The sequence below is a fragment of the Vulpes vulpes genome, chromosome 7, assembly GCF_048418805.1.
Source record: "Vulpes vulpes isolate BD-2025 chromosome 7, VulVul3, whole genome shotgun sequence".
Taxonomy (NCBI): domain Eukaryota; kingdom Metazoa; phylum Chordata; class Mammalia; order Carnivora; family Canidae; genus Vulpes; species Vulpes vulpes.
In genome coordinates this window covers 93,079,124-93,223,302 of record NC_132786.1, presented here as the reverse complement: position 1 = coordinate 93,223,302, position 144,179 = coordinate 93,079,124, and positions in this window count along the sequence as shown.

The following is a 144,179-nucleotide window of genomic DNA, read 5'->3' as shown; positions in this document are numbered from 1 at the left end:
CTGGAATTCCCATAGTTCCCTCAAGTAGATGTTGAACTAATTTTATATTGCGAAACAGACATGTATGCATGAGGCTGGGCACAGACATACCTAGACACATTCTTATGCTTCATTATATGTGTATGTATGAGACTTTAAACATTTATTCTAGCTATTTTGCCTTTTTCTACTTTCATTTTTGAAGGAATTTTTAAATTGCATTCTTATCCTACAACACCCAGATGGCAGATAAGATGAAACAAAAGTAACTGTAAGAAAAACTGAAAATAAGTTTCTTAATAAGAGAAAGATTTAATAGAAATGATGTCATCCCTCTATATACATGCCAACAAACAGAACAGAAATACAATAAAACTCAGGCAGTGCTGGAAAGCCATTTGCTAGCTATTTTCAGCTTCAGCGAATGGAGCCAAACCTATGAGGTTGGAGTGCATTAAGTAAAATCCTGAAAGCTTTATCAAGAGTTTTATTTTGACATGAATATTTTGCTTCCCTAATATTCAAATGAAAGATGAAGGATGGCAATCCAATTAGATAGCTTCCTATATGTCCCATATTCATAATTTACTTTTTAAAATATCTTGCCATTTGAAGGAAGAAAAGCAAGTAAAATCAACTTCAGACTCAGTAATGTCTATCAAACAATTTCTTATTGAGGCCAGCTCGCTTCCTGTCTCTAAAAGGAAAATAGACAAATAATGCAAATAGAAAAATTCTGTCTCTATGAATTTTGCATTCATTATCACTCTTGATAAGCAACTAAATTTTTGGCAACAGAAACAGAGTTCAAATTCTAATTTATGGTCCTTGATTTTTACATAGTTTGCAGATAGGAAACAGAGAAGCTAGATTCTGATGGCAAATCTATGAAAATTTCAGTGAGTTTGTATACATGCATTTATCCAAAGAGAAATTCCAGACTTTCAAAAATATCCAAGAGGGAAAAAAGTTGAGCATCACTGTCTCAGAGCACACTTACTAATTCTTTGTCCTTTTAATAATATAACTTAAAAGACTTTCAAAATAAGTTAAGATGAACAAAAAATTATAAACTGAAAGATAAAAGTGTCTTTAGTAATCATTAAGCCCTACTTAGTAAAGGATTGTTGAATTTGAATTCTCAATCCCATATAAACTAATTATGGAATGCCTGAGGAAGAGTCAGCAAACTTTTCCTTCAAGGACCACAGAGCTAATATTTTAGGCTTTGAGATACCAGGGACAAAGTCAAGGATATTTTATAGGTAAGTATATAATTATTTTAAAAGCAACCATTTTTTAAGAGTATACAAATAAAAGTAGGCAGTGTGTATTCAATTTGGCCTGCATCTTTGCCTAGAACATGTAGAACTTTGCTCTATAAGAACAATTATACCTTTATGATTAGATGGGTTTTAGCTTCATGATAGGAAAAGACAGAATTATTTCAATTTTAAAGGGAGGAAGAAAGGAAATTATTATATACTTTCTAACTATGTGAAGCACTGCATTAAATGCTTTATGAATATTGTCTTTTTGAAAGCACAGGACAACCTTGTTAGTAATATGTTGTTCCAGTAATGCGGTAGATAAAGAAACTCTGGGGTGTTTAGTAATTTTTCCAAGGTTATTTATTCGGAGTTTTTAAGTCCAAGAACTGTGCTGAGTTCTGGGGATGCAGCTATGGAGAAGAAATGAGGCCTGACCTTAATATTTAGGAAGAGAAGGTGGGCTGGTAATTAAGCAATAGAGGAACACTAAGTTACAGAGAGAAGGCCAGGGAAGCTTCTGGGAAGAAGTGACGTCAAAATGTGTTTGGAAGTGTCTGCATATAACAGACATGTGTGCAAGCACAGTATCATGAATAATTACCCATCTTTGTAGTGGACATCTGGCAGTTTTGACCATTTGTACCTGTGCATTAGAAACAGTCTTTATTTTTAATGGGCAATCTTTTTCTAATCTCAGTGCATGGGTTTCAAGTGAGTCCCTCTCATTCCTAAATCTTTGGTGTCCACGAATTAAGCTAGACTTTTATTGGTGCAATTCAGAAACTGAGTAACAATTTATGCTATGCATTTTAAGCAGATTGACTAAAAGCTTGCGCCTTTCAAGTTCATCTTTAACCTCTTTGAGGAAGGGCGAACTTGAAAATAAAACCAATACAGATTGAAGAGCTATTAGCAAAGCTCAAATTAATTAATTCATTACTTGATTAATTAATTGATTTTCTAAATCTAATGATGGCTGAAAATCATCCTGGAACTCTTTAGCTGTGATAGCCAACAAATTCCCCTCCCTGTTGAGATGAGTTTGATGTGGTTTCTGTAACTTATAACAGAAATATTTCTAATACAGCTATGATCATTTCTAAAATGTGTTACTCCATAAAAAGTATCTTAAGGGTTATGGGCAAATTGTAACATTAAAAGATTTGTGCTTTTAAGAGGATGTTCTGGATTATTTGAAAAAGTAATGATTAGGTGATAAAAGAGTCATGCCCACAGAAAACAGTTTGATGCTGGGTGGTATTCTAGACAAGAGATGATAGGTCACAGAAGGTGAGAATAAAAGGAGTAATATTTATACAAATATAAAGTACTAATATTTAAGACTTGGTGACTGATTGGATATGGGGAGGGGGAGAGAGAAACCAAAGTCAAGAGTAAGGCTCTGTGTCTAGTTTAAGACACTGAGGAATGACATGCCTTCAGATAGAGAACTTGCACCAGATATGAGTGTCACCAATACGTCCCTGGTAACTGGAACTAAAGGAATGGATGAACTTACTGAGGGAAAGAGTGAGAAGGGAAAAGGGCCTATGTGATCACTGTGAGGAATATCAATATTTAATGTGTGGCTGTAGGGAAGAGGAGAGTGAGCAAGAGCAACCAGAGCAGATGATAAGGGTACAGTCAAGCATGAACACTAAGGAAGCCAGAGACACTAAGGGATAAAGCGTCTGCTGAATCAAGCAACCAGGAGGTTTCTGGTGACTCCTGGTCCTTTTGTTCATGTAATTTACCAAAACTCCTGGCTGACTCCAGCCTCTCCTTCAAACATCAATTGAAATGCAACCTACCTGGAGAGGCCTTTCCTGTAGAGCCTTTCATTTCAATTTGCTCAAGTGTTACAGCCTCTCAAAGACCTTGTGCTGTGTAACACCTAGGAAATCTGTGCCTGCCCTGCCTCCCCCCCCTCCAAGAGCCTCTGAAGGGTGGGCAGCACTCCTTTCAGGAGTATTTCTCCAGCACCTGTTAGATTGCCTCACACTCAATAACTCTTTTTGTTAAGTTAATGAATAATATAAAAAAGGAAAACTACTGACTTTTTAAATCATAGCTTCTAAATATCACAAATTTAGTGTAGAGACTTTCAAAGAAAGGGAAGAAACAGACAAGGTATGCAAACTTGAGAGGTTTTATAGTTAACTTTTGTGTCTGCTCATGAATAGGATAGAATGATCTCAATTAATAACAAGAGACTATCTATATGTTGAGGATGCAGCAGTTTCTGGACTTCTAGGATTCAAATCCGATCTTTACCTAGTTAGTGATATAACTAGGGCAAATTACTTATATCCGCTGAACCTCAGTTTACATATCTGTAAAGTATGGGGACAAGATAGTACCTATTTTGTAAGGTGTAGAGAGAATTAATAATGTAAAATATAATGGCACCCACTATAGAGACAGGTACAGAGTAATATGTATTCAAGAGCTTTGTCTTATTAATATTACTGATTTGATCATAATAAATTATATGTTTTCAAGATTTTTCACTGTGAGGATTTTTTTCTACTTAGGTTTACACTTTGGATTATACCTCAACAAGGTGAAAGAGAGATATGCAAGAAAGAAATGTAGAACTGATTAGATAAACACGGAATTCAAAATTTACCTTAAGCAATTCAACGAATATTTATTTTATAAATGCACATGAGAATAAGCCTTTGTATAAGCATTGTTTCTTTTTCTATTTTTATAAAATAAACACAACTATATGTTTTAAATTCCTTTCTTATTGCTACTACTAGCGTTAATCTTAAATCCTCTATTACTCCTTCCCCCAATCATAAATAGGACAATCGAGGCATTCTGGCATTCCAAAAGGCATATGAATATCAAAATGTGGCCTAAAGCTTAGATCAGATAGATATTTCCAAAGACTTCTTTCGCTCCTTCATGCTAGGGTAGGAAACTTTTTTTGGCGTGATATTTACTTTAAATTTCTATAGGCTTTTTCCCATAAGGGTGTGACATTATTTTGACACCCCTACAGCCATCTGTTTGCTCTTACAGCTGTTCTTCTATGAAAAAATTTGCTGAGTTTTCCTCTCACCTTGTAAGTTCCTCTGTGCCCTGTGGTCCAGAGGTAAATACTTGCTCAATCACTGTAATCCAGTGAATACCCAAATGACAGTATACCAGGCTGAGGATGTTGCCAAATGATCTATGCATGTTGAAAGGTACACCAGCTTAAATCTTGATAGATTATTACCAAGCCCCTCAGGGAGTACCAAGTTTTCAGTGCACACCTGACAGCCATTAAGCAAGTCTGGCTGCCTAGAAATACTCACTCAGTTCCTAAGGTTGATGGAATGTCTGTACTTAGTAGAGTTGATGACATTTTGTGTCTAGCCCATTTTTCATCACTAGTAGAGTGACACATGATTTCATAATTGGTTCAGTATCATTCACTTTCCCTTACAATAGAACAGCTGGAAACTGATGTGAAATATAAATTTTGTGTTCTAAGAAACACTTTAACCTAGTGTATATGTCACCCCAAGCATCTCTAAAGTATTTAACTAGGAAAAGCATCCTAGTGATGATTGCTTTATAAAAATACATATATAGAATAAAGTAGGTTTTACTAAACCAGATCAAAGGATTGGTCAAATATTTAGGGCTGATATCCTAAGAAGAGTAAATAAACAATTCAGCACCAATGGAAAACATTCACACAGGCAAAGTTTAATTATAAAATTCAGATGAAAATTGAAATAAATTCTTCAATCTATATAGTACTATGCTACCTAAGGATGAACTAAGAAATATGGAAAATTAACCTAAAGTGTTGGACACATATTTCAGCAGATGCCAGATCAATCCTTTACTGTAAACATATTAAGTCCTTTTTAAACTGACTTTGAATCCAGTCATTTCAATTCAATTCAACAAACATATAACAAAGAATTTCTATGTGCCAAGTACTATAAAAGATGTTGAGTGCCAAAAAATATGACTAGGATAAAATTCCTGTCCCCAGATATCTAATATTTTAGCACTAGGCAGAAACAATATAAATGCATACACGTAACTGAAATGAAATGGCTGAAAATCAAGGACTATGAAAAAATTATTTTATGTTTTCAATATTTCTAGTACCAAACACCATGACAAGTTCAAAGTAGCTACTCAATGAATTTCTGTGTGATGAAAGGAGAATTAGTAACTCTTGTTGATAAGGAGTGTTGAGGAGGAATTAAAATCTTGACATTTAATTATTAGAGGCTTCTGATTCATGAAGAAAAATAAGAATGCCCTGATTCAATAGAAAACTATATTTTCAGCAATTGTGCACAGATATCTTCCTTTTGCCTATTATCAAAACTATATTAATTAAATTCTGCTACTGCATATTTACCCAAAGAAAACAAAAACACTAATTTGAAAAGATATATGCATCCTTACATTTATTACAGCATTATATATAAGAACCAAGAAATGGAAGCCACCCAAGGGTCCATCAATAGATGAATGGAAAGAGAAGATATTATATATATATATATATATATATATATATATTACATATATATATAATATACACACACACACATATATATACACATATTGAGATACATGGAATATACACACACACACACACACATACACACTCAATGGAATATTATTCAGCCATAAAAAATGAGTTCATTTCATTTACCACATGGACGTTATGTTAAGTGAAATAAGTCAGACAAAGAAAAACAAATACCATATGATTTCACTTATATGTGGAATCTAAAAAACAATTGAACAAACAAAAACAAATGCATAAACAAACAAAATGCAGAAACCCACAAATAGAGGACAAACTGATGGCTGCCAGAGAGAAGGTGGTGGGAAATGGTCAAAATGGGTAAAGGAGAGGATATACAGGCTTCCAGTTATGAAATGAATTAAGTCATGGACATGAAAGGTGCCGCATCAAGAATGTAGTTGACAATATTGAAATATCATTGTATGGTGACAGATGGTAGTTACACTTGTGGTGAGCACAGCATCACATATAGAGAAGTTGAATATCTATGTTGTATACCAAACTAATGTAACATTGTGTGTCAACTATACTCAAATAAAGGAGGAAGAAGAAATAAGAGCCACTTTATTTGTGGATGGGCAAATGGGTAAAATTCCAAAAGACAAAAATGAGTATATAGAAAGAGCTTCTGACACAGAGAACCATATGAACATGAGCACAGTATAATCAGGAACGCAAGAATTACATTCTCTGAATACTGAATATTCTATCCAAGATACAAGAAGATTTTTATCGGAAAAATGTGGAAGTATGGCAGTCATTTAGGTAAATATAAAGTTAGGAAGAACCTACAATTTTGAATTATGGAATATGGATTTATTGGAAAATAAGTGAGGAGTAATTCAAGATAGTTGAAAAAAATGATGATAGCATCAAGTGGATAAAAGAATCAGAGTAGCGATCAGGAAGTATTGAAATATCCTCATTTATGGAGAGACAAGCATTTAGATGTTAAAGTGGGGATGAGTTTGATTTTAAATTATTATTAAGTCTGCCTGCCTGATATTTTTCACATCTAGCCCTTAAAACATATTAAATATTCACAAATCATATATATATACACATATATACACAAATCACACACACACACACACACACACACACCATCCCAACTGAGCTAATTCAATATGTTACAACATATTAAACATATTTTAAATATACTTGGTTTACTCTAAAATCAAAGAGATCTACTTATGAAACTTAGTTATAATTATTTAGAACATTCCTCTTTGAGAAAGTTTAAATGGTGGATAAAGAGAGTATTCTGCTCTTATTAACAATTTCTTGGTTTATTATACTGTTCTCCTGATATCTCTGTATCTATTTTTCTAAGCCATTTAGAAATAGCTGTGAGAACTATTTTCTTTATATATAGTTTGAAAGCCTCTTATTGCATAAATAATAAAGTCAAAAGGAGTGGCATTATCTGAACCAAAGTATTTAGACACAACAATCCAGAAAAGTCCACTTCAGACTTGAATTGTTTTAAGCCATATTCCTATTCCCATGTGTCAAGCTTACCTCCAATGGCATCCCCTTTCCCAAGAGCCCCAAAAGTGACAATGCTAGCCGATCTGGACACTGATCAAACAGATGACAAAAAAGCATGGCACACGCTATCCACAACTAAAATTTTTATGTTTCCTGAACTTATCACCTTTGTGCTATTGATTGTTACTTTCTTTCCCCTGTCAAAATGCTGCAACAATATTTGAAAGCTTCCTTTACATTTCATGTCCAGAATTTCCCTTTAATCAAATTGAGTACTCCAAGTTGTAGCTTGCTGTATCTCTCCCTCCCTCTCTCTCTCTTTCTTCCATCTTCTCTCTCTCTCTGTCCACCCTTCTCTCTTTCCTTCTTTCTCTCCCATCCCTTCTCCTTCTCCTCCTCTTTTTCCTGTTTTTCTAACTAGCTTTCTCAGTTTTAAGCTTTTGGACTTTCTCGCTTTCTTCCTTCTTCTTGTGAGACTCAGTGACATTCATAGTTGTTCTAAATATGCCTCAGATTCAAGGGCATTTCATATCCATCTATAGCAGTAACTTGTGAGGTCTAGAAGGCACACTAACTACAGTGCCTTGAAGGTTATTAGTGCTTATTAATAGCCTGTTCTACTGTACTAATGGTCAGCTCTGAAAAACACCAACAGAAACAAATAGGGCTTAAAGGAAACCACCATACAAATAATAAAAGTGGGTTTAAATACCATTCTTATACTATGGACAAATAGTCCTTTCCCAGTGTAATGAAATTGCATCCTCATCTATTGACATTATTCCTTCCCAATAAGAGGACCTACAAATAAGAGGGCAATTATTTATCTGCTGGATTCATTGGTCCAAATGTTCCTTAGCCCACGCAGAGGCCAGACTCAGCTGTGTTCTTTCAGAGATTGGGTTGAAAATATAACACAGTACATGCATTAGAAAAAGGAAATCAGAACATTAAACTACTTGTTTTACCATCTCTGATCCCCCTGAGGCTCAGTGACATTTGGTGAATTTATCTTTCTTGTTAAAAGCAGATTCTCTAACTCCTTGTAGCAGGTGGAGGAAAGATGTAGCAGAATGTTTACAATAAGGCCTATAAATCTGTTACATGTGTGTATGTCTTAGGAAAGGGAAGGTCATTGCTTAAATTTCAGTTTACTTCCTCAATTTTCAGTTAAATGTTTTCTCCAGTGCTCTGCAAATTAAATATCTCAGAGGACTCTTTATAAAGATAGAAAGAAGCAGGGAGCAGAATCAGAGTACAAGAGAAACAACAACAATAAAAACATAAATGAGGTAATGGAGAATAAAGTCCTTTACCAAGAAGGCATACATGTATTGCTTTTTAAAGATTCAATTCCCTAAGTTTTCAGTTCACACTTGTTTGCATTTCACTTTTATTAGTATCCTTAGAAATTTTTATACTTTGTTGGATTTGCTTGTTCAAGATAAAGCCAATGGTGGCAATGTTTTGACTCCTAAAAGATATTGCTCTGCATTGGGTCAATGTGGTGACTGCTAAATTGGTCTTTGGGATTTATGGGCCATGTTTCAGCTGCCTGTATGAGTTCAAATGTTTCTGAATCCAGAGTTCCCTCTTCCTCCTATTTGCTAAAATAATCATACTCTTCGGGAGGCTTTCAGTCTCTACTGCTTTCTCACTCACTTACTTTCTACTCAGAAATATACAAACCTTGTTATAAGACAGGAAACAATCTCTTTCTACCAAATAGCCGTCACCCACTATTCTGCTCTTTCTATTCACATTCAACCTCTTAGAGACATCCCATGTCTGCCTCAAATTAGGCTTTTTCTCGTCTCTTCCCAATTAATGAGGCTTTTGCAATCAACTGTTTTTGAGCATGTAAAAGCTATCTGGCAAGAACTCTGTGCTAGACTCTGAGGAAAAAATTTTTAAATGGCTTAATTCTTGACTACAGGAAAATTCCAGACATACAAACAGAATGTTTCAGTATAATAATATAAAACCATAGAATGGTGATTTTCAACCTTGGCTATACATTAGCATTACTTTGGAAGCTTTTAAATATCCCAATGCCCAGACAGCAACTCAGCCTAATTAATACAGAATCTTTGAGTGTGGGCCCAGATGTCTTACATAATTTCAATTTTAGATAAGATTGAGAATGATTATTGTATAAGTATACTTAGGAAGCTAAAGAAACACAGAGGAGAGTATTATAACTCAACTAAGATTCTATGGACCCCCCAGAAGAGGTGGTATTTCCACAAAGCTTTGAAAAATGATTTGAATATTAAAGATTTGGGTAAAGTACCTTTGGGATGAAAGGTATAGCTTGACAGAGAGAAGGGTTCGGGAAGGGGGGATGGACAAAATGGGAGAGGCAGGTCCAGGCTTATGGTTTATAGGATGACTAAGCCACAGGAATAAAAGGCACAACATAGAGAACACGGTCAATAGTATTATAATAGTGTATGCTGTCAGGTGGTAGCTATACTTGGGGTGAGCATAGCATAACATATAGAATTGTCCAATCACTGTGCTATATACCTGAAACTAATGTAACATTGCGTGTCAACCATATCTAAATAAAATAAAGAAACAATTAATAAAATTATGTCAAGGAAGTGCAAAGTAAGTCACAAAAGGTATGGCTTGAGCATCTACATGCTAGTATATAACATTTATGTGCTTTTAGGGTAATTAGAAGTCATACTAGACAAGATATGAGGTGGAACATTGAGGAATATAGTCCTGAGAGGATGACACAAACTTTTATGGAAAGGACCAGAGGGACTGAGGACATCTGAATTACAATCCTACCTCCCCTGCACCTCTAGAGTGATGGTTCAAAAAAGCTTAAATATAGTGACTAAAAAACAAGGAGGAAGTGTCCCAGTTATCCCTGACATTTTCTTATAGACTTTTAACATCATGCCTCATGATTTCTGATCAGTCTTTGCCTTGGATATCTAGGTTTTAATATTCACTGGTCATGGGATGCCTGGGTGGCTCAGTCAGTTAAGCGTCTGCCTTCAGCTCAGTTCATGATCCTAGCACCTGGTATCGAGCCCCATGTCTGGCTCCCCACTGAGGGAGGAGTCTGCTACTCCCCCTCCTTCTGCCCCTCTCTGCCCCCCATCCCACTCATGTACACATGCTTTCTCTCTGAAATAAATAAAATCTTTAAAAAAATATATTCATGGGTCATCTCCAGCATCAGATTCCTTTCCAATATAGTATCTTCCTTAGTAAGCACTACTTCTCTGAAAGGCCATATTATAGATACAAATGGGGCATCTCAAAAAAAAAAAAAAGGGGGGCATCTCTTAATTTTAAGCTCCTTATATTTCAAAAACCTTCGTAAAGAAGGTCTTTAACTTATTTAAGACCTTCGTATATATGTTTCCAAAGTAGAACCTTGGTACTTCTTAATTGCTTTCAAAGGAAACAAAACTATATTTGGATAACACTATATAGATAAGCAAGCATTCATGCACATTGTCAGTTGATATCAATTCAAACGGGACAAAGATTCATTTATCGATTATGGAGGTAATCCTGAGTTTAACTTTGAATAACAAGGTGTAAAATTACATAATGTGTCAAATAAAGATATTTGGAATCATAAAGTCTGTGGCTCACACAGTCACAAAATAATCTATATTTGCATCCTACTTCTCTATATTTGAGATCTTAATCATCTGATCAAATTATAGGTAACATTGCATGAATGAAAAAATTTAACATCTCATCCTTTTCTGCTGAAAGCACATGTAATAAGGTACTGTAATGTTTTATGTTAGCACATAATAACATGAAATAAGAGTGTAGATAAACAAAAACTAAAAGATTGAAATCCAATTTTAAAAATGTGTTTCTCTAATTACTAACAGTATTTTGGGTGTGGGTTATCAGATTCCAAAGTCTGTCCAGTTCCTGCAATAAGGAACATGATACTACTATGGAAAATCTGGATCAGAGGGGCACCCGGGTGGCTCAGTCAGTTAGGCATTGGACTTTTGATTTTGGCCCAGGTTGTGATCTTGTGGTCATGAAATCCAGCCCAAGTTGGGCCCCATGCTCTGGGGAGAGTCTGTTTGGGATTTTATCCCTCTTCCTCTGCCCCTTGCTCACCTTGCTCATGCTGGCACATGCTCTTTCTCTATGATAGAAAATAAATAAATAAATCTTTTTTAAAAACCCTGAAAATCTGAGTGAGATAAATCTGTGAGGACAAAGGGCTCAAGTTGCTGAAAACATCCCCATGAGTGGATAAAATGATACCTTAAAAACATAAAGCTTGATTATAGATTTTACAGGGTCTATGTCTCTTTTCTCAGACAGAAACATTAGCATTCTAAGGCATTCTATTCCTTAAATAAATAATCATTAGCTTTTTCTGTATTGTAGTATGTGTCCACAACACTGGGGATATAGTTAGTAAGAAAGTGAAGAATAGAGACACCTGGGTGGCTCAGTTGGTTAAGCATCCGCCTTTGGCTCAGGTCATGAACCGAGGGTCCTGGGATTGAGCCCCACATTGGGCTCCCAGATCAGTAAGAAGTCTGCTTCTCCCTCTCCCTTGGCTCCCACCCCCTGCTTGTGGCATGTGCATGCTCTCGTGCCCCCGCTTTTGTGCTCTCTCTCAAATAAATAAATAAAATCTTAAAATTTAAAAAAAGAAAATGAAAAATAAGGACAGTAAGTATTCACACAATTAGTGCAATGTCACTTGCTATTACAGTGGAGAATATTCCCACTCATTCAACTCTTAGTAAGTTCCTACCTTAACTCATGACCTGAGTTAGGCACAGGGCCTACTGTAGCAGGTCAGGTCTAATTCCTGATTTGAAGATGTATGCTGTCTAACTAGGATTTCCAAGCCTATACATCCTGAAAAACCTCTCGGATATAGTGAGTCACAATCTTTAGATTCTATCCAAGGTATTATAAGAAAAGAAAGAAAGGAAAAAAAATTGTTCCAAATGATTCTGGTAATTTTCTGTTCGTTCATGAAATCTTTCTCCTCTCCAACAACAAAAGAAAACATAAAATGTTATCCTTTTATTAAACTTTGGCATTTGGAAAATATTTACTCTGATTCACTCTGGTTTTTCTCTCCTTCATCACATCTGGTAAATGCTGCAGAATGGTCAATTTCCTAAGGGATAATATCAAATTTACATAGATAGGTAAATAGGTAGATAGATAGATAGATAGATAGATGATAGATAGAAAATAAAATTTCACTTTCAAGTAATTTGAAATTTTTAAGGTTTCTTTTTTTTCCAAGTATGTTTGACATCTAAATTGCTTTTTGATGTAGTGGCTATTGATACCATTTACTAAATACATAATCATAGCAATCAACACAAAACTATTTGATACATTTGAGACGCTTAACCTACTTTGACTCTGACATATACATATGGTGTTATGCTTGTAAAGCATTGAATTATGTTGGCAAGAGTTACTTGTCCATTCTGGGATAATAATACTGGAAAAACTGCCTGAAACATGTAGCATCTCCTCTGGCATAAAAACTCAATCACTCTGCCCATCTATTCATAGAGATTTCTTTTTTTATTTTTAATTTTTTTTCTGTGTGAATTGAATTGCCAAGAAGGACTCTCAAGATAAACACTTGAATAAGAGGTCCAATACCAGATCTTAAAAGAGTTCTATTTTTACATACCAAGTTATTGGTCTTTGTTGCCATTATTGTATGTAATTCTAGTATATCTGTCATGACAGTGCTGCTTGATTTTAACTAGCTAAAAGCTGAGGAAACAAATGTAAAAGTAGCACTCAACCATTCATATATATTATTAATTTTAAGGTTCAGAAGAATTTCTGGAAGCTGGAAATGAAGAAATTTAATACCATTCTTTCAAGTTTGGTGGGGAAAAAAAAAGTCCATGATAGCATTAACCCAGGTGCCATTTGAAACAGTTTAAATTATGCTCTTAAGAGTTAAAATTAAAACAAAATGACCTTATTGAAGTTCAAGCCTATGCTTCGATTGCTGCATGCTATATTAATTTTTTTTCACCAGTTCAGCTATTCCAGTATAACAAATTGGCTTTATCTCCATTGGTCAGCTTCTTCCTCTAATGCAGACAACTTAATGGATTTCAGTTCTAAATAGAGTATGGTTTGTTTCTGGGTATTAATTTCAACTTTAGTTATTGTGCAAATTATGCCCTACCTTGAAATTGAACCACGTTGACCACTAAAACAGAAAAGCCTAATATATGATCCAAATTAGCAAATGTTGCCCAGACAGCAAAGTTAAGTTGGCTTGATTTCCCCATCCTTATATACTATTTTGCAAAGCACGTTCTCCATCTAGTGGTTAGAAAGCTCATAGTATGATCCAACACTGATTCTCTATGCATTCATCTTTTTAAAAATAAATAAATCAGGGGTATGTGTATGTACACACACACACACACACACATTTACATATATAACAGGTGTGTGTGTGTGTGTGTGTGTGTGTGTGTGTGTGTGTTTTCCTACCTTCTACACTACTTTGGTGGAGGGGAACAGACTTCTTTCCTATTAATTATATCTAAAGTTGGACCCTGAACTTGTTGATAAGAGAAGCTGTTCTTAAATTGCTTGGTAAAAGAAGAGTAAGAATCATATGAATAGGGGCAGCCCAGGTGGCTCAATGGTTTAGTGCCGCCTTCAGCCCAGGGCATGATCCTGGAGACCCGGGATTGAGTCCCACATTGGACTCCCTGCATGGAGCCTGCTTCTCCCTCTGCCTGCCCTCTCTCTGTGTGTGTGTGTGTGTCTCATGAATAAATAAATAATAAAATCTTTAAAAAAATCATATGTATTTAAGGGTTTCTGCAAAGTATAAAGCAAAGTATATCTCCTGGAATCTGGGTTCTTGGTTATGGTTCTATTAATTATTTATTTTATAGAGTATAACACTCTCTACCCAGATTCACATTAGGACCAAGAGTACCTCATGTTTCTTTTCTCTGTGTCATTACCAATAAAATGCTCCTTTTCTTTTCATTCTGTTAGTTCAGCTTTGTTTCTACCTATTGACACATTCTTAAAGTAGTTCTTATGCCAAAACAATTAAAAAAATAAAAAGCTGTATCTTGGGACACCTGGGTGGCTCAGTGGTTAAGCTTCTGTCTTTGGCTCAAGGCATGATCCTGGGGTCCCAGGATTGAGTCCTGCTTCAGGCTCCCTGGAAGAGCCTGCTTCTTCCTCTGCCTATGTCTCTGTCTCTCTCTATGTGTCTCTCATGAATAAATAAATAAATAAAAGCATATTAAACACTACCACAGATCATAAGACATTGTTGCTATTTTTACACAAATATTAATTCCTATTGTTTTTATCTGGAAATTTTGAAGAGTTTTCCTTGTTCATCTGGCAAGTGTTGCTTTGATAAAGTATGGATGCCTCTGTGAACCAAAGCAAATTCTGCAAGAGCCAAAAATCTCCCCCTCGCTAATGCCAGAAGGGGAAGCTTTAGAGCCAGAAATGTTAGAATTTATATTCTTCAATCTGCCCATTTCACAGGAGAGAAATATGGAGCAGCTCAGAGCAGTTAAAGGATAGATTAGAGGAAAAGAAGGCTTCAGAATAAGCATTAGATTCAAATACTCTCTTCCACTACTTACAAACTTTGTTATCCCAGACAGGTGACTTAACTCAACTGATTCGTAGTTTTCTGTTCTACAAAATATAAGAAGTATTATCGCATTTGGGAAGATGCTTATTATGCTTATTATGAAGATGAGGCAAGATATGCATATAAAGTGCTTATAACAGTGCCTGAGCCATACAAGAATATCAAAACAAACAAACCAATTGCTCCATGGTATAGTAAGTTAAAATGAAAGACCTCGGTCTTAATCCTGTCTTCATCCCAGATTTTCCATTGTATCACATTACGATACGTTTGATCTTCTAAAGATTCCATGATAAAATAGTAGAATCATGAAGCTGAGCAAAGAAAGTGCATATAGCAGTTGCTGACTTAATGACTTGATGTCTCTAAAAGTTAAACAATGAGGAGAAACATTAAATGCAGTTGTAATGATCAAGTATTTATTCGTCCCCCATTAGACTAAAATCTAAATTTTAAAAAGGTGTAATGTCAATTGTATCTCAATTTTTTAAACTATACTTATTATATATAAAACTATAAAACTGGAGCACCTGAGTGGTCCAGTCCGTTAAGTGGCCAACTCTTGATTTCGGCTCAGATTCATGATTTCAGGGTCACAGAATTGAGCCCCCACTCCTTGGGCTGGTGCTCTCCATAGATTCCGTTTTGGATCTCTCTCACTTTCCCTCTCCCTCTGCCCGTCCCTCACCCCATTCATGCACAACTGCACTTGTGCATGCTCTCTCTCTAAAAAAAAATCCGAACTATGAAACTAGTTACGTATATTTGTATTTATGTTGTGTATCTCACATTTCTCAGTATGTGAAAATGTGTCAAGACCATTTCTCTCTTAATACCACTCTAAGCACCCATATTAAATAAACAGTTTCTTTATAAGAAAAAGAAAAAATGGTAGTTAATTACCAAATGTATAACAGCATGAATAGCTATTAAAAAAATCTACAGATTTTTTTTTCATTAAGTTAAACAGATTTTTCTCTATATGATATCTAAAGTCAGATAATTACCAGTCTTACAGTTCTTTTTGGAGAATGACAATTGGAAGAACATTCTAATACATATCTTAATTTTGCTGGAATAATTATAGCCAACAATATTTGACAGTAGTAAAATTAATTAAAATATTTTATTAAAAAGTTATAGACATGTGACAGAGCTAGTTCAAAATACAAATGCTTCTTGATAGATTTCTTTGCATTATATTTACTCAAGAAGATGTCAGTCATTTCTTTGTATTCAAAGACAATAAATTCTTCTCTAACTGAAAGGGATATCCTCTGGAAATAAACAAATGTGAATATGTAATAGTAAGAAATACTTTATGGGCAGCCCGGGTGGCGGGCGCAGCGGTTCAGCGCCTGCCTTCAGCCCAGGGTGTGATCCTGGAGTCCTGGGATCGAGTCCCACATCAGCCTCCCTGTATGAAGCCTGCTTCTCCCTCTGCCTGTGTCTCTGCCTCTCTTGCTCTGTGTCTCTCATGAATAAATAAAAATTTTAAAAAATAAAATAAAAAAATACTTTACGGTTTATTCTGGAAAAAGATCTGTGAAGTTATTCCATTCATTTTTTCCAGTGAGTTTAAAGAATGCAGTTCTTGGAAATTGAGTTATCAGGACTCTCTTACACCCTATCTCATACTTTATCTTGTTTTGATCTCATTTTCTAAGTTCACGACAAAACTGGATGGGATTTCTAACATTCCAAAATACACTGATATTGTGTTTTTCCCTGGATAAATATTTAGAGTTCTTTGTAAGTTTTTTTAATTTTAAAACACTATATAATTATAATAAATTAGAGGCTGTGAGTATAAAATAAATTTCAATAAACGGACAATTTTAGGGACCTGTTGCTAACATGTTTATAAAGGCCAATATTGCCATCTAGTGGTTACAGGTGAGATATATGATTTATAAGATGAAAAAGCACATTTCTTATTTTTAAGACAATTCAAATAATCTAAACGTACTTGATTGTACAGTTTTTAAAGTAAGTTGCAAAAACAATTCAGTGAAAGAAAGATAACCTCATTAAAAATGGTATTGGGAAATTACACATCCAGAGGCAAGAAAAAAAATGAACATTGACCTAAACCTCATGTCTTATTTAAAATAAAAACAAACTCAAAAAAAGAGCAGACTTAAATGTTAAACATAAAACAAAAACTTTTGGGAAAAAAGTATAGGAGATAATATTTACAGTTTAGGGCTTGATAAAGAATTCTTAGACTTGATTTCAAAAGGACAATCTATAAAAGAAAAAAAATTGAAAAACTGGAACTCATCATAATTAAAAATCTTTGCTTTGTGAAAAAAGGGTATTTTATCTTGTTAGGAAAATGAAAAGACAAGCTCATGAACTGAATGAAAATAGTTTCAAACCACATATCTGAGAAATGAAATGACTATTGTTTAGAATATACAAAGAATTCTTAAAACCCAATAGTAAAAAGTAAACAATTCAGTAGAAGAATGAGCAAAAAATATTAACAGACATTTTATTGATGAGATATGAAGATGACAAAAAAAGCACATGGAAAGATATACAATAACATTAGCCCTTTGAGAAATGCAAATTAAAATCACAATGAGATATCATATCCATTTATCAGGATGGTTAAAATAAAATAAAAAGTAGTGACAACACAAATATTGAAGAGAATGTGGAGAGGCTGGATTAATTATGTTTTGCATGTGGCAATGTAAAATGGTGGAGCCACTATAGCAATTTCCTATAAATCTAAACAAGCAACTAACATAGATATTTTAGAACAATTTAAATAATCTAAACATATTTACCTGTGGAAGCATTTATTAATTTTTATTGCTTCAAATTCAAAGTTAAATATGTTCTTTATGAAAAATGTTATTTATGAGTAAGAGATTGAATGTGTATGCTTCATATGTCATAGTTTTTTTTTTCCTTTGCATATGTGAAAATTGAGTTGAAACAGAGAAGAAAAGTGTATTTGATAAATTAGGAAGCATGTAAAGAACTGTCAACATCCAGACTGCAAAAAGCCTAGAAGAAATTTTCTAGAATGTTTATGTAAATAATTTCTCAAATAAATCACAGTTACAGAATTTCACTGGCATAAAATTCTTTTCCTTTTATATGTTATTAATAGCTAGCAAATATAGAAATTGTATCTTTTAAGTCAAAATGACAACAATTCTTCCTAATATAAGAAATGCAATGGATTTTTCTTTACTTTGAATTATTTTTCTTCCCACAGTAGAAATATTGTACTCATGTTTTCTTATTTAAGTGATAGGCTACTGGAATGAGACTCACCTGGAAGTAGTACAGGAGAAGCAAGAATAATGAATGTTAATAAATAATTACATATTTTAAATTTAATTATATATAATAAATATTTTCATTGAATAAATAACTTTTTTAGAGAACTATGAGATTTTGCAATACATGGTATGGCTTCTTGATTTATTTGTGGAAAAAAGAAGTAGAGGTAAATATGTGAAGAACTCTTGACTGAAAGTTAAAATTGAGAGTCTAAAAAGCTAAAAAAAAAATGTATGACATTGGGCAAGTCACTTAACCACTCTGGGCCCCACTTTTCACATCTGTTCAAGGACAGAAATGTACTAATGCATTTTCCTACTTGACTGCTCCACAAAACCAAGCCAGGAAATAACCAACTTGGAAAGCTTCATGTTTTGAATGCTCAAGTGAAGGTGTTTGGTGTCACTGTTCTTTGTTCCCAATGAGCATTGTATGGTGATAGATGGTGACTATACTCACAGTGGTTTTAAAAAAAAAAGTAATTAGGCAGGGTGTCTGGGTAGCTCAGTCAATCAAGTGTTGGTCTCTTTTTTTTGGTTCAGGGTCATAATCTCAGAGTCTTGAGATCAAGCCCTATTTAAGCTCCGTGCTCGGTGGGGAATCTGATTGAGATTGTCTCTCTCCCTCTCCTTCTGGCCTTCCCCCTCCCCTAAAATAAGTAAATATTTTTTTAAAAAAAGATTAGGCTAAGTTCAGTTGTAGACTGCAAGTCTGATTCAAGGAACTCTCCCCAAAATACTAGGCAAAGGTGGAAAAGAACAGAAATGCATTAGAGCATTTGGAAGATAGATTCAGTTTCTCATACTCATCTAGTCATGGTCTGTGAAGGAGCAAAAAAAAGAAAGGAAAAAGTTAGAAATATTAAAAAAACAATTCCCTAAAATGAAGATAGATATACGTCTTCAATCAAACTGAATGCCTAATAAGATGGATTTTAGAAATATATCTGAAACTAGACATCACTGTGAAAGTATTGAGAAAATGTTAAAAGCTGCAGAAGAGTGAAGTGGTGATGGAAAAGTTACTTAGAGAAGAATGAAAATCAGATTTACACAAAATTTCTCACTTTCAGAAACTAGAAAATGGAGGAATTGTATTTAAAGATGTATGAGAAAATAATTTGGACTTAAACAGCAATTTAACTGTGGGGTGGAAAACAGCATCTGATATTAATGATAATTCTTAAATGGTCCTTGCACACTGCAAGGAGTATTTTCCTGGTGTTTTTTTACTTCCCTCCTCAAAAAATGACAGCTTCACACATCTTCTCAGCTCAAATTTTGTACCCATCCCCCTACTCACCACACCTTCTTATTGTCTATGCTGATGTCTTGCTTTATGGACTTAGGAAAATAGAAGCAGTCAAATGAATATTCTTATTCTCCTATACTCAATCTATCATTTTCGCTAAACTCTCCTCTTAAAATAAATAGAATATTACCATTCTTTCAATGGCTGCATTTTCCTTATGACTCACATCCTCTTCCTCTTGTTATCCCAACAATTCTGCCATTATTCTTTATCTCCTCTGCAATATTAATTTTTTACTTCCTTCTGGATGTACCACTTGACCATGTTTTAATGTCTCCCAGTGCCCTGTAGCTAGTACCTTAACTCTTGCTTCCCTCCATAGTCTCTGTTGTCCGTGGTCACTGAGGCCTTTTCTCACTTCCCATTCTCTCTGCTTCCCTCTGCAATGAAGCTTCTATTCCAGATCACTACAGAAATGACCTTTTTTTCAGTTCTCAAAAGAATTAAGGTTTCTTGTCTCCTCACTATGACTCCTGTGACACTTTGCTTCTCAAGTACTCCTGACTATTCCTTGTCTCTTTTTTGGGTTTCCTCTGTGCTCCACCTCTAAATGTTCGAATATCCAGAGCTTAGTTTTAACCTCTTTTTTTTCTCTATATGCTGTTCTCTCTCTTGGAAAAATTCTGTCTCAAATTTTATCTAGCTCAATTTTTGGTGGGGGGGGGGGGCAGGCAGAGATATAGTCAGAGGGAGAAGCAGGCTCCCTGTGGAGAACCTGGTGTGGTACTCGATCCCAGGACCCTAGGATCATGATCTAAGCCAAAGGCAGACACTCAACCACCGAGCGACCCAGGTGCCCCTAGCTGGTAAGTTCTTATAATTTAATTCCTAGCTGAAATGTCTCTTTCTTCAAAAACACCTCTCCTAACCACTCAATATCTCTCAGATTGTATTGTTTTGATTTTCTCAAAGCAGTTATCACTATCAAACTGTTCTCAATTTATTCTTTCTTTTCTCTCTAGAATGTAATCTTGGTAACCATGAATGAAAGAAAGGGCTCATTTATTCACTACCAAATCTCAAGTACCCACTTTTAAATACAAAAGTACACTTTTAAATACAAACAATGTGGCAGCCCAGGTGGCTCAGCGGTTTAGTACTGCCTTCAACCCAGGGTGTGATCCCGGAGACCTGGGATCGAGTCCCGCCTGGGGCTCCCTGCATGGAGCCTGCTTCTCCCTCTGCCTGTGTCTCTGCCTCTCTCTCTCTCTTTCTCTCTGTCTCTCATGAATAAATAGATTTTTTTTAATAAATAGATTTTTATTTAAAAAAAATAAAAATAATAAATACAAATAATGTTTAACATATAAAAATATTCTCAGCTTTATAAGTGTTCAGAAAATACAAACTAAGTTTATGATATTTTATTTATTACGTAGGATATTATAAAATATTAATACTGGCAATATTAACCAATAGAGGCTTTGGAGAAGGTATTTTGGCAGTATCAATCAACATTGAAAATTCACGTACTCCTAGGGCACCTGGCTGGCTCAGTCCATAGATCATGCAGTTCTTGATCTTGGGGTTGTGATCTCAAGGCCCACATTGTGCCTAGAGCTTACTTAAAAAAAATTCATGCACACGGTGCAACTTCCAGGAAAGTACTCATGAGGATTCCAACATATGTACAGAGAGTTTTGTATAAGGATGCTAGTTGCAGAGCAAAATAAGGATGGAATCTAAATATGCATCAGTAGAAGTAGATAGTGCTCTCTTCCCCACAGCCCACTCTCTTTCTCTGTTTGGAAAATTATCTCTCATTTTTTAAAAATTATCATAGAAGGTCACAAATGCCCATAGGTGAAACAAATTATATTCAAATATAATAATACATGTTATGGAAATACATAGAAAGTGAACATAAGAAAACAAAGTGCACTGCAAGTTCTTTATGTCTGAGGAGAGGGTTTTTGTGTGTGTGTGTGTGTGTGTGTGTGTGTGTAATTAGGAGATAGAAAAAGGAATTTTACAATCTACATTCTACTTGGTATGCCTCTGCAATGTTTGAATCATATATATAAGAGATTGTAATAGTGAATAATAGATGCCTATGTCTCTGCCTCTCTCTCTCTCTCTCTCTCTCTCTCTCTCTGTGTGTGTGTGTGTGTGTGTGTGTGACTATCATAAATAAATAAAAAATAAATAAAAAAAACTTCTGTAATAGTGTATAACAGATAATTTTTAAAAGGGAAAATATGTCAAAAAGAGAAAAAGATGGTTTCGGATGTCACACTGATAATAGATTTTAAATGATGCTAGTGGAGACCAAGCAATAGATGCCTTAATCTAGCTTTTAGAAATTAAAAATGAGAGACTAATATCCAGAGAAAGGCTATTTATATATAAAAAAGTGATACTGTCATTGAATAATTGAATTAATGAAAGAATGAAACCCAGGGTATAAAAATAGAAATCTAGACAGAAAATCGAAATTTGATGTCATGAGCATATATTGACAGTAATTGGAGTCATCAGATGTGATGAGATCAAAAAGGGAAAATAGACAGAATGAGAACACAGAGGGAAAAACACACACACACTTAATTGTTGGGCTGAGAAACTCAAGAGAGGAAGACAGAGTATGAACAGGAGTAAAGATAGAAAAGTATGGCTTCTAAGTATCTTAAGAAAATGTTTCTGGAGAATTAGAGAATGACCAAGAATTTCAAATAATGCTCAGTGATTAAGCAAGATCAGTATTAAAATGTGTCCAGTCATCATCTAAAGAGGGAGCCAGTGGTTACCTTTGGGAGTAAAAAGCAGTTTTTGTAGAGGCCATGGTAGAAATCTAGATTGAAGTAGGTTAGTAAGCCCAAGCCCATGTGAATAGAGAAAATGGAGCAGGTAAGTGTAAGTCTTTTTTTTTTTTTTTTTTTTTTTTTTTTAGAGATAGAATGAGAGGCAGAGGGAGAATCTTAAAACGATGCCACATCCAGCATGGAGCCCTATATGGAGCCCCTAAGGGAGCCCCTCAAAAGGCTTGATCCCACAACTGTAAGATCATGACCTGAGTGGAAATCAAGAGGTGGGCACTTAAGTAACTGATCCTTCCAGGCGCCCAGTGTAGGTCTTCCTTTTAAGAAGCTTAGTTATACAAGAAAAAATAAGGGGAAGGGAGAAGCGAAGCAGTCCAAACTGGCAGTTAAAGATGGTGGTCTGATGGAGGTTCCTCTGCTGCTTCTGTTGCTTTGATAGCAGTTATTTTTTAGTTTTTTTTTTAATCTTTTCCTTTTTTTAATTTTTAATTTTTATTTTTTATAAACTTATTTTTTATTGGTGTTCAATTTTATTTTTTAGATTTCTAAACTGTTTTCAGAGTAGCAGAATTGGCTATGTTTAAATCCTGTTAGGGAGAAGCCAGAAAGCAGAAGAAAGACATGGTTCATGAGAGAAAGGAGAAGACTGGGACCAGGGAGGTCACCCAGAGCAGGAAGTACACCTGATGGGGTCTCCAGCATGACTGACAGGAAAGGACAAAGAACTGAGGATCTTTTCAAGTGGGTAGGCAGACAGTGGAGGTGGTTTTTGGCTGAAACCTTACATTTGATACATACTGTCGCCCATATTCACAGTATCGTATCTAGCTTGAGACATACTCATTTTATGATCAGTAAAGATCTAGCCTGCAGTTGAAAACTGAAAGGTAGAGACAGAAAATAATTGTTAAGGAAGGGACTTTACTGTGTACCTGCAGGTTTGTTTTTATCTGGTCGACTTTTTATTAAGACAAAACTGTGCTTTGTTTCAACGCATAAAGTGCATCAAATAAACAAAATTTTAGTAGGTATGCCTTCTTAAAAACCATTTTTAAGCTTGTGTTTTCATTCTTCCACCAGGTGTCAGCATAGCTCTACAGGACCTGTGCCTCATGCAGCTATTTGAACTGTTACTAGAAGCCAGAAGTAACTGACTGAAAAAATAAATAAAACAGAAGTCTTCTATTTTTCTCGAGAGCCCTGCTTTTTTTGCAGCTCATTAAGGAGTAGATGTCCAGGGATCCTCATCAAAAAGAACATATATGTTGCCTAAGGAATCTTTTTATCTTTTAAAATTTGTGAGAGCTGCTCTACTGCAGTCCTACCCAAGGGGAGATGAATTGGTGAGGGAAACTGACTGGGAAGAAGCTAATCCCAGCCCTGTGCTGGTCATCCCTTGATGTGAAGAGGTCGTGGCACACAGCATTTGTCATTCAGTTATGGGCTACTAGCAAGTATCTCAAAATATTGCCTTGTTGTAAGAGCCATAAGAATCTATAACCCTTCTACCCTGGCTCTGTCTCATTACACCTAAGAAAGGGAGGCCCAACCTACTCTGGGCAACGTACTACCTTTCTGCAGTGAAACAACTGTTGCAAGGTAGACACAGTTAGGATTCTGAAGAGGAGCACGACCCTGCCATTCACCGGCCCCAGGATCCAGAGTCACCATTTCACCTCCCTGAATTTCAGCTCTGAAACATGTAAGGTATTCTGTCCTCCCTGTCTTGGAGCTATTTCCATGTGGCCTTACAATTAAGGGAACTAATTTAGTGTCTGTCATTTCTCAGCCCTTCCAAATGCTGCAGGGTCCAGAAGATCTCTCCGGATAATTAAATCTAAATCCAGATTCTCTCTTTAAGAAGCTTCCCTCCAGTGTCTGCGGTTTTAGGATGAGTCCTGCCTGAGAAGTTGGGGGGCAAGCCTTCTGTGGAGAAGACCTCCCCGGCCAGCAGTGTGAGGCCATTAAGAGACTCTGCACTGCAAACAGAGATCCTAGGCAGCCTTTTGGTCCTGTTAAAACCTTAAGTGAAGAGGAGACACAAAGAAAGGGTCTTTTACTCTTTTTTCCCTACACTTTTGTCCACACTGCTGTCAACAGCTCGGAAAGACTATGAGAGTCTAGCAGGTCACTGCCAGAGTCAGGCAGTGGTGAAAAGAAACAGGGGCTATAACAGGTGTTCTCCCTGGAAGCTGAAGGCCATGGACACACTCAACTTAGATGAAGGCTTTTTCTAGCTCTAGGGAGTTGATGTCCTTTAACATATTAGATATTATTTATAAAAATTAAATTTATTAATTATTATTGAATTATTAATGAATTAAGCATTATTTATAATACTATTTAATATATTAAATTCTTCATACTGTAGATATAGATTTGACTTGCACTCATCCTTTCCCATTCCATGCTAGATAATTCATATAACATAATTAAAAACCTTAAAGGAGGGGGACAGGGAATATCTCAGAGTTATAATAAGAGCATAATACAAAGTCCCAAACAATTCTCTAGACCAGTGTTCTCAAGCTTTTCTGTATAATTCAACATGAACAAAAAAGAGAACAAGGTGAAGCCTTATTTGCACTTGCCATATGCAGTGACACAGATGTCCTCAATTTGTTACCAGATTTTCCTGAGGGAAGTGCAGGACGTCCACAACATGGATCACTTGGCACTGTTGCTCTGGTTCCATCATTCCCTCTCAGCATGTTATGAGATGTAGGCATTTATGTGACCCGTTAAACTGAGTTCCTGGCCATCCAATCTGGCTTTCCCTAAACTTGCCATCATGAAATGGACTAACACTAATTCTCCTACTCCTGCTCCAACTGTAACACAGCCCTATGATGATCTAAACATTCTAACTGAACTTCAGTTTGGAGTGTATGATGGGGACCATGACCAGAAACTTGGGATGGGCGTGGGTGCATAGAGAGTATCTCTTTTCAGGGCTTTTTAAAAATATTATTATTGCTTAGTTTTGTTTTGTTTTATCATCACTAGCCTTTAAAATGGCCCTGCAATATGTACATAATGTGCAGCCTTCCACATATGTGATACACTATTCGAATTTGAGAACCCTGAGTCTGTGCCCTGTTCACTGAGATCACTGATCATGTTCTAGAATGCTATGGCAACTCAGATTGCTATAGATATTTCCCACCGCTTTCCTGAAATGTCTGCACCTTCTACATGCTGTAGACTGAATATTTGTGCCCCCCTCCAAAAGTCATATGTTGGAACCAAATCCTTATGTGATGATATTTGGAGATGGAGCTCTGGGGAGGTGATTAAGACCTGAGTGTAGAGCCCTCATGAAAGGTTTAGTGCTTTTATAGAAAAGACATCGCCCAGAGCTCCTTCACCCATTCCACCATGTGAGGACAGATAGAACAGCCATGGACCAGGAAGAGGAGTCTCACCAGACACTGAATCTGCCAATGCCTCCATCTGTAACTTACTTCCCAGACTCTCCAACTGTGAGAAATAAGTATTAGTTGTTTTAGCTACCCAGCCTATGGTATTCTGTGACAGCAGACCCAGCAGATTGAGACACTGCATCTCTGAGTAATAACAAAGAGTTTCCAAAATAGCAGCTATTGTGGATCATGTAGTAAACAGCACAGCTTTAAGATATGCCATAACTGTATCACTGTTAGACTGAGGCTTTTGCTAAGAATCTGCTTAGATTATATAACATTTGAGTCATATGTACCTTTTGTGGAACATGAAACGTACTGGATTCAAGCTATAACACCTAAAAGCTGTGCAACTTTGAACAAGTTCCTTAATATCTTTATGCTTTGGATTTCACATGTATTATTATCCCAATCTGTAAAATTGTGGTAATAATTCTATTAACCTAAAAAAAAAGTTGTCGTGAGTGTTAAATAAATTAATACCTATTAAGAGTCCAGAACAATGCCCAAAGAGAGTAAGTATTCTAGAAATAGTTGCTATTATTATTGAGATGGAATAAAAAAAACAAACCAATATTCTGTCGTGGATATTTTATTAAAATTTAAACAGAATGAAATTAGCAGTTGAAGGATCTCCCAACATTGTCAGAGAAGGAGTGGACTGGCTAACTTAGGATATATTTTTTTTAAAGTAAGACTACTTTAACCTTGGATAACTATGTCTAATGGTATTGTCAAGATTTTTACCCCCTAAAGTGAAAGCTTTTAGGACCAACAGTAAAGAGTTCAAATATTATATTCTATTTTTTAAAGATTTTATTTATTTATCCATGAGAGACACACAGAGAGAAAAGCAGAGACATAGGCAGAGGGAGAAGCAGGCTCCACGCAGGGAACCCAATGTGGGACCCAATTCCAGGATCACTCCCTGGGCCAAAGGCAGACACTTAACTGCTTAACCACCAAAGCATCCCAAATCAAATAATTCTAAATACCAATTCTTCTCGACATTACACCAGAATCTAATATTTTAAAACTGAATGCTGTGAAAAACTAATTACAGCCATGCTATTCTGAAAAGTTCTGCTCAAGCAACAAGCACCAGAAGATTATAATTGTTAGCACTACATACACAATGGTTCTATTTTGAAAATTTTCTTCCCTAGTGAGCTGTATTTTAAAATTTTTCTTCCCTAGTGAGCCGTATGCATTTATACAACACTTGTAGAAAAGTCCCCCATGAAATGAAAGCTGTGGCTTAGAAATGAAAATGACAATATGAATGCAAGGCAGGCAACTTTCAGCACCAAACAGTACAGGCATTTTTTGTTGTTGTTGTTCTAGATACATTTGCCTTAAGCACATCTGGAATTTGTGTGAATTCCTTATTTAGACTTTTGGTTATTCTTCATAAGGACACCTGTCATTGTGAAGAATAATTTGGCCTTATAACATGTAAGACATGTGGCTGTAGGCCTGTGTCTTAAGACAAGTTCCCTGAAAGCAAAGCCTGAGACAGGATTTTTGTGCAAAGAATTTTTGATGGAGGGAGTGCCCTTGGGATTAACCTGTAAGAAAGTGAGCAAAGCAGAATGGAGTAGGAGAAGCAAACTAGCAAAATCTAATTTCAGCCTTAAGCCACAGGGAATTATGAAGGGAAAATGCACCCAAAGTTTGTTCTCCTCATTCAGTTCACCATTGACTGTGGGTTACCCTAGGGGAGGTACATAATGCCACAGAAATTTCTTAGTGAGCTAAAGGACTTCACCAGGAGAAAAAGGAAATCATGAGACAGCAGACAATCCTCACAGCTGTTAGGGGACTTGAAGACATTGCCAGCCTGGAAAAAGGTGATCTGGGACAGGCATCAACAGCATCTACTCCAGCCATCACATTACACAGACATTACCAAGGGACAATGGACAAAATTAGCCAGTAATGCATGACAGCTCATAACTATCTCTCATCATTTTAATATCAAACATCATCTTTATGCCATGCAGACTTTTATCTGAATTATAATATTAACTGTAATCTTACCCTCTTATAATCAATTTGTTGCTTAAAGATGTACTCAGTCATGACAGCCAATTCTAAACAACTTGTAAAGGCAATGGTACCAACCACTTTTTAACCTCCCACAGCTTCACTCTTATTCTTTTAACCACTCAAATGGCATAGCATTATTATAGGAATATGATACAAGATACGATGATGTAGATAAATATTTCTGTATGGTGCTGAAATACCCTCACCGTGAGACATCTTTTCTTTCTTTTTTTTTTTTTTTTCTTGTTGAAAAATTACTTTGACAATTATGCTTTTAGAGGCTGTGCTTTCTCAAGAATATGTTTCATAATTTGATAATGAGTGCCTTAATATGTACATAGATGGTGACTTAGAGTAGAAGTCAATACAAATGGTTCAAGAAATCTTGGCACCACTGGCAGAAAAATGTAAAGATTCTCTATGGAAAATTCAAAGTCTTGTCTAAGGATATTAAATAATCTTAATATTTATATATTAAGTAATGTTTTCTCATTCCTACATGATGAATTTTTAGACTATAACCACTTCAGTGATAAGCAAACATTTGGTTTAATATACTATTGAAATTAAATAATAAGTATTAAGGACTTATACATTAAAGTGACAATTTCTAATTATCATTTTGTCTACTTGTTCTGTTTCCTTTCCTCTGCTGACAAATTATTATACAACATTTTATGCTCATTGAGGTTGAAGGCATTGATACATTTCTGACAATATGACAGGCTAACATGAAGAAAATAAGACAAATGACATAATGTAAGCTATGAGTTTGTGATGAGAGGTCTTTTTCCATCTTCATATATTTTATACAAATTACATACTGTCTGCTATCATGGCTCTCTGTAAAGTTCTCATACTCTTTATTTAGAGATTGGATTCATGTTTTCTTAAAGCAATGAACATTTACAAGTATAATTTGAATATAGGGTTGATTACTTCTTTTGTATTCATGCAGGTGGCTTTGCAAAAAGGAAAATAAATGTGACTTAGAAATAAATGTGGACTTAAAAAGGAAGACATATATCTCAAAAGTATATTCCCATAGCCACATCAAGGCTAGTCAGTCCTATAGAAAATCCAGTGAGGACACATGCATCTAGCTTCTGCTTGGCTACTCACCAGTCACCCACATTACCTCATGCAAGTCAAATAGCTTCCCTTTATATCAGTTTAATTATAGGAACAATGAAAATAAAAATACCTTTGTCTCAGATTTTTTTTTTGCCTTAATGAGACTTGCATGTGGTAATGCATTATGGTGTAAAAGTACTACATGAAAGATACTGCTGTTATTTCATGAATCAGGGAGATACGGGTATGTAAGATGTTAACCAGGAATACGCCACATGAGAATACAAGTGTTCTAATAGGATTCCACTCACTATTAAAAGCTTCAGGTAAATTGAGTCACAGTCTCTTCAAAGAAGTTACTTTATTAACATTCCTCAAAACTACATAATCCAATTTATGTAAAATTAGCTGGAGAATAAACTATGTAGCCTACTTGAGGGGATATGGATACAGTTTTATATTCAGGAGGTAGTGCTGTAATGATCTTTCAAGGCTCTGAAGAAAAACTGGGGATTATATTCTTCTAGTACCTTCATTGTTTCCTTGAGAAGCAAAATTAAAAGTAATTGTTCTAAGAAAAGAAGTGCCTATTAAGTATAGATCAGAGAGAAGCTTAGGAAAAAAATTTAAAATAAATGTGGTTAGCAAAGAAGATACAATTTAGTCTCTATTTAACATATAATTTTAATAGAAAACATTAATCTCATCCTGATTAATTTTGGTTCTTGATTATGTTCTTGAAAATCCCCCAAGGACAGGGATGGCTATGAGAATGTCTGTGAAAGCACAGCCAGAAAGGAGGTTAACATTCAGAAGAATAAATGTAGACACCAAATAGACATTCATTTGATTTGCACACAAAACATGAGTCCTGGGTCCATATTTGTGTGAGTGTAACCATAGAGAAAGATACCATTCCAAAGAATAAATGTGTATAACATATTAATATATGGACTGATGCACACAGTATTAAATGTTTTCATATATATTCATATACAATAATATGGACTCAAGGCCTGTTTTTTGTGTCAAGAGATATGTGTAGTATCCTTAATATATACAATTATAAAATTCTGAGAAAAAAACTTACAAGTTTTACCATGTCACTGGTAAACGAAAAACAAAAGAATAAAAATTATATATATACATATATATATACAAGCTGAGAAAGAAAATAGAAATAAATATAACACTTTAAAATTATTGTCAACACAGAATGAACAAACATTTCCAAATTTCTAAAAAGAAAAGAGATTTTTATTTGAGAATATGTTAGGACAGCTGCCCAAGATACAGAGTCCACAAAGAGTGACCTGGCAGGAAAACATTTGGTGTAGGGTTATATATATTTTTACAGACACAAATTATTAGACAAAGAACATTTTGGAAAGTTGTAGGCCTTAAGCTTCTAGCGCACGCAGGGCGGTATGACTTTAATCTTATGGGAATCAGGGAAGTTTCTCACTTTTTCTTATCTTTTGTATTCAGAATGCTCCTTTTTGGTTATTTTCTTTACCAAATATGTACAATGCATGCGAGGAGCAGACACAGAGCCCATGCTTTGAGGTTTTACCAAGTCATTTTGACCTTAGTGATTGTTAGAGTAAAACTTCCCTGAGAACCCAGATCAAGGCCCACAAACATTAAAAGTTGAAAGTTTCCTTTATCAATATTATGCCTACAATCTGATATTCAGTTCTCCCTAAACTAAATGACTTTTTAATAATGTTACAGGACTTAGCTAACCCTATATAAACATAGAGAACCAGATATAAACATGTGTGTATGGGTACAAGTTGCATCAATACATGTTAACCAATCGAAGGGAGCAGCATAGAAAATTATTTTCTTATGAAACCTTAGATTAATTCATTCCTCTTTTCGTAACTTGATCTATAAAGCAGAGTGAAAGAAGCCAATACCTATTGCTCAAAAATACTAATAAACTATTAAGATCTTATACTAAATATAAAATCATGTGATGGTATCAGTAGACATAGAAAAAAAAAATCTAACAAAGTCCAATATCCATTCCTGAGTCTTAGCAAAGTAGGAATACAAAAAACTTATATAACCTCATAAAGGGTAGCTATTAAAAGGAAACCTATAGTGGTCCCTGGATGTCTCAGTCAGTTAAGCATCTGTCTTTGGCTCAGGTCCTAATCCCAGGGTCTTGGGATGGAGCCCAATGCAGGGGGCTCCCCGTTCAGAGCGGAGCCTGCTTCTCCCTCCCCAACTCTCCCTGCTTGTGCTCTCTCTCCCTGTGAAATAAATAAATAAAATCTTTTTTTTTAAAGGAAAACCTATAGATAATTTTATATATGATGAAAAATTTGTTTCCTCCCTAAGATCAGAAAAAAGGCAACAAAGTCCACTGATACCACTTGTATTCAACATTCTATTACTAATTCTAGCAAGTGAAATAAGAAAAATAAATAAAAATCATCCAGATCAGAAAGAAAAATGTGAAACTATTTTATTAGCTAAATACGTTATCACCTAAGTAAAAAAAGGGGGGAGAGTAAAATATGCAAACAAGCTATCAGAATTTATAAATGTGTTTAGCATTGGTGCTGAATCCAAACTCAAGCAATAAAAATCAATTGTATTTCTATAAGCTGGCAATAAAAAATGGGAAATTAAGATGGATTAAACAAAAAAATCACTGTAACATCAAAAAGTAAATATTTAAAAATAAATCTGAAAAAGTACACATAAGGAATATCCAGTGAAACCTACAAAATAATACAGAAGAAACTAAAGAAGACCCATATGAAAGAAAAAATAAACCATGCTAATGGATTAAAGGATTCTATCGTGTTAAGACATCAATTCTAAGTTGATATATATAGCTTCAGCACAATCCCAATGGAAAGTCTTCTAGTTCCAGAATACCAGAATTTCATTGTAAAAATCAACAGTATGATTCTAAAATTCCTTTGGAAACAAAATGACTTAGTATAGCTAAATCATCTTTGCAAAGGAACAAATAAATCTTGAGAAATAATACCACTTGCTGTTATGAAAGACATTATTATAAAACTTTGACAATAAAGAGAATGTGGCATTAACATAAGACAGACAAATAAGTAAATGAAATAGAACAGAGCCCAGAAGTACACCCACAAATATTTGGGAAACTCATTTTTAACAAAGTTATAAAGGAAATTTTGAGGGGAAAAAAGATAAGTCCTCTCAACTGACAATTCTGGAAAAATTGAATATCCATATGTTAAAATAAAAAAGAAATTAACACATACTTTTCACTATACACAAAAAATAATTCAAAATGGATCTTAGACCTAAATATAAAACACAAATCTCTAACACTAGAAAAAACAGACACAGGAATATCTGTGACTTTAGGCAAAGATTTATAACTGTAACATTTAATGCATGATCTCTAAGATAAAATTTCATATTTTGTATTTATCAAAATAAAATATGTACAACTTGAAAGACATTGTTTAGAAAATGAAAAGACGAACTACAGCCAAGGAGAAAATATTTCCAAATCCTATTATCTCTTCAGAACTTCTACCCAGAATATATGAAGAATCCTCAATATCCAATTAAAATATATATATACAAAAGGGCAAAATATTTCAATAAACATTTCATCAAAGAAGCTACATGGATTAAAGATAAGCTACATGAAAAGATTCTCAATATTGTTGGTGATTAAGGAAATATATATCAAAATCATAATGACATGCCACTACAGACTTAGTTGATTGGCTAAAATTTTAAAGACCGCATACTAAGACTTGGTGAGAATATGGAGGAATTGGAATTTCCATACACTATTGAAGATAATATAAAAGGGTACAATCACTTTAAAAAACAGGATGGTAATGTCTTATAAAGTTTTTATTTCTGTGTTTGTTTGTACATACCCACTGTATGAACAAGACTTTGCGCTTCTCGGTTTTTTGGCCAAGAAAAAATGAAAGCATATAACCATAAAAAGACATGAATGAATGTTTATAGAAGCTTTATTTATAATAGTTAAAAACTAGAACAACCTAAATATTCATCAACAGGTGAATGGATAAACCAACAGGAGCATATCCATACAACGGAAAACTACCTAGTGATAAGAATGAAATCACAATATTAATGGATCTCAAAGGATTATGCTGAATAAAAGTCAAACAAAAAGGAATATAAACTTCATGATTCTATTTATATACAATTTTAGAAAATACAAGCTAATTTGTATGATAGAAGGCAGAACTGTGGTTGCTTGAGGCAGATGAACAAGGGGCAGTGCAGGGATGGCAGGTGTGAGTTATTTCAAAGGGCTAGAAGGAAGTTTTGGAGTGAGAAATATGTTCATTATCTTGGTTGCGGGGATAATTTCATAGGTGTACACACTTACTTAAAACAGTGTACTTTAAGTATGTGAAATTTATTGTATGTCAATCACATCTCTATAAAAATGCCATACAAAAATCAAAGTTCTGACTTTGACAGGCTCAGAGACCCTATCAGCAACCTCACCTGGATATAATATACCCAGTAACTACTTGTAGGTAGTGACAAGTGGGCCAATGATACAGACTCTGGCAGGAAAGCCACCCTGCAATCTTACTGGTCAGGTGAAATAGAAAAACGAAGCAGGGAAACCACAAATGCTGAGGGAAAAGTAAAATCTGAGATGGGAAAAAGGATATCTTCAAACTCTTTCTACCCACATGCCTGACTGATTGGTGAACCAGGATGGAACAAACTCAAAGACACTCAGCCAAAGACAAAATAGCTAAGCTAAACCTAGACTGAAGATGCCAAGCAAAAGCTCCTGGATTGTGTAGAGGCATAGAGAGACTATTACAATAGAATGCATACTCATTTGCAGGAGAGTAGAGAACATAGTTCTTATCCTTTGACTTTTAGCTCATCAGGTGGGAACTTTGAAGGAGAAAGAGGGCGTGTACGTGGAAACACTGTAGCCTTTAAGTCCTAAGGAGTTAGGAGGGAAAAGCCAGAAGACCATGAAACCTGAAGAGAATGGAGGGCTCACGAAAAGGATTGAGTCAAAGAGAGATCCTAAACTGTGCATCTATATCTCTTGCTGAACTCTGAATTACACATGCACAAAACATACTCTCTAAGAATCTTTGCTTGAGATCAAAGTTCTAAAGAGCTATTGCATGAAAAACAAAAGTTTTAGTTCAACCTCTTAAAGAAAATTACCTGTTTTTATTTTTAAAACTATTCATCATGGAAAAATAATGGAATCCAGAATTTCTACAACTTACCAGAATATAATACAAAGTGATCTAACACAAAGACCACCAAGGAAATAAAAATATCTTTCAAGAGTAAAGATATCAACCACTTCTAACCTTGAAAGGAAACAGTTGTTGAAACCAATGGGAACACATTTTTAGGTGGATTTTAAGCTATCTTCAGTGAAATAAAATAGCATTTTTTTGAATACATGAAAATCTCAGCAGATAAATGGAAAGCATATGTGCTGCCGAAGCAAGCACATAGATAAATGGAATGTCTCAGTAGAAGAACATCTTTAATTGCTGAAGGAAGAAAATCCATTGACCAAAAGTTCTATATTCAGGAAAAAATACCATTCAAGAATAAAGACAAAATGATGTTTTCAGACAAAAGAAAACTATGAGATTCTGTGGCTAGAGACATTCACTATGAGAATGTTAAAAGGAAATTCTTCAGGTTGTAGGGAAATGCTAATTGACAGAAGCTCAGGTCCTCAGAAAAAAATAAACAATGGAAAATGGTATAAACATCTTAATAGGGCAGCCCGGGTGGCTCAGCGGTTTAGCGCCTGCCTTTGCCCGGGGTGTGATCGTAGAGACCTAGGATCGAGTCCCACGTCGGGCTCCCAGGGTGGACCCTGCTTCTCCCTCTGCCTGTGTCTTTGGCTCTCTGTCTCTGTCTCTCTCAAGAATAAATAAATAAAAATCTTTTAAAAAATCTTAATATATTTAATAAACTTTGTCTTTTTTGTTTAAATTTCTTTACAAATCATATAAAAGTTTAAAACTAAAATCATTATATTGTGAGGTCTGTGTTTTCAGGTATATAACAACTACAGCATAAAGGACAGAGGCGGGAGATCATAGGTCCATCAAGGCTTCAAGTTTTCTATATTTTGCTTGACATAGCAACATTATCATTTCTAATAAGTGGACTATCTTTAGGTCAGTGATACTATTGCAAACTAGGATTTTTTTTAGGAAATCTAAAAAGTGAACAGAAAAATTAAAATAAAATTTTGTTATTTTAATAGTAAAAAGGGTCAGGAAAAGAGGAATGGAGAGAAAAAAAAACAGAAACAAAACTTAAAAAAAATAAAACATTGGTAAGTCCATTTGTTTTCCAAAATGTGTTAACTTCATCATGGGATTCTCATAATTTATTGGAACCACAGTTATTAAACTGGGCACAGAATGGCCATCATCTGTCCTGCTTTATAGACAGCAGCTGAAACTAAAAGAAGGTAAATGACTTCTCAGTTAAACTTTGTGCATTAGATAAATATTTGTTGTCAAAAGAAGATAAATGAATTTCACCTTTATAAATCCATTCTAGCTGTTGACAGGTGAAGTGTTTCAGTGAACAATGACTTGGGTGCAGAGAAGATTATATCAAAAATGTGTCCAAAAGAATGGCTCCAGCTACGTTGGCTAAATCTATACTAACTACTGGTGGGATTTTTCTGTTTGTTTTTTTTTTTTTAAGGTTGTTTGTTTGTTTTTTGAGGGATTTTTTCCCTGAAAAGTAAATATATATCCAGCATTTTAGTAAATGAGTTCCCTTCCCAAATAGCATTTTAACAAAAGTAGTCTCATTAACATCAGTGAGAACAAATCCAAAATTAAAATTTATTTTATATGTTTATTTTTCAAGTTGAGAGTGGCTTTTAAGGCTTCTATTCAAATCATGGATTCCTGCTTGGTGCTGAGTGTATTTTATAGTGGTACGACCTCACCTATTTTCCTCTAGTAGTATTTGTCATTGGAAGGCAATACTTAGTACTTAGGGAAGGAAACTGAGGCATAGGTATATTAAGCAACTTGGCAAAGGTCATAAAGGCTGAGAGTTGGTTTTTCAGTTTGAAAGATGCAGGTTGAAATGTAGTTTGAAGGATTTCAGTTTCACCTTTGTATAATTGCTGCAGATTGAGTCTAAGAACATTATAAAATACATTTCCCATAAACTAATTCAAAGAATTGACCTATGCAGATGCACAATGGAAATGACTGATATGAAAGCTTTAATTTTAATGCAGTTTTAACTGAAAAAAATCATTTAATTACAGAAATATTTATTCTTATTCCTTTTTCCTGAAAAAATCTTTGTGCATTGACAATTCTTGGACTGACAAGCTTCACCCAATTCTGCAGGCTGTGAAGAAGGCAAGTCCAAGTGTACAAATCCAACCAGAGGTCCCCTTTTCTCTTCTAGATCCTGCTCCAGGTACACAGGATTAATGAGTTCCCTTCCCAGATAGCCTTCAGCCTAGCCCAGGTTCTGTACAAACTTCTTTCTCTGATATGGTCTTGAGAAGGTACACTTTGATGCCAGTGTGTATATTTCTAGAACCAAAGGGTAGTCAAGAGATTTGCAACTGATAAAGGGGGGAATTGGATGGAGTTTAGACATGAAGGCTGGGTGGCCCAAACGCATATACAAAAAAAACCTCTGTTTGGGAGCCCTGAGGTCAGTGTTTAGGATGAGAAAGGAAATAGGCTTCCGTTTGGAAACATGGATTTACACCTGCTTGGGCCCTGCAAATGTGTGCTCACAAATACAACCTATTGTTTATGTGGTTTCCAGGGAGAGATTGTGGTCCACAAGGATAGAGTGCAAATTCTAACAGTTCGGTGACAGACATAGTATCTTATGACAACACTAACTGGCAGGATTAAATATGTTAACACCGATCTCATAACGAAAACTCAAAAACTGTTTTCAGAAGAACATAAAAGCTATAGTTCTAATAGGAGCTGTTATAATTTCATAGCGTTGCCAGATTTTATTCTCTCTCTCTCTCTCTCTCTTTCTCTCTGTCTCTCTCTCTCTTTAATAACCAAGTGTGCACTTTTATACATAAAGATAGGCTTTTTTTTCCTTCCTTGTCAGGGTCTAAGAGGGGCAATTAAAGATTCTAAGCGTCTCTTGATATTTACCGGACAAAAGAATGTTCCCAGGGTATCCTCTTCTTAAACTCCTAAAGAAGATTCCTACTTGATGTAATTCATTTCTTTCCCTTGCTATATTTTGATAAGGTTTATGTTATTGCCAGATAGTTTCTTTGGGCTTTGGGTGCAGAATCAAGCAGAAAATAGAAGGAGAAACAAAGTCATGTCTGGGCTAAGGTTTCAAGGAGGATTTTCAAGACGCTTGGAAGACAGAAAGATTATGTAGGCTGTGAAATGCAATAAAAAGCAAAGGACAGAGGAAAAAGCTTTTCATTTTATCTTGTTTTGTTTTATTTTGTAGATATATTTCTGTTGCTCATGGACTGCCTTCCTGATATATGAGAAAATATGTATAAATCTTGAAAACTGACATTTGATGTAATAACTATTTCATAGCTCTCTTACATAAGAATCCTAGGAAAGTCAATTTTGTAGCCTTGGCTTTGATCAGGTTACATTTCTTTGTTCAAATACTAAGTTCAGACCATAGTCATCAGTTTGAAAATAGCCTCACAAGCTATTCAGGCTATAGTCCAAAGAAAATGTAAGAAGTAAAAAAGATGAGCTTAAACATTAATGTATGAGAGGAAAGAAAATATAGAAATAACTAAGCTTATTTTTGACCAAAAAAATATAATATAAAAAGAAATATAAAGTTTCAGGAAGGAAGAGGTCAATTCCATTTGGAAAGATAACAAAAAGTTTCATTGTACATTTTAGAATAGGTTATCATTAAAGGAAAAATGGAGGATGGCAATTTCGTCTAATCAAGTTACAGAGGCCATTTGAGAAAGAAAGGGTAGTCTTTTTTGGCTAGGCTATCGGATACATATTGGGATAACAGTAGGTGAAAAACATAGGTTGAAATCAAACTCAGATAGCTTTATATACAAGGTTCGAGAGACTGCACTCATTCAATAGATAATGGAAACTTTGGACATGGGAAGAAAATGAATAAAGTGATACTTAAGATGTATCGGGTGGTGATGCATAGGATGGATCAAGTCATATTCATCATGATGTCTGTCTATTCACCATACTTATCCCATATATTATATATACATTGCAATGTTTGACCTTTGCCAACATACGATCATGACTTTTCAATAATGCTCTAAAAGTATCAGGTTAATTTCATTGATTACTTTGAAGAAAGCAGTATATTATGTTGCTTAAGGAACAGTTTTAAACCTTGATCAATTTCCTTAATTTCAACTTTCTTATCTCCAAACAACCATGTTACTGCATATTACATAGTTTTTTCAAGAATTAAATGTTACACATGAAAAACTTAGGATAATGCCTGCTAGAAAATAAGGAAATAAGAAATATTAACTTTTATTATGGCATTATAAATAGGGAAACAAAAATTAAATTTACTAGGGTATAATCTGCTGTAAATTTTCTATGTCAAAAGTAATAGACTAAAGTACAGAAAAAAATTTACTTGCAACAGAGATCATAAGATCTGTTCTAATGGGACCGTAGGAATTGTTCTCCTGCAGTGGCAAATGAATGCTTTGACAATTTGAAGATATTATCAGTCAAGGGAATTTCTCTTATTTTCTGAAGGGTTGCTGTAAATAAATAACACTTGTCTGGAAAAGTAGGCTTTCCCACACGATGCAAAAGAAACTCTAGGAAAATCTTTCCCTTTGAAGAGCCCTGTCTCAGAAGCCCTGCTGTAGGTATTTATAATGGTAAGTCCTGTTAATTTATTCACTAGAGAGGAGAAAGATTTTGAGATCAATGTCATCTCATCAAAACGAATGATTCTGAGAGAAATAACTTCTCTGAATCAAGAAGAAAATCTGGTTGTTAAGACTGTAGCCAAACATATGTATATGAAATAGAAAAAAATGGAATAAGTTACTTAAGTTCATATTTAGATAAAAAAGAAATGTTAAACACTCGAGTTTTTTTTTTTTAATAGACCACATAGGGATCACAGGGATCTATGAACAGTATAAGTGATTCTGTTGTATTGTACCAATGTATTGTTGGTATAAGAGATTTGACTCTACTAATAGAGCAGAAAACTCTTAGTAAATGGAAAAGTAAAAACACGTTTTGTAGCAATGGGATGATGTGATAACTCCTGTCTCCAGCCTGTCACACATACACATGTGACTAGAATGCCTGTCAAGGCTTCAACATGACTTCTGTTATTCAAACTACTAATCCTCAGTCATTTAAGTTATGACCTCCAACTATCATTTTAATAAATCTTTTTAGTATAATACCCTATTTTCACTACCCTACTTATCAGAGTTCTCTTTAGGCAATTAACCTTGTATTAGATGAAAAGTGCTCATCAGAGACACACATCTCAATCATCCATTATATTTGTAGTGATGAATCATTTTAATTTTAGGTTAAAAATTCTGTTTCAGTAAGGGTTATTAGCAGCTTCAACAGAATTGATCAGGCTAATTAAAATTGAAAGGGAAATTATTGGAAGACTGGGAGGAGGCTTCTACAATAGCTTGGAAATACCTGGGAATTTCTGGCCTGGAACTGAGCAGTAGGAGCGAAGCTATAATTCTACCCCAGTCCTGGTATGGTGAGGTCCTCTACTCCAGCACCACTGATAGTGAGACACTTGATACCGTCACTGCAGCTAAAACAGATCCTTTAAACCCTCATCCATATTAAATTAAGATCCTGGGTAGAATGTGTTATGGATTAGATCATGCCCCCTTTTCATCCTTTTGACAAATTTATATGTTGAAGCCCTAATGCTCCTTCTGTACCCTAAGGTTCTTAGGGTGTTAATTAAGGTTAGATGAGATCATTTAATCTCAAAGATTAAATGGATCTTAAGATCCATTTAATGGTCCTAAATCTGATAGGCCTGATATCATTATGAAAAAGGGAAAATATTTGAGAGATTCTTTTCTGTCTTTGTGCATGATAGAGAAGAGGCCATGTTAGGACACAGTGAGGTTATTTTAATAGCTTGCAATAAAATGAATGTGTGAAAAACCAGGGAGAAGGTCTGCCCAGAAACCAATCCCAACGGCATCTTGTTCTTGGACTTCTAGACTCCAGAATTGTGAGCAAATAAATTTCTGTTGCTTCAGCCAACAAGCCTGTGATATTTTGTTATGGTAGTCCAAGCCAACTAATATAGAAGGTTAAGACTGGATTTCTACCAAATATCTACTGCTTGGTATCATTGAAGTGGATGGGAAAAGTGAGCATCTGGACTTCTGGGCTTTTATAATGGAGGCTAAACCTGTCCCTCGCAGGGACTCAGACAGAGGAATTACTCTCACGTAGGGGAGAGGCAGCCCAAAAGGCAACATAATGTACAATGTAAGATCAGTAAGCAACTTGCATTGCTTAAAAGAATGCAATTTATAACACCATGTTTTACATGCTTTAAAACATGGCAGTCTTACTAGATGAAATATTTTTCAAATATTGTTACAAAACAATAATTGTTGACAAATTATCCTAGTACCTAAGGCCTTAACTGCTCTTTTCTAAAGATTTAAATATATATATATATATATATATATATATATATTTGAGAGAGAATGAGCATGAGTGGGGGAGAGGAAGAGGGAGAAAGAGATCATCCAGCAGACTCTCCACTGAGTGTGAAGCCCTACATGGGGCTCTATCACACAACCCATGAGATCACAACCTGAGCCGAACCAAGAGTCAGATGCTTAATCAACTAAGCCACCCAGGTGCCCCTTCACTGCTCGTTTTTAAAGGATATTAAGGGATGCCTGCGTGGCTCAGCGATTGAGCATCTGCCTATGGCTCAGGGCGTGATCCTGGAGTCCTGGGATCGAGTCCCACATCGGGCTCCTTGCATGGAACCTGTTTCTCCCTCTGACTGTCTCTGCAAGTCTCTCTCTGTGTCTCTCATGAATGAATAAATAAAATCTTAAAAAAGGATATTAACGTCTGGGCATATAAAGTAACCATGTGTTAACTCTATCATCTAAAATAGAATATCTAATAATCTTCCTTTTGGAAAGAGAAAATAGACATAACAAAGGACATGATAATAATCCTTTCAATACAACCCCTTAACTCCTAAGATATTATTTAATAGTTATAGTTTTGTCTTTTTTTTTTTTCCTCCCTGGCACTGATGGCCAATTCCATATAATCTCAGCTTTAAGTTCATTGTAGTCAGGCCTATTAGAAGGACCAAAAATAAAAATTTGGGACCTCTAGGTGAGGTAATAATAAGAACTCTCTGCTGTCTCCAGCAATCCCCATTGGCATAGACATTAATGCTGAGGTACATGCTCTAACATCAATTAGGTGTATTTTTATTTATTAAATTGTACAGTCTTATTACAAAGTGTTAGTGAGGTTGTTCCAAAGTGCAAACGATCATATGTCCCTGAAGTCTGTTGAGTCAAACAGTTCTAGATGCAACAGGCAATATTTTGAAAGGGTCCATACATTTTTTTAAATTAATTTTTATTGGTGTTCAATTTACCAACATACAGAAAAACACCCAGTGCTCATCCCGTCAAGTGTCCATCTCAGTGCCCGTCACCCATTCCCCTCCAACACCCGCCCTCCTCCCCTTCCACCACCCCTAGTTCGTTTCCCCGAGTTAGGAGTCTTTATGTTTGGTCCATACATTTTGAACCAGCAATGCCACTTCAATTTGTTTTCAGGAAACTGTAAGGGAGAAATATATAATTGAACAATGTCTTAGTTTGTTTGGGCTGCTACAACAAAACATCATGGATTGGGTAGCTATAAACAACAGAGTTTTCTTTCTCACAGGTGTAGAGATTGGAACTCTAAGATCAGCACTGTTGGCTGAGGCTTCTTTTCCAAGTCACAGACTTTTCCCCTGTATCATTGCACAGAGGAAAAAGGGAAGGGAGACATTCAAGCCCCCTTTACAAGGGCACTAATCCCATCCATAAAGGGTCTACCAACTTGACTTAAGCATCTCTGAAAGACCCCAGCTCCTAATACTATCACTTTAGGCATTAAGACTTCAACCTATGAATTTTGGGAGAAACATTCACATCACAGCAAACAAGAATTTCACTGTCATAAAGTTTATATTTTAGGGGAAAACTCAAAACAAGCCATCCAAAAATGTGGAATTATGTCAAAAATTATGTTATGCTTGACAAGAGATGTGTATTCAGATATTTAAAATTATATTTTATACAGGGCACCTGGGTGGCACAGTTGGTTGAGTATCAAACTCTTGGTTTCAGCTCAGGTTGTGATCTCAGGGTTGTGGGATCCAGCCCACAGCTGGGCTCTGCACTCAGTGGGGAGTCTGCTTGATATTCTCTCTCCCTCTCTCTCTGCCTCTCCTGTTCATGATCTTTCTCAGATAAATAAATATGTCTTTTAAAAATATATTTTCTACAGATATTTAAGGATATTCAGAAATTCTCAGATGATAGCACTAAATTAAAAAAATAAAGTTATGTATGGGTATTTAATGAGAACAGATATTTATTGAGAACGTAGGATGTACAAGTACTCATCCAAATGCTAAGGCTATAACAATAAACCATGCAAACACTCCTGCCTTTGTGGAGCTTACATTCTATTCAGTGGAGAACAGGAATCATACATGGGCATGTATGCACACGCACACACACATATACACATACACAAATGCATGTGTGCACACATAGACAGACCTAGTATGTCAAGTAGTAATGAGTGCTATGCATAAAAATAAGCCTGAGGCAATACTAAAGAGTCAGCTGAAGGGAGGGCATGGTGTCAATTTTCAATGAATGGTCAGAGAAAGTCTTCCTGAAAAGACATACTTGAAGGAGAAGAGGACAAGATTAAAGCATGAGGCCATCAAAGGTAAGAGTTTTCCAGCAGATAGAAAAGTAATCCAGTTAAGAGAGAAAAGCAAATGCTGAGATGAGGATTCATGGATTCTGAAATATTGTAGAGGTCATCTGTGTGTTCATAGATGAAAATCTCTTTATATTTTACATAATAAGTCCAAATAAAAAAAACATTTTTAAAGGCTTTAGGGTTGGAATGGTTGAGGTAATTGAGCTTTGTCCATTTTATTCTGATACCTTGGATGAAAATGAGTGTGTGCAAAAGCAAAAATTAAAAAGCTTGTGCTTTCTTCCTTGTACTAATCATGATACTTTGAGATAATAGAGGACAGAAATGTCTGTCTAATAAAATTAAAAGATTTTTATTATTGATGTTGAGAAATAAAAGGAACTCACAGATACATTTTTAAATACCTTTTATAATATAAGATTAATTTTTTCTCTGGTTTTATTAGCTTTGAATTGATCTAGGAAAAACATGCTCTTTTGTCCACACAATTTTGTGGGAAATATGGGAATTATATTTTCCCATTTATATGGGAAAATAAAAAGCATTACAGGTTCACTAAAAATATTTTTTAATGTTTTATTAGAACTAAGATTTATTTAGGCACAAGACATAAACAGATATTTCCCCAAAGAAGACATATACATGGCCAACAAACACATGAAAAATGTTGAACATCACTCAGAATCAGGGAAATACAAATAAAAACACAATGAGATACCACCTGATACCTGTCAGAGTGGTTAAAATTAACAACTCAGGAAACAACAGAGGTTGGCAAGGGTATGGAGAAGGCGAATTCTCTTACACTGCTGCTGGGAATGCAAACTGGTACAGCCACTCTGGAAAACAGCATGGAGGTTCCTCAAAAAGTTAAAAATAGAGCTACCCAGCAATTGCTCTACTAGGTATTTATCCAAAGGATATAAACATAATGATTCAAAGGGGCAAATGCATCCCATTGTTTACAGCAGCAATGTCCACAACAGCCAAACTATGGAAAGAGCCCAGATGTCCATTGCCAGATGAATGAATAAATATGTGGTGTGTGTGTGTGTGTGTGTGTGTGTGAATACATACATACAAATATATACACAACGGAATACTACTCAACCATCAAAAAGAGTGAAGTCCTGACATTTGCAATGTTGTGGATGGAACTAGAGGATCTTATGCTAAGTGAAATAGATCAGTCAGAGAAAGACAAATACCATATGATTTTACTCATATGTAGAATTTAAGAAACAAAATGAGATCATAGAGGGAAGAGGGAAAAATAAAATAGGACAAAATCAGAGAGGGAGACAAACCATAAAAGACTCTTAACTATAGGAAACAAACAGAGTTGCTGGAGGGGAGGTGGGCAGGGGACTGGGTAACTGTGCTGGGCATCAAGGAGGGCACATGATATAATGAGCACTGGTTGTTTAAGTGATGAATCACTAAACTCTACCTCTGAAACTAATAATACACTATATGTTAATGATTTTAAATGAAAAACGGTAAAATAAAACATGAAAGAAAACTAAGATTTCTCTTACTAGTCATAGATAATCACCTAAATTACACCAAAACATGCGTGTGTACTACACGTGTGGATATTTTACTCAAAGGTTCTATGAGGCCAATTTTGTAGAGATTTGTAGTAGCAGAAGTATCTCATGTTGTTCTGAGAAGGGCTGCACTGTGTCACTCAGCACAATGGTGTTGGCTGATAACACGGCCTGTCTGAAGCCAGGACCAAGCTAGCACCTGGCCCTGCACCTGGCCATGAATATCTGAAAGTCATTATCCAGAGGAATGGTTCTGAACACACTTTCTATTTTTAAATTATTAGAGAGAATCATTTAAAAAGATGATCCTATTTTAGTTCCATTGTCGATAGCTGTCTATTTTGTGCTTTGAGGTCATAATCATTGAAAGATTGCTCCCTATCCCACAGGTCACAAAAATTCCCTTGTTCTCCTAAGAATTATCCTGAAGGCAGTTACAAAAAGAGTTATTGAATTAATTGCTTTTTATTTTACTAGAGTTAGGGTTGAGAATATTTTGATGATTTTTTAAAAGCCTCAGACAAATTGGTATAATTTAATTCACATATTTGTATGGTTAAAATTACAGAGGTATATATTAATTTTCTACTAGAAAAAGTATGTACCACTTGAGAGGCCAAATAGCAGAATGGTTACTGCCTTTCATGTCCAGGTGTGCAGGTTGTGTACTGCTTTACTTCTGAGAATTATACCACTGTGTGGTCCTGAGACTTTTGACTCTAGAGAAGAGCCAGTGGTTCTAAATTCCTGTTAAGATGCTCTCTATATTTTTGAAATTGGAGAGGGAAGTAAATACCATGGTGTTCTATTTGTTTTTTGTTGTTGTTATTGTTTTGTTTTAAGATTTTATTTATTTTTTCATGAGAGACACACACAAAGAGAGAGAGAGAGAGACCTGCAGAGAGAGGCAGAGGGAGAAGCAGACTCCATGAAAGGAGTCCAATGTGGGACTCGATCCCAGGATTCCAGGATCACGGCCTGGGCCGAAGGCAGGCGCTAAACCCCTGAGCCACCCAGGGATCCCAATGAATAATATTAACTCCCTCATAGGAATGTTGGGAGAATTGATTGACTTAATAAAAGTACTTAAAAACTTTCTTGGGATATGGTATAGAAACAAGAAAACCAAGCAATTTATATCCTGCAGGTAATCTCTTGAAAAATATGAGATTCTTGATGTGATCATTACAGCTCTCAACTGAATAATTTCCTTAGGCCTCACTCCAACATTACTCCTGATTTGCTATAGAATTTGGCTTACATAATTTACCTCTTGGATATACAATCTTGTATATGAAGAATATAATAAAGCCAAAGATGTATAGCGTATGGAATAATGTGTCCAATTGGTGGCATAATACAAATCAGTATTTTATATCTGATGTGATAAAGAGCATAAAATACATGGTTTGGATGGTATTTGAACTAACAATCAAATACCTATTAGAATATGAGAGTAAAACTCTTTTCAGCCAGTGTTAAAACAGGTCTCACTGGCCCCATGGTAGGAGCAATATGGATAATCTTAGAGTACACTCTAATATTGTGACAGATCTATTTTTGCCCAAAGTTACCAAAAAACTTGTAGACCAGGGAGTAAATATTAAGTGGTATTTTAAATAATTTATAAGGGTCAATACTGGAGAAAAAAAAAAGGAAAGATGTGTAGGTAACCGAGGGTCAGAATGAAGTATACTTTGAAGAGTCCATTTCATAAACCGTTACCAGATGTGTTCTAAGTATGATCTCAAGTACTATTCTTGGGGCCAAAGCAAATAGGAAGCCACCAAAAATTGTGAAAGTCTTATATTACATAAATTAACCTGTCTTCCAGTTATGTTGTATATTCTATTCCTTATTTTAATTACTTTAAAAAACTTTTACTGTCATGCTAGATTTCTAAAGTAAAATTATATTTGTGGCAGTATGATCGTAACACACAATATTGCACTTGTTTCATTTCAGACACTAGTTAGTCACTGTCAAAAGTCCTTTAGCTACAAATTCACAGATTGGGCAATGAACACATGCTTTCCGTGAGAGAAACGGATTTAATTTGGAAGTAGATATTAAGGTAGCATTCATTTTTTTTTATTTACCAAAGGTTTACTGAGTACCTTCTATGTTCTACACCTGCCGTCGCCAAAAATTAAAACATACTACACTTTCTTTTTTCCCAAGTACACTATACTCCAGAGTGGGGAGAAATGTGGAAAATTTTACAGAATGAGGTCAATGTTTTTATATGTGGACAAAACAACATAGAATAAGGAAAACATTGGCTTAGAGGAATCAGAGAGGGCTGGAGAGTGGAGACTTCTGAGCCAGACTTTATTTTAAGAACTACCTAAAATACATTTACTGTGTGTATACGTGAGCCCTACTCAGAGAAAGAACTCAGAGGCAGAACAGCAGCTTCTAGGAACTATTTGAGGATCAACAGAATTACTTTCTCTACCCAGAAGGCTAACTCCTTCTGTGCCCTCCCCAGAGCACATTTCTCCAAAAGATCTGTAGATGCAGTCATTAATTTCTTCTATTTGTATAGAGTTTGCTTCAAGGTTGTTATTAGGTGTAAGCCTGCTACAGACAAGAATTCCCTGCTAGAGCGTTCTAAACTTCCATTTATGCTAAGGATACCCCGGGCAGTATCCAAGGAGAATATCAAGCATGTGTTTTTCAGCACTATGTACCAAACAAAACAAACCTTGTTTTAATTTGATATACAGTTACTCTTTAGTACACTGGGTGGAAAGGGATGGGATGGAAAGTCACAGGCATCGATTTTTGCTTTTGATACTAGGTGGATATTTTGAACTTCTGTTGCTAAGAATTGGTCACCTCTGATCAATGACTGAAGCCACCAGCAGACAGGAGAAGAATTAGGAGACAGGGAATCTATTTATGGTCCTATGTGGCATTTGGTGCCCGAGTAAAAGGAAATCCCTTGAAAAAAACTTCGAAGTGGAAAAATGATCTATTTCTTGACAAGATAGCTTCTAGGATGCTACTGAATTGTGCAGAAGGAATAAATAGCTTCTGACATCATCACAGCTTCCGTGTTCCATACAATCATCTTATACCGTATAATACTAATAATTCCCTCGCTGTCTGTGGTGTGGTTTGATGTTCTGAACCAGCTCACGATGCCACCTTTTCACGTATCCAGGCATTTACATATTGACCTAAATCCTATCACATGCTATTTAGAAAGTTAAAAGGGAAAAGCTTTCTTTCTTTTTTTTTTTTTGTCCCTGATTTCAGTTCCCCAGATGGTATTAATATTGAGTTCAAGCAGCTGAGCACCTGTGTGGATAGTGGGGTCTTGTACAATTTATTTTGAATTTTTTTCATAAGAGTTGTGCTAATTATAGAAGCAGAAGCAGTATTTGTACATATACAAAAATAAAATATGGAAGTTCAAATGATGAATTAACTTTGAAAAATTATCCACATTTTAGTTTGTTTAGTTTTTCTCTCTGCCCAAATTTGATTTTTTGCTTTGTCTTAGTTTTTTTGTTTGTTTGTTTGTTTTTTTGTGTTTTTTTTTTTGTTGTTTTGTTTTCTTGGGGGGGGGGGTGGGTGGGAAGGGCATGGGAAATAAACAATTTTTACATTCCTCTCCAGGAGGAAGATTTCCCTGTAATATCTTATTGTTGCACATGTGATGTGACTGTAGAGCACATAGTAAGAATGAGGCTTAGAATAAAAAATAATAGCAATTATTTTCCTTTTTTACTTGTTTTACTTCTAAGGTACTGCACATTCCTTGTCAGTATGGAGAATTTTACATCTATTTAGCAAATAGTCAACACTCAGAAAGAATGTTTTGAATGAATTAAAAAAGAATAAATGAGGTAGTTAGTTGAATAACACATAAGCCATGAGGATTATCAAGGACCTACTCTTTCCTATGCACCAGATGTTGAAATTGGTATTCAGTGAATGTCTCCAGAAAAGGGAGACAGAGGAGAAACTCTGCTATCATAGTTTAGAAGAAAGCAATAGAAAAAAACTGGGAATCCTTCCTTCTGTGATAAAGTAAAGGTAGCTCAGTTGTCTACCAGGAAATTAAAAATATTAAGAAACAGAAAAAGAAAGAAAGAGGAAAGGAGGGAAGGAATAGCTATATATGATCTCCATGAATGAAAAGTCATGTAATAGGAAAGTTTTTTAAAAACATGTAAGAATAGAATTAAGTCAAACTGATATGAATATGACAAACCAAGAAAAGCTCATATTAAGTCTATTCTTAAAATTAAAACTAATGATTAAATAGTACCTTTATAACAACAACCTTGACCTCTGAGAAGTGTGGAGGAAATGAATGGGAGGTACAGACAAAAAAAAAAGTCCTAATGCGTCATATGGGAAAGCAAAATCACTAAGTCATACTTTTATCGTGTAATGTTGGAAGTACCTTGTCATTGAGTGTTGAGGAGGCTTTTCCTTGGAACCTTCTGATTTTGACTATGAGTCAAAGAACAGGGAAGTTAGATGGGAAGAACCCAATGTTCCAAATTGAACTGCCAACCATTTGGGACAGACCACTCAAAACTGTCCCCACTACCACTAGCCATCACTTAGAATTTTCCCAAAGGAGGGTGGTGAGGAGATGAAAGTAGAGGCAAAGGGCTCCAACTTACAGAGAGTGCACTGGTTACTATGTTGGCAGATTTCTTCCACAGGAGCCCAAGTTAAAGGGGTTATGGGATTCCAAAGAGACCACCCAAATAACTGGGGGGAGTGTTTATAAAATGTGAGCTCCTTGTACAGCAGATTTGCTCTTATCATCTCTCACCTCCTTTAGCATGAGAAGTTGGCACTGGAGTCAGATGACAAGGATCAACCAAAGGAACAGAATTCACCAGAATATTAACAGTGCCTCTTTGCTCAGTAGCTAGATGTTGGAAGATATACAAAATATGTATTAGGATGATTGCAGCAATAAGCACATGGATTTTCTGTACTCAGTCACTTAAATATTAATATTTAATTAATGAAAACACAACTTTTATTGGTATAAACAAAGAAGATTTTTTTCTTAAACATCAAAAGAAAAGAGCTTATTTTTATCATTCCTTCCTTTTTAGTTTTTAATCTTTTATTTTTATAAATCAAATTAATTGTTTTTCCATTTAAGTAGACTTTTTTAAAGAGCAATTTTAGGTTCACAAAAAATGAAACAGAAAGCACAAAGTGCCCATATATCCCCTGCCCTCCCCCTGGCCTAGTAAACACACATATAGCCTCCTCCATTATCAAATTCCTTCCCTAGAGGGGTTACATTTGTTACCATCCATGAACTTTTTTTTTAAAAGATTTTATTTATTTATTCATGAGAGACACAGAGAGAGGCAGAGACACAAGCAGAGAGAGAAGCAGGCTCCCTGCAGGGAGCCCGATGTGGGACTCGATCCCCGGACTCCAGGATCCCTGAGCCAAAGGCAGTTGCTCAACCCTTAAGCCACCCATGCGTCTCTCCATAGACTTAAACTGGCACTTCATTATCACCCAAAGTCCACAATTTACATTGGTGTGCTCTTGGTATTCTACATTGTGAGTTTCAACAAATGTATAATGACATATTTCCAGCATTATAATATTATACAGAATAATTTTGCTGACCTAAAAGTTATCTGGGCTCTATTTATCTCTGCTTTGCCACTAACACCTGGCAACTACTGTTTTTTTTTAATGCCATTTCCTTAGTTTTGCCTTTTTTCAGAATGCCATATAATTGGAATCGTGGAGTATATAGCATTTTTAGATTGGATTCTTTCACTTAGTAATATGTACTTAAGTTTCCTCCATGTCTTATTATGACGTAATAGCTATTGCCTTTTAATCTAAATGATATTCTATTTTCTGGATGTATCACAATTTATCTATTAATTTAATGAAAAACATATTGCTTGTCCTAATTTAGACAATTGTGGACAACATTGCTGTTAACATCCATTTGCAGGTTTTTCTATAGACACAAATTTGTGTCTCTTTAGGCTAAATATGAACAAGCACTACTTCTGGTACATATGGTAAGAGCATGTTTACTTTTATAAGAAACTGCCAAAATGTCTTCTAAAGTGGATGTACCATTTGCCTTCCCACTGGCAATAAATGAAAATTCCTAATGTCCCATATCCTCACCAGCATTTGGTGTTTTCGGTGAAATGGATTTTGACCATGCTAATAGGTATGTAGTAGTGCATGTTTTAATTTGAATTTCTCTAAGAACATACTATGTGGAGCACATTTTCATTTGCTGATCTATGTACCTTCTTTAGTTATGTGTCTGTTTGGGTCTTTTGCCCATTATTAAATTGGGCTGTTCATTTTCTTATTGTTGAGTTTTAAGAGCCCTCTGTATATTTTGGATAAGAGTCTTTTATCAGTTTTTTTTTTTTTTCAAATATGTCTATGGCAACAACTCCTCATTCTCTTGGCAATATCTTTTGCAGAGCAGAAGTTTTTACTTTTAATGAAGTCAGGCATATCAACTCTTTATTTTTCATGGATCATATTTTTAGTGTTATAGCTAAAAGAAATTGGAATACCCAATATTATCTAGGTTTCTTTATGTTGTATTTGAAGAGTTTAATAATTTTGTATTTTACCTTTAGATCTATAACCCATTTTGAGTTAATTTTTATGAAGGGTTTAAGGTCTATGTCTAAAATTCATTTTTGTTTGTTTTGTGGGATTTTTTTTGGCATATGAATGTCCACTTGTTCCAGCCCATTTGCTAAGAAGACTATCTCATCTCCTTTGTATTTCTGTTTCTGTCAAAGGTCACTTGCCTATATTAATGTGGGTTTACTTCTGAGCTCTCTTTTCCATTGATCTGTTTGCCCATTCTTTGGTCATTACCATAGTCTTGATTACTGTATTCTGATAGTAAGTCTTGAAGTCAAGTAGCATCAGTCCTCTGACTTCGTTCTTCTCCTTCAATATTGAACTGGGTAGTCTGGGCATTTTCCCTTTCCATATACATTTTAGAATCATTTGCTAATTTAGAGTTTGTTAATTTAGAATACACTTGCTAATACCCATAAAGCAATTTGTGAGGATTTTTATAGGGATTGCATTAATATGCTTTATAATAAGGATCAAGTCCCGCATCGGGCTCCCTGCCTGGAGCTTACTTCTCCCTCTGCCTGTGTCTCTGCTCTGCCTCTCTCTCTCTGTGTCTCTCATAAATAAAGAAATTAAAAATCTTTTTAAAAAAGCTTTAAAAAATAAATTAGAAATTGCTAACCTAAGAACTATTCAAATAAGAGGAAATGTGTGTTTGTTTTTAATAAAATAATTTATATAATATTTAGTTTGGTAATATGAAAACATTGTGCACTCACTAGTATTATAGGGTAACTTAAAATCAAGGCCTGTGAAAAAACCAATTTAATCTTTTGCAGATCCTTCCAATTAGTAAATTAATCAAAGTTTAAGAGGCAGCTAGTGAATACCTATATACATATATAGGTATTACATATATAAAGTACACTTCAGTTGCTCAATTCCTTCCTACAAAACAATTGGAGAACATTATTAAAACCAAATAATGGTCCTGGCTGGATATTTCCTCATTTCACAATAAGTGCATAGGAATAAATAAGTTCTGTTTAATTAGTATTAAGAAAGACTTATTGGTCTCTGCTGCATATATGCTACATAATTTTTCTTTTCCTAAATGGATTAATAACACAAATAACTCCATTTACTAAACACTTACTTAACATTTGTCACATTCACCAGAGTGATGAATTGTTTCTACTCTGAGTGCTTTCACACCTATAGAAACATTGTACAATACATATAACAAACAAAAATGTATAATACAATACATATAACATATATTTCAGTTTTTAATAAGGTATTATTTGAACTAGATCAAGACCTTAAAGGTAAGTTAAAGAAAGGCCAAAATAGAATTAGTTGAACTAGGAATGTTTGTATACTGATAGGCACTTTATATGTGGCAGCTCAGTTAATCTCAATCACTGCAAATTTAGCTTCATCTTATTTACTTTATATGGCAGGGCAATCACTCAAGTGGGTTAAATGATTTTCCCCAAATCATACATTGCATCAGGATTTAATAATATTTTTTCTAAGCTTTTTGTACTTTGCCTACAAGTTTCAAGAAGAAAATAAAGTCCTTAAGATAACCTAGATGGCTTTTTATTTTTCCTTTCACCATCCCTAGCTTATCTTTAGTATGGTTGATTTCCCAGAATACATGAAAACATTTCACAGGAATAAATAATGGCAGATAAATTTTAAAGCATAATAAAAATAAACCCTCTAGTCTGAAGCAAACTGGGAATGATAGTCGAACAGTGAATAGAAAAAGAGAAAAAAGAAGCAATGAACACCATGAAATAATATTTGCATTGGTATAGTAAATAAAAGTCTGTGGAAGGATGAGTGAAAACATGGCAGTAGAAATAAGTAATAAAAAATGGAAATAGAAGAAAAATGATGATTTAATCATGACTTCATTCTAAGGCAGGCTAACTATGAATATTTACCTTGACCACAGGCCTATTATTCTTTCATGAATAGAAATATCAGCAAAAACAGTACAAAAACAAACCCCTGTATTCGCACAATGTAATAGCATTAGTTGACACAATAAATCTGGCTCACTCTTCATAGATGACATGAAGATTCCTTAGTGAATGGATGCTCCTTTAAGCACAAATCTAAAAGATTAGTGTATTATGAGTAGAATTTTCTTTTATCCTCCATTCAGTTCAGCAATGACCACACATGCTAATGAGTAGCTGATAATAGCCATCTGTGCAATAAATGCTCAATTGTGACTTTTAATTGTGTCATAGAAGCCAAAAAGAATGCAATGTAAATTTTTCTCAGCCAATTACTTTTATTACTCATTTCATGCATTTAATTATTCATTGATTTATAAAAAGATACAAGTTTCAAAATGGAATGGACCTTAGAGACAATTTACTTAACCTTGTCTTAAATGTATAGAGCATTTTAAATTGCAAGTTGATGTCCAGTGTAGACACAGAAAAATTGGGGCAACATTGTTTGGAAGAACGCTCTAATTAAAATACTGAGCTCTTTGACGCAACACCATCTGCAAGCTCTGCCTTAGCTTCTGCTAGTCTGCAAAGGAGGCTGACCTGCTTGACACTGAAAGTGTTTCCATCTGTAGGGAGAATAGAGTTTTTATGAGCAGACCTGGCAACTGTACCCCAGAGACAAATTTAAAAAGGACTACTTGCCTTTTGTCCAGATATTTAATTCAAATTCTGAGTATTAAAAGGGAAAAATAATTGGGAAGTATTCACAATGAGTTTATATATATATATATATATATATATATATATATATATATATTTGTTTTGTGAGCAAATACGTATATATTTCCATGCGTGTGTGAGATTAACTGTGTGTGTGTGTGTGTGTGTGTCAATATATTCTTTTGTTAATTATAAAGAAATAGGAAATCAAACTTCTAGCCACAGGAAGTCTAAAATTTCACCTTTACTTATGCAAGGTGAAAATATTTTGTTGACTCTGTACTTGAATTATACAATGCAAATTCTTACCACATTTGATTGATCATATAGTAAGTTAGGACACTTCAGTAAATAACGTAAGCCATATAGGCAATGGGCTAGAACTATAGGACCTGTGCAGTGTGCAGATAAGGAGAAATGTTCTTTTTTTTGACAGATTGTGATAATAACCATAATAGAGTGATGATGATGTACATGAAACCTAGTTTCTTATTTTTATTTCTGGAACAAAATATAGAATACATAAATACAAAATAAAATGCATTGAGAATCTAGACAATGTTTTGGCCATCTGGATACATTTATACAAATCCATCCCCACTAGATCAAAATGGCATTACTAAGGGATCATAGTTTTTTGTTTCTTGCTTTTATTTACTTTGTGTTTACAGGTGTTTTGAGCAATATTATGCTGAGGATTTTATTCATTTATTTGAGAGAGAGAGCAAGAGCTTGCACAGTCAGGGGGAGGGGCAAAGGGGGAGGGAGAGAATCTCAAGCAGACTCTGTGCCAAGTGCAGAGTCCAGTGCAGGGTTCAATCCCATAAATATATGAATAAGAAGGCATCTGGTATTAAATAATGAGGGGGTTTTCCATGATGGCAAGATTTAAAATTTTTATTTAATTTCATTCATCTGTTATTTCTATACCCACAATCACCACTTAAAAGATAAAATAAAATACTCCTCCCACCAGACTGCTTAAAGGATAAAATAACCTCAAATGCACTTACCAAAAAAAAAAAAAAAAAAAAAAAATAGGCAAAATCTAATGAAGAAACATTAAAATGCTACTAGAGGACAGAAAAAGGACCTAACATCAATGAGATTTATGTATATAAAACATGAATTGTCGCAGAGTTACCCTCCTAATTTATAGAATCACAGTGAAGATATCAAAATTGTATTTAAAGAGAACCTAAGCTAAGTAACTTTAAATTCCATGAGTAAGGGGCACCAGGATGGCTCAGTGGTTGAGTGCCTGCCTTTGGCTCAGGTCATGGTTCCAGGGTTCTGGGATTGAGTCTCTCATCAGGCTCCACACAGGAAGCCTGCTTCTCCCTCTACCTAGGTCTCTGCCTGTCTCTCATGAATAAATAAATAAAATTTTTAAGAAAAATCTTTAGTAAGAAAACATTCCATGAGTAAAATATTAAAATGCAAGAGAACATAATTTTTTAAAGAAAGGTATTTGCATACTTCTTTTTGTTATAAATGCATATAGCACAGCTGCAGAGTGGAGCTGGTGCATGCACAGTCCAGAAGCAGAGCCAAATAAATACAGGGATTTAGTATTTGATAAATTTTACATATCAAATCAGTGCGCAAAAGAATGATTACTTAGTAATTGAGACTGGAACAGTTAGGGAGCCATGTTGGAGATAATGTCATTTAGATGCGTACCTCACACCATACTACTTAGGAGTCCTTTAATTCAATAATGGACCCTTCTCTGTGTCAAAAGCTGATGTTCTGCCTGAAGCTTCAGAGATATCACAGTAGAGATGGAGGAAGTTCAGGGGCAAATGTACCTTTAATTCCTCCCAACCACCTCCTCCAACACTCACAGCTGTTTATCATTATTTTATCATCCAGGATTTATTTTCTTCGGACTCCTCGCATCTTGTGTTATAGCCCTGACCTTTGCTTCCAAAAAATTCCCTATGGATCAAGGTCCTTGTGCATATTTCATACCCAGTGATATTGTGTCCCTAATTATCCAGCCAACTTCTAGATCCCATCAGCTCAATAATGCCCCAATTATATGACAATCATTTAAATGAGAACACACTAAAATTAGAGGGAGTATGTGACTGAGAGGCAAATTAATCTTTTTAAAGACAATACTTAAGGGAAAACATAAAATATAGTAGGCAGTAAATTTCAGCTATCTGCTCTTATTCTTTGCCCCTGCAGGTGAATGCCTGTTACAACTCACCAAACTTTGTTTTAGCATTGTATGCCCTGTGTTACAGAAAGAATTACAGATAGATTCAGAGTCAATAGAAGTATAGTTTACCTTTAGTCAGAGAAATAAAGGGAATGAAATAGTTTATTTAGTTCAACATATCTAATTGGATCAAGGCATGGTAAATGGTAGGACTTCAGTTTATCTCTATATCGATTCCACTTCTACTGCATTTCTGGAAAGAGGATACTATTAGAATGCTAGTGACCAGGAAGAGAGGTCAAGAATAATCAACCCATTCCACCTGTTGACAAATATTCCCGCTGATTTAAAGATGAGACATAGAAAAATCATAATTGTTTCCATTATATATACCACAATACATAAAGGGGAAAATATAGATCTGAATAAAGAAAATGCCAATTTTAGAAAATAACTTTTTTTAAAAGACTTTATTTATTTATTTGAGAGAAAGAGTACAGGTGCACAAGCAGGGAGAGGGGCAGAGAGAAAAGCAGAGCAGGGAGCCTGACTTAGGGCTCAAATCCAGGACCTAGGATTATGACCTGCTGAAAGGCAGATGCTTAACTGACGAGTCATCCCTGGAAAATAACTTTTTAAAAATTCTTAATATAGGATTCATAAAAACCTCACCAAACACACACACACACACACACACACACACACACACACATACACACACACACACCAAAACAAAACAAAGCAAAAAACAAAACAAAAACCCAGTGGCCATAATGAACAAAGAACAAATTTATATAAGGACAAATTGGGTATTAAAGTTTTAATGTACAAATATTTCAAAGTGGTTAAATCATATTATTGATAAGCTTGAAGGACAATATATTGATGAAATAAGTGAATTGCAAAAGAGGACTCAACATTTCATACCTATTATGATTCTAACTATGCAAAATATATACTTTCTTTGGGAGATAAATCACCAAAATATTAAAATTGGTTACATATGGATAATTAAACTAGGGATTAGTAACATGTTTTTCTAAGTATCTTCCTAGATTTCTCAAGTGACAATATGTGTTACTTTTTTACTGGGCGTTGGTATGGTATTTAGTTACTATTTTTTTTAACAACAGGCTTTATTCAGTTTAAGATTTTTCCAATGATTTTTTTGTTGTTGTTGTTTCTGTTGTTTCCTTCTCTTCCAGTATCCAATTTGGGATAGAATGTTACATTTGATGACCATGTCTCAATCTCTGCACTGCTGTGACTGTTCCTCACATTCTCCTGTTTCTAATGCCCTTAGCATGTTTTGTTTTTTGTGTTTTAATATTTTTCTTAAGTTTATTTATTTGAGAGAAACAGTGAGGGATAACACGAACAGAGAGGAGAGGGAGAAGCAGCCTCCTAGCTGAACAGGGAGCGCCTTGCAGGGCACCATCCCAAGGTCTTGGGATCATGGCCAGAGCCAAAGGGAAAAACTTAATGGACTGAGTTACTCAGGTGCCCTAGCCTTAACTATTTGAAGAGTTCTGGTCAAGAATTTGTTAGAATATCTGTCAGTTTGTCGGATGTTTTCTCCTAAATAGACTAGTCTTATGTATTTTTGGAAAGAACATCACAGAGCTCAAGTACTCTCACTGCATCAAATCAGTGATTACAGATCAGCATGACTTACGACTGATGATGTTAGTCTTCCCTTTTTATCTTTTATTTGTTAGAAAGAATGACTAAATTCCACCTACACTCAAGGGGAGTTGAGTTAAGCTCCACCTTCTTAGGGAGGAGTATTAAAAAAAAAAAAGTATGGACATTTATTTAAACCAGTGCAGTGATAAATAAGTATTTTGGAGGAGATAATTTGAAACTATGCAAATATCCTGTTTCTCCTTAGAACTGGGTGTTTCTTTTACAGTTGGAAAAGAAAAGCCTTTACACATAAATCTGCAAAAAGTAAATCATTGGATATTATACAATATCCAGAAACTGCCCACACCTTCCTTCTTTGTGTCTTTCTTAAAGTCCCCTTGGAAGAGCTAGTTATGCTGTTTTTATTATTTAAGTATTTAAACTCTTTGTATTTTATAGGATGCCAGCAGTATGCCCACCCAAAGGAAAAAAAACAAATGAGACACTATATTCTGTTTTCTTCCTTGATCTCCTTTTGCAGGCAAAACATCCTGTTAACATTTTATAGTCAGACTTCCACATATATAATGCCAAAGAAGTAACTTAGATTTCTATTTCCTTAAATCACCTGGAGGTTTATTAATAACATACATGCAGGCTTGTGTGTGGCATGCACACATGCACATGCACACACCCATACACACATACCTTTTATACTATACCCACAACCTTGTCCTACACAACACCCTCCCCAGTCCCTTTTCCTATATTCCACAAATGTATTGTTCAGTCAGTTCTGGTTGCTATAATAAAAATACCATAAACTGGGTGGCTTAAATAGCAGACATTTATTTTTCACAGTTCTAGAGGCTGGGAAATTCAAAATCCAGCCACCACCATATTCTGTGTCTAGTAAGGTACCTGCTTCCTGGTTTCTAGCCAGCTGTCTTCTCTCTGGATCCTCTCACTGGAGAAGAGGAGAGAGAGCTCTCTAGGTTTCTTTATAAAAGCTCTACACTCTGGCCCCAATCACTTCCCAAGGTCCCACCTGTAAATACCATCAGAGCAGGGATTAGGTTTAAACAAATAAATTTGGGGGCTGGGGCCATCCCAAACATGCAGTCTATAGAGCTCATTGAGTCAATATCTCCTCAGAGGGATTTAGCAGGTTGCTGATTTTTTGAAAAGCCCACAATATATTTCTGACTCTGTGCAAAAGTTTGGGAATAGTTGACCTAAATAATGTTGCAATTTACCTTATACATGAATGTACGAGAGTTAAGTGACAATCCCAGGAGGTTTCTTAAGATGATATGGTATGACCAAATAGAATGTGAAAATTTCAGCTTGAATCAGTATAAGTTTCAGGAAAATAAATCCTTCCAAGAATGTATAAGAATTTCTGTCACGGACATGAGAAGGACTGCAGTTGTATTATTCTTAACTTTGGAGTGTATGGCTTATAAGGAACACAAATATTCATAAACCTAGGAGAAGATGTAGGTTTATGTTATATTATTCTCAGATTTCCAGTAGACCAAAGAAAAGTCCTCAAGGAAGTCATATCTCTGTTTAAATATCAGCACAGGGATATTTAAATGGGATTTCCAGGGACTGGCAGATTTTCATAATTTTTTTGCTGGCAGTTACAAATATAGCCTCCTTGCCACCATGCTGCTGCCATTTTGCCACCTAAAAGCCTCTCAGCATGGTGGAGATGATGTTTTAGGAGTCCACAGGGGATGGAACAGAACCCTACTTCACAAATTACTTTTGCTTTTGGCAAGATATCGTTTCCCCAACCAGAAATGAAAAATGTGGTTCCAAGACAACAGCATAATAGTTACTCAAAAGAGTATTTGCATAATTTTGTTTTTGAATTTGCATAAAAAATGACATGCAGACCAGCATACAATTCTCCAAAGACCTTTAATCATTTCCTTGTTCAGTAACTCTTTTGCCAAGAACATCCTATGTGTCCATAGCAAACTTAATTGTTTACTGGAACAGTGTTATTTATGAGTTCCACACCATGAGGAAATTATGCACTTTGATATTCATCGTTTGGTGATGGCATGTGAAAGACAATGTCCAATATAGAAATCCAGTAATAATGTTGGGCTGAATTGTTTAAAATATCAGAATCCACAAAAAGAAAGCCAAGTTGTTATTCTGCTTTTGATATGTTATTAAAAATGTGCTTAATAATCACTAACTCTGGGTGCCTGGTTAGTTCAGTGGTTGAGCATCTGCCTTTGCGTCATCTTGGGGTCCTGGGATCTAGTCCCACATCAGGCTTTCCACAGGGAGCCTGCTTCTCCCTCCACCTATGTCTCTGCCTCCCTCTGTGTCTCTCATGAATAAATAAATTCAAAAATCTAAAAAAAAAAGTCACTAATTCTATGTGATTCTACTCTAATAGAATGATTATTAAATCTAACCCAGTGTTCATGAAACAATTCAATTTGTGATTTTTAAATACTAACAGAAGTACAAGTAGGGTAAAAACAGCCATATTGGAAATGTTTCCTTGCCAAGCTAACTGCTAAAATTTTACTGAGAATGACAAAAAAAGGAAATATTCATAAATTCATCAAACAGTGTTATTTAAGGATAAATGGAAGAGTGACAAATAGTATGTGAAGGGTAACTTGAAAATATTTTAAAGATAAAACTTAATGAAATCAATTTTGGGGGGGGGGAAGAAATTGGGGAAAACTAGTGGTTCTTCTGACATTGTGTCAGTAATGGAAGAAAGTACCTAAAAGGATCTGTCTAGTCAGAGAACAGTAGAAAAATTTTCTATGATGAGGTATTCTGTGTCCCCCATATCACTAGGCAAACAAGAAATTGGGGCAATTCGTGGTTCTCTTGACATTGTGTTAGTAATTGTAAAGGAATTGAAAGTGGACCTGTTTAGTCAGAGAATGGTAGAAAAATTCTCTATGATAAAAAGAGAGCTAAGCAGGGAGGACACCTATGCAGTGCTGTGCAGGTTAAGTCAATTCTCCAGAGTAACAAAAGAAAAAAGAAACTGCTATGTAGCATTTGCTGATTTATTAGTAAATACTGCCACTGTGGCTGGTTTTGAGCCACCATGGTGTAGCATTAAATATGGAGTTGAGAATCAGCTCTCCTGAGCTGGTATGAGCTGGTTCCAGAACACCTTTACAAAAGCGACATTTTCAACCTCACCTTATCCCAAAGACTGAGAGGTTTCTTGAACGCTCAGATTTGATCTGAAAAAAAAAAAAAAAATCATGCCTTGGAAAGAATCTTAATGTTGCTGATATCTAACTACTTTGTTCAATATTCTAATATAAATGTCAACATAACCTCTCATTATTCACAAAGTTTTACTGGAAGGGTTTGGTGCAGTAAATGATTTTATATACTTCTGGAAAACCTAGCATTTAGGAGGAAATGTTTTTACATGGTATCCAATCCTAATGTAGGAAGTAAGATGAAAATAGAACAAACAACTGATCATGTCATTCATTTGCATCAAATTGTCTTCTGGCCTCTGTTGCCTCTAGAAGACATATGACTTGTAACACCTACTCACTGGCATCACATCTACTTTTAGGGTAGCTTCTATCATGCACCATTGCAGGGGTCTGTGTGTTCATATTTCTTGCCAGTTTGTGTGTGTGGGGGGGGGCATGCTATTTACTACTTTGTACCTAGTGCCTAGTCCAGTGCCTGGCACACAATAGACATTCAATAAAAAAATTAATATTTATTGTTATTTATTTTATTTTGTTAATGATCTGATTGAAAAAGATAAAAAGATTCCCGGAACACTTGTGTTCTTTGCACTTCTTAAATTAATTGAACTCTAAAGCACAACCGAAAATTAAAGCAAGATAGAGACACCTGGGTGGCTCAGTGGTTGAGCATCTGCCTTTGGCTCAGGGCATGATCTCAGAATCTGGGATCGAGTCCCACACTAAGCTCCCTGCGAAGAGCCTACTTCTCCCTCTGCCTATGTCTCTGCCTCTCTCTGTGTGTCTCTCATGAATAAATAAATAAAACCTTTAAAAAAATAAAGCAAGATAAATTGCAATGATTTAACGCCATTTGTTGAAGAGGGTGAGAAATATTAGTTAGATAACATGTTTATAATTGAAGAGGTTTATTGTAATGGGCTTACCAGAGTGTCTTAGAATTTTATACTAAAATATACTTTAAAAGAGTATTTACACTCCTCTACCACTTTGATGTTGTTGTCACTATTGGCGTTGGTTATTAATGTTTAGAGATGTTCTTCTTATAAAGTTTCAGTTGTCATCATTATCATCATCATTTTCTGTACTCTGTTATGACAACAGTTTGGACAGTAAACCATTATATTTTGTCTTGGGCCCAATTATTATTTTTTTAGGTAATTCTGATTCATTCAGCATAACTTTAAATAATTTTTACCTAAAATAGTGTTGCTGCTGATGTGGTAGCACAAAGAAGATTGTATGAGACACTATATTAATAAATTTTAAAAAGCCATTCTGAATGCATTAAGACTTTAATAGTCAAAGCATGCAAGGCCAACCATTGGCTCATAGTTGTGACAGAAATGAGGCAGTAGGACAAGAACAATTAGACTTTGGAACTTAGAAATCTTCCCTTCAAAATTCCTGAAGAAAACTATTTTTGAAAAGCAAAGTACATTGCACTGAAGGGAATCCAAATATAAATGTAGCTTGATTTACTCTATAATATAAAGGTCAGGAATTGGAATCATTACTACTTATTTTCCTATGACAAATTTTATGTTTTGCTTTAAAGAAAATAGAATTTACTTATGTTTATACAATTAAAGAAGATCTATTTACTGTCTATGATGTGCAAGGCATCATACTATAAACTAAAATTTAAAAACTACTAATTATTTAGATTTAATCACTGCTCCTAAGAAACTCTTAGTCAAGTGAGAACCAAACACAATAACAAGATGTGTGTTAGATGGTATAAGAGTTTGGGTATTCAATTCCAGGTTAACACAAATCAGGACATGATTATCTTAACTGGCTATCAAGAGCTGACAGGGCCAAGGAAAAAGATATAGTATTTGTACTTGAACTTGGGCAACATGTAAACATTTGCCAGGTACTCAAAAGTGAGAAGAGACATTCCAAGAGTAAATGCCTAGAGAGAAATAACAATGCAGAAAAGCTAATGAACATCTACAATACTGGATAAATAGCTGTTTTATAGAAGATCCACTTTCAGAACTTTATTTAGTTACTAAGGTAATGTCATAAGTATCTTCCACATTTCTTCCATCTGCCTTTTTAAATCTTTTTTTTTTTTCCAATCCTTTTGTTAACTTTTATTTATTTATGATAGTCACAGAGAGAGAGAGAGGCAGAGACATAGGCAGAGGGAGAAGCAAGCTCCATGCACTGGGAGCCCGATGTGGGATTCGATCCCGGATCTCCAGGATCGCGCCCTGGGCCAAAGGCAGGCGCTAAACCACTGCGCCACCCAGGGATCCCATCTGCCTTTTTATAGTCTTGCAACAATAAGACCATAATAAAGCCAGAACTAAAATACTTGTTTTTTCAAAGTATTTTTACAGGTTTTGTTACTATTATACTCCTGTTGTCACATCAAAATGTACAAAAATAGAAGAAAGTATTCCATATCTAATCCCTCAGTGAGTACACATGGTATCTTTTCAAATAATAAATGATTTCAAGGCAAATATTTGAACTTGTTTTGCCCTTCAAGCCTTGGATGTGGTTTGTGTCTGAAGGGGAAAATAAAAAAGAAAAAGGAAAATTCTTTCCAGACATCAATGCAATCTCTGACTCCTGCATCTTAGTTGAAATCTTTGTCATAGAATCCTAAGGACTCAGTACTGCCTAATGCCTGGCACATAGTAGGTCATCAATATTATTTACGAGTAGATGCATGGATGAACAAAAGCATTAATGAAAATCCAGACATTTGCACATGTGGATTTTAACTGAAGCTCTTTACTGGAGAATCAAGAGCTGTGGTCTATTCCTAGTCTTCATTTCCACTAAAGAAAGTAATTTGAAAAAATAAAATTTCCTATCACAAAACTATACACTTAAGATATCCTTACATTGGAATATTTATTAAACCATAAAAAATTATTTCAAATGATAGCATTTATGTTTTTCTGGACTTATTGAGATAGAATTGACATAAAACGCAGGTAAGTTTAAGGGTGCACACCATGTGACTCGATACAAGTGTATATTGTGAAATGATTACCACAGCAATGTTAATTCATCACCTCAAAGAACTACCGATTTTTTTGTGATGACAATATTTAAAATCTACTCTCTCAGCACCTTTCAAGTATTTAAGACAGTATTGTTAACTATGGTCACCATGCTGTAGATTAGATCTTTAGAACTTAACTCTTTTACAGAATATCATATAGTTTGAATTAAATATATGTAGTCTTTTCAGATTGTCTGCTTTCACTTAGCAATACACATATAAGATTCCTCCATGTATTTTTATGGTCTGATAGCTCATTCTTTTTGGTAGGAGGTAATATTTCACTATCTGGATGTGCCACAGTTTACTTATTTATCGTCTACTAAAAGACATCTTGGTTACTTCTAGGTTTTGGCAATTATGAACAAAACTGCTATTGACATCCATCTGCAGGTTTTTGTGTGGACAGAGTCCTCAATGCATGGCATTTCTACAATAATTTTATTTAATAATGTCATTAGCTGGCATTATTTTAAACCTTATTATTAACCATTTAAGGTGCCTTTAACTTGATTAAGAATTAGTCTATTTGAGGGACGCCTGGGTAGCTCCGTGGTTGAGCATCTGTCTTTGGCTCAGGGCGTGATCCTGGAGTCTTGGGATGGAGTCCCACATTGGGCTTTCTGCATGGCGCCTGCTTCTTCCTCTGCCTGTGTCTCTGCCTCTCTCTCTGTATCTCTCATGAATAAATAAATAAAATTTATAATAAAAAAGAATTAGTCTATTTGAATCCATGTTAGGGATTGAATTTTTTACCCAGAAAACTACAATTTACCAAATTAAATTTTGACTTAATTGCATATATGAAAGTATAAAAGTGAATTTTAAAGTGTGATAAGATATTTTTCTTACTTATCTAATCTAAATCTAAACCGTCTTCTTTTAACGCGAATCCAATTAGGAATCAATCCCTCATTTTAGGCTTTAGTGTGTTTGTAATAAGACTTTTTAAGAATCCATTCTAGGTCAAAAGGACTGACTACTCAGGCTTTCACTTACTTCTCTCCTTAAAATCCACCGAAACTACAAGAAAAAATCCTAGAAAAACAAGAATAATACTTTCAGAAAGCAAGGATTACTGAAGAATTTCTTAAAGATATAAAGCAGATGGGATTTAATTGAAAAAGAAACCCCACAGAGGTGAGCAACTGACAACTCAATAGGGATTTCTGAAAAAAGAAAGTTTTCCAAACAGAACACCAGAAAACTCCCCAGGATCAGAAAAGCCTAACTTGGGAGCCAAAGCAGTCCCTAGGGCAATTGGCAAGATAATTAATTAAAGTGCTGGGGAACTGCTGGGCCAAGATACAGCTCTCAGGCACAAGCTAATGTACTCTAAATTTAATGGGAGTTCTGCCTCCAGGAACTCCCAGGGTGGGCTTGGTGCCTGGAAAAGAAGTAGGGCAATGTCCTAGTCAACCTCCACTGATAAAGTAACACTGAGTCCCTACTAAAGGATCAATGAAACAAAATGAATAATCTGTACACAAAACCTAAAAATCTCAATAGAAATGTGATTAATATGTTCAGAATTTTGTTTTTTTTTAATTAACTTTTATTGGTGTTCAATTTACCAACATACAGAAAAACACCCAGTGCTCATCCCGTCAAGTGTCCACCTCAGTGCCCGTCACCCATTCCCCTCCAACACCCGCCCTCCTCCCCTTCCACCACCCCTAGTTCATTTCCCCGAGTTAGGAGTCTTTATGTTCTGTCTCCCTTCCTGATATTTCCCAACATTTCTTTTCCCTTCCTTTATATTCCCTTTCACTATTATTCATATTCCCCAAATGAATGAGAACATACACTGTTTGTCCTTCTCCGATTGACTTATTTCACTCAGCATAATACCCTCCAGTTCCATCCATGTTGAAGCAAATGGTGGGTATTTGTCGTTTCTAATTGCTGAGTAATATTCCATTGTATACATAGACCACATCTTCTTTATCCATTCATCTTTCGATGGACACCGAGGCTCCTTCCACAGTTTGGCTATTGTGGCCATTGCTGATAGAAACATCGGGGTGCAGGTGTCCCGACGTTTCATTGCATCTGAATCTTTGGGGTAAATCCCCAACAGTGCAATTGCTGGGTCGTAGGGCAGGTCTATTTTTAACTCTTTGAGGAACCTCCACACAGTTTTCCAGAGTGGCTGCACCAGTTCACATTCCCACCAACAGTGTAAGAGGGTTCCCTTTTCTCCGCATCCTCTCCAACATTTGTTGTTTCCTGCCTTGTTAATTTTCCCCATTCTCACTGGTGTGCGGTGGTATCTCATTGTGGTTTTGATTTGTATTTCCCTGATGGCAGTGATGCAGAGTATTTTCTCATGTGCTTGTTGGCCATGTCCATGTCTTCCTCTGTGAGATTTCTCTTCATGTCTTTTGCCCATTTCATGATTGGATTGTTTGTTTCTTTGGTGTTGAGTTTAATAAGTTCTTTATAGATTTTGGAAACTAGCCCTTTATCTGATATATCATTTGCAAATATCTTCTCCCATTCTGTAGGTTGTCTTTTAGTTTTGCTGACTGTATCCTTTGCTGTGCAAAAGCTTCTTATCTTGATGAAGTCCCAATAGTTCATTTTTGCTTTTGTTTCTTTTGCCTTTGTGGATGTATCTTGCAAGAAGTTACTGTGGCCGAGTTCAAAAAGGGTGTTGCCTGTGTTCTCCTCTAGGATTTTGATGGAATCTTGTCTCACATTTAGATCTCTCATCCATTTTGAGTTTATCTTTGTGTATGGTGAAAGAGAGTGGTCCAGTTTCATTCTTCTGCATGTGGCTGTCCAATTTGCCCAGCACCATTTATTGAAGAGACTGTCTTTCTTCCAATGGATAGTCTTTCCTCCTTTATCAAATATTAGATGACCGTACATTTCAGGGTCCACTTCTGGGTTCTCTATTCTGTTCCATTGATCTATGTGTCTGTTTTTGTGCCAGTACCACACTGTCTTGATGACCACAGCTTTGTAGTACAACCTGAAATCTGGCATTGTGATGCCCCCAGCTATGGTTTTCTTTTTTAAAATTCCCCTGGCTATTCGGGGTCTTTTCTGATTCCACACAAATCTTAAAATAATTTGTTCTAACTCTCTGAAGAAAGTCCATGGTATTTTGATAGGGATTGCATTAAACGTGTAAATTGCCCTGGGTAACATTGACATTTTCACAATATTAATTCTGCCAATCCATGAGCATGGAATATTTTTCCATCTCTTTGTGTCTTCCTCAATTTCTTTCAGAAGTGTTCTATAGTTTTTAGGGTATAGATCCTTCACCTCCTTGGTAAGGTTTATTCCTAGGTATCTTATGCTTTTGGGTGCAATTGTAAATGGGATTGACTCCTTAATTTCTCGTTCTTCAGTCTCATTGTTAGTGTATAGAAATGCCATTGATTTCTGGGTATTGATTTTGTATCCTGCCACGCTACCAAATTGCTGTATGAGTTCTAGCAATCTTGGGGTGGAGGCTTTTGGGTTTTCTATGTAGAGTATCATGTCATCGGCGAAGAGGGAGAGTTTGACTTCTTCTTTGCCAATTTGAATGCCTTTAATGTCTTTTTGTTGTCTGATTGCTGAGGCGAGGACTTCCAGAACTATGTTGAACAGCAGTGGTGAGAGTGGACATCCCTGTCTTGTTCCTGATCTTAGGGGAAAGGCTCCCAGTGCTTCCCCATTGAGAATGATATTTGCTGTGGGCTTTTCGTAAATGGCTTTTAAGATGTTATGTTCAGAATTTTGGATGAGAAAAACCCATCATAAGCCTACAACAAATCCCAGAAGTCACAAAGGATAAATTGGCATATGTGCCCAGGTAAGTAGGTTTACCTTTATCGTGACCAACTATATCATAAAAAAAGTAAAAAACAAATGTCAGCATAGAGAACATACCTAAACTACATGTAACAGACAAATATGTGATCTTCCAAATATGCAAAGAGACAGAGATAGATGGAGAGAGAGAGAGAGAAACTATAGACCAATCTCTCTTATTACACACAAAAATATTTAATAACAATTAGTAAATTGAATCCAACAATGTAGGAAGAGAATTATACACCATGACCAAGTGACATTTATTCTAGACTTGCAAAGCTGGATCATCAGGCAAAAATCAACCAATATAATCCATTATGTATGGTCTAAATGTTTCTGTCCCCCCCAAATTTATATGTTGGAATCCTAATGTCCATGGTAGTGGTATTAGGATAGAGTTTTGGGAGGTGATTAGGTCACAAAGGCTGTGCTCTCATGAATAAGATCACTGCCTTTATAAAAGAGGCATAGAAGAGCCCCTTTTCCCCTTCTTGCTATATGAAGATACAAGAGAAGCCTGTAATCTGAGAGGGGTTCCCCACCTGACCATACTGGCCTTGATCTGAGTCTTCTAGCTTCCAGAACAGTGAAAAACAAATTTCTACTTATAAGTTCCCCAGTCTGTGGTATTTTGTTGTAACAGCCCAAACAAAGTAAGACATAGCAACAGATTTAAGAAGAAAATTCATATAATCATATCACAAGTGATGAAGAAAAGACATTTGACAAAATCTAGTAGCCATTCATGATAAAAGCTCTCAGCAAGTAGAATTAAAGAAGTACTCCAACGTGATAAAGGTCACCTACAAAAAACTTAAAAGCTACATAATATTTGATGATGAAAACTGAATGTGTCTGTCCTGAGGTAGTAAGCAAGCAAGCACTTCCACTCTTAGTGCACTTATTCAAAATGAGAAGTTTCAGGCAGTACAAAACAACAAAAAGAGAAATGATGTAGATCAAAAACAATGAAATAAAACTGCCCATATTTGCAGATGGCATGATTGTATATTTGGAAAATTCCCAAGAATCTTTATAAAATTGTTCAAAAACAAATTAGTTCAGCAAGGTCACAGGATATAATTTTAGTACACCACAATAAAGCTCAATGCACAAAAACCAATTACATTTCTATATACTAACAAGAAACATGTGAGAATGGAAATTAACAGTACGATACTATTTACAATTGAGCTAACAACACGAAATACTTAATTAGAAAGCTAACAAAACAACTCAGCATCTGTGTAATCTGAAAATTACAAAATGATGATAAAATAAATAAAAGACCTAAATTAATAGACATATCATGTTAATAGTTTGGTAGAGTCAATATAGTGAAGATATCAATTCTCAAACTCACCTATAGGCTTAATGCAATTCCTCTAAAAATTCCATCAAAGTTTTTATAAACATAGATAAGCTTGTTCTAAAATTTATATTAAAAGGCACAGGACCTAGAATACCTAAACAATTTTATAAAGAATAATAAAGTGGGAGAAACCATTCTATGTAATGTCAAGTTTTACTATATTGGCACAGTAATCAAGACAGTATAATAGTGGCAGAGAGACACATAGTTCAACTGAAGAGAATTAAGAATTCAAATATAGAGGAGCATAAATATGTCTAACATGTTTTAGGACTTTTTTTTTTTACAAGAGTGCAAAAACAATTCACTGAAGGAAAGACAAAATTTTTAACAAATAGTGCCAGAGCAATTGACATCTATGGGCATAAAAATAAACTCCTACCTAAACCTCACACCTCATATTCAGCATTATGTTAAAATGGATCAGTAAAACTATAAAACTATTAGAAGGGTAAAGAAAATAGAAAATCTGGAGCCTAGAAATAAAGACTTCCTAAACTCAATACCCCAAAACATGATCCATGGAAGGAAAATCTGATAAAACTTCATCAAAACTTTCATTCTACATATGACCCTGTGAAGAGTTTGAAAAAAAGATATCAGCTGGGAGAAATATTTGCAAACAACACCTACAACAAGGAATTATATCTAGGATAAATAAAGAATTTTCAAAACTGAATAGTAAAAAATCTGATTAGAAAACGTGAACAGATACTCCACTAAAGAGAGCTAAATCATGACATGAAAATATGTTCAATATCACTAGCCACTAGGAAAATTCAAATACAAACCACAATGAAATATCACTTATATTCCTATCAGAATGGCTAATATAATAATTTAATAGTTTCTTATAAATCTAAACATCCAACTACCATATAATCTTAACAATTATACATCTGGGCTTTTAAGCCTTAGAAATGAAAACACAGTCACACAAATATCTGGGCACAAATGATCACAGTAGCTTTACTTGCAATTGGCCCCAAACTGGAAGCACTCCAGATGTCCTTCAATGGATAGATGATTAAACATACTGTGGTACCATGGTCCATATGTAGCACAATGTTGTACCATGGAAAACTACTTAGTGATCAAAAGGAACAATCTATTAATATATACAACCTGGATGAATCTCCAGATTATTATGCTTAGAAAAAAAATCAATCCCAAAAGATCACACTCTATGATTCCATTTATGTAATAATCTTGAAATGACAAAATTATAGAGCAGAAGAACAGATGGGTAGTTTCTGGGGCTTGGCCAGGGGAGAAAAGTGGGGTAGCTGTGATCCTAAAAGGGTAGCATGAGATATCTTTGTGATAGAACTCTTCTGTATCTTGACCATGGTGGATGCCACACAAATCTACAGATGTAATAATTTGTATGGAAGTAAATGCCTACAAACCAACACACACACACACACACACACACAAATTAGTGCATGTAAAATTGGTGAAATTTAAATAAAGTAAATAAATTGTGTTGAAATAAATTTCCTAGTTAAGGTATTACACTATAGTAATGTGAGATGTTATGTTATCATTGGTAGAAACTGAGGTCTGCTCAAGGGTGTAGATCTTTCTGTATTATATTTGACAACTGCCTATACTTCAACATAAGACATTTAAAAATAAACAAACTTAAGAATCTATCTCAGAGATTCTGGTATATTTTGTCTATAGCAGGGCCAAAGGGTTATACTTAAAATCCATTCAGCTCTCCCTCCCTTGCTCACTCCCAATCTCTATCTCCCCGCTAGGCTGAAGTTAGAGCTTCAGTTTCAGCCTACAGAACTCAAGGCCAGATATTGTTATGACATACATTGCTATGTTTATCTCAGTATTATTGTCAATAACATAACTATTTTTAATATTCTAATAAATCAGGTAAAAAGACCACTAAATATGATTTAATAAACAATGATCTTAAAAGTATTTTAATGTCAGAATTTTAGAAATATTTGCAATAACTGATTGTACTTTGTTTGCACTACTTTTATGTACTAGATGCAACATTAGTTTAGCCTCATTAGGAGGCATTTTAATTTAGAGTGTGAATATAGTTTTATGTGGTTTTCAATTATTTTTCTAAAATAAATTAGCTTATTACTATATACACTGGCAAATACTGTTGGCAATAAAAATGGCAAATAAAAATGACAAAATACAAGTCTTATTCGGAATACAGTTATGATGAAAATCTATACAGAGAGAGAGGGAAAGAGACAGACAGAGAGAGAGAGAGAGAGAGAGAGAGAGAGAGAAAGCTTTAGCTCACTTGTTTCAACCAAATCTTGATTAAATAAAATTCCATGACAACTAGCAAGATTGAACAGTCCTACAGAGCCTATTGTAATCAAATCAGGCTTGAGTCATAAGTGAAAATGAATTCAGATTGCACCTCCTCCTAAATGTTTTTCTAAGTAACAGACACTCTGAAATAAAGACCCTGTCAGAGGGAGCTGGCAAAAAATTACAGATTATAATTCTAGAGCCCACACAGCTCCTTTGTCATACTTACTTTTAACCAGAGTGTTTGGCTAGAGGCCTAATTTGGAATGTTAGAAAGGATTCCCAGGGTCATTTTTTGACGATGTGGCATTAAAATTGTTCTCTGAACTGTGATAATCATTACTGTTCATAACCATCAGTATTTTTCTTAGATCACCCTCTTGCAAATAGTCTTGTGGTACATTTCCTATAAGTCTAGTATAGCTAAAACCCTCAGTCCTGAAGGATGTCTTGGGTCACTGTTTTCTAATGTACTGGGGTACTCTTTCCCCTGGTGACGAGGTAGGCTAAATAGCATTGCTATAATTATGATTGCTGCAATCCAGAATTGAAATCAAAGAACAAAAATGAAAGCCAACCATGCCAACCACATAGTGAATGCTCTTTTTGTCCCATGAGCATATGATTTAATATTCTGCATTCAAAGCTTAGTCTTATGCTTTTGTCATTTAATGGCAACAAATGGCTTAATCATTGGAGTTATAAGAAGAATATTTAAATGGCTGAATGTTACAAGGATAAAAAACAAATTACAGATATGTTGCCAATCCTGGATTTTGCTAGGAACATAGTCATTTCTTTTCAAAAACCAACATTTTCTCATAATAGTCTGGGGAGCTTGTCTTTCCCATTAAGATCTTTTCCCATTCAAGGGATCAAACTCTTGTCAAAAGCATCTGATTCTGCCTTAGTTTACAGAATGCTTGATTATTTCCTTTAGGCTAGAACAACCCTAGGTAATGGACTCACTCCACCTTTAGACAGACGATAGTTAAATACCTTCACTCAACATTATCTGAAGAGTCTAGCTGAATTCAACTCTTTCTAGACTTGGCCTCAGGTTGAAAAATCAGGATCCTGCTTTTCTCTTGCCTTAATAATCCCTGTAAACTCCACATCCTTTCCCCTATAACTTTTCAGAGAAGAGCATGAATCTAACAGCCTAAGAGAAGGAGAAGCTAAAAGAGTTCCTTTGTCCTTGAGTCTAGCTTGAGAGCTACATGCTTTTAAAGAGCCCTCTGGAGCCAAGAAGAAGTGAATGGATTTTTAACATTTCCTGGCACTCTTCTGTAGTCACTTTTCTCCTTATGAGATAGTGTGTCAAATAGTAATCTTAGGAGGAAGAACTGGGGGTTGAGGCTTTGCTGTTTTACTAGAACTTTGCCGTCCAAATAGAAAAACTTACCAGGAGAGCAGCCAAAGGAAAGCAAGCCAGAAATTAAAGGGGGATCAACAAAGCTAGTCCCTGGTTCTGTGGCATTTCTCCAGATTATCCTATGGCTGAGTTTGCTTCATTTTTGCACTCTCTCCTCATTTTCTCTGATGTCATGTAGCTATACCCTGAAACTTTGGTGTCCCTAAATATCACCCAAGATATTTACCATGTTAGTTCCTAGGCTCTGACCCCAAGAAGTTCTGATTTAGACTGTTGTAGTGCATAGGAATCTTAATCTAGGACTAAGCAAAGATTTCTTAGGCTTCATGCCAAAAAAAAAAAAAAGATCTATAAAAGGAATGAATGTGATGAACAGGCAAATGTGATGAACATGGATTTTAAATCATACTTTTAAAAAGAGTTCTAAGGTTTATGGGTAAGCTGATGAAAAAGAACATAAAACATACTACTGAATCCATCTTCACCAGCGTAGCTGACTAAGCAGAAGACTGGACAACACTGCTCAGAATTAAGGAATATAAATTTAAGACTATGTATTCTTGACCTTCCTGGAGACCTAAGGAAAACTAAGATGCATTCAGATAGAGAAGAAGACAACTCTTCACCTTCTCCACGTGTGGCCACAGATTCAAATTAATTCCCAAACCTCAGGGCTTCTGCCCCACATCTCACCCTGTTTCCTACCCCTGACACATGTACTGGAACTATAACTAACAAGTGAGCTTCTGCCTTGGTTTTTGTGCCAAAATTCTTTTTGAAGAAATCTACGTTAGCACCAATATTTTTCTAGCACTAGTTCCTTCTCGAATTTTTGTTGGTGTCTCCTCCTTCTTTGTGAAGCCATCTGGGTGTGATCCTGAGTGTTTCATTCCCTCCAGAGTGCAGGAATAGCTCTGCCTGTCTACTCTCCATTTTGTTCAATCTTCCTAGATTTATGTGCTGTCATCACTCTTCCCTTTGAATCCCATATTTAGATTCCCCACACTTCCCCTCAGGATTACTGTCTGATGCTTTAGCACCTTCGTCCCAAGGCCTTGCCCCAGATGCTGGTCTGATTCTTTCAACACAGTCAACCTGAATCTCACCATGTCTTGAAACAATATACTTTGTGAAAGAAAGCCACTAAATTGGCCAGCATAATTGAAATGAATTATCTTAATCTTCCCTAATCCACTTAATCTGGCCAAATCATGGTAAACCCTCAATACCAGACACTTAAAAGAGGAAAGATATCTTTTTATTGGGTAGGAAGGATAAAATAAGTTGAAAGTGATTGACAAGCATGTCACTTGTGTTTTTCTAGTACTGAATCCAAAGGAACATCTCATCAAAATAAAGACATTTGATCCTAAAGATTAATGTACAGTAGAAGCCTATCTGGATTCCTCTTTCTTGCCGTGGAAATAATAAACAGGTTGGTTTAAGACTATGTTAATACCATAGTAGACATCTCCGAGAGTATCTTAAAGTCCTACACAATTGTATCTTCTCTTAACAGGTACAGTGAGATCTGCTTCTCTGGTTCATCTATGCCAAGCCAATACATCTGAACTTAGTTTTCACTTCATCTTTAGAGCCATTCAGAAAAAAAGAAGAAAAATTGTCTTTACTAGATCAACTGCTTTTTCTTCCTTGCAAAGGCACCTTTTTTTTTTTTTTTTTTTTAACAGTATGATTGTTTGGTGTGAAGTTGGGGCTGAGATTAATCTTATTTCTTATGGATATGCCAGTACCATTTCTTGAAAAGATTTTTCTTTCCTCAAAAGAATGATTCAGTTCCTTTGATGGAAGTCAATTGACTGGATAAGTGAAACTGTTTCTGAACTCTTCTGTTCCATTGATCTGTCTGTCATACCTTATGCCAGGACCATGCTATACTGATTATTCTAGCTTAATAATAATTCCTGAAGACACTTGTGTAAATTTCAAACTGGCTTTTTTTTTTTTTTCATTTTCAGGAGTCTAGACCCTTTGCATTTTTATATACATTTCAGAATCAGCTTAATAAATACTGAAAGAGAGAAGAGGGAGAGAGGGAGGGAGGGAGAGGAGGACAAAGGGAGTGAGAGGGAGAAACAAGAAACAGTCTCCTGATGGAATAATAACTGGGAATACATGGAATTTGTGACTCAATTAGGTGATAACTTACATCTTTAAAGCACTGTGCCTTCCAACACATACACTTGTTTTGTGTTATTTAATTTTCATTTTTTAGGTGCTATTTAGTTTCTCTGAGCATCGATTTCAGTGATGAGGTCTTACATGACTTCTACCAAATTTATTTCTAAATATTTTTATATTTGTCTCCTCAATAATTAGAATTATTTTAAAATTTTACTTGTGGTTATTTACCATAGTATATAAAAACTAATTTAAAAAAATAAGCTGCTCTCTGAGAACTTGCTCAATTCACTCTTAGTTCTAATAGTTATTTGTAAGATTACTTAGGATCTTCTACATACAAAATCATGCCACACACCTACAGAGAAACTTCCAATCTTTATGTTTTTTTTTTTATTTTGATTTCCTAGATTTATTTTTATGGCCAGACTTACCAGTATGATACTTACTAGGAGAGTAAGAGTGATCATATTTGCCTTATTTTAAACTTAGTAGGAAAATAATAAACATTTCACAGTTTGGTATAATGTTGGTTATAAATTATCCCAGATGATCCTTACCAGATCAAAAACCTTATATTACTAATTTTCTGAAATATTTTATTATGAATAGGTTCTGAAGTTTGCAGAATATTTTACTATATCTACTGAAATGATCTTTAGTCATCTCTTCTTTGACCCTTAAAATTGTGCATAACAATTATTTTTGAATGTTAAGCTAACCTTGCATTCTTGTGATAAACCACTTAAACACATTCCGTTAAAGGTTTTACGTGAAAAACATTGATTAGTAATTTATTTTAAAATTTTGTTTCAGGTTTTGCTATTAGGGTTATGCGAGCCTCATAAAGTGAGATGGGAAGTATTCATCTTTCCTTAATTGTTAACAGACTACTGGAAATTCTGACTTCCTTAAATGTTTGATAGAATTCTACACTATATCATCTGAGTCTGGATTTTTCTTTCTGAAAATATTTTGGTAATGAACACAAGTTCTTTAATATAGTTTCCTTACCTATAAAATAGGAATAATAATAGTATTTCTTTGTAGGATTTTAATCAAAATTAGTTGGTTTGATATTTGTAAAGTTCTATACCAGAATCAGGCTCACAGCAAGTGATCAAGAAATATCTGTTAAATATATAAAGCATCTGTTAACATCTTAATGCTTCTTATTCCAGATCTTGTGCATATAAATAATAATTATTAAGAAAATTAAGGTTATAATATATGGGATTAATATGCTTTTAAGAAATTATGTTTCTCATGTCATTAGAATTTTGTAATTATACTATGTAGAATCCATCATAAGAATGTCCCCATAAAGATTTAAACAATCTCTGTTAGTTGAAGAGTTACATCCAGTGATCATTTTTTTTTTAAGATTTATTTATTTGAGAGAAATAGAGCACAAGTTGGGGGAGGGAGAGAGGGGGAGAGACAATTTCAAGCAGACTCCATACTGAGCATGGAGCCTGATGTGGGGCTTGATCTCACAACCCTGAGATCATGACTTGAGCAAAATTCAAGAGTTGGATGCTGCACTGACTGATCCACCCAGATGCCTACCCCAAAGCTTATTTTTTTAAATAAAGTATTGATATGAAATTCTTAGGATGGAGGCTTTGAAGATATTTTTATCCCTTATATAAGCTACCAATTATTTCCCAAAAGTTTACTTCTTTTACCAAAATATTTTAATAGTACAGTCTTTCCAACACTGGATTCTACTATAATTTCCATTGTTGCTTATTTCACTGGTAAACTAGCATATGTTTTGCTTTAGTTTGAAAAATGAATAATTTTGTTTTTAAATTTTATTTATTTATTCATGAGAGACACAAAGAGAGATAGGCAGAAACACAGGCAGAGGGAGAAGCAGGCTCCATGCAGGGAGCCTGATGCGGGACTTGATCCTGGGACCCCGGGATCATGCCGTGAGCCAAAGGCAGATGCTCAATCGCTGAGCCACCCAAGTGTCCCTAAAATGAGTAATATTGAACATTTTTCTTCCTTATCATTTTAGTTGTGAATTATACCCTCATTTAATGGACTCATTTTTATATTTATTATTAGTGGATTCTGTGTCCTTATTTATTCATGATATGAATATGGTGTGTTAGAATTTTGCATATTGATTTTCAGTCTCAATTTATCATTCACTGTGGTTTTAACAGTGTTTTGACACAGCGGAGTGTGCCCCTCTCAGGTTTATGTATTAAAGTTTATGATTTCCTTAAATTTCTTTTCTCTTTAGACAATTCTTGAAAGTGTTTTATAATTCAATATTCAATTTTCTACTATTTTTATTGCTTACTAATTTTTTCATCTTAAGAATAAAAACAAATATTTTATTACCTTCACATAATAGATGAGGGTACTGATGCCTGGAGGATCACTTGACTTAGTAGGTAGTGATATTGAGACCTTAATTCCAACCCTCCTATTCCAAAGCCCATGCCAAACTTATGACAAGCATACTGCAAAATTGCATGCTCTAAAAATCTATTTTAAATTTATTAATAGACTATACATTTGTGAAACAGATTACTATAGGGTCCAGGAGGTAGGGAATGGAGGTCAGATGCCTTTAGGACAAGTTAGAAACTGTTGCATGTGAAGCTCAGAGTCTTAAAAGTTATTAGAATTATGGTATAGTAGGAAAGTCCTATTTTTTCCCTAAGGGGTCAGAAATCATGGAGTTTTTTTATTTTTTATTTTATTTTTAAATTTAAATTCAATTAGCTAACATATAGTACATCATTAATTTCAGATGTAGTTTTCCATAATTCATCAGTTGCAGAAGGCAGGTTTTTTAAACAGTGTTCACAGGAGTAATGTCTGCACAGTTAGACTCAAAGGATACCACTGGAGTCTACCAACCAACCTAATATGTAATAATCTTGCCCCAGTCCCAACCAGCTCCCTACTTTAAAAGACTCACCTTAACCTCTAAGGCACAAAGCCACAAATCCTATGAATATTCTTCGATTCACCCCTCCTAGACACTGTTGAGAGTATCATGGTGGAGTTCTCTTTTTCTGCAGCAAATTCTAATCATCCTGGTTTTGCTATATGAACAGGTTGTCCACTGGTGTTTGCAGAATTCAATACTTTTGGGAAACCTCTGTAAAGATCAAAGGAATAAGCCTTGATATGTGTGAGAAAAGACTCTGTTGAGAAACTTCAAGTTTATTCCTCTGGTTTTGTTCATACATGGGTGTTATCTGTCTAAGAGTAAGGAGCAGTTACCAGTAGCCTGAAAACACACAGAATGTTTTAGAATGGAGAGGGAAGAGAAAATGCATCATATTCATGGTCACCCTGCAATTTGTGCAGTGCTTGGAGTCAGTAACTGATTTTTCTCGTCGGGTAAATTATTTGTGCCCTTGAATAACTACGTAAAATGTTTAACCTCATTATGATCCAGAGACACATAAACTAAGTGATATGTCATTTTTCACTCATTTGATTTGTAAAGACAGTACATGAAAATAAGGAAAAAAGGGGGTTATCTTTAGTATTATTAAATGTTAACACTATTATGGAAGATCAAAGTAGAAGGATGATTGATGGGCTGACTCTTAATGATGGATTCACATACTTTGAATAGTAAAATATGTCCAAATACATACTGACAGTGGTGTACTGTCATGGTGAGGGACATAAAGAAAGCAATCTGTCCCAAAAGGAAGGACTGTTTTCTCACTGACATATTTTAGAATGGCTAGCATATGGTAATAATACAAAGCAGATCAACTTTTAGTTGGTTTCAAATGGCGTTTTTACAAGCTCTATGTAAAATAAATTCCTTTGCTGTTTGCACTGGGGCAAACTGTTCTCCACTCTGACTCCAAACTCAACATCTTAATATGCTGTTGCTTACTTGCACTTTACAGGTCTCAGTTCTCATAAGAAACACTGAGGTCACCTCAGTGACTGGATGTGATTTTCCTTAATAAACTAAAGAAAAGAATCATTCCTAGTGTCAAAAGTCATTACGCCTTTCAAATAATAGGAAGCAACATGTGTGTCAATCATTTATGGTTTCAGATAAGGAATAAATGCCATGCATGAGGAAATCATTAATAAACAGTTCTTTGAAAAAGACTTGTAAACGTCTACTGAGTACCTAAATATATCTGTTGTGTGACTTCAAAAATCACATAAAAAATAGATTTTTAAAGTCTATTTCTCTTTCACTTTTAAGTAAGAAAAATATATGACAGTTGTGGAAGAAATATCTAATGTTTGGCTTTCCTAGAATTGTCTTTAACAAATATTATTAATTATTAAATTTCTAAGTAGGAAATGAAAAGAGATCCACAGGAATTCACAAGAAAAATATATTCACAGGAGAAGATTCCTGCATTTTGGGATTGAATTTTTTTAAATAACCTGAGAGTTTGAGTATAGTCTTGATGAGGTAAAAGTGTTTTCATCAGTTCTGGACAAAATTTTGTAGTAGATTTTCAGTTGCTGAGCATAGTTATTACCTATGTTTAAGACAAGATTATTGGGGCACCTGACTGGCTCAGTTGGTTAAGAATCTGCCTTTGGCTCAGGTCATGATCTCAGGATCCTGAGATCGAGCCCCATGTCAAGCTTCCTGCAGTGAGGAGTCTGCTTCTGCCTCTCCTCCCTCTCCTGCCCATGCTCTCTCTCTCTCTCTCTCTGATGAATTTTTAAAACATTAAAAAAACAGGATTCTCAATAAATTAAAAGACATCTTCATGTGATAAAGCATAACTCAATATTCAATAATTAAATTATTTGAAATATACCTCATGATTTCTATTAATTTTATTATTAATCCTGGTTAATATTTTAAATTATTTAAAAATTTAGAACTTATTATATTGTATAGTAAAAAATTGCTATAACAAATGAAATGATTTGAGAATTTCAGATGACACAAAAATTGATTAATAATAAAAGTGTTGTAAAATTGTGACTACATGGATACTCAGAAAATAATAGTAGGGAGATAGGTAGAAAAGCAGGTAGGCACTCAGGTAGGCAGATTGATAAATACACACATTAGGGCTCAACAAGCAAAACATAAATCACTAGTTTTGCTTTTTAAAGAAAGATTTTTATAAGTAGTACGTGAATTACTTGATATGGGTTTTTTTTAATAAATTTATTTTTTTATTGGTGTTCAATTTACCAGCATACAGAATAACACCCAGTGCTCATCCCGTCAAGTGTCCCCCTCAGTGCCCGTCACCCACTCACCCCCACCCCCCACCCTCCTCCCCTTCCACCACCCCTAGTTCATTCCCCAGAGTTAGGAGTCTTTATGTTCTGTCTCCCTTTCTGATATTTCCCACACATTTCTTCCCCCTTCCCTTATATTCCCTTTCACTATTATTTATATTCCCCAAATGAATGAGAACGTATAATGTTTGTCCTTCTCCGATTGACTTGAGCAAAGAATTGGAGGGGAAAAAGACACAATTCAACACCCCCCAAAAAAAATCTGATTAAAAAAATGGGCAGAGAACCTGAATATATATTTTTCCAAAGATACAGAATTGACCAAAATACATATGTAAAAATGTTCCACATCACTAATCATCAGGGAAATACAAATAAAAACCACAACGAGATATCACCTTATACCCATCAGAATGGCTAAAACAAAAAGACAAGAAATAACAAGTGTTCGTAAGGATGTGGAGAAAAAAAAAAAAAAGAAAGAAAGAAAACCGTTATGCAGTGTTGGTGGGAATTTAAGTTGGTACAGCCACTGTGAAAAACAGTTGGGAGGCTCCTCAAAAAATTAAAACTAGAAATACCATAGGATCCAATAATTCCAAAGGAAATGATAACATTAATTCAAAAAGATAACATGCAACCCTGAAAGACACGAGGTGAAAGTAGGTTAAGATAGCAGAGTAGTAGAGGGACCCTGAGCTCACTTCCTCCTTCAAACACAGCTAGATCAACATTCAACCATTAGGAATAAGATCTGAGAATGAAGGAAATAATCTGCACAGTTGGAGGGAGAGAACTCAGCAGACATGCGATTTGGAGCTGTGAAGTTGGGGAGAGGAAAGTCCTGCAGCCATGAAGGAGGGACCCCTTTTTGTGGAGCAAAGTCAGGGACAGGGAGAGAGAGGGAGAGAACACAGCAGGTAGGGATGGTACAATAAGCCTTGGTGAGGAGATCGCGTGGGTCACACTGGGAGAGCTCATCTCCCTTCTCAGAGTATATTTTGGAAAAGCATATTTTGAAAGAGCATATTTTTCCTTTCTAAGGACAAAAGACCAGCCAGGAGTGATTGAGCGGTTCTCAACAGCGAGGTCAGATGTGTGCAGAGGACAGAAAACCTCCTAACAACTTTTCACTGTGAGCCACAACAGACAAACTTCTTTGTGCTCACCCAGCGGCTGCTTTTCTGGGACAGAAATGAGCAGAGAGCAGAGACCAGGGCAGACTAACCTGAGAGCTAACAATAAACTCTAGCCTCAGGGATGGGATGGAGCTATGAGAGGCCTCTAGGGGATGAGAGTGGGTCCGTACCTTGCCAGGTCCTTTAAAACTTGGAGTCCCAGCCACCCAGCCAGAGGTAAAATACAGATCTGTGGCTCCCAGTGAACCAATGGCATGGGCACAGACAAGTTAAGGACAGGGAACACATCTAACCAAGCCTCTTGATTACAGAATGCTCCAAAACAGCTTCCAGTGAAAGCAGTACTAATCTTGCTTCTTCTTCTTTTTTTTAATCTCTTTTCTTAATTTTTAAAAAATTATTTATTTTTTATTTTTCTATTTATTTTCATCTTTGATTATATATATATATTTCTCTTTATCTTTTTTTTCTTTCTTTATCTTTTTTTGTATCAAGTTTATAATTTGTCCATTTGTTGGTTGTTTCCTTCCTTTATTTTTTGGATCAAGCTTCTTATTTTTTTCTCTTTTCTTCTTTCCTTACTCTTCTTCTTTCTTTCCTATTCTTTGGAATCAGTTTTATAGTTTTTTTTTTGTTTGTCTGCTTATATGCATTTGTGTTCCTTTTTCTTTCTCTTATCTTGGATCAGGCTTTTTTCGTCTTTTTCTTTTCTTTTCTTTTTTTCAATTACAGATTTGCCTTGACAAATAAATCAAGGTACATCTAGTTAAAGATCCCAACACTTCCTACTACAAACAAGGAAGATCTCTATAGAGGAAAGACCATTGGGAAAGAGCAGTCAAATGCAACAGCAGAGTATACACAGAATACACCATATACTGAAGTTTTTGTTGTTTTATTTCTGTTGTTTTGTTTTTCTTTTTTTCCTTTCATTTCTGATAAAATGACAAGATGGAGATATTCATCCCAAAACAAAGATTTAGTCAATATGGATATAAGATATCTAAACTAGATTTAAACCAATGATTATAAAGATACTAAGTACTGGGCTTGAAAAAAAAAAAAGCATAGAAGACAATAGAGAATCCTTACTGTAGAAATAAAATAAAGTAACAAAAATCTGGTCAGGCCAAAATTAAAATAAAAAATGCTATAGAGGCTATAAAAATGAGAATGAATGAGGCAGAAGAGTGAGTCAGTGGTAGAGAAGATAAAATAATGGATAATAAGGAAGCTGAAAAGAAGAAAGAAAACAATTAGATCATGAAGACGTAAAGAACTCAGTGATTGCATAAAGTGAAATAATATCCGGAAAATAGGAGTCTCAGAAGATGAGAAGTGGAAGAAAGTGGCAGGAGGTTTATTTGAACAAATTATAGCTGAGAACTTCTCTAATCTGGTGAAGGAAACAAGCATTTAAGTCCAGAAGGCACAGAGAACCCCCCTCAAAATCAATAAAAATAGGTCAACACTTCAACATATAATAATGAAGCTTACAAATTTCAGGGAAAAAGAGAAAATCCTGAAAGCAATTTAGGGGGAAAGAGGTCCTTAACCTACAAGGGAGACACATAAAACTGGCAGCAGATTTGTCCACAGAGAGCTGGTAAGCTGGAAAGGACTGGCATGATATATTCAAGTGCAAAAAGATACATGCATCCCTGTATTTATTGAAGTATTATTTACAATAGCCAAGATATGGAAGCTAAGTGTTCATCCATAGACAAATGGATAAGGAAGATGTGATATGTGCATACACACACACATACTCCATAATGGAATATTATGCAGCCATTAGAAAGGATGAAATTGTGCTATTTGAAACAACATGGATAGACCTACAGGGTATTATGATAAGTGAAATAAATCAGACAAAGATGAATACCATATGATTTCACTCATATATGGACTCTAAAAACAAATGAATAAAGAAAAAAAAACAGAGTCAGACCTGTAAATAAAGAGAACAAACTGTTGGATGTCAGAGGCGAGAGTGAGAGGGATAGGCAAAATGGGTAAAGGGGAGGGACAGATACAGGCTTTCAGTTAGGAATAAGTTACAAGAATAAAAAGTACAGCATAAAGAATACAGTCAATGGTATTGTAAAAGTATTGTATGGTTACAGATGGTAGCCAGTGTTGAGCATAGTATAACATATAGACTTGTCCAATCACTATGTTGTACACTTGAAATTGATGTAACATTGTACGTTAAAAAGCCTTTTGAAAAATTTGGGGTAGTCATTTATTACTAATATGACATATAACATTTACTAAGTATTATTTTTTATATTTTACTCAATATACTAAGACTCATGGGTTATTTGACCCAAATATCTTAATGCACCTAAGAAGGGATATAATTCTCTTAATTTTCTAGGAAGGATAATGGATAAGTGACATGGGAATTTATTTCATAAAGCAAAGAAGGTTGAGCTGGAAAAGAAAAAAGTCTATGGTAATCACATCCCAGCTTGGCTTCACAATATTTAGAGCCCCTGAATAGGGTTTTGACATGTAGAACCACAAATAGCAGCTCACACTGTATTTTTTATTCTCTGAGCTTCTTTTCTAATGTCTGATTCTCTTTATTAGGATTTTGGTAGATAGCAAAAGACAGAAAAGTAATGACTCTTTCCTCCTTAATGATAATAGAAGCACATTTCTAGAGCTTTTCTTTTTTTTAACTTCAAAGAAGAAATTCAAGTGAATCTTTATGAATCTTAATCTCTGCTAAAGAGATTCTAAATTTGATTTAAGTCAGAGTAGTGGAATTCAATCATGATAAAGTTAACATGTCAGCTAGAAACATTCTCCTCAAACTGACTGGCAGAGAAAAACTTCCTCTACCATACTAATTACAAATAGAAATTCTCCTCTTCATCTTCTCCTTTAGGTACTGGTATAAATTCATTGGTATAAAGATTTTGCTAATGTGTAAAGAAAGTTTGGAATACTTACACAAAGTAATGTCAGTAAAGATCTCTCTTTCTCTTTTTCTCTAGCTTGTAAATAAAAATAGTTATAAAAGTGCATTGTTCATTGATTTAGAAAATAGACTTTAATTCCCAATGCCTTGCATTCTTATCCTACTTTTGACACTTACCAGTTGGGTGATCCTGGGAAAATTTACTGACCCCTTGGTACTTACTCTTTCTCATTTTGAAAAATAGAGATAATAATAGCACCAAAATGACAGGATTGTTATAACGATAGAATGAGATAATATATATGAAGTTACAACATCTATTAAATATTGGCTATGACAATAACAATCATGACATATAATAATTTTATTATTACTCTCAACAAAATTCAACAGATTGCCATATCAAAGTAACGGCATAATTATGTAAGCTATAGTTAAAAGTAAATTCCATGTAAGATGACAGAAGGGAAAATTAATCATAATATTTTTCAGTTAGAAATGACAGAAATCTAATTCAACTAGACTAAGAAAAATCCTGGATGTACTATTCTAAATAGCTAAGAAGACTCTGAGTTACTGAGTTCAAAGATGCCGAGATCCAATAATCCAGGTACTAGTCATATCTTTCTCTTTCTCTTTCTCCCTCTTCCTTGCTCTCTCCTCCTGACCTGTGCCCTTAACCTTTACCTCTTAACATGGTTTCTGACATTTTTCCCTTGCTTCCTTGACAGTTTCATCTATATGCTTACTGCAGGAACTTAAAGTTCCATCCAAGAGAAAGAGATGCCTTTTTTGTGCTGCTTGTTCATATGCCCACTTTTGGATTAAGAGCTCTGTCCAGGAAGAGAAGAGGACAGTGGACTGTAATCAGACCAGACAAAGGCTATTCCCAAAAGGAAGGTATGTAGACAAATGCATGTTTACTATAAAAGAGTTGTGGGTGATGTCATTGACTAAAGAAAAAAATGGAAAGCAAAGGTGGAATTTACCAATGGTCAGAGACCAGAAATTGTTGGATGGAGACTTTTCCAAGAGTTATAATTGGATATCATCAGATTATTGTATTTACATCCTGCTGTAAAAATTTACAACGGGTGGGTCAGTTGGTTAAGCATCTGCCTTTGGCTTAGGTCATGATTCCAAAGTCCTGGGACCGAGCTCCACATTAGGCTTCCTGCTCAGTGGGGAGTCTGCTTCTCCCTCTCCCCACTACTTGTGCTCTCTCTCACTATCTCTCCCTCTCTCTGCCAAATAAATAAATAAAATCTTTTTAAAAAATTTACAACTCTGTTATTTTTTGGCATTCAATTTAGTGACTGTATTAGTCATGTATATTTTTGCTTCTTCCCCCATATAGTATTCTAATAACCTGGGGAGGATGTGTTAGCCAGGAGTACTGTATTTATATATATATATATAAATACATATAAATACATATATATATATATATATAAGGATTAAGAAGGCATCAAAAAACTTGGTAACAAATATATCTATGTAAGATTTAGAATGCATTGTTTCCTAAAAATGAACTAAACCATTAAAAATATCAACCAATTGGCCCAATGATGGATCAGATTTGAGGCCAGTATGAAAAGGTGAAGACTGGACAACTCATATAGAATTGTTCAATTTTGGGATCCCTGGGTGGCTCAGCAGTTTGGCGCTTGCCTTCAGCACAGAGCGTGATCCTGGTGTCCTGGGATCGAGTCCTGCATCGGGCTCCCTGCATGGAGCCTGCTTCTCCCTCTGTCTCTCTCTCTCTCTCTGTGTCTTTCATGAATAAATAAATAAAATCTTTAAAAAAATTTTCAATTTTTAGAAACTTGTCACCAGTGTAAAAGGAGCTAAGATGGCAGCATAATAGGAGGATGCTAGGCTTACTTTGTCTCTCAAACACAGCTAGATAACTATCAAACTATTCTGAATACCCAAGAAATCTACCTGAGGACTCACAGAACAAATTGCACAACCAGAGGGACAGAAGAGGCCACAATGAGGAAAGTAAGATATGGGGAGATATGGTTTGGGGGAGAAAAGATCATGGTTGCTGCAGAAGGGAAGGATCCCTGGTTGCAGAGAAAAGTGAGAGAGAATGGAGAACACAGGGATAGGCACAAGGATACCACTCAAAACCAATGACTGGGAAAATGAGAGGGGCCAATTTTTGTGAGCAGTGCAATGAGCAGAGCTCAAAAGACTGGAGATTTAGAGGTCAGTGTGTTTGGCTAGAATACAGCCCTAAGAGCACTGCCCTGCTCCTGGAGAGAAAGCAGGTGAGCAGCCCCAGGGCAGATTTGAAGTTTCCTTAAGGTGCCTGGAGAGAGACTGCTTGTTCTTGGAGTGCCTCTGGGAGAGGTGGCATTTGCAGAGATGCCTCTCCAAGGACAAGGGAGGTGGAAGACACTATTTCTCTCCCCTACTCTTTAGCACAGGTACAGGGAAGCTGCACCCGCTGAGGGCAGCTAACCCCGACACTGGCTGCCTAGTCCGCTGTGCTCCAGATCCCATATCCCTGCACTTTGGTGCAACTATCTTTCTGAGTTAAACCTGCAACCATCCCAACACAGTGAGACACTCCCTTCAGAAGACCAGTGCAGCCTCTGGGCCACAGCACGTCCCTAAAGTTTGGAATTTTAAAGGTCAGCAGACATGGCTGGGACAGAGCCCAAAGGGCACTGCACTGCTCCAGGCAGGCAAGGAACTTGGAGAAGGACAGCATGAGAAGAGTGATCTGAAAAGTGCCTGAGATGCACGGTGAGAGATTATTCACTCTTCTGAGGATGCTTCTCTCACAGCAGCAAGCACAGAGACCCCTCTCCAGGACAAAGAAACTGACTAGAGCCTTTTCTCTCTCCAGCCCCTCAGCATATCATCTTCAGTAAACAGCTCCAGCACTGGCTGCTTAACCTGCCTCCACCAAGTCCCGCCCCCCTGCCCTCTGCTGGTACTGCTTTTCTCAGGCAGGTGTACCTAAAGACCAGTGTAGAGGGCCTCTCCCCCAGAAGACCCGCAGAAACACCCCCACACACTACATCTACCAACCAAAGAGTTTTACAAGGCTACAGTTCGAGTGGAAGTAGTTATCAGGTCCCAGTTAACAAGGAGACCAGAGCAGACCAAGTTAAAATGTCAAGTTTCAAACACTACCCCCCTGCAAACAAGGAGAAACTCTGCAGATGACTGACCTGAGGTACACAGCAGCCAAACCACAGCAGCAGATGGCATGCAGCACACACCAGAAACACTCCCTGAAGCACCCAGCCCTGGACACTATATGAACTCCTCAAAAAGCTATTACTTTCAAGAGCGGGAAACCAAATAGGCTTCTCTAACACAGAGAAGACAGAGACTTATAAAAAAATGACAAGAGGTAGGAATTCATCCCAAAAGGAAGAAGAATAAAAGGTCACGGCCAGAGACCTAATCAAAAGACATACAAATAATAATGTCTGATGGAGAATTACTACAACAGTCATAAGGATACTCACTGAAAAAAGCATGGAATATATCAAGGAGATACTTACCACAGATATAAAAGAGCTAAAACCCAAAGTCAGAAATGAAAAATGTAGTAACAGATCCAAAATACACTGGATGTAATGACCACAAGGATGGAAGAAGCAGAGGAACAAATAAATGATATAGAAGATAAAATAAGAAGATAATGAAGCTAAATAAAAGAGATAAAGAATAATCATGGATCTTGAGAACAGACTTAGAGAACTTAGTGACACAATAAACATAGTAGCTTTCTGTCATAAGAGTCCCAGAAGAAGGAGAGAGAGAAAAGGGGGCAAAAGCTTGAGGAAATAATAGCTGAAAACTTCTTTAATCTAGAGAAGGAAACTGACAACCAAATCCAGGAGGCAGAGAGAACTCTGGTCAAAATCAAATAAAAAAAGAGCACGCTGACATCAAGACATATTGTAGTTGAATTTGCAAAATATAATGATAAAGAAAAAAATCTTAAAAGCAGCATGAAAAAAAAAAATTCCTAACTTACACGGGAGGAACTACAGGGGAGCTACACACCTCTCCACAGAAACTTATCAATTCAGAAGAGAGTGGCATGATATACCCAATGTGCTGAATGAGGAAAATCTGTAGCCAAGAATACTCTATCCAGCAAGGCTATCATAAAGAATAGAAAAAGAGAAAAAATTACCAAACAAGAACTAAGGAGTTCATGACCACTAAACCAACCCTGCAAGTAATATTAAAGGGGACACTCTGAATGGGAAAGAAAGACCAAGAGTGACAAAGATGTGAAAGGAACAGAGAAAATCTCCAGAAACAACAACAAAACAAGTGATAAAATGACACTAAATACATATCTATCAATAAATACTCTGAATGTAAAAGGACTAAACATTCCAATCATAAGACATATGGTGTCTAAATGATTAAAAAAAAAAAGACCCATCTATATACTGCTTATAAGAGACTCATTTTAGACCTAAAGATACCTGTAGATTGGCAGTGAAGAGATGGAGGAATATTTAACATGCTAATGGAAGTGAAAAGAAAGCCAGAGTATCAATACTTATATAAGACGCACTAGATTTTAAAGCAAATATTGTAACAAGACAAAGAAGGTCATTCTAAAGTGGGATTATCCAACATAAAGATCAAAGAATTTTAAGTATTTATGCCCCTAATGTGGGAGCACCTAACTATCTAAAATAATAACAAATATAAAGAAACTCACAGATAATAATGCAATAATAGTAGGAGACTTTAATACCCAACTTACATCAATGGACAGATCAATAAACAGCATATCAACAAAGAAATAATGTATTTGAATGACTCACTGAACCAAATGGACCTAACAGACATATTCAGAACATTTCGATCTAAAGCAGCAGAGTACACATTTAAGTGCACACAGGATAGTCTCCAAAATAGACCACATACTAGGCCACTAATCAGCCCTCAACAAGTACAAAATGATTGTGATAATACCATGCAAATTTTCTGACCACATCACTACGAAACTTGAAGTCATCCCTAAGAAAAAATTTGGAAAGACCACAAATATATGGAAGTTAAAGAGCATTCTACTAAAGAATAAATGGGTCAACCAGGAAGTTAAAGAATAAATTTTAAAAATATGTGGAAACAAATGAAAATTAAAACACCACATTGGGATCTAGCAAAAGTGGTCATAAGAGGGATGTATATAGCAATACAGGCCTATCTCAAGATGCAAAAAAAAAAAAAAAAAAATCAAAAAAAACAACATAACCTTATATCTAAAGGAGCTAGAAAGAAAACAATAAGCAAAGCCTAAAGCCAGCAGAAGAAGGGAAATAATAAAGATTAGAGTAGAAATAAGGGATTAGAAACTAAAAACAACAGTTGAACAGATCAAAGAAATCAGGGGCTGGTTCTTAGAAAAAATTAACACAACAGACAAACCTCTAGCCAGACTTATCAAAAACAAAAGAGAAAGAACCCAAATAAATAAAATCACAAATGACAGAGGACAAATAACAACCAGCACCTCAGAAATACAAACGACTATAAGATAATATTATGAAAAATTGTATGCCAACAAAGTGGACAACCTGAAAGAAATGAATAAATTCAGAAATTCTTAAGAAATTCCTATTAAAACTGAAATGGACAGAAATTGAAAACTTGAACAGACTGATAGCCAGCAACGAAATGGAATCAATAATCAGAAACCTCCCAACAAACAAAAGCCCAGGGTCAGATGGCTTCACAGGAGAATTCTACCAAAATTTTAAAGAAGAGTTAATATTTTTGTATCCTATGGATAAGTACCTAGCAGTGCAATTGCTGAATTGTAGGGTAGCTCTATTTTTAACTTTTTGAGAAAACTCCGTACCGCTTTCCAGAGTGGCTGCACCAGTTTGCGTGCCCACCAACAGTGTAAGAGGGTTCCCCTTTCTCCACATTCTTGCCAACATCGTTTGTGTCCTGTGTTGTTAATTTTAACCATTCTGACAGGTGTGAGGTGGTATCTCCTGTGGTTTTGATTTGTATTTCTCTGATGGTGTTGAGCATCTTTTCATGTGTCTATTAGCCATCTGTGTCTTCTATGGAAAAAATGTCTGTTCATATCTTCTGCTCATTTCTTAACTGGATTATTTTTGGGGAGATGTTGAGTTTGATAAGTTCTTTATAGATTTTGGATACTAAGACTTTATCAGATGATTTCACTCACAGATGGAATTTATGACACGAAACAGATGAACATAGGAGGGAAAAGAGAAAGAGAGAGAGAGAGAGAGAGAGAGAGAGAGAGAGGCAAACCATAAAACAGAATCTTAACTATATAGGACAAACTGAGAGTTGCTGGAGGGGAGGTGGGCAGAGGGATAGGCTAAATGGGTAATAGGCATTATGGAGGGCACTTGTGATGAGCACTGGGTATTATATATAAGTGATCAAATCGCTAAATTCTACTCCTGAAATCAATATTAGACTATATTAACAGAATTTAAATAAAAGCTTGAAACAAAAGAAAATGTCTATACTACTCAAAGCAATGTACACATTTAAAGCAATCCCTATCAAAATACACAAGACTTTTTTATGGAGATAGAACAGACAACCCTAAAATTTATACTAAAACACAAAAGACCCTGAGTAGCCAAAGCAATCTTAAAAAAGAAAAGCAAAGCTGGAGGCATCATAATTCCAGATTTCAAGTTATATTCCACAGCAGTAGTGATCAAAACAGTATGGTACTGGCACAAAAATGGACACATAGACCAATGGAACAGAACAGAAAACCCGAAAATGAACCCACAACTATATGGTCAATTAATCTTCAACAAAGTAGGAAAGACGATCCAGTGGAAAAAAGACAGTCTCCTCACCAAATGGTGTTGGGAAAACTGGACAGCAACATGAAAATGAGTGCAGTTGGACAGCTCTCTTACACTATAGACACAAACACACAAAAATCAAAATGGATAAAAGTCCTAAATGTGAGACAGGAAACCATCAAGAACCTAGTGGAGAACACAGGCAGTAACCTCTTTGATATCAGCTATAGCAACTTCTTACTAGATATGTCTCCTGAGGCAAGGGAAACAAAAGCAAAAATAAGCTGTTGAGACTACATCAAAATAAAAGCCTTCTATACAATGAAGAAAATTATCAGTAAAACTAAAAGGCAACCTATGGAATGGGAGAAGATATTTGCAAATGACATATCTGATAAAAGGTTATTAGCCAAAATCTTTAAAGAACTTATCAAACTCACAAAGCATAGACATTTTCCCAAAGAAGATCTTCGGATGGCTAGCAATCACATGAAAAGATGCTCAAGGAAATACAAATTAAAACTACAATGAGGGGAGTACCTGGGTGGGCCAGTCGGTTAAGACTCCAACTCTTGATTTTGGTTCAGGTCATGATCTCAGAGTTGTAAGATGGAGCTCTGCTTTGGGCTTCATGCTGGGTGTGGGGCTTGCTTGGGATTCTATTTCCCACTCCCTCTACCCCTCCCCTCATCTAAAAATAAAAGCAAACTTACAATGAAATATCACCTCACTCGAGTCAGAATGGCTAAAATTAACAATATAGGAAATAAGAGGTATTGGCAAGGATGCAGAGAAAGGGAAAGGGAACCTTCTTTTTACACTGCCGGTGGGAATGCAAACTGGTGCATTCACTATAGAAAAGACTATGGAGTTTCCTCAAAAAGTTAAAAATACAACTACTCTCTGATCCAGCAATTGCAGTTCTGCATATTTATCCAAAGGATATAAAAATAGTGATTCAAAGAGGCATATGCACTGTAATATTCATAGCAGTATTATCAACAATAGCCAAATTATGGAAAGATCCCAGATTTCCATTCACTGATGAATGGATAAAGAAGATGTGGTATATATACAATGGAATATTATTCAGCCATAAAAAAGAAGGAAATCTTGCAATTTACAATTACGTGGATGGAGCCAAACTGTATTATGCTAAGCAAAATAAGTTAGAGAAAGACAAACACTATATTATTTCACTCATTCATGGAATTTAAGAAACAAAACAATGTATATGAGGGGAGAAGAGAAGCAAACCAAGAAACAGACTCTTAACTATAGATAACAAAACTGAGGTTATCAGAGGGGAGGTAGAAGGGGTGATAGGTTAAATGAGTGATATGTATTAAGGAGGACACTTATGATAAGCACTGAGTGTTGTATGTAAGTGATGAATCACTAAATTCTTCACTTATAACTAATATTACATTGTATGTTAACTAACTGGAATTTAAATAAAATTTGGAGAAAAAAAGACGTTTATCAGTGGTAATCAGTAAATTATTTCAATGTATATTATAAAAAATAAACATAAAATTACAAGTAAGTTGTCCAAAGAATTCTTCTCCTGGTCTTTTTCAGCAGAGTAGTTCATCTCAGGATGAAATGGGTCACTTGATCAAATGAGATATACATCTCCATTGTTTAGGTCAGAATCAGCTATGAAGTATTATATAACATGGATATTGGAATTAGGCACACATTTATTAAAATACTGGTGATTTCATTGATCAGCTGTGTGACTAGGGGCACTAAATTTCAACTTTCTGAGCACTATTTTGTTCTTTCACGCAATGAGAATAATAATATACCCACATATGTTATTCTGAAGATGAAGTGTGATTGCGTCTTAGCACAAAGATTTACTTCTTTGATCCCCTCAATTTATGTGGTTTAGACTGCACAGATGCGATCCATAAGGCCATAGTATAAGGTATTTTGAAACATGAAGAGCTGATAAAACTTTAAAAAAACCAATTGCTATTGGAAAATTAATTTACATTTTAAGTTATACCTTTATACTTAAATTACATTTTGAGTGATATCTTTCTATTACCTAGCCAATACAAACGAATGCAAAAAGTTTTTACTGCAATTGTGATTTTAACAGGTGGTCTGAATTTTGCCTCCTACATAGTTCTAAATTTAACCAATACTTCTCTAACGCCAAGAGCAAAATCTCATTATTTTTATTATATAAGCCTTGTAAAATTTTAAAACCGCAACAAACCACTTTGTCTATTCACAGGAAAATAAACTCTAAATATATTCCTCTTACTGAATTTCCCTGGAAACAGCTACATATAAAGGCATTGATTTTCTCATGTTCTAATTTTATCATATCAAAATGGATCCGCTTACAAGTTTGCAAATACATCACTGAAGATACTGTGAAATATTTCTGAAGTGATAAAATAGACATTTTGAATCTATTTTTTCTTTGCCCTGAGAAGCATGTGTATTAGCTAGTGATTATAGTTTCCATTACACAATTCTGTCTTACAATCAGTTATAAATTTAGTCAGCTAAAACTAATTTCACTAATATAGATAAAAGTAGACTAAAGAGCACATTATCTTTATTAAATACAGAATTAAAAAAACTTTTCTTTATCTGGCAACATGAAGAAGTTAGCTATTCATTTTTTTTCTATGATGGAAAATGAGGCAAAGATTGGGGAGAAACAGTAACTATCAGGATGTGGAATGCACACATCTTGAGCCTTCGGTGAGTTTCTTGATCCATTCCTCATCCCACATTCATGAAGCTCCCCAGAGAGATGCATGTACAGGGAACAAGTTCAGACAAAAATGTATATCTAGATTTGTCTATGTATCTATTGATTGATTGATTAATCATAACTGAAACTTTGACCCAATACTTAATATACAATCTCTGGGAAAGCCGAACTAGACTCAGGAAAGGACAAATTGTGCCACCTATTCTAAAAGAAGGTGGCCCCAGGTAAACTTACCATGAAAATTACATGGAATTTCAAAAGAGAAGCATTAGAAAAACAGTGAAGTCCAAAAAGTAAAATATTAAAAAAAAAAGGAAAACAAACAGACTATTGCAAAAGAAGGTCAAATCTTGATTCTTGTTTATTACATTAAAATTTCATTGCTTCACATTTGGATGAATGTATTCCTTATGCTGAATCACCTCTAGCAACACCTCTCTTTCTTTAGGTTAAGTACAGCCACTGTGGAAAACAGTATAGAGGCTCCCCCAAAAAATTAAGAATAGAAATGCCATATGATCCAATAATTCCACTACTGGGTATTTAAACAAACAAAGCAAAAATACTAATTTGAAAAGGTAATGTATCCCTATGTTCACTGCAGCATTATTTATAGTAGCCAAGATATGGAAGCAAGCTAGGTGGTTACTGATAGACAAATGGATAAGAAAAATGTGGTCTGGACATACACAACAGTATTGTACAGCCATAAAAAAGAATGAAATTATGTCATTTGAGACCGCATGGATGTACCTAGATGATATTATGATACACGAAATAAGTCTGACTGAGAAAAACTTACCTAACATATTATTCCACTCACACTTGGAATCTAAAAGACAACAAACAAATAAAAATTAAAATCAGACCTATAAATACCAAAGAGCAATCTGATGGTTGCTAGAGGAGGTGGGATGGGAAAAAGGTGTGGAGAGGAGAGGAAGATAAAGGCTTTTAGTTATGGAATGAATGAGTCATGGGAATAGAAGGCACAGCATAAGAAGTACAGCCACTGATACTGTAATAGCAATGTAATGAAACAGATGGTGGCTACACTTGTGATGAATATAGCATAATGTATGAACTTCTCAAATCACTAAGTTGTATACCTGAAACTAATGTAATATTGTGTGCCAGCTACATTCAAATTTAAAAAAAAAAAAAAGAATGAAAAAAAGCTTTGACCATCTGATAGTAGAAAATTCTACTTCATTTTTCATTATTAAGTCATTAAGGAGGAGAGCTAGGTCTAAATAGTTGGCCAAGGGAAGAATATAAAATTTCTGCTCTTGGGACTCCTGGGTGGCTCAGTTGTTGACCATCTGCCTTTGGCTCAGGGCAGGATTCCGGGGTCCTGGGATCGAGTTCCACCTCGGACTCCCTGCATGAAGCCTGCTTCTCCCTCTGCCTCTGTCTCTGCCTCTCTCTGTGTTTCTCATGAATAAATAAATAAAATCTTTAAAAAAAATTCTGCTCTGAAAATTTTCAAATGTTTAGTAGATGTTTTAATGGATATTTCTTTGATGTCTCCTCTGAAACATATTGAAATAGATCAGGAAAATTTTTCTTCAATCCATTTTAGTTCATTAGAATACCATACTCTATACCAAGCTAAGAAATCATCCCTACTGTATCTTGTATGTCAGTTATATTCATATACAATGGGAGTTAAAATGAGAATTCCCTTGCACCCCCATTAGATATATAGTTTGAAGGAGAAATAAACATGTATTGTCTTAATTCACTGAGATTTCAAAATTGTTACTCAGCATAACACAAGCCTATTAGGACTGATGTATAGAGTGATCCTACGAAGAATACAAAGAATGTGAAGTCCAATTGTCCACAAGCTACCTATTATTCATTTTTCACTCCATATAAAATTTAACCATATTAATTCCTCTTAATAAAACCCTTGATCCTAGAGTGAAATTAAACTTTCAAAGTACAAAAAGCATAATCTTAAAGCATTTCTTTCTATTCTATTCAGACATAAGCAGAAAGATCTCATTAAAATACTCAGTTGGAGAATAAATTTCGTTGTTAGTATTTGAAGCCAGGACTTTCTTCATCTGGGACTTATGTAGTAGCTTTATAAGCATATCTAAAGTTAGATTATTCAAACTGCAAAACTCTAATGTTCCAATTTTCTAAAGTTCCCTATAGACAAAAAAGAAACACAAGAAAATCACAGTACCAGTTCAACACTATCAATTTTAGAAAACATAAGCACATCCCAGAATCAATTTTGATTACTGTGGCATCTTCCTTGCTGCAGATTTATTTGACTATTACAGAGTATTTTCCAAGCTAAAATAGTGTGTCCCAAAACTGCTTATAATTACCATAATTCTGGTCTGCCTCTCAGCCTATCTTAAAAATGCACTGTCTTCAAAAGTAACACAATTTCAACATCTTTTTTTCTAAAATGGTATGATATGCAGGGGCATGACATGATAATATCATTAATATTTTATTGGTCCCTGGTCTTATAATTCCATCTATAGTTTAGACTCTAGTGTCAAACAACATTGTTATTCTCTTTCACTGATTATAATGAAGGCAGTGTTTTATTTTTCTTGTGAAAAATAGGGAGGCAGAAAAAAAGAAGGAAAAGTATTCCTGATTTCCAGCCCTTACTGTATGTCAATCAAATCAGGCCATCTGTCCAAAGTTCATCCCTGTTCACAGGGATAGAAATTCTAACTGAGATTCTACAATTTTCACATCTTAGAGGGATAAATAAAGACATTACTATTAAAGATTCTTCCTTATGGGGCAGCACTTACCTATTTTGGTCATTTTGCTTTTGTCTTTAACTTTATACATACATACATGATTCTGAGACTATACACACAGAAACACACACACATACACACATAGTGCACATACACACAGCACACACATGTGTTCTTACCTAAAAGTCCAGAATTCATCATTTACATAAGAAATATCAATATCCAGCAAGCATGTGGTTGGAGTATCTTAGCAAGACTTCAGAGAAGTCACAGGAATCCTGCAAATGTAGTCTAAGTATTTCTACTGAATGAAATTACAAGAAGCATTCAAGCAAAGGTAAAGAAGGACACAATCTGATAATCAGGGGTAGCCAGTTCTAAGCCACCCGCAAGTGCCTTTGTCTTAGTATCACCCATTAAAAAGTCAGTACCTTTCTTATTGGAGTTTTTCATGTTTTCTGCTAAGGCCAACCCAAAACTATATGACTTTGAGCACTGAATCCGTATTAGCCAACAGCAATTGTAAAGGCAAAAGAAATTTCTCCCATGGGGTTTTGACTACTAAATTGTGATTGTCTGTAACTTCTAAAGGTCCTTTATACACATTCTATGTGGAATACTAGCCAATAAGCTTTTCACTGCAAAAAAAAAAAAAACTCACAATAAGAGAGGCATAATTTTTTTCATCCAAGATCTCATTCTCCAGACATACCCACCTGCATTCACTTTCATTTCAATATGCAAGCTGGTGGCAGACTTGAGCCCTGTGTTCAAGTTGATGAAAGACTGAATTGCCCAGTTTCCAAATGACTCAATATACTAAATACATGAAGACACTATTTGGCACAATGCCTGTCTCATTGTAACTATTTCCTTGAGGCCAACAGGAAGTTATAAACATAGAAAAAACAAATACTAGCTCTTTACCATATATACATACCAGAGTATATGGCCAATTGACAAGACTAATATTAGTACAGATGATCCAGCATATAACATGCTACTCTAAGTGTCTCCCCATCACTTATGCCCTGTATTTTAAAGTGAAATGGAGTTCTGATATGCGAGGGAGTGAGTTACAGTATTGGAGAGAGAGAGAGAGAATTATTTAAAAGCTAAAAGGCAAAAGGAAACATTTAAAAATGTTGTAACATTAATGAATATTTTTAGTATTTAATTACAAATTAAGAATCACAAAGGATGATGATTCTTAAAGTTTTACAGTGATTTGGTAATATTTAAGATTAATAATATATTAAGTAACTTTAAGAAGTGCCTAAGACAAGGGCCTTATAAAACTACTTCAACTGGGGTAGTGTATTAATCATGTTTTGTTGTATTCTGTATTTTGTATTGCTTTGACAAGTGGGAGGCCTTGTTGGCCAGGTCAAACCTGTTCCCTCGAGGGCTAACTAGTTTCTAGGGCTAGCAAACAACACTCCCGTAAGCATAACTTTCAGATACAAACTAACAAAGCCAAAGTCCGTATCCTCAACTAACTTTATCTAATTCTCACACATCAAGCCAATATTTACAACCTAAGTCATCTCAGAACCAAGTAGTGGACCCCTCTTATAGCCCAGAGCCCACTAGAATTATTCAAACTATTAAATCCTAAGCTTGCTCAAACTTGTCTACCCTGCCTTGGTCATTCCTTCCTATGGAAACCACAATAAAGTCTCTGGGCCATACTTTTCCCTGGCTCCTTCTGCCTCCTGACCAACCCAGTGTTTCCCCATGTGGCTTTGCATGGTATGGCAGGTACCCTTCTCTTATTAGCACCAGTGATTAATAAAACTTCCAATGGCATTGATCTCATTATGTCATCATTCAGTCATCTTTATAAATTGAATCTCAAGTTCAATCAAAACAGGCAGTAATGATAAATTATAGAAGAAATGTAATTTATTGAGTTCTCTTCACTTTGGTAATAACTGATAATATAGTTCTGATACAAAATATGTACTTTGCTGAAGCACATCTGTTCCTTGGTCTCTGAGCTGATCTTTTTTCTTTCCACCAAGCTGTTATTTGTTGTTTCTATCCTTTCTCTCCCACTTACCTATCAATCTATGCTTACTCCATATGCTTGCCATCCTTTGTATGGCATAACTCCTTCATGCTTTATAATTTACTCAAAATCCATATACTTATTTACCTATATCAATTCACTTACATGAAGTTTATAACATTGTAAGGGTAAAATCAAACTAAAATTGTATTGAGCTTGTTTTGTGTACTATGAGAAATCAAAGTCTAGAGTGTATGCTAATCCTCCAGTAAATTAAATGAAACTATTCTGTAAGAACATAGAATTTCATTCAACTAGACAACTTTTTACCTTATTCTTATCGAACTAGTCACTTGTAGGACAGTCGTGTCAGATTAAGAACTCACACATTCATGATATAGTTTATAAATTAGAGCTTTAACTCTATAGATATAGTAAGCCAAATATCCTATGTATCTTCTATCCACCCACCAAACAAAACTTGGAACGAATAAATTAATATTTTAAAAACATAAATAAAATAAATAAAGAAATAAATATGTGATTTTTTGAAATTTCTCAGTATATATAAATAGAGTATCTAATGTAGAGAAAGAAATGGAGCTAGCTCGGAAAAGTGGTTATCAATAAAATGCCATGAAACTAATTTATTTGATTATCAGCCACTATTAATTGAGAGTATATCAAAAGAACTGTATGATTAATAATAATAACACATATAAAGAATTCCAGAAGTCTTTCTGAGCTGCCAGAGTGATTATATTATTCTCAAAAAATAATAAATATTTGGGAAATATTTACAATTAATTGAGTGCTCTAGTCTAAACATGTTATTATTTATTCATGTGTGTTTTCTAAACTATATTTACATCCCTCTCTGCCATCCTCTGTATATCATATTGAAAAACAATTGTCCTCTCTTGATAATACATTGTCGGCATGATGAAGATCAATTATTCAGTTCTATAAATGTAGAAAAAGATATTCATATGATAGGAAAAATGGTGTGATTGCTATTCTTGTCATAAGTTTTCTCTCATCCCCAGAAAATTATTTTCTTTCTTTATTCTTTTTTTTAAGATTTTATTTATTTGAGAGAGAAAGAGAGAGAGAGAGAGATTCAGAGAGACAACATGAGAGAGAGACATCACAAGCAGTGGGGAGGAGCAGAGGGAGAAGCAGACTCCCCACTGAGCAGGGAGACCTACACAGGGCTCCACCCCAGAACAGTGTGATCAGGACCTGAGCCAAAGTCAGACACTTAATGACTGAGCCACCCAGTCACCCTGGACAATAATTTTCTGCTTTATTATAAATATCCATTTGTTAAACTTTTTCACATGTATTTTTAGGAATCTATGTGACTAGCTAAGCCTAAAAGAGGATCCCCTGGTTTATGGAATTCAAAGAAGATTTTAAGGACTAATCCATAGGAAGAGAATAATGTAGTCAAGCCTCATGAATAACTGGAGTCAGTAATTCACACCTGGAAGTTATATCTTGTTTCTTCTGCTCTTTGCACATTGGCTTTATTCTTTCTTACTAAACAATGACAGGACCCGTAGATACTGACAACTCTATAATTTTATACCATCTGATTTTAGTCAAGAAAGTCAAGCTTGGCATTCTTTCATCCTCAGTATCACAATTCTAGAAACAGGAACAAATTAATGTAGCCTGACTAGGTTACTTGCTAGGAAATATTCGGTGTGATCTGTGGACACCATCATATAAAAACACTGCAGAGAGAGGAAGGAGAACATAAGCATATCTGAGGGGAGAAAGATTTTTTTAGGGGAGGAAAATGGTGCTGAGGATAAAATCAATTGATCTCTACCCCATAGGAATGAAAAATCTAGTTTATAATCAGTTAGCAAAAGGATTGTAAGTAACTCTTTACAGCTTGCAAATACCTCTTATCTTGTATATCATTCTGGGAATTAGATGAGCTTTTGTTGGACCCAAGTAATGCCCAAATATTCTCTGTCAAGCTCCTTTCCACTCATTTCATCTTCAACAAGTTAAAAAAAAAGTCACAATGAAGATGAAGCATGAATTTGTGTTTTTTATTTTATTTTATTTATTTATTCATGAGAGACACAGAGAGACCGAGAGAGGCAGACATAGGCAGAGGGAGAAACAGGCTCCATGCAAGGAGCCTGACATGGGACTTGATCCTGGAACTCCAGGATCACACCCCGGGCCGAGGGCAGACGCTAAACCGCTGAGCCACCCAGGGATCCCTATGAATTTGTTTTATATACATTTTATATAGCCAATCAAATATATGTTTTTTTTTTTACCGCTCAAAGAATTTAAAAGGAGGATCACATCTTTATTTTCCTCTTTATTATTTCTGATTCAAATTAGACTTGGACTCAAGGAAAGGAGGGCATTGATAAAAAGCAGAAAGAGTTTGGCTTTTGCATTCCTAAAAGTAAGGATTTTGGTGATTTAAGAAGTTTTCAGGCATATTTGGCTGTAATGGATATGAGCCTTACAAACCAACTTTAGCACTGCTCCCTGCCCAGTGCAGCACAACCCTTTCTTAACCTTCTATCCTTAGATCAGTGACCAGTATTGCTAGGCAAAACTCTCTGTGGAAGTTGGGTTAGAGCTCTTGCCTTTTGGTTTTCATTGGTGGCTTGCACACCATAGGAACTTGAAGCAATGACTGAGTCATTCAAGCACACATGCCAAGAAAGGCTAGTAGGCTGGGCCCTAAGGGGAAGCCCCAGTTTTAGGCTATCAATTTGACTGCTGGAAACAGAACAGAAGAACAAGGTCTGCTGAGGCCTATACCTGACTAGTGCATGAAGGCAGAAAATGAATGGAAGGGAAAAAGATACTGGCAAATGAGGCTCCATTTCAGTCTTGGAATCTTACCAGCAGGATTAGCAATTCCTCTTCCCTTAGGAGGTAAGAGGTAGGAAGAGGATGGAATAAACAGGTATAGGCCCTACAGACCAAATCAAACCTCAACTCTGTCATGAGTGCCCCTCTCCACCCACCATCTCCAGCCTCCCTTACCATTTGCTGTACTAGGAATCACTATTACCGCATGTTTCCATTGTCCGTCTTCATCAGCGCTCTTGATTTTTTTTCCCCTCCACTAGCTTGAAAGCCCGAGAGTGAGAAGACTTCTGTTTACAAGCCCCACCTAGGGCTTTCAATTCCCCACAGCTTGCCACAAACATGCTCTCAGATCCTGAAGAAATTGAAAGCCAGACAAGCATTTATTCAGAACATATTTATAAGAAATGAGAAAATACCTATCATGAATACTTAAATATCTTTGAATGCCTTATTATAATTTCTTTTCATTTTCACTTCTCAGTATCAAGTAGACAACAGTAATAAGAGACAGCAATTTTGCAGAAAATGTCAGAGTAATGTACTGGGGAAGTTCTACAAAGCTGTTCACTAAGCACTTTGCCTGATTTTACTTGGTTCTTGGAGATATTAACTAGAGAGATTCTTGAAATGAATCTGTTTTATTGCAAGCTTGATTACCTACGCATCCCTAAATCAGTCCATCATATAAATGACAGCTTATACTTAATGAAAGAGGCCACTTATTTAACTGCTGATTATTTTTGAGAAATCCTTTTAACCTACTTCCCTGTGAAAATTAAAATAGGGAAAAATATACTTTCACAAATCTTCAAAGGAATGCATTTGTGCTTTTTATAGAAGAAAAGGCGGGATGAATATGGCTCGCCTTACCTCCGACACATCCTTATTGGGCCTAGAAATTAAGACATAGAAGTAATTATAAAAAGTATTTTCTCGTAGATACAAAAGCTGCCCCAGAGACCACTGAGGAGGCACAGAGAGTGGTGACCAGACATGTAAAGCCATGTGACCTCAGTCCCTATACTGGTTTCCCCTGCAGCACGATATACAACCCCTACTTTCATTGAAGAGGCTGTGTTGTTGGTATTTACCCAGGAGACACAGAAGTTATTCTATAAGGAGTAATATAAGCATTTTAGGGCAATATAATAGGTTTATTCCTTCCTATAATTTTAAGGGTTCTTTATTCTCTTCTGAGCTTAGTGGAAAAAGATTTTAAACATGACTTTAATGCTGATAATATGGTTAATTTTTCCAGCTGATATATCTAATCCTGAGAATCTCCCTTGCTTTATAAGCAGAATGAAATTGTGATAGGTAGATGGTATAGGTCCAGTGTATTTGCTATATTTTCTAAAGAAAGGAGGTGCATGTTCAAATCCTAGTTATATGTCATCAATATAAAAATTAAGCTATTTTCTGTTATTTTTTGTTTTGAAGACTGAGTCTTCAAAAGCCAGTGTGTATTTTATACTTACAGTGCATCTCAGTCCAGATGAGACATATTTCAATATTCAGGCACCACATATGGCTAGCGACTATCACAGTGGACAGCAGAGCTAGCTCTAGGAAGTTATGAAAGTCTGTTAAAAGAATTAACTTTGGAATTATACATGGAAGTATGGTTTCCCATAGATTTTGCTTGATCCGTAGGAAAGTAAATTTATCACTTAGGCCATAAGATTGGAAGCTTTTTAAATGTTTTCTGTATTCACGTAACTAAGCTAAATCTAGGACAAATTTAATTATAAATAATAATCCGTACAAGTAAATTACCATCTAATAAATGCTTTCTATTGTCAGCCTGAATCTGGGTGCTTGGATAACAGTCCAAGCTCTGTTACTTTGTATTTTCTACTAATGTGCTTTCTAATTAGATCAGTTTGATAAATTAACATCCCATCCCTGATCTTTCCACCCACTGTTATTCAGCTGACCCCAAACAAAACAAGATTTGTTCTCAGTAAACCCAAATTTCATTTTCTTAGCAAAACCTGGAGGATAACTGCCTGCCATTCCCTAGAAGAAAGTCTTTGTCCAACCGATTATTGGTTAGGTTGCCTCTTCAGAACCCACAGCCCGTCAATCCCCATCAAAGCAACCTGAGCAAAGTCATTTTCCCCAGCAGCAGATTCAGACTGGTCCAGGGCACAGACTAAGCCAACAGCTTCTGGCTGTGTGCTTTTGAGAAATCCAAAAAGCCCTCATTAGCTCCTAACTAGCTCTCTCATTTTTGAAAAACTGTCCCCCAGTATTTACTACTCCTAGAGCCACACTTTGCTGACAAGGCAAATATGGTATAACACATTCAACTTACTGGAATTCAGCAAATAGCTGCTAGGTGTTAGAGAACCATTCATTTTACATTGGGAAAGGAAACCAAAGAGCACGCAGGCTCTCATAGGATATTGCATTATTGTGGAAAGTGACAGACCCAAAGAGTCTGGAGAGTACTACTGACCTGGGAAAGGTATGGGCACACAAAGGAGGGTGATCAAAAAAGAAATACATGAAGGAAAAGCACTGTCTTATCATTGTGTCTTGGGCTACGTTTTTTTAGTAGATATGAAGTTGGAGATGTTTTGAAAATATTTGATTTGCCTACTTTTTTGGAGCATTTGTGCTACCTTACAGACTAAATTCTGGTAAATTAGACTCTGGTATCTTAAAAAGGGAATTGATTAAAGAATTGAATAAGGGAAACCTTGTTTAATATATAAACAAGGGAAATAACTAAGCTACGTGAATCTGGTGTTATTTTGGTGAAATAACCAAACAATGCACTGTGTAGAAAATTTGGCATATTTTTTTCCCTGAGATTTACACAGAAAGTGTTCTACTTTCTTTTTTTTTTTTTTTTCAATGAGATATTAAATGCTCACTATGGGAAAATGTTCAGAAAATCCTCTCTTAAAGAATAATTTTAATGTGTCAGAAACTGCAATTTGTGCCAGACAACTAAGTGATAGGGGTCCATTGTGGGACTTTAAATACATCCTTAATAGTTTCTAAATCCTTTTGTGAACTACAGTAGCATGAAATGTTATTTATTTAATCAAATAGAGCCATTATTCACAATAGGAAATGCACAACCCTATCTCTGTTGAGAACTGGAAAGAGCTTCCAGGGTAAAGAACAGAACAGGGCTGGTATTTATGAGGGCAGATAACCAGACAAAACCAAACGAGTCTGACTGCCTCTTTTATTGCCTAAGTTCACAAAATGTAATCCATAGAAGAATTAGTTATCCAAATTCCTTTTCACATTGTGCCTCTCCAATGAACTTCCCTCTTCAGAAACTCCACAGCTGCTCAAACAAATGAATTCTGCGGTGAGGGGTTTTTGAGGCAAGCACAGAACTGTGACCCAGGTCGGATTCCTGTCCTTTTCACCTCCATGAGAGGCATCAACCTGAGCGCCGCTACTTGGGCCATTGGGAGCATGCTCTGAATGTTGAAAATGTTGCTCAAAGCAGAGCATCTTTAAGATAAGGGCAGAGTAAAAATTAATTTTGCTTCCAGAAGGGAGTTATTATATACACACTTGTTATTATATACACAGACTTGGCACAATAACAGAAGGTAAAATCCGCACCAAGTAAATTGATACAGTAGTTAAAACCCAGGCTCTAAAACCTGATAGGTTCAAATTTCAATTTGGCCACTTGCTAACTGGGAGTGAGCAAACATTCACTGTTCCAAGGCTGTTTCATGTATTAATGCATCACAATAGCTATTTAAAAAGTTATTATTCTCCATGTGAATGGTGAATAAACAGGCATGGAGCATGTAACTCTCACACAGGTAGGAAATGAAGAACCTGGTTTGAATGCAAAACAGTAATTGTGGCATCTGGGCTTTTAGCAAATGTGTGGCACAGGTGACAGAGACTGCTTACTCTTGTTTCGGTTAATCAACCTTTCTTTTCTGTATGATCATCTGTAAAATGGAGATAAATACAAGACCTACCTCGTGGGGTTAAGTGTTCACTTGTGAACACAGTGAATTTAGCCCAGTGCCGGAAACCCAGTAAGTACTCAGTTAATGTTGTTTTACCCAAGGCATGTCTTTCTTCCAGTCAGTTTCTAGAGAACAATTTATTTCTAAATGTTAATTAATCAAGACCGTTAAATCTGTTTATTGGCTCAGATTTCCACAACATCTCACCTTAACAGTCGATAAATGTCTCAAGCAGGTGTCATCTGATATTGCAACTGTCAACTGTTGTGATTGCATCTGTGATGGTGAAAATGTCAACATGATACATGGAATGATTACTAATGAAGCAAAGAAGAAATTGCTCAGAAGCATGAACCAAAGCCCCTAATGTATGGGATGACTGTCTATACTTTCCTGCCTCATCTGAATCTTTTTGAAGGGCAAGATCTATTCAAAGCAACCTAGATCTTATGCCAGGTGGCAATCTTGAAATATACTTATGTAAGTCAGCACTCCTTGACATGAATTCTAGTGAGGGGACTGAAGGGACTGTATAGTAGGTATGTGCACCTGCTATTTTGCATTTAGCAAATAAGTGATATGGTATTGCAAAAAGAGATTGTTCAAAGAATACACTGTGAGAAGCCATTATTGACCTAAATCCCAAGGGGTATTAGTAAAAAATACTGGGTTTTTCACTGAATTTTCCTATTACAAATTATTGAAAAACTTACTCAATACCTATAAAGATATATTTTAAACAAGGTATCCAAAGAACATGTACAGATAATAAGAAATATGACAATTTTATAAGATAATTCATTTCAAACTTTAGGTTATCATATACTTAAATGGTGATAGACTTTTGATATACCATTTCCAGTATTTAGGGAGTCAGGGTGATTAAGAAAGCTGACTCTGAAATAAATAAATAAATAAATAAATAAATAAATAAATAAATAAATAAAATAAAATAAAATAAAATAAAATAAAATAAAATAAAATAAAAAAGAATGCTGATTCTAGAGTCTGATGGCCTGGGCTCAAACCTTGCCTCTACTATTTATTATAAGATGTCTGATTGGGCTGCCTGGGTGGCTCAGTGGTTTAGCGCCTCCTTCAGCCCAGGGCCTGATCCTGGAGACCCAGGATCGAGTCCCACATTGGGCTCCCTGTATAGAGCCTGCTTGTCCCTCTGCCTGTGTCTCTGCCTCTCTCTCTCAAAAGAATAAATTAATAAAATCTTTAAAAAAAATAAGCTGTCTGATTTTAAGCAAATCATGTAAATTCTTTTCACCCCCTAAGTCCTCAACTACAAATGATAATAATAATAATAGTTTTTACTTTTAGGTTGTTATGAGGACTCAAGAATGAGTATGTGAAAAAGGAATTTTGAAAATATTCACATGAATGCCTGGCTCTTTTCTTTTTTTAAATAAATGTGCTCAACAGTTTTATTTTACATCTTAATAAAATGTTATTAGTAGGTAGTGAATTTCCTACAGGTACATTAATACACCGAGAAAATATGTTAACTATGTAAGGTCACCTGGGTGCTATTTACTTTTCAAGTGTTATTTCTGTAATTTGCTAAATAGTTTCATCAAAGCACCTCATATAACACCAGAAAAAAAAATTGCCAAATGGAACTTGAGGAACAGATTAAAACAGTAATCAAATTGAGAATATATTTAAACAAAAATGATGAAATAAGTTAGCCTATTATTCTTTGATAAATCAAGAAGCAATGTAAATATTCATATGGAGAGATTTAGCAAAGATAAATACAAAGTGCCTCTTGCAGGATGTGACTATCATTAAGTGAGGATACAATTACAAATTAAGGAATTGCTATCTAGTCAGCAGTCTTGAGAACACAATTTCATTATGCTCTGAAAGGAAAGATAAATAGAATTTAGGTTAACCACATAATGTTGCTACTAAAGAAAAGTCAAATTATCAAGCAAAGAAAACAACCTTATTATTCTTTTCTGTTATATAGTTGATTTCATTCTGAAGCACTGCATTTGGCAAAATGAAGTCATTTGGAGTGAAAGAATATTACAAAAAATATGAATTCTGATGACAAACATAACAATTTTCTATTTAATTGCTCTGCCTGTAATTGACCTAGAAAGAACAGCAAAGGTACTTATTTTCATTCTAAAGATCACATACCAAAATGATAATAACTAGAACAGAAACCAATTATTTTCACATATTAACCAGGCTAAAACAGAAAGTAATAATGTTGAAATGCATTAGTCACAATATTTCATAAATCCAGCCTTTCAAGGAATGAATGCTCAATAACTGGCTTGCAGATTTCCAGAAGCTACAATTCTATGATCACATTAGCATGTTCCACCAGTAAGTTTTTGTAACATGAATTTTAGGACCTACTTGACCTTGAAAAAAACCTTGAAAGGTGTTTAATTCCAGATTCCACAAAGAAAATAATAAGAATATATCAGTCCATTATTACAAATATAAATGGTGGGCCTCTAAACAAGTTTGAATAAGGAATTTGTCACTATACTTGCTCAGGACTCACTCTGCACTGACACTTTGTCACAGATGTGTATGTTTTTTACACATCAAATTTTCACTGAAAGCATCTTTAGCAAGACAAGAGAACAGCAGGGTTTAGGCAGTGAATAAAGGTTTCCAGAAGTCAATATGTCATGAAGAATCACTCCACTTATCTTACTGACCTGAAGTCCCTGCTGTAGAGACAGGAGACAAGACTCTTCAATGAGAGCAGCCCTGGACACTTCACCCTCAGATTTGCCAGGACAAGAGGACATCCTCACTGTGGGTGGGACTGAGGCTTACTCCCACACTCCACTATAGGGACACACTATACCAACCCCCATCACAGCCTGCACTGACAGGCCTTTCATTATTGGCATCCTAACAGGACTGGGACACATCCCAAACTCTGTCCATTAGCGGTATGTTTAAGATATCTGGGCTCTCACTGGGGCGCCTGGGTGGCTCAGTGGTTGAGTGTCTGCCTTTGGTTCAGGGCGTGATCCCGGAATTCCAGGACCGAGTCACATGTAGGGCTCCTTACATGGAGCCTGCTTCTCCTGTCTCTGCCTCTGTCTGTGTCTCTCATGAATCAATAAATGAATTATTTTTTAAAAAAAGATATCTGGGCTCCCTAAGCACTTAAAAGGGAGAAAATCTGATTAATGGAGGGAAATGGACTGGATTTCTGGATGTCTTAAATAACCAAACTGTGTGGTCTCCAGAAATGCACTCTGGGAACTAAATGAGGAGCCTTATTTTCATCCCACTTTGAAAGGTGTTCTTTTCCAGAGCCCAACATACTACTATGACCCATGGGCTAAACCTTACTTGCTACCTGGTTTTGTGTATCCTGTGAACTAAGAATGTTTTTAATACTTTAAATGGTCACGTTTTATTTTTTATTTCTTTTAAGTGGTTGTTTACCTAAATAACATCTTCAAATTTATCTCTTTCCCTCAGAGCCTAGAAAATTTATTATTTTGACCCCTTACTGGAAAAAAATTACCAACTCTGTAAGCCCTACTTACAGAAAGTGAGGCTTATATCTACTAGGAGAACTCTTTAATCAGTTGCTTAAAGTCTAGATGATTGTGGCTTTCTGCCCATTAAAAGGTTTTGTTAGAAATGTTATAAAACAGGTCATTAGATGGGTGGCATTGGGGTGTCCAACTCCTTGACTTTAAGGGAATGAGAAAATTTCATATATATTGAACTATATAATAATGGTAGTCATACCACTAATGGCTCCAGAAGATATCAACTTGTATTTTCTATGTAGTAAAAATAAAGCCCAATGACTATGTGGGTAAAATAGCTAATATTCCAATACTAAGGAGGATGGATTGCATTTTCATTGGAACGTTAGCATTTCCCAACAATTATATATAGATCTTTACTTCCCTATGAGCTGTTAACAGATTGAGTTGTTATTAGTTACCATATTGAGAAATAATTGTGAAATTTTGGAATAAAAAGTTAAATAGGATTTTCCTGCAGGACTACTCAGAGACTTGATGGTAGAACCATACTAAGTTACATTTAGAGGCCTAGTCTACATGCTCAGTTCTTGAAGTCTAAATAAGGGTTGTACCCCCTCAGTGACGAGAATGGAATATGGGATCTGGATTTCAGCTGATCAGTTCATGACAATATCAATTTATGCCTAACACAAGCTAGACCTTGAGATTGTTGTTCTGTGATTAATAAAAGGCAATATTTCTAAATCTCTTTCTTCAAGGGCCCTGCCACCACTTCGGTGGAAAGCCTTTAACAGGTAAAATTCTACTTAGAGTGCTTTTCTATCAAATTTGTATTTGTATATTATTTTATTGAAGAACACAGAATCATTTTTGGGCAATATTGCATTCATGAGTATTAGAATGAATAAAATATTTATGACTCAAAATTTTTCAGGAAACACTCAATCCACCTACAGTGAGCAGCAGCACATAAATAGTATTGATGGATTGTCAAGTAGAAAAGAAAAGGAAAAAATAAACAGCACACGAATTTATATTATGCCATGGAATTCAAAGAACATTGTTCCTATTACACATTAATCAGAGCACACAAAGCAATAAAGTTTTCTCAAACTACTATAGTGCAAGAGATGTCAGCAGTGTGCTATTGAGAAGCCAAAAAGATAAGAAAAAGTAAGGCTGACTTCTATATTTACCAAAATACAAAATATCCGAGTCTTTACTGTGGAAAAAAATTGTAGCATTGAGATGTATTCACAAATAATATTTCTATATAGTAAATATTAAAAAACCTTTGAAAGAATTTTGAGGTAATAATTAGCCCAAAATCATTGTCAATATATAACAAAAGGATAATAACTATATGTAACTAATTCTATTCAAATGGATGACTTCTCTTTCACTTTATAGCAACTTTCCTTGTTTCATTGTTCTTATTACTGTGTTTTCTTACCTCATCTTGTTTGGCCAACTATGAAACAGAATTAACAAGGGGATTTCCCTCTACCTATCTACTTACCTAGGTTGCTGCAGGGATTAAATGAGTTAATGTATTTAAACCACTTAGAAAAGAGCTGGGAACATGATCCACTCTCAAAATATTAACTGTCAGGATCATTTCCTTAGAGACCCTATGATAGATTTGGTAGTTGTCAACCCCTTGTGTAAGTTCTTCATAAGTTCTTAAGCAGAATCAACAACTTGCGCTGTCTTTTTGTCATCCACATACAGGTAGTTGTAGTATTTGTGGCTACCACCAAGCCAATGGTGTGCTGTGAAATGTTTAACCACTGACAAACCTGGGGTGGAGAAAGAACCTCTATTTGTAGTGTTTTCTGATTTCCTCATGCAATTTCAAACTCCAATGCATTGAGAAAAGTGGAGTTGGGAAAAGAAGCACAATTGGCTGTTATAGAATAGTGGCCCAGGCTTCAACACACTACTACTTCCACCCCTCTCCGTGTTTCTTTCACATAAAGATGTGTGTTTACCAACCAAGAGGAGTATACCTTATGACTGCAAGATTTGGTGACAGGGAATTGCAAGAATCAGTTTATGTAGGAGTCTAGGTGGAATTCTATTCACAGCTAATCTCATTCATATTAAGCTTCCATAATGTCAATTCAGGAGTAGAACTGTCAAGTAAATTATTTGTGAATTTGAAGAACACAATTAAGATAAACCATGGGAACATTCAACAGCTTCATAGAAATGTGTTATTTGCAAAGCTCTGTTCCGACCTTTTTGAAGAAAACCTTAAGATAGGATATTACATCCACCCTCATTTAGCTTACATCCTTATTGAGGTGATAAAACATATGCAGTAAGATATACTGAAGAGGCAATCCACAATATTATTAAGAAAGTGTCCAAGGACAAATCCAATATTTATTAAAATGCAAGTTATTTCTAGAAATTTTTTGAGTTATTTAAATGATTGTATGTAGGTGGCTCAGTTAAGTGTCTGCCTTTGACTCACTCAGGTCATGATCTCTGGATTCCAAATAAATAAATTACTATAAGAACTAAAAAAAAGTATATTTGTTTGCTACAAAAAAAATTCCGAGTAGGGAAAATACCCTCCTTCTTCTAGAGAACACTTTTTCTTTTTTTCTTTAAACTAACAAAGAACTGTTTTAGGCATTATGACTTTATGCTTCACACTCAAACACTCATGTTCCATTTTAAAATGTGACCTGTGTGGCATTCTAAGCAGCTAGTTAACTAAATTTAAGGTTGAATCTGAGTAATTTAACAATGAAACATCATGGCAAAAGAAGTATGGTGTCTGCAATGACAACTATGAGAAATATTTACAAATTATTCATATTCAGTAGAATATTATTTGTAAGAGCAAAATATTTATACAATGTAAAGTTCCACAGACAGGAGAGCTGCTAAGAGCTATGGGAAAAAAATAAAACAATAAAAGACATTGGAAGTCATATAAGAATTAGGAAGCACTCTGTGTTGATATGGAAAAGTTTCAAGATATATTATTAAATGGGAAAAAGCAAAGTACAAAAGAACAGGCATATGCTATGATTTTTTTAAAGAAAAGGACTAATGTACAATTATTGTCTTGAATACGCAAAAAAAGTCATCTCTGAGAGGATAAAATGACTAAAAGTAGTGGCTACTTGTTGGCATAAGGAAGGAGAACGGGGACAACTGGAATGGAGTTGAGAGAGAAGCTCTTCATTCCCTATCCCTCTTTACACTTAAGTTCACGTTTTGTGAATAAATCCCTTATGCAGATGTCCTCCTCACCACCACTAGAGCTCTGGTATCCTGCCCCAGCTCGAAGATTTCTCCCCCACCCCCCAACACACATAGGCATACATTTCATAGCCTCACATGATAGTCAAGAACACTAACACATCAAGAGGACTTGGCATCAGAGGACTTGATATCAAGAGGACTATCCTAGTCCTCTACGGGGAGAGTCATTTTCCTGCTGAGTCAAGCATCAGCCCTGTGACCAATTATCACCTTCCTGGTGGCTGCAACATGATATTCATTTTTTAAAACTTGTATTTCCAGTTCTGCCTGTCTCCAACACATATTATTGACTAAATGTATTAATAAGTTAATGAATGACAATCCTTTATGATCTGGGAAAAAAGAAAGTTTACAGGACTTTTTACATACTCTTTTGTATTGGAGAAGAAAATCTTACATAAAAATGAAAGAAATCAGAATAGAAGAAAATCAAGAAGTTTCAAAAAATTCCAAAAACCATTTTGTCCTTGGAAAATGTGCAGAACAGGAAAAAAAATAGAGCAAGAGTAAACACTTGGTGATTATCACAATAGGCTTCATGGTGATATATGTTTCCTCCCAATACCTCATTTTATTCTTACACATCTCTGTGAGGTGAGCAGTAGCAGTTAATCCTCTTCCCTATTCACCTATGATGACTCTCACAAATATCATACAAAGCTAAAAGAAACAAAGCAAAATTAGAAAATTTTTCTTCATTAATAGATGGACACATACAATTTAATTACCCCAATTCTAAGTTTGTAACAAGCTGTTATGGGAGACGATGTTTACATTTGAGCATAAAATAGACATTCTATTTTTTAGACCTTAGTTAACTCCCTAGGTTGAGGGGCAAGAGACCATGCATTACACTACATAACTCAGCCATTGAATAAAGACCAGGGCCTCCTTCTGACTGGATAGTCATGTCCACCTAGAAATGATTACTATTCAGGGAAATGACATCCATTAATTCACTTAAGTCTGAGCCATTGTATATTTACATATTTATGAACCATATAAAGGTTGGTAGAGGCAAAATGATTGGTTTGCACTACCTGTACAATAGGTTATGTGTGTTTGCCAATCCTCTCTTAAGGAAGTTAGGCTCCTACACTCCCATAGAAACTGGGAAATAGGGGCCCTATCTTTCTTGATAATTGCATTTCAAAGGGATGACTCACTGGTCCCTGAGAAAGACATTCCTGGTTTACAAAGCGGACAGGAGGCTGGGAGAAGATTTACATCTGAAAGGGACAAAGAATTTACAATTGCAATTTTTCTGGTATTAATGTTCTAAGAAAAGGGAGGTCAGGAGCCTAGAATCAGGAAGAAATAAGTTCCAAGATTGAGTCCCACATCGGGCTCCTGCATGGAGCCTGCTTCTCCTCCCTCTACCTCTCTCTGTGTCTCTCATGAATAAATAAATAACATCTAAAAAAAAAAAAAAGAAGAAGAAAAAGTCTATTTAAAGTTTAGTCAAGGGGCACCTGGGTGGCTCAGTGGATGAGCGTTTGCCTTTGACTCAGGTCATGATCCTGGGATTCTGGGATAGACTTTCCCATCGGTCTCGCATCCGGCTCCCAGTGGGGAGCTTGCTTCTCCCTCTGCCTATATCTCTACCTCTCTCTGTGTGTCTCTAATGAATAAATAAATAAATAATCTTTTAAAAAAATAAAGTTTAGTCAGGCTGAGGGGAATGATAAGGCCATCTTAGTCACTAAGAAAATGTAACAATAAAAATAAACACAAACTCCTAAAATTATCAGTGTCAGATCAATAGACTTTCTGCATTGATCTGAGGTTTATTTAAAAATAAAAATTAGCATCTGTTCACTTCCAAGATCCTTCTCACATTTACTGTGGCTTATGGCAGTCACCCCGTTGGCTTTTCCTAGATGTAGCTGATTCCAAACAAAATTGCTAATTTGCACTACTCTCTAGAGAGATTAGCCCATATATACAACTACTTTCCAGATATAACACTTATCTTCCTGACACCTCACATTAAGCCTGCTCCAACCTGAACTTGCTGTCTCCACATTCAATTGCTCCTTCATCACAGAGCTGCACCAATATCTTCATAGATAAGTTAGTATTATGAAGTACAACTAAGATTATGGAATTAAAAAATTTGGAACAGGGTAACCCGGGTGGCTCAGTGGTTTACCGCCGCCTTTGGCCCAGGGCATGATCCTGGAGACACGGGATCAAGTCCCACATCGGGCTCCCTGCATGGAGCCTGCTTCTCTCTCTGCCTGTGTCTCTGTGCCTCTCTCTCTCTCTCTCTGTGTGTCTCATGAAAAAAATAAATAAAATCTTTAAAAAAAAATTTGGAACAAGCTACCACCTATAGAATTAGGTCTAACCCTTTACAATATGATCCTAACCTCCTTTTCTAATTGCATTGTACCTGAGAACATCTGCTGACCATGAGCTTTATTCTTCAGGCTACCAAAATAGCAATTGGAACACATTGGCCATTGTGTATCATGGTGTGTTCCCTTCTGTTTGTCCAGAAAGTTTAACTCTAACCTCTTTCTTCCAAACCTCATACCTTCATCCTTTAATCCTTATTTCAGGCCCTATCTACTTAGTAGAGCATTTGACACACCCTATGTCCTTAATACAATAAAAAAAAAATGGTTCAGTCTTCCAGTTTGTTTTGATTTCCTTTCTTATGTTTAATCATTTTTTGCCCTATACATGTTAATTTAAATAATATAAACTTATTTAAATATATACTATGAAATTAATTAAATATAAGCTTAGTTAAATATAAACTATGAACTTCTAAGTTGTTTAATGTCCTACTTCTATAATCCCCAGTGACTGAGCACAGGGCCAGACATATTTTAATGCCCAATATTTGTGGACTAAACGAAAATTAAGTGTTTACATTCAATTCATCCTAGGTTTTAAATAAAGCTTCATTAGTTTCACTAGATGATAATTTTATAGTAGCAGGTATCATGTATGTTTAGTTCATGAAATATCAGTGCCTGGCACAGTGCCTGGCAAATAGTAGGCACTCAATAAATAATAGCTTAGTAAATGGAAAAATAATGATTAGAATATTTGAATAACTAAATCCCAGTATTGCAAAATACGCATTTGTTAGATTTGCCTAATGGCATATAACAGAAATGTTCTAAGACTGGGAAAAGGTAAACAGCAACAAGTATTTATTGAACACAAAATGTATTGCCTAGATAATTAAGAAATAATTGTCTTTTACAAGGTAGATTACTCACATGCAAAATGATAGGATTAAATGCAATGATATGCTTTTAATAAACACTTGAGAACGTTTAAATAACCAAAACCCAAAAAAAAAAAAAGTTGAGAAAAATAGTATTGTCAGAGCAGAAAAAAGTCTAAAATCCTGTAGAAAACTTTAAAAATAACAGAATTCACTGGAAACCATTATTCCCACCCTCCCCCTCCACTGGCAAGGTGTTACTGGTATGTCTGTGTGGGTTGAATAACAACTTAAGGGTTTTTAAGATTTGTGTAGTAATATTGTCACTGTTAAAGTTTCCTCCTCACATTTTCATAGTTTATAGTTCCTTTGCAAATCATAGCAATGGTGCCAGGGGAAGTGATCACCTAAGGATTTCTGAAGTCAAAAGCAATGAAAGGACACCTGAGTGGCTTAGTTGCTTGAGTATCTGGCTCTTGGTTTCGGCTCAGGTCAGGGTCTCAGCTCAGGTCATGGTCTCAGGATCCTGGTATGGAACTCCACATCAGGCTATACACTTGGTTCAGAGTCTGTTTGTCCCTCTCCCTTCCCCTCTGCTCATGCCCTGCACTTGTGCTCTCTCTGTCTCTCAAATGAATAAATAAAATCTTAAAAAAAAAAAAGAAAAGTAATGGAAAAATTCTTAGCTTTAGCCATAAGAATTCCTCAGTGTCAAGCCATTAGGGTGTGGAATTGTATTCAGCTGTGTATCTGCGGTTTTGAAGGTACAAATTATTTCTTAATAATTTTCCAGGAATACAGAATATATAATCCAAAGAGTTAAATGTATTTGAAACAAGATGTATATCTAATTTTAGATTATTTTTAAAGGAATGCTTAATTGATTTAAGTTATTATTTCAATGATTCCCAAATGATTGGCAAAAAGGTAATGTTTTAAATCCAAGCACGCAATGAAGAAGTTGGCTTTTATCCTTCAGAAAATTGCTTAGGCCAAAGATATCCTGATGTGCTGCTGCAGGAGCTTTTCCCCTGCTATCTGTAAGCTACCTCAAGTTAGTGTTCAGAGCTATAGAGCCTTTACCAAATCATAATGATGTATGTGCTCAGAAAAACAAATTCAAGATTGAACTAATGGTGTTAAAGCAATTGCTATTCATCTATTTAAGCAAGAATGTGATTTCTTAAAAGTGCATTTTGTGTCTGAATTATTCTTAAATTCTAAAGAATCAAAACTATGGCAATGGCAATGGGTACATCAATGCATTTGTAATTCTATTGGCAGCATTTGTATTTATTAAAATCTGAGCGTAGGAGTTGAACCTGGAAGCTAAGATGAAAGTTTGTCCAATGTGCTCTCTTGTCCCCAAAGCAACTCTTGGGGACCACAGCTAGGAGAAAGAGTGGAAAGCCATATTTTTTTTTACTTCTTTTTAAATTACTCTTCTAATTTGATTTTTCATCTGCCTACCATATTTTGGCAGTGACACTGACATAATAGAATGATACAATTTACTATAAATTAGGTGTGAGGGCATCCAAGAAGATCCAGTGTTTTCTTAAAGATATATTAAGTGTTCAGACAGATTTCTCAAGCATTTATTGAATCTCCCTCAGAGAAAAGGGGAAATTGCTCAATGTGGTGATCTTTATTTACAATTAGCACTAGTTCTTTAAATATATTGGAGCAACAAGTACAAAGAAATAAAGTATTCTTTCAAAGTTAAAGAGTATGATACTGACCAAATTCCTTGGTAGCATTGACTCTATCTTTATTGCATTTTTACGGGCTTATTATGTAAAACACATAGGCTACTAACAAAACATATGAGTTCAATCAATCATTTCTATCTTATTAAAAATGGAAATGTTCTATAAATTTCATTGTTTGCCTAAAAATTCTATTTTCATGAGTTTATTTTCTGACATCTTATATTCAGTTGTCTTGGTGAGACGTATGATGGGTTTTGCAGCATGTAGTTTTTAGTGATAGCTTCCAATTATTCTGAAATAATTTGGGCTTGTCTCCTTTGTCATGGAGCTAAGGATAATCTTAACCTTGAACACTTTCATCTAACGAATGGAGGAAATGTGCAGTTTTTTGTGCCACTGGACATTTTATTATAGGGCTTTTTAATTTTGCCTTTATTCATGAGATAGGACAGTTACATAAAATACTTAAACACAAATTTCAGGTGTCACACTCATTTTTCTATGTTAGAGAGAGAAGGAAGTATTACTAAAAAATTGTCTGAACTCTATTTCTGGGTGGGAGTATAATCATTGAATCTCAGAACTTATAACCTATGATGTCTAATTTTTCCTTCAAGTATGACTCTTCTATATGGCATGGTCAGGTGGCCTCATCTCCACAGTTACCTGAGTAGTGAAACCACTGCCATCTGATTAAGTAGCTATTGTCAAAATAATTAAATCTTCCTCCTTAAAATTACCATTAATGAGAAATGATACAGCTACCAGTCACAAACTGAATTGGAAAAAAAAAATGGAGAAAAAAACTAAAAGAACCCAAATTGATGGCTGAATAGGTTAATAGATCAAAATGTAAAGCCTTTCTATTTGAAACAAGTGAGAGGATTCCACTTATGATAACAACAAATATCAACTTCTTAGGAAAAGCTTAACAAAACTGTGCAGAATATAGCTGAAGAAAAGTTTGACTTTCATGAAGAACATAAAAACAAATATGAAAAATTAGAAGGCATGCACTGCTTTTGAAAACATGGTATTGAGTTTTTTAGTGTATTATAATGTTCAATATACTTTCAATTGAATCCCAACAGTAATATGTTTAATTCACCTGAATAATACTTAAGTTTTTGTGGAAATTAACCTGTGAAATTAGCAGAGTTCTAAAGAAGACTCGTAGTTTGTTTTGTTCAAATGGATTATGAAATACTTCAAACATAGAAAAGAGTATTTATAACATATAAAATATAAAGTAGGGGACACCTGGGTGGCTCAGCAGTTGAGGGGCTGTTTTTGGCTCAGGGCATGATCTCGGAGTCCTGGGAGTCCTGGGATGAAGTCCCACATGGGGCTTCCTGAATGGAGCCTGCTTCTTCCTCTGCCTATGTCTCTGCCCGTCTCTCTGTATCTCTTGTGAATAAATAAATAAAATCTTTAAAAAATAAAATATAAAGTGGAATAAAACACAATATTTTGATTGTTTTAACTTTGAGAAATGACCATTTCTCAATTGCTTTCTTTTTCTTTTTAAATACTCTACTTATGGCTCTTGATGAAAAAGTAGGTATTAGTAGGTAAAAATGACTGGTGCATTGTAATCTAAAACTACTGTATGACACTGACGTAAGTGACTTTAAGGAACAAGAAAGGGAGATACAGATCATTTATAGACTATTAAGTAAGACCTCAATACTAATAAGGAAAAGACTCAACTCTCATCTTAAATCTCTTTCCACTAAACATGATAAATTCAGCTTATATGGAAAGAGTAAATAATGGAAAAATGCATTGGTTTGTTCTCTCAAAATGGTCTATGAAATTATTCTGATAATTTCATTATTTCCCAGGTGTTTTTTGAGTAGCAAATATCAGTTTTCATAATTGAACCTGTAATCTTATTCAGGAACAATCAATTCCTGTGGTTAGCTTAAGAAGTAATGAACTGGGACACCTGGGTGGCTCGGTGGTTTGCAGCCCACCTTTGGCCCAGGACGTGGTACTGGGGACCTGGGGTCAAGTCCTGCATCGGGCTCCCTGTGTGGAGCCTGCTTCTCTCTCTGCCTGTGTCTCTGCCTCTCTCTCTCTGTGTCTCTCATGAATAAATAAATAAAACCTTAAAAAAAAAAAAAGAAGTAGTGAACTGCCTAAGCTTCCTATGTTAGCCTATTTTTCATGTATAATCAGCACATAGAAAGTATGCTATTACTTCCCAATAAACCACAGAATGGTCTTCAACAATTTTGCATGTTTTCATATCTCAAATATGTAAAATGCCATCATTTTTTTCTTGAAGCTGTGGCTTGTCTAAAATATATATCATTTGTTACTTCAAAAAATTTTTCATGAGCAAAAATAAATGACTTAGAATACATTAATATGTAATGCATGTCATTTATATATATTTGCAATCTCTTTGTCTAGAACCACGTAGACAGTAATCTTACAAGTAACAATACTAGTAATATTTTACTTTAATAGAGACAATAAAAATATGAAATTTATGATTTTGGGATTGCAAGAGTTTAGTGCAATGATTTTCTAGAATAGTGATACAGATTGAACAGAAATAAATAAGCATTGCTCTCTCAAAATTAACACTACAAAAATTGTGTTAAAATGGGATTTTTACTGACCTTCATGCTACCTTCTACTGTGCCTCTTAGTAATCCAGAATTTAAGTTTCCTGTCTTGATTACCTAGTTCAAAAGCTCCCCAAACACCAAACCGCATAATGAGGTCACAGTATCCCTCCTGGCTTCTTAAAATATAAGTAAACTGGCACCAGAAAATGGGAAATGAAGAGGAAAAAGTGTAAGTCAAATGAGGAAAATGTGATGCTTTGATATTTGCTTTGTATTTTCCAAAGATAGTAACTATTTGAAAGGTTCACTTTCCTTTTTTTCCCCCATAAAGTTGTATTCCCATGACATTTCTTCATGAAGGAAAAAAAAGTAGATAACACATGTGAAGTAGTGCTCAACAGCATCAGAAACCAAAGAGGTTAAATTAAGCTATATTTTACTGATATGTAATATGGAAAGATAGAGTCAGGAAAAAATATTCAGTGGCTACATATGTGTACACTATTGATGGCCAAGATCAGTTCTCTTTGTCCAGTAACCCAAGGCATACCAATTAGTGATTATTTTCAATATAACCTGTATGTATCTCAAAGATATCAAGAATGCAGTGAAATCGAAACTAATATTCTACTACTGGAGCTTAGTAAGCCCTTTGAATGGGATAATTTGATAATATCTATCAAAATCTTTCAATACATTATTTGTAGACCAAGTAATTCCATATATAATTAAATATTTTAAGGAAACAGCCAGGAATTAAGGATTGTTTTTTGTCTTTTTGCTTTTGGAATTGCTACTTAATATTTTTAAAGTTAGGACTTTAAATACTCAATAAATTGGGAAGACCTGTGAGTGGCTCAGTCAGTTGTGCATTCAACTCTTGATTTCAGCACAGGTCAGGATCTCAGGCTGGTGAGATCAAGCCCCATGTCAGGCTCTGTGCTGGGCATGGAGCCTGCTTGGGGTTCAATCTCTCTCCCTCTGCCTCCTCTCCCCTGCTGTTGTGAGTGCTCTCTCAATCTCTCTCTAAAAAAAAAATAAAAATAAAAATAAAGAAATAATAAGTTGTAATTAATCTCTACAATGTTTTAAATGTATCATGTGATTTCTTTATAAACTGACAAGAAAATATTCTCACAAATAAGATTTCAAGTAAGTTATACATACACATATCACATGAAATGAAGGAGAAGAAACAAAATCAGCTCAAGATAGTAAGAATTTTATTTTTACCTTATGTTTCTTGCTATTTTCCAGCACAACTATGTCAATACAATAAGCACCTTTATGACTGAAATGGATTTAATGTAACTATTCTACATTAAAATTATTTCTGAGTTGAAAAATATTTCTTTTACATCCATATAGCAGAGGGGAAAGAAAGGCTAAAAGTACAGATTATGCACACTAAACATCAAACAAACTACTTAGAAAGAATTAGAAAGAATCAGAGATCACTGTCACTGTCTTCATGTATTATTTACTTTAGAATTGAGCTTTAAGGTCTTTTAGGTCTTTAAACAGACTTTGTTCATACATTCACGCCCCTACACACACACACACACACACACACACACACACACACACACACACAGCCACTCTAGTATGGTGAATGCTTCTGCTCACTGATATACTATATGGAAGGAATGTGTTGGAAGGCACACGAGTTCAGTGGAAAAGATGCTGCAGAGGGCTTCTGAACACGGAGGCAGGGGAGGAAAGGGTAACATAGGCAGATGTTTTTAACTCTTGAAAACATCATAGCTAGAAAAAAATCAAATCAATCTTTAATTCCCATTTTTATTATTCCCATTTTTATTAATCCCATTTTTATTTTATGGTAATTTCCAACTTTAGTGATGTAAAAACTTAGGGAATGTATTCCCATTTTTATTTTATGGTAATTTCCAACTTTAGTGATGTAAAACTTAGGGAATGACAATTATTTAATGGGGAAATTCACACAAAATTAATTTGTATTTTCTTGAATATTTCAAATAGTATGGATTAGTCACTAGGGAGAGTTATTTTTAACAATCAGCCCCTCGCTTAGCATTGCATGACCAAGAAATTGCATAAGTGCTACACACAGAAAATAAGAGTGAAATATCCAAGCATCTTTTCTATTAGCTAGTCTAGGCTGGAAGAAGTGCTTATTTTGTAACTAATGGAAGGAAAGATGGCCCTCTTTGACAGTTTTGAGGATTGGTAATGAAATATATGCTTTGAAAGAAGGTAAAACATGACCAAAGTAATATTTTTAATATTAATTTCAGTACTAGAGAACAGAAATCAGAAATCATTTCTCTGTGAAGCACAAAGAAACAACACTAACAATGTGTATTTTGCTTGCCTATCCACTTTTGAGCAGCAATTCCCCTACAAGAGCAGGGGAATTAATGTGTTACCCAAAGAAGAGACACCAGAAGGATGAGGGCTCTTTTTGCCTCTAGCACTGGCTGACATAAGACTCAGCAGTTCTTTCAGCTCTATCAAAGCCTGACAAGACAATTGTGGTGGAATGGCCTTGGCTGCTGGGCCACAGACGTTTGAGTATGCCTCAACCTCTTCAGCCATCATGACCATGGAGCTGACAGTTTGCCATTCTTCAAAGGAAGGTGAAATGACCAATGGAAATCTGAGGACAGAGATAATGAAAAAAGAAAAATAGTGGTTGCTTTTGAGGTTCTAAACAGTACTTTGACACTTAAAGGAAAAGTAAAGGTTTTAATGTTGTAAGAACTATAACTGTCCATAATTTCAAAGCCAAGCAGTTTGGTAGGCTAGTAATTTACATCTTGATGGCATCCAACACCAAAGTTTACTAGAATACTGACCTCTAGTAAACTTGAATGACAGCATTTCAAAATCATTTACCTTTATCATATCAGAAACTACTTATGAACCTGTTTTATCAATTTTATTTGCAAGCCTAGCACAGAGAAAGGAAGAGTGGTATTTGTCAGGGGGGGAGAAGGGGGAGGAGGAATACATTTCCTCTACCAACCCCAGGCTGGTACCAGCAACTTGTTCTCTGCTGCCCTGGGGTCACCTAGATTTACGTAAAACTTCAAGGAAATGAGTAATGTGCATTCTTTAATAGAGTCATGAGAAGAGGTTATCCCAGCATATTCAAACAGAATGGTTTGCCTGAACGATGGTAGACTTGTGAGGGAGGGTGGAAGTTAACTTCGTATTCAGTATTAGGTTATCAGTGGAGTGGAAAGAAATTGACCATCAATTGATTTCTGATTAAATTGATAGTTCTAATGTATTTTGCTAACAAAAATGAAAAAGCATTCCAAGACATTTTGATGAAAAGAATAAAACTGGACCACCGTCTCATACTATACACAAAAGTAAATTCAAAATGGATGCAAGACCTAAATGTGAGACAGGAAACCATCAAAATCTGAGAGGAGAACACAGGCAGCAACCTCTCTGACATTGGCCATAGCAACTTCTTACTTGATATGTCTCTGCAGGCAAGGGAAACAAAAGCAAAATTGAACTACTGAGACTTTATCAAGGTAAAAAGCTTCTGCATAGAGAAGGAAACAAGCAACAAAACTAAAAGACAACCTATTAAATGAGAGAAGATATTTGCAAATGACATACCTGATAAAGGGTTAGAATCCAAAATATATAAAGAACATATAAAACTCAACACCAAAAAACAAATAGTCCAGTTAAGAAATGGCCAGGAGACATAAACAGACATTTTTCCAAAGAAGACATCCAGATGGCTAACATGAAAAGGTATTCCACATGACTCAGCATCAGGGAAATACAAATCACAACTATAATGAAGTAACACCTTACACCTAGTAGTATGCCTAAAACTAACAAAATGTTGGGAAGGATGCAGAGAAAGGGGACTCCTAGAGTGCCTGGGTGGCTCAGTTGTTTAAGCATCCAGTTCATGATTTCAGTTCAGGTCATGATCTCAGTGTTCTGAGATCAAGCCCTGCATCGAACCCCATGCTCAGCAGGGCGTCAGCTTGGGATTTCTCCCTCCCCTCTGCCACTCCCCCCACTTAAGCTCTCTGTCTCACTCTCTCTCTCAAATGCATAAATAAATCTTTAAAAAAAGGAAGAAAGAGGAACGCTATTTTTACATTGTTGGTGGGAATGCAAACTGGTGCATCTACTCTGGAAAAAGACTATGGAGGTTCCTTTAAAAAGTTAAAAAAAGAACTACCATATGATCCAGCAATTGCACTGCTAGGTATTTACCCAAAGGATACAGAAATACTGAATCGAAGGGACACATGCACTCTGATGTTTATGACAGCATTATCTACAATAGCCAAATTATGGAAAGAACCCAAATGTCCCTCAATTGATGAAGTGATACATAAGAAGTGGTGTATATATAAAATGGAATATTGCTCAGCCATTAAAAAAGAATCTTGTCATTTTGCGATGATGTAGATGGAGCAAGAACGCATTATACTGAGCTTAAAAATAAGTGAGTCAGAGAAAGACAAATACCATATGATTTCATTCATATGTGGAATTTAAAAGACCAAACAGATGAACATAGGGAAAAGAAAAAAAAAAAAGAAAGAAAGAAAGGCAAATCCTAAAACAGACTCTTCACTATAGAGAACAATTTGAGCCTTGCTGGAAGGGAGGTGAGCAGGGAAATGGGTTCATCAGGTGATGGGTATTATAGAGGGCACTGTGATGAAGACTGTGTGTCATATGTGACAAATCACTAAGTTCTACCCCTGAAACTAATATTATACTGTATGTTAACTTCGTAAAATTTAAATAAAATCTCAAAACTATAAAAAATTTTGTGGAGAATTTCTCATCTGTAGAGACCAACTTAGAAATTCCTACTATATGTAAAAATCCATTTGTCCTTTTACACAGCTATTTCTCTTCAAGGCATTTATCCCTCAGGTTCTCTCCACACATACAATAAATGAGGTTTATTAGATTATTATGGTGGACAAAGTGGAAGCAATCAAGTGTTCTCTATAGAATATTCATTCTATGGAATACCATACATCTTTAAAAGGGAATGAAGATTCGATGTTGTGATATGGAAAAATCTCTAGAATATGTTGTGAAGTGAAAAGAACAAGGTACATAGCATAGCCTAAATACAGTAGGTTATATTTTGTATAAGAAGAGATATTTGTAATACAAAAATATAAAGATATTTGCAAGTATTTGCAGAAAGATATACTGGAAGAATAACAAAAAAACTAATAACAATGACTACCTGTGGAGACAGGGTTAGGAATAAGGTAGAGAGGAACCGTGTAAAAAATGAAACTTAATAATGCATAGGTTTTCATCTCATTTTTATATTTTAACCATATGAATATATTATTAGTCAAAAATAAAATTTCTAAGTAAATGAGTGTTCATTTTTAATCTACCTTTACAATCTTGATCTACATAAAATGACATTCTCTCAAGTCAATTGATTTTCAAGAAGCTCCCATTGCACATAATTACTTTATTAGGCCTATAAATCTTGTGTGTTTGAGGCTAAAGATGCATGTAATCCTCTAACATTCTAAAGATCTGTTTGGATTTCTGTGTTGGTCATTAGAGATGTTTATAAATATTCTGATTTTCCTGCCACATCTATGATATGGCCACATTTTGCTGCCCTTCTTAAAATTAGGTGACATTGTATGCCTTTGTCTAATGAAATATAGGTGAAAGTCATGTGTCACTTCTGGGCAAAGGCAGTTAATTGCCAGGGCAGTGATCTTCTATCCTTGCTGAAATTATTTTGGAAGCTATATTAAAAAGGATTTCTATCAGCCTGGTCCTTAAAGTATCTTAGAAAGCAAGTTTCCCTGCTGATCCATATTAAGTGTGCAATATGAGAAAGAAGTAGAAAAGCAGGGACAGAAAAGCATGTATTTACAATAGATCTTTAGCTCTGAGAATAATATTCTCAGGTCTTAAGACTCCAGAGTTTACCGTATAGTGGCTTTGCACAAATCTTTCTCATCATGATTGGATGACACTAGTTACTTAAATTTAATTTCATAGTGAGCACTGGGTGTTGCATGGAGTTGTTGAATCACTATATTGTAAACATGAAACTAATACAACAGCGTATGTTAACTATACTGGAAATAAAATAAAAAATAAAATAAAACAAATTTAACTCCATATAAACACAAATTGGTGACTAGAAAGATTTGCAAACTTGCAGAAAATGGACTGTTAGGCAGACCTCAGTGCCTAATTTCTCATTAGTCGCCTTTCTCACTATTAATTACAAACCACCTACCTAAGAGATAATAGGTCAGTCAGTCTCTGGAAGAACTGATACTTTCTGAGTACAAGGAAAACATCTAGATTCTAGATGTATGGATCTCAAGGTCAGACTCAGAATCCCTGGATCCTGTCTGAACGATGTGTCAGCATCTTAACATGGGCCTCTGAGCTCAGCACTCTCTAGCCACCGCACTTCAGACAAGCACCTGCAACACACAGTTTTGATGAAAGAGACTGTGATCATGAAGTCTTCAATACCTTCATAATAATAAGATTAAAAATCTAACCTGTCAAAGTCTATCTACCTACCATAGATAACTATAAATTTACGTGCTAATGGTTTAAAGTGTTTTCTATGAAAGAAGGGAAATGTAAAATGAAGAGGTACATGATCATTACAATTCTCAAAATAAAGAGTTAAAACGACCCAATTCTATCAGGCTAAACATTAGCTAAATCTTAACAGAATTCACTGACCAATTCAATTTTTGAAGGTTTACAGGTGAAAAAGAGTTCAGATGTGAAAAGGTTAACAAGGGCAAACAAGTTCTTTAAAGCTTCAATCTAATAAAAGCACACAGAAGTGCTGCTCATTTTGTTCTCACTTTCATGTAGTTCAATTAGGTTGTCAAGATTAAAATGAGGTTTAGCACAAGTCAAATTTTCTCCTTTCAAGGCAGTGCTCAAGATTTTTCTTTGAATTTTGTAAGTGTTGCCGACGAAGAGAGTACAGATGAAGAGCTGAATCGGAACATTCAAGGAATCATATATTCATGAAGTTAAAAAGTATGGATAGCTATTTATATGCACAGATGTTTGAGAGATGAGTTACATGTATAAACTTAGAAACCAAAATTAGAAAAAAAAAGAAGGAAAAGGAAAATAAAAGCTATATTATCTAATTTATCAACATTTGAGTTTGGTGTGTTTTTGTGGGTGTTTATCTGTGTTAGTTAAAACTTTTCTTGAAGTCCCTTTAAAAAAAAAGTATTAAGTAAGTAAGCTTTCCTTAATATGTGATACAAGTTTGTAATTTATATTAACACTAAGGTAACGTGTTAAATCACTATGGCCCTACTGGAAAATGTGCTATATCTCTAGTCTTATGACGTATCTGTTTAATCTTTTTACAGTTTAAAATATAACATTTAGAAATATTGCTACCAAAACGGGTGAAATTTGATTATTTTTTAAACAAAACTAACAAAGCCAGTTCTCTATATATGAATTCTTTCTCAAATACCAGCTATCATTTAAAAATATATATATATTATAAAAATATATATATTATATATATTATATAAAAATGTATATATTATAAATATATATAATATAATATATAAATATATATTTATATAATATTTATATATAATAATATAAATATATTTATATATAAATATAATATATATTATATATATAATATAAAAATATATATATTATAAAATATATATATATATATATATATATCCAGCCTCTGCACTCAGTGCAAGTTTGTTTGAGATCTCTCCTTTTCCCTTTGCACCCCCCTTCTCTCTCAAATGAATGACTGAGTGAATGAGTGAATAAACAAATAAAAAATATTTTATAAAATATGTCCATTCCTCAAATTATTATAGAAAGTTTATCTATCTGCTATTATTATTTCCTCTCACTTTGGGCTCAAGTACATTTCTGTGTGTTGAATTTGAGTACCACCCACCTTCTCCTTCTTTTCAGTGTCTTTTTTGGTTTCATTTTTTGTTTTTTCACAATCTCATCTAATGAGCTAACAATGTCTTTCAAGTACAGGAGAAACACTTTGGTGTTTCTTATGCTCTTCCTCATCTTCCTCTTCCTCCAATGTTTCTTTCTCATCTTCCCCCCTCTTCCTTCTGTTCTTGCCGTCCTCTTTCTTTTCCCCACCTCCCTTCCCCCACACATTTTCCTGCTCCTCCTCCTCCCCAACTGTTTCTCTCTCCTTTCCACACCATTATGATAGATGTGCAATTCCTGCTCTACTGACAGCATCAATAATTAAGGAAATGGAACAGGAAAACAACTGATTTGAGTTCTGATGAGAAATCTGCAGACAAATCAGCATGGTTTAAAGTCTCATTTATAACTCGTAATAGCCAGCATCAAGAGATAAATACAGCAAAGAGCCTTTATTTATACATGTGCGGAGGAGTGATTTCTATGCACAAGCCCCTATTTAGATAGTTCGAAAATCATACAGGAAAATATTAGCAGTTTTACACTAAACATTTTCCAGATTAAAAGAATGCTTTTCTGCTGACTGAATGGAGCAAAATTTAATCATCACGTGAAATTCACAACTTGGGGAAAGAAAAGCATTAATATCAAATACGGTTACCATATAATAGTGCTAAACTAAAGGAAGTCTCTTCGTTTTACTTTTCTTTTACAGCTTTACTCCCAGAGCAGAGCTGCTATAACTGTCAGCAGCTGCAAAAACACTGTTCTTATTTCATTTGTGGCTATACACATATCAAAAGCCACCTTCCAAAACACCCAGTGGTCTCTGAAGAATAAAGAGTACCAGTTACTAACTGCAAGATGTTAGAATGAAGTCCAATGATTTTGATGCAATGTTGATTTCTTTTTGAGCATTGTGGAAGGAACTTTGTTTTGAGGATGTACCCAAAGCATCCAACAAAAAGCAAAACAAAACACAAGTCAACAAATGCATGATGGCTGTCATTGTCCTGCCTCTAAGCTATCTTTGCTAGGTGTGATTTCTTACATGTAGGTAGGATGGAACAGTTTCCTCAATTCCAGGGCATCCAGACAAAGTCTTGAAGCAATGCTAGTGACTGTTGATAGCAGCATATGGTCTATGAATCAGGATGGGGAAAAGGCAAAAAAGGAACAAAGAAACCCAATTCTTGTCATGTAGCTTAAATTAAAACTAGATTCTTATCTTTTCTCAGCTTTTGAAATTTTGTAAAGTAAGGCTTTATCTCAGCCTCCAAAATACCAAATCTTGCTAAGCATAAAACTAAAGTGATATAAACAAACAAGTCATTTAGGAAAGCTGTTTTTCTGGGTCCCCCAGGGGATGCAGTCAGTTAAGCAACTCTCTCTTTCGGCTCAGGTCATGATCTCAGGGTTGTGAGTTTGAGCCCCACATCAGACTCCACACTCAGAGCAGATTCTGCTGGGGATTCTCTCCCTCTCCTTCCCCTTCCCCACCCCATGCACTCATCTCTCTTAAATAAATACAACTTAAAAGAAAAAAAAGAAAATAATCTGTTTTTCTGAAGAACTGCTGAAATCTTTAATTCATTCTGGCCATGAATCACTATATGGTAAGGGACACTGTGACAAGTGCTAAGGAGACATGAAGAAGCCTAAGAGAGCACTGATCTCTATTATTTTACATCTAAGAGAAGAAAAGGTAACGTGGCAAAGGTAACCATTAGAATTAAGCAGTCAAGATTCAGTAGCTGATCTCTCATTGGACATGATATGGTAGCAAGAAGATGCACTTGACGTTAGGCAAACTTGGGTCTGAGTATCTACTCTACTACTATGCCACCAGGGAAACATTATTTAAATTCATCTATAAACCAGGATAACACTCATCCTGCAAGCTTTCTATATGATTATATATCACACTACATGCATGCAGCTTTATCAATAAAGTAGGTTTTTTAATAATTAAAGTGGACATTTTAATAAATGAGGGAGAATACACACCCCTGGTCTGGGTACCCCTACTTTCTCTAAAGGAGCAGTATCTGGTCAACAGCTCTTTGAATGAAAGAGCCTGGTTCATCCTTCCTCAGAGACACTGACTTTGTTGGTGAGGCCTTTTTAATTTTTCAACTCCTACCACATTCCTTCATCCCCAAAACTTACACATGATGCAGAATATTTAAGGAACTGCTCTTTAATGATAACTTTATATCCACCAAAACTCTAAGTTCCATGGGCCTAATGGAAAGCTTAAAAAAAATACCATTTCCCCGGAACAAAGGAAGTTTCTCCAAATCCCAAAACTGAATCTATGCAAATTCGGATTCTTCAAGGGTCCATCTCCATCATTCAATCCTGAGCATGAAAAAAAAAAAATCACTCTACTCATGGGATTATCTTAGAGGTTGCTAAATTTGGCATCAAGGCTGGAACTTACTATCTATGGATCACTATTGAAAGGAAGAAGATGGGGTGAAAGAAATCCCACACAAGCAAGACTCATCTCTGGCACCAGCCATCAGCATGCCCTCTCTCAGATCTGCTATGACAACTCACAGTTCATTAATAGGCAATTGATGGCAGGTTCTGGCAACATCACTTAAGGGGAAAGTTTTGTACAAAACAGAATCCTTTGAGCTAGAAATGATTTAAAACCTTTAAATATCAAAGAAAAAATTGAGTTAAATTCATATACATGACTTGCACAGATTTCTAAATAGAAAGATTCTCTTTCACTGCAATTTATTTTTGTTTAGCTATATCCCTAATCTGGTAGAAATTATCTTTATACTATCACCCCATTAAGACACTTTTATGAAAAAGATTCTCAAAAGTATGTTATTTCATTTTGTATAAATTATTGAAAAATGCATGGCAGTCCGGGTGGCTCAGCAGTTTAGCGCCACCTTCAGCCCAGGGAGTGATCCTGGAGACCCAAGATCGAGTCCCACATCAGGCTCCCTGCATGGAGCCTGCTTCTCCTTCTGCCTGTGTCTCTGCCTTTCTCTCTCTCTCTCTCTCTCTCTCTCTCTCTCTGTGTGTGTGTGTGTGTCTCATGAATAAATGAATAAAATATTTAAAAAAGAAAAATGCAGATGATCACAAAATTAGCTTAATGTATCTACTAATTGTTTTTTAAAAATTCACTTTATGTGCACCAATCTTTGTAAAATCTTACCATCGGAACAAAAGTTTCAGTGATGATTTTAAAAGTAATGCCAAATCATTTAAATCAATTTTTGAAGACTCAAACAAATCAGGATTTATATGATCCTATAAATATGTGAGGTGTTTACACTGGTGACAATGTGATCCAAAATAATTCATATTTGACATTTTCTGGCACTTGAGTTGATTCAGAAAATTAGATTACTTAATGTGCATTATGGATTAAGACAGGTCCTTCAAATGACTTGAAAAGGGGGCACCTGGGTGGTTCAGTCAGTTTAAGCATCTGCCTTGAACTCTGATCATAATCTCAGTATCCTAGGATCAAGCCCCACATATGACTCCCTGCTCAGCGGGGAGTCCCTCTTCCTTTGCCTCTCCCCCTGCTTGTGCACACGCTCTCTCTCTCTCTCAAATAAATAAAATCTTTTGAAAAAATAAAAATAGATGACTTGAAAATGAATTATCAAAACAATAGAAGAAACATTAGATTTCTAGGAAAAAAACAGCTTTAGGATAAAATCAAGTTTTAAATTTTTTGTTTCTATTGATCCCGAAGTTATTCTATTTGAAGAATTTATAGTGACTAACCAGTTTAATATGAAATACTCATAAAGCTTGCCTACAGTTTTAAAAATTATAATATTCATTAATATAGTATATTGTATAATAGCAAAAGTAAGTATATTATGTTGAAATAATGAATTTATTTATTTTGGAATAATGAATTTAATTAATAATGGAATCAATTACTAGTTAACCACTATTCATGTGATTTATAGATTTAAAATGCCAAGAATAGTAACATCTCAGCTGTATTTACTGAGTGTCTATGTTCAGGTTCTGTTATCACTGTCTTACATACTTATATATTAGAAGGTTATTCTTGAATTTGATTTTAAAGGCCAAAAAGCTTTGTTTTGAGAATCAACATTTGATTTCTTTTCCAGATCAACTTAAATGGCCTTTTGTGTAAAAACAAATGTGTATTTTTAAATTGGCCACCAATAAGTGGAAAAAAATGTGTGTGATCTTTTCTTTTTATGGATTTTCAAATAATTTTTCTAAAATAAATCAATCAATTCCACAATATTTAAAATCCAAAAATAGCCAATGGTTCTTTGTATGAGGAAGTAGTCCTCTATCTTTTCTTTTATCCTGAAATTACCCGTTAGCACTCCATGGAATTTGAGAGAGGGTGAATGGTGCCAAAGGCATGGGATGACTCATAGCTACTCCTGCGATAACTGTCTTAATGCCAAGGCCAGTTTTTGCAAGAAGCTGACAAAGTTGGATGAATATCACAATTCTAAATAGGTCATTATTTGTTTTTACTGCTCTGAAGCTTGATTTCACTTTGGTGCCTAATCTCCCATTATCTTCTCAAAGGACACATACCTTTTGTAATCCTATTCTGTTTAAGGGGCAATATATTATCCAAGTGTAGGAGTCTAGTGACAGTTTCTGGGGAATACACAGAGATTTAATTGATTAACTCTATATAATGCTTCCTTGCTAGGCAATGATACATGGCCTGGCTTTAGTAATTGGCTATTGGTGTTTTTTTTTTTTTTTTTTTTTTTTTTTTTTTGTGGCACTTAAAGTGATACATAATATTCTATTTATCTTCCTAGGAGAAGTAGCTGCGTAGACAGAAGTCCTATAGGCTTTAAAAGTAAACCAAACTTAGTTCAGATTCCTGATTTAGATTTTTGTTAGTTGTAATCCTTAGGCAAATTATTTAAGCTTTCTGAGATTTGAAGTTCATCATATTTAAAATTGAATACTTGTTAGGCAGATTATGTGACTCACTTGGTAAAATTCCTAATGTAATATGTGCTTGTTAAACAATACTTGTTACATTCCTGATTATGAGCATAATGGTATATTATTCAATTGAGATAAATTTGATGTTTTAAAAACCTCCTTCGCTACATTAATATTATGAATACTAGAGCAATTGTATAACATCATCTTTCAATCTCTTATATACGGTCAACCAGATCCACATGCAGCAAGGATATCCAAGCTCATGGCTTCATTACTCCCAAATGTTTAGATCATTTACTTGCCCATTCCACCAACAGTCACTGCTAATTACAATGTGATAGTTGCTCATAAGGCTCTGGAGATGCATAAGTTGAGGATGCAAAGCAGTCCTTGTCACATGCTTAGGTATCTAATGAAGACTTTTTATTCTTAATAGTCCCATAACACCTCCATAGAACAATATACCTGGATTATGCCAATAAAACAATAGGTACATGGCTGTGTTTTTTCATTGAGAGTATGGTCTTACGGACATCAGTATTATTTTCTAATGTTCACTACTCAGTTCATCAAAATATGTAAGTGATATAAAGACCAATATATTCCTCATACATATGCCTTGTTATTTTTCCATAAGTTATCAGTAAAGGAATAAACATTTACTTTTTAAGGCAAAATATCAGTCAAAAAAACATAAAAAGGAAAGTATAAGCTATTGTAATTCACTGTGTTCTGCAGCTATAGCTGATAACTCTCAAAATAATGTTTGCCATAAGAAGCATTTCCAAGAGAGTTCTTTGGACAAACAATAATGTTTTAGAGTAAAAGAAAAAATTTAAAAATAAAATGTTCATTTTTATTTGCCTTTATAATGACCTTGAAAAATTTCTCTGTCAAGTAAAAATTGGCACAATTGTCTTTATTTTCAAAAAAGGAAAGGTTTTTATCCAAGAAGAAAGCTTCTATTTAGTGATTTTTTTGAGTGATTATACTGCGTGAAAGTACAAAATGTCTCTGAAACCACAGATGTTTACAAGATTTTTGGTTTTTTGGCACATATTTTGTTGAAACATGCCAAATAGGTGTTTTCAAAATGCATTCCATTCTACATCCAGCCAAGGAACCATATTTGGTATGGCTTATGTTTGAAAGCAAATGTTATAATAAGCTAGAACACTGTTTATATTTTTTTTCTATCTTCTAACTCTCCAGTAATCAACACTGTCAGGAGCTTTCTGACCATGGCAGTGGAGAGTCAGATGTGTAGCCCAATGATTGAAACATCACCTCACTTATTTATAAAATTTGCTCCTATAATACCAGTATCATTTGAAAAAGAGGGCTGGGAAGTCATTATGAATGATTTCTAGTCCCTTTATGCTGCTGGGGACAGAGGCAGGGAGAGAAGGGTGTTTAAGAACATTGGCCAGAGCAGATAGATAAAGGTCAGTGAGAAGGTCATGGATGTACCAGTCTGTCTTCTTTTCCCCCTAACTCCTAAGCCCATACCATGTTTTGGTATTTCAGTTGATATGGTCACATGTTCTCATCCTACAACCTGGCCTACAGAACAAGGCACCTATAGGGTGAATGGACATTGTTATGTTTAACTCCTTGAAAGTTGAATTAGAGGTCATGATTAAAGCAATAGGAAGAAATCGGTGGTCATACCAAAAACTAGCCACGCTACCTCCCACTAAGAAAGGATCAAGAGTTCTTTTAGAAAAATGTCTGTCATTTTCTTTTCCATCTTTGTCCCTTTTAGTTTATATACTTTTTTCTCCTCCACTTATTTTTATATTCTATTTTGCCCCAAATATTTCCCCCTCCTTAACATTATTTATTTACTCATTCATTTTTTATTTAACATTTCATAATAGTAGAAAAGTAAACTTCACTTAGGTTTATTTTTACTTAAATAATCAGATACAAAATATAAGATTTAAATGTATGAGTAATTTGTTTCAATGCATGATTTTTGTATATTTAGTTAGTAATCCACCTTTCTATTCTATTGGAATTGATGATAAGTTTAAATGATAACCATTTTAATTTAATTTATGGAGATTTCAAAACCCAAGCAATACTGATACTTAACCAAGCAAAGACTAAAGAATTTAGTTCTTTTGAAGCATTTTAAAGAACTAATAAAAAGTATTCAATAACATTCAGTCTTATATAATATCCCACATAGAATGGATCAAAGGGCACATAGTTAGTATGAGAGTGAACAGTTTGGTATAATAGATAATCAGAATTTATAAACTTAAGTCTTCATTCTAACAAGTGACCACGGATCATTCACTTGGTTCTCTGACTTAGCTTCCTTATCTATCTGTGGATTAGAACTCATATCTCTGATGCATGTGTAACTTGTAATAGACTTGTGGGGTCATATAAAATTACGTATGTGGAAGAATTTAGGATATATATCACAAAACAAATTATTAATGCACTGTTTTTCCTAATTAAAAAAAAATCTTATATTCTCCATTCTTCCAGAAAAAGCATGTAGTATTTAAAGACCACACACACACACACACACACACACACACACACACAGAAATTTTAATATGTTACTCTCTGCTTAATACCGTTCAGTGATTTCCTACTAAGTTTAGGAAACAATCCTACTAATTACCAGGGTCTACAATGTGTTATGTTAGTTGTTTCTCATTGTTTTCTGTTCACGTGACCCCACTTCTCTTTCAAAAAGACCAAACTAAGGGTCTTTGCTCTAATGCTTTCTCTGATTAAAATGCTTAGCATTCTTTCCTCACTACTAAGTTTAAGTGATTCACCACTACTACTGTCACTCTCTCCTGATAAACTGTATCATAATCTGCAATTATTTGATCAAGTCATTTGCTTAATCGCTCTTCATGCTCTACCTACTAGAGTAGTTACTAAAATTTACGCAACGAAACTCAAAGCAGGAAAGACTGCATTGTGAAAAGCATCCCACCATGTTTTTAAATATATCAGAAGTTCCATGGCATTATTTGGACATAGTACATGATGTTTACTTATAGAACCTGTTAAGAATCTTAATCAAATCCAAACTTTGTCTTCTGTAACAGGCTCTGCACAAATTCCAAAGCTAATTTCATGTAATTAAAACTTCCCTGAATGTAAAACTTAAGGAAGAAAATAATTTTTTCAAATCAATTATATTGCAACATAATGTTTTACACAGTGTTATGAAAATGGCTTAATTTTCTAGAAATACTACAATGGATGTAGTTTGTATTGATAAGATTTTTTAAAATCATTCCTAGAGACCTTTAGGCTAACTCCAACATAGTAAAGAAAGGACTCTTTTCACACTCTTTTGCTGGAAATTAGTAATCTTTTTCAAAGTAAATGTAACTGGAAATGACTCACTCTTAACTCTCACATGCTTATAATCTGAGGCTCTTGTATCCACAAATTTGCTTTATCTGATTCATCTCATGTAATAAAATTCACTGTAATAGAAATTTAGTCTCGTTGTTTTATACAGCCACCTATAAATATACACATACTCATAATAAGCATCTTATGGGCTTGTTCAACTTAACTAATTTAGTGGATTTTGGCAAACAGTCAAGGTCCCTCATTCACGTAACAAGCCTTTATTCAGGACCTGCCCACTTTGTGCCTGGCCTTCTCTGTTCAATGCCGTCCTGCCCACCTCTACTCCCTCAGCTAAACTTTTCAGGATCACATTATTCTTCTAGTCTGTCTAGGACTATTTTATAGTCTATTGCTACTCTTGAGCATGACTTTTTCCTCTTATTCCCCAATCCAAACACATTTCAAAATATATCTTCTAAACAAATTAAGGAGCAGTTCTGGTGAATCATATACATTTTTAACTCCATCATATCACCTTAACTTTGGAGAAGAATGTAACAATCAGAAAAAATTAGGATGTGAACTTTTATAAAAAGGAGGAAATAAAAAGACAGTTGTAATCCAGAGGGGGGAAAGAACCCTGAAAATCCAAAAAGAATATAATTATATTTTTCCACAAGGTTTTCCACAGATAAGTGAATATATGCTATGGTCTTTTTTTTAAAGATTTTATTTATTTATGAGAGAGAGAGAGAGAGAGAGAGAGAGAGAGAAGCAGAGACACAGACAGAGGAGAAGCAGGCTCCATGCAGGAAGCCTGATGTGGGACTCGATCCCGGGACTCCAGGATCACGGCCTGGGCCAAAGACAGGCGCCAAACCGCTGAGCCACCCAGGGATCCACCTATGCTATGGTCTTTGGCTGAGAACCCAAATTCAGAAATATCTGCCCCAAACCAAGGCAAACTCCAGCCACCTCCAAGAAGCACTTGGAGCACTTACTTTTTTACTCTATTAAAGCTCAATAAATATTTAATGAATTATATTGAATTAGATTTAGTAAAGTAAGATACAGAAGATTCCAGGTTCGACCTACTTATTTCTGGAAAGAAGTTTTACCTTAAATCTTTCTATATTCTTCTTCCCCACTGTGGTTTCTGTTCACCTTGGTTTCTTACTCTTATCCTTCTCTTTTGATATTCAGGAAAGAGAAAGTCCTGAGTAGCCCACACTTCACCTTCTTTTGCTAGGAGTCACATTCCAATCTTGATCAAAGTATAATATGGGTAGCATGTTCCAAAGAGAAAAAAACCTTCAAGATCTACCATGTAGATCTAAAGAACCTAAGGGAAAAAGTACACAGGAAGAGAAATAGAAACATTGTTTCTCTGTCTGTCTGTTCTGTCTGTCTGTCTGTCTGTTCAGTGGCCCTGTTTGGAGCATAAAGTCCTAGAAGTTTGTCATGGTCCCTAAGTATGAGCAGAAAAAAAAAAAAAAAGGAGTGTGGGGAGGGGGAGAATGGCATAAAATTATATATCTTTATCTATAGTTCACACACACAAAAAGAAACCTACAAAGTGTTGATGAATTGCATTTTTGACATTTCAAATGATTTTTTTCTTTAAAAACAGGTCAAATAGCTCGCTTTCACCAAAATATAGTTAACCTAACTAGCTATGAATTCATGACTATCTGTATGGAAGGCTCTTGCGAATCACAAATATAATCCCTCCAGTTGTGAATATTGTGCAAGTGCCTGATGGTCTGCTGACCTATAATAATGTGCAACTTTGCTGAGGCATGAATTAGAGTCAGGTGGGAGAAGCAGTCTTTAGTAAATGGTTGACAGCATAATATCTATAATACAATAAGGCTTTGTCCAAGACTTTGCATATCAACAAGCATGTGGACCTTATCTAGGACAAGAGCTTTCTGAAGGACTTTCACAGTGTTTATATTGGAGAGAGAATACCTGAGTGCCTAAGTGCACTCAGGAACCAGACTGTCTGTATTGAACACGTCACTGCCACCACGAAGTAATCCCTAGAGTGAATTATTTAATTTCTTCATACCTCAGTTTTTTTCAATTTTGAAATGAAAAAAAAAAAACCAATAAAATCCACTTTTTGAGATTGTTGTGAGGATTAAAAAAAGACTTGACATAATGGTACATGGCATGCAATTAGTGCTCCATACATGTGAATTATTACTACTATTACCTATAAGTCTATGACGAGCCTTCAAAGGTCACATATAACTAATCATTTTCTGCTATATTTTATTAGGAAAATGTTATGCTTTATAATAGTTGTATTTGAAAATATTGGACACATGAAATTCTTGAGATATTTTCTTCATGCACCTCAAGAGTCCACTCTATTATTCCATATTGTCCATGGTTTCTAGATTTTAGGAACAAAGAGTAAGTCCTGCAGTTTTGATGTACGGCTTCATCATTAAAATTGTAATGAAATAACTTTATATTTATTCCTCAGATCTAAGTAAAAAAGAAATATAAAAGTAAGAGAGGGGGCAATTGTTGACATCCTGCTTTCCTCACTAGTATTCACTTCCTAGACATTAAAGATTTTTTCTTTTTACACATAACTGATAAAGGAAAGATATTGAGTGATTATAAATATGTAGTAGCATTTTATTCATGGACAGAATTCTTTCCAAGGTAACATAGAGGACTTCCAAACTAATTTTATTGTATAAAATCTATAATAAATTATTGTTGTGAGCATTTAGTGCCAAATCCATTTATAATCATCACATTTCATGGTTACAGAAGATTTTATGTAGAGATTGAAACATGAATGAATGGGCCATCTCTGTTGATGGAATATGCTCTAATACCTTCTAAGATGGTCAGTTTCAGATTTTCTTTTTTTTTATATTTTATTTATTTATTCATGAAAGACACAGAGAGAGAGAGAGTGAGGAAGAGACACAGGCAGAGGGAGAAGCAGGCTCCATGCAGGGAGCCTGATGTGGGACTCGATCCTGGGACTCCAGGATCACGCCCTGGGCTGAAGGCAGGGGCTAAACCACTGAGCTACCCAGGGATCCCAGTTTCGGATTTTCTAATGGAATATTCAGGATGATAACTGATGATGACTATCAGTTTTTACTTCTCACCATGCAGAGATTTTCATTTTTCCCTCAAGTTTTTATTTAAATTTTAGTTAGCTGACATACATTGTGATATTAGTTTCATGTGTAGAATTTAGTATTACTTCCATACAACACTTGGTGCTCATCACTACAAGTGCACTCCTTGTTACCCATTGTCCATTTAAACCCATCCCTCTGTCTCCCTCCTCTCCAGTAACCTTGAGTTAGTTCTCTATATTTAAGAGTCTGCTTTATGGTTTGCCTCCCTTTCTTCTCCCTTATGTTCATCTTCTCCCTTATGTTCATCTTCCTAAAGGAAAGTTTTATTTATTCAATTCCACATATGAGTGAAATTATATGGTATTTGTCTTTCTCTGACTTTTTTCAGTTAGGATTCTATTCTCTAGCTCCATCCATGTTGTTGCAATTGGAAAGATTTCATTCTTTTTATAGCTGAATAATATTCCATTGGGTATACCATATCCTCTTTATCCACTAACCAGTCGATGGACATTGGGCTCTTTCCATAATTTGGCTGTTGTCAATTTTGCTGCTATGAACATGTGCGTGTATACCTTCAAATTAATACTTTTTAAAAAGATTTTATTTATTCATGACACACACACACACACACAGAGAGAGAGAGAGAGAGAGAGAGGCAGAGACACAGGCAGAGGGAGAAGCAGGCTCCACACAGGGAGCCTGATTGGGACTCAATCCCAGGTCTCCAGGATCAGGCCCTGGGCTGAAGGCGGTGCTAAACCGCTGCGCCAACCCGGCTGCTCACCTTCAAATTAATATTTTTGTGCAGGGATTTTAAAATATAGCAACAATCACACTAAATACAATCTTTCTAAGACTGTGGAAACTGAAGCTCAGAAAGGTTTAACAACTTGCCCAAGATCCCAAGCCAGGAACTGGTTGAGCCAGTATTCACACTCAGACCTGACTACAACCTAGGCTTTCTGAGCACCATATGTTTGTCAGAGGAACAAGGATTTATGGAAACTTCCTGGTAAATTTGAACAAAGAAATTTCTTTGAATTTCCTTTGAGTTGTTTCTAGGACTATTAGATTAACAGATGCCAATAAAAACATACTTTTCCTTTTGTTGACACTTCCCCCGAAGCTAATACAAAAGCCTCTTGTGATGGTAACAACACAGAAATGAGAGTATAATATGAACTAAGAAAGGACTTTCACCTTTGTTTTTATAGAACTGTTATGCACATAACTAAGAAACCATGGTTCTCTTTTATTTTGCTATGATGATAAATACCAAAATAAATTCAATTAGGTTAAAAAAAAAGATACTTCCTGAAATCAATTCAATTTTACTGAGTGACTAGAGTCACTGTTATCATTTCTAATACTTATTATTATAATTACTGGACTTTTAGAACATTCCAATGATCTAACTAAGAAAAACTTCACAAATTTTTTAACAGTAGCCAGAAGTTTTTGAATCCTTACCATGTTCTGGGCACTGACCTGGATGCTTCAGCTTGCTATTTTACTCAATGACCAGAACTTCCGAGAAAATAGGCACCACTGACATACCTGTTTGAAGGTTAAGGACACTATACCCAGAAGACCAGAAGGCACAGGGTCACAGTGCTAGTAAGTGACAGATCTTAGCTTTGAATCCTTTCATTCTCTAACTAGAACTAAGACTAAGAGCCACTAAGCTAAGTTGCCTGCAAGGACTGTGCAGTGTTTTATACTCTTCAGAAAAGCTTGCCATGCATTAATTCATTCCTTGCTTACATAGCCTTCAGAGATACATAGAAGAAATTGAGAAACTGAGTTTCAGAGAGGTTAAAAGTTTGTACAAGATCATAGAGATTTTAATGCAGGAACTCACATTCACAACCAGATTTTATGTCTTTGCTTCCCAGTTTCCTGATATGCGTGTTTGCTCCTCATATGACCACAATCAAAAATTCTATTTTATTACTTGTCCGACCTCTTGCTTTGATTTAGCTGTTGAAATCTGGCCACACAAAGTACAGCTGCTGCTTCTCCCTCAGCTTTTTTGACCTTGGCAATATAATTCGAGTAGAGGGAAATACAGCCATGAATGTTGATCCTTATCTATTTATTCCCTTTGGGCTCTGACGTCCTGAACACCAGGGGTTCCCTGGGAACCTCATGTGTGTCCTGCCCCAGTACAAGCTGTGCACTTAGAATTTTAATCAGGGTCCCTTTGATCCTCTGTATTCCTCTCTATTACATTGTGAAAAACAAACAAGATCTTGTCATTAATTTAAAACATGATTTTATATTCTCTCTGACTTTATTATTGTTATTTATCTTCATTTGCAAACTTCCAAGTTCTCCAATTCTTCTCCATGATGTTAGCACTTTGAGGTTATTTACAAGATACATTTTTTGCCCTAAAATCACTCAACAAAACTATTTTCAAAAAATGACTTCATTCTTTTTCTTGTTATCAATCATGATTATTATGATCCCCTCGAGTTTTAAAATCCCTCAAATTACCTCAAACTCAGCTTTCTCATTCCTAGTTTTATCTATTCTCATTTAGTGATATGTCACAGCAAGACATTCAGCTACTTGAAAGATCAAACAGAAGCAGGTGGAAACACACTTTCAGTATGAGGTATATATTGAGCAATTAAGTAGGTAATTAGTAATTCAGTGGTACTAATAATGTCATAACATCTCAATTATTCAATGTTACAGAAATGTGCAAGCCTATCGTGCTTTAAAAAAATTGCTACCTCTATTGATCAAGATTACGTGTATGTAAGTTCCAAAATTGCAGGTATCACCCTTTATGATTTATAGTGGTTTCTGTTCCATTTAGCCAACCAGGTGAGTCAGAAAAATTAAATGCTCCTCTTTCTACCACATTTTTAACGTGAGCTCTTACATTAACAGAATAGTTACTTCAAACAGGTAAAGCGCCAGACATGGGACCTCATTATATTGACTGAATTATATGTAAATTTCAATGAAGGACTGTTTGTAAATATATAGGTGCTGGGGAGAGGTCTCTTTTAAGTTTCTTTTTTAAAGTACTGCTGAAATACTTAGAATGACAGCAGTGAGTATGGATGGGGTCATTTATATTCTAAATCTACGTCTGAAAGGCATCTCTGCATTGTTTTTGCTTATTATAGAGGCAAACTGAGAATGGCAGGTAACTACAACTACAGCCAAAGAGCTGTAGAACATATAGAGTCAGGAGCTCTGTGGTCTATACCTGGGACATCATTCATCCACACTCGGTCCACGTTAGGCCTCCTGAGCCAAAGGAACTCCTCTGCATCCCAAGCCCTTGGCCCAATAGATTAATAATAAAGAATTTTTAAAAAAATGAAATTATCTACAATCCATTCAGAGAGGACTACCAGTGTTAATATTTTAGTGTTTTTTTTTCAAAATTATGTCTGCAAATTGATAAGTTAATAGATAAAATCTTCCCAAGGGTAATTTTGCCATAAACATCAATATTTATTTTTACTTTTTTATATTATTTAAAATATATCTAAGATCTGATGCAAAAATTATATTCCAGAAATTTATCTTTAAGAAATAATCAGAAATCCTCAGAAAGACTGTATAGGTAGGGTCTGTGTGTGTATGTGTGCATGTATGTAGGTTTATGTATGTGTATTCACATAATAAATTTGTGTATTTACACATAGACATGTGCATACACACAAATGAATGTCTTTTTCATTTAAAATATCTTAAGAAAAAAAAATAAATAAATAAAATATCTTAAGAGATTTTTTTTCTAAATTTGTAAAAAGTTTACATCATTTACATGGCTACACAGTACTTTGTTAGGTAGACACGTCTTAACTCTCCTTGTATTCCCTAGTCAATTGCCATATGTGTGCCTTGCCCAGTTTTCTAAAGTATTCTAAATTTTTCTTTTAGATTCACAAAACTTTGGGGCACCTGGGTGCCTCAGTGGTTGAGCATCTGCCTTTGGTTCAGGTCGTGATCCTGGGATCCTGGTATGGAGCCCCACATCAGGCTCCAGGGAGCCTGCTTCTCCTTCTGCTTGTGTCAATGCCTCTCTCCCTGTGTCTCTCATGAATAAGTTAAAAAATTTCACAAAAATTCATACATATTAATGATTATTTAACACATTAATAATTGGTAATTAATCATTAATATAATTAGTAAATGGTATTACTTTTTTACCATATTTTTATAATTAGCTCTTAGGCTAACAGAATAGTTGCTTCAAACACTGAAAAGTATTACGTTTTAGTAGTTTGACATTTATGATTTTGATTTTTTATATCCACTCTTTTTGGCAAATTACAATTACTGAGGCCATATTCTAGGAAGCAGATGTTTCAATATTCAAGGTATTTTTCTACAAACTTGTTCTATATAATAAAATAAAAATATTTTATTTCTTTATTTCTTTGAAATATTTTAAAAATTATTTATTTTAAAAAATTGCTTTAATAGAGATCCCTTGGCACTGTTTTATTTTCCCATTTTTCTGATGCCTGGCCTATTCATGTCACTCATGGTCAACAACATTCCATCCAGATACATATTACCTCAAAATCATTAAAAAATATAGAAATAGGTGATCTAATTATAAAAGACTATTCATCTCAATTCTGACTTTCTTAACCCAAGACTACTGATTTCTAACAATTGTTACTATCAATTATTTTGAATAGTAATAGTTTACTTTTATGTGTATTTTATTAAAAATCATTAAGTTCCTATTTCATAGAATGTATTGTAATACTTCATGTTTCCATTAGGACATAGAAAGGTGATAAACATCACTCCCTCTGCCGTCCTCATCAGTAAGATATTCAAACAAAAAAGAAACATATGTTTTGGCAAATTGCATTTTAATCCTGAAAAGTTACCATCTGAACCTTAAAACATCCTTCATGAATTTTTCAGTATCTTAAAATTGTTTAATGTACAATTTCTTCTCCTGCTTAAAATATTCTTTCAGGGCTGCTTGGCAGGCTCAGTCAGTTAGGTTACCAACTCTTGATTTTGGCTCAAGTCATGATGTCAGGGTCCTGGGATAGAGCCCGGTGCATGGCTCCATGTTCAGTGGGAGTCTGCTTGAGGATTTGCTCTCTCCCTCTTCCTCTGCCCTTCATCCTACTCGCACATGCTCTCTCTCTCTCTCTAAAATGAACAAATGAATCTTTAAAATATCCATTCAATGTACTTTTCTACTATTAAGCAAAACTGCAATAAATTCTGATTGACTTTCAGTTGCTTCATGTTAGACTGTTAATGTGACAAGAGATAGATAATTTAATCGTAATTGGAGTATGAACTACAAACTTCAAAAAAGTAAGGAACCAAATTATATAAAAGTGAATAAATACACTTCATTTCAGGCCAGAGGCATTCTGACAATATGGTCACACCTTCCACTGATGTTAGCTCTGGAGGACAAATCTATTTGTAAACTTGATGATAAAAAAAT